Source organism: Lissotriton vulgaris, chromosome 1_1 (assembly GCF_964263255.1).
Source record: "Lissotriton vulgaris chromosome 1_1, aLisVul1.2, whole genome shotgun sequence".
Classification (NCBI taxonomy): domain Eukaryota; kingdom Metazoa; phylum Chordata; class Amphibia; order Caudata; family Salamandridae; genus Lissotriton; species Lissotriton vulgaris.
Genome location: NC_141685.1, coordinates 104,740,515 through 104,883,503, shown reverse-complemented (window position 1 = coordinate 104,883,503; position 142,989 = coordinate 104,740,515). Strand labels below are relative to the sequence as shown.

At 51.0% G+C, this 142,989-nt stretch overlaps 3 protein-coding genes across 3 annotated transcripts; all 3 read left to right on the top strand.

Annotated features, from left to right (window-relative positions):
- Positions 1-28,675: 28,675 nt before the first annotated feature.
- On the top strand, positions 28,676-92,890 carry LOC147737614 (uncharacterized). The gene is made up of 3 exons (XM_086937947.1): positions 28,676-28,721; positions 87,261-89,455; positions 89,625-92,890. The coding sequence occupies exons 2-3, from the start codon at positions 87,965-87,967 to the stop codon at positions 89,718-89,720; spliced, it is 1,587 nt and encodes a 528-aa protein (XP_086794073.1). The 5' UTR covers positions 28,676-28,721; positions 87,261-87,964; the 3' UTR covers positions 89,721-92,890.
- Positions 92,891-102,196: 9,306 nt separating this feature from the next.
- LOC147737613 (uncharacterized) lies at positions 102,197-107,122 on the top strand. The gene is made up of 2 exons (XM_086938062.1): positions 102,197-103,687; positions 103,857-107,122. Exons 1-2 carry the CDS (start codon positions 102,197-102,199, stop codon positions 103,950-103,952), a joined length of 1,587 nt encoding a protein of 528 aa, XP_086794188.1. The 3' UTR covers positions 103,953-107,122.
- Positions 107,123-115,921: 8,799 nt separating this feature from the next.
- LOC147737612 (uncharacterized) lies at positions 115,922-120,511 on the top strand. Its single transcript, XM_086939109.1, has 2 exons — positions 115,922-117,921; positions 118,091-120,511. The coding sequence occupies exons 1-2, from the start codon at positions 116,431-116,433 to the stop codon at positions 118,184-118,186; spliced, it is 1,587 nt and encodes a 528-aa protein (XP_086795235.1). The 5' UTR covers positions 115,922-116,430; the 3' UTR covers positions 118,187-120,511.
- Positions 120,512-142,989: the final 22,478 nt, after the last annotated feature.

Genomic DNA, 142,989 nt, shown 5'->3' with positions numbered 1-142,989 from the left:
AAGTGCACTAGGAGTGCCAGGGCTTGTAAATCCAAATGCTGCTAGTGGGCCTGCAGCACTGGTTCTGCCACCCACAGAAGCAGCTTTTTAAAAATGTGTCTAGGGTCTGCCATTGCAGAACCTGCATGCAGTCTGGTACTGTCATGCTGGCTGGGCAAGTGCACACACTTGCCAGCCCCTCAACCTTCCCTTAACTTCATATTAGTCACCCCTATGGTAGGCCCAAGGGCAGGGTGCATTGTAAGTGTAAGGTAGGACATGCTCTGGTGTGTGTGGCATGTCCTAATAGTGAATTACAGCCAAATTCGTTTTTCACTATTGTAAGGCTACCTGTTCTCTTAGGCCAGATGGGCTGCTGGAATTATTACACCCTATAATCTCAGCAGGCTCAGGGAACATGGTAGAAAGTCAAGTTTAGTATGCCTGAATCAGAATAATAACATACTTCTTTTAGTAAAGTTTATTTTAATATCCTGTGTTTGCAAATGCTACTTTTAGAAAGCTAGCATTTGCTTGCCTAACCATTTCAGCCCGCCTCTGCTAGGATGTGTATCTGACTGTCTGGGATGTGTGAGTGACAGGGCTGGCGGATAACAGGTGGTGAATCCAAAGATTACACCTTAGTGGGAGGTAAGAGTGCCCCTGGACTCCTAATAGGGCTGTGCTCTGCCACCACAATGCTGGCTCCGCCCCCTGGGGAGCGACTGATGACTCAGCCGGCACCTGGCCCAGGAAGGGCGAAGCACTGTCAACAAGGTACTCCTGGCTGCCCCTGTCCCCACAATGCTGGCTCCACCTCCTGTGGAGCGTCTGAAGTGCCTTCCCCTCACACTGAAAGAAGAAGCCAGAACACACCAACATAGTGCTCAGAGACTGAAATGAGTTATGCAGAGGCCCCCCTTGCCTGCAAGAACAAAGAAAATGTGGTATAAAAGTAGGAGCCCTGCTCCTTGTAAATCAGATCCTGCTTTTTGTACCAAGACGACCCCTCTGCCTGAGGAGAAGGAGCCAAGGAAGCTGAGGGAGAAGGACTGTCCCTATCATGGGGGACTAAACCTGCAGTGGCTGCCTTGCTGCCAAAGGAGAGGAAGAGATCATCTTTAAAGACTTGCTTTCATTTATTTCTACAAAAGTTGTGCTTCAGAAATCAATCTCCAAGGGCCAGGAAGTGAGCTGGTCCCCTGAACTGAGCCCCAGGACCATTGGGCTCTCTCCCCCCTTCGAATCAAGCTGCTGGATTTATCTAGTTCCTGTCCCGCTGAATGCCGCCACGAAGTGCGCCCTGTGAACCCTGTCCGCCTTGAGGCGCTTCGAGCCGTGCTGTGGCCGCCCCGGCACCGTGTGTCCCCGCTGTGCGCAGGGTCCACCACACTGTGTCCTCCTGAGGCCGCCCGGCACCCTGCTCCAACACGCCCTCAAGGCCGAAGCCGCACCGCCCACCTGAAAGCTGCCGTGAACTCGCTGGGTCCGTTTTGCCAAGCAGTACGGTGCGTACCTCTGAAGTGTCTTACTTTGCACCGTACACCCCCGCTGAGACCGCGCCGCACCAGCCGAGCCGCCGGTATGTCCCGTACCCGCCGCTAGGTACAGCCGCGCCGCCTCCCCGTCTTGCCTGCTTTGCTCCGGATCAGCCTCCTGATATCCCCCCCAGCAAGGTACGGTGCGTATCTTTAAAGCGTATTGAAGCGCTCCGCATCAGGAGATATCCCCGAGGCTGCGCCACAGTCAGAGGAGCTGCCCTGTACAAGGAGTACGGGCCGCTCTAAGTGGCACTTGCCGCCGAAGGATCTCCCCGTAGGCTACGCGTCGAAGGGACGCCAACGCCAGGACACAGACAGCGCCCCTGACAGCCCGCAGAGCCCCTCAGAGGCCTCGCTCCAGCGTCGCACATCTTGACGCCGCCGCGAGCCGGACCCACCTCAGGTGCCCTGCTGAGCCTGTCCCGGTCCACAGCTGTTCCCCGCATTTGTCCGTGGCAACCCCCCCTTGCAAGGTACTGTAAAGTGTGTGCTCGAGGGCGCACATCGTGAACTCGAAGGTCCGCCCCTCATGGAATCTGTTGCTGGCTGTTAACCCCTTGCAGGGCCTAATAATCTGCTGGTGCCCCAGTAACACGAAGCGCACAGAACAGCGCCTTAAAGCCAAGCATCTTTTAGTCAGGAATCTTACACAAAGTATCGTGTAACCCAGAACTCTGGTTTCCATTGCATTTGAGAGCATTTAAACCTGTTCCTCGTCCCATAGAGACGCTTTGCTGAGGGAACTGCATTTTAAAGTAACGCTTGAATTGAAGCATTGAACAGCCAAGAAAAGTATCCATTCCAACCCCAGCAAAAGTATTGTGTACATCCTGATTTAATGTTATTTAAGGTCTTGTGATAAGTCTAAAAATCTACTATTTTTACATAAAGTACCAGTATTGTTATACATACCACAGCCTGGTGTCCATTTGTGGGGAGGTCAGTGTTATTTTTTGTGTGTGATTATAAATGCTAAACTAATGCGCCCTAGAGACTAGCCTTCACTGCTCGTGCCACGCAACCTAGAGGGTGAGCAGGGGTTATTCTTAAAGGGTAGTTCCCTTGCCCTGACTAGAGGAGAGGGTCCCTGTTTGTCACAAGTGCATACTTGCGCCAACCAGAGACCCCCAATTCTAACAGAAGTCATGAAGCTGGACCATCACAGGCTCCTACTTCTAATGCTTGGAAAGGCTGAGGCAGGACTTCCTTGAAAAGGCGCCTGTCATCCTTAGACAACAGTGGGGCCGAGTTTGATCCTGACCATACCCCTGGAGAGGAGGACTCACTGGCAGACCTCGATGATGGGGCTGACTCTGAAGCTCATGGCCTGTTTGATGGAATGGGCGAAGAACCGGGCCCTCGTCTCATTCTTCATGTCCATAAAGATAAGCCTCTTGCCTCTGAATCTTAGAGACTCCCATGCGGTGAAACGCTGAGGAGCCGATGAGAGCCCAAAAGGTAGGCAGACAAATTTGTAGAGTTGACCTGTCTACACAAACTGAAGAAATATGCTATGTCGGCCAAAAATAGGGACCGTAAGGTACTGCTCTTTCAGGTCCACTCTCACTAATCAGTCATTTGGAAGCAAATGTTCTTGAGGTTGTGAAAACCCTCCACCTTGAGAGGATGGGATGCAACCCACACGCTGCCTTCTCTCAGGTTGATGCCCAGTCAGTCACCCTTGTCTACTTTCTGTATCAGAAAGAACTTGCTTCTGAAACCTGGCAGATGTAGTCTTGTTGTCCAAACAGCCCATTTGTCCAGGACAGCCTTAACCTTTTGGTTTTCAGGGCTTGTTTCATCTGTGAAATCACCATCAGGGACCTGAACTGTACTGGAGTCCTGAGAAGGTCTTTTTGGAAACCTTGTACTGTCTTCAGCATGTTGAGGGACGGAGACTCATGCTCGATTCTTCTAAAGATGGACAACGTATCAGTGGTCCAATACATAAATCGTCTAGCGGGACCAGGTCGAAGGTCCTAGCAGACTTGGCCAGACAATGTTGCTAATTCTGCTTGGAGAGGAAAGCCTCGGTGACATTGGAGTCTCTCCCATTGAGACTCCATGTGATCACAGACTGAAACGTAAAATAAATCAGTTCCTGGTAACTCAGCCCCTCTGTATTTTGATCACTTGATAATAACCAGGTGGAGATCATGCCACATAGGCCTATTATCATCAAGACTGGATCACCTGTTCCTCGGTTTTTAAGCTGCTGACCAGACCCTTTAGCAGAGGCAGAAGGTGAACCTGTTGTTATGGACACTGCTTCGGATATTGCAAGCTTGGTTTCCAGTTCTTCTTGAACTTTCTTTGGATTCTCCAATCCATGTTCCCCAGACTCAAAACATTCTTAGGGCTGTCCATGGAAACTGCCACCTCTTGATAGAGTAGGTCAATCTCCACTTCATGGGAAGGATGGTTACGTGGGATGCATCCTCTGGTATGTAGACTTCTCAGAGAAATCAGACTTTTAATTCCTCCCAAACCTCGATATTCACAATTGTAGGACATGAATGTGGTTCTGCACTTCTTGGAATCTTGGCAGGACAACCAATTTCTTTCCAGAAAGGAATTGTTGAGTAAAATAGCTAGTTTGTCATGTCTTTTATTAGGTAAACAGGTCTCTGATGTCAGAGCCATAAAAATTTCTTTCAGAGTGTACACACTGGAAGGAGTTACTTTCACAGTGTCCAGAAATTCCAAATCTAACACTAGGATAGTTGAATATCTGGCATTGCCGGACAATCCTAAATTGTGCGTAGTAAGTTGTTTACGTGGTTATGAAACCATAACAGTGGAGGTGAGACTCCCTGGGACAAAACAGCTGCTCACTGCAATCAAGAAACCATTCAAGCCGGTTCCCCCAGCAACCAGTGCACAATGTTTTTGGTGGATTATGACCAAGGATGGAATCCGTGTCTCCATCTTTTGGTTGCACTCGGTGAGGGGTTCAATGGCATCAAAGGCCTATACCTTGGGTAGCCGTCTTGAGTATAGTTTGAGGGCGGCAGCCTGGTCCTTGGACTCCACCTTTTAAGAAATTCTGCTTTAAACCAGTGATGGGTGTGGCATCACTGGTGGTAAATAAGCGTTAAACTTGCATAATCAGAGTCTACGGTACTAACAAGGAATGTAATATGTCCGAGCTATCATGAAAGAAAATTAAACTCTATTAATGTCACGGAGGCGTGGGTTTTCCCACCCTACGTACAACTAATACTGTACCCGCTCAAGAAGGAGAATGGAAGCTCATTGAGGATAGGTAAACATCTTTTGTATTGAGCTATCTATATATATCTATATATATTTAATCACCAATTTCGTCCAGACACGGAGGGCGCGCTTCTCACAGCTGGTGCAAGTGGTGGGACGGACCTTCCCCAAATTCAATTATCCACCAAACAGAATACGCTCGCACTCTCCCAGATAGGTTATTTCATTAATGGTTTATTATCAAGGCTTCTGCCATTGACAGCTCTCCACACCTACGCGTTTCGACCGACGGGTCTTGGTCACAGTGTAAAACATTTGTCCTACCTTCATTTCTTCATTTTATACCAGAAATACCTGTTAACCTTTTATGATGCATTATGGGTCTGGTAGTTTAGAACATTCCATTTACATGGTATTCTCTTCTTATAACTGTATTAAAGGTACATAAATACATTGTATGATGTTATCTTGGAGGCTTGCCTATATATACATGTGTAATCATCATTTACCATATCATTTCTCCGTATATTTTTTTATATGTTATTTTATATTATAATATATCAATGTCCCAGTTGTTACTACAGGAAAGTCCAGTCCAACTGCCACTGGTTTTCTGCCTTGTGGCGAGTATTAGTTCATGTTCCTTGGCGCAGTGTCCATTCATGAACTGAACCGGATTGTATCTGGATTCTCCAATATATGTATATATACAAAGCTGGCTGGAGATTTCACTGGTGTCTGCGCAAGCAGGTTTTTGTTTCTTCTCCCGAGGTATCGGATTGCTCCAGCCCACCTCTTCAAGCACTAGCCAAGCAAGGGACACTGCCAGTAGGCAGCTCGTGACTTCACAAGGTGGCTGGGTTCATTGTAGTCAGCCCATGACCCTGCCGAGCTGTGCCACGGAGGTTGGAATGTATGCGGGGACTCGAGGAGGCCGGAGGAAATAATTTACACAGGAGACAGCGCGCCCTGTTCTGCAACACTCCATTTCCACAAGGATTTCATTTTTTCAAGTATCCCCTCGTACCATCAGCCCAGAAAAGATGCATTCTGGGAGCTGTAGGACTTACCGGAATGCAGCAGGTGAATGAGCACATGATAGGGGAGGTGTGTCCTTCTTAACAAGGGAGAACTGCAGACTGATTTTAAAACGGAGGCGTGGGGCTGTTTTCAGTGTGGCGGCGGCATCTGAGGAAGACGTGACTGTTGAAATGCATTTTGCCCAAATCCGCTTTCCAATTAAAGGATTAAAGGCCTTCTCTTGTGAAAACCCTGTGTGGCCCCTTCCTTCTGCTTCGCAGGAGGATCCTGTGTGTGTATATATATATATATATATATATATATAACAGCGTCGCAGGACCAGGAAACAGACTCCACAGGCAAGACTTAGTGCTCAGAGATGTTTATTCACAGCATCAAATGTCCAAATGATGCGTTTCGGCCGCCAGACATACAGCCTTGATCACATAGCGCTTGCAATGGTTAGAAGGTGAATTTATATACATTGTGATGGAGAGGCAGTATTTTTACAATGTTCATAGTAATGATCAAGCAAGTTTACTACGTGTTGTAAGGCAGCATATGTGACATCACGATTTTACTTCATCAAGCATGTTGTAAAGCAAAATAGACATAGCGAAAGGACTATAAATCATGAGCATGTCGAATGAGACTGGGGATTGCCATGGACAGGATGGCTCTGTTTCACAGGTGAGTGGGATGGTGCTCGGGTGTTTAAACAAACGTGTACAACCATACACATAGTGAGCAGCCAGTTACATGTGTAATGCGGGGGCCCAAACATTGCTACGTAGGTTTGGCGTGCGCTTGGTGACCGATATGACAGCATAGTGCTTGTTTGTAGGTCAATCTGTGTAGAATGGTTGAGTCTATGGACACGTGCGGCAGAAGCAGTTCCCACCCTCCGAAACAGAAGAACTGAATCTTATGTGTAACATGAGATTGTTACCGCAATATTGCAGCATAGTGCTGTGTAAAAATAGTGCTGGAAGTCCCTCGACAGCTCAAAAATATATGGATAAATGTCTACATATGTACAGGTCCTAAAAATGTGATGCATATTAAAGTGTAGTTGCACAGAACTCGCGTAAACAAGCAAAAAGTGAGGTGCCTGCCAACCCACACGTGGGAAGTGAAGTGAAGTGAAGTGAAGGGGAAGTTAAACAGTGGTGCAGTGGAAGTGTATATACATAGTGAGGCTGGCGTGTGAGTACTTAATGCGTTTAATATACACTTTGGGTTTTGTGAAAATGCCGCCAGCCTCACAGGTAGTGGCGTTGATCCAATCTACCTAAAGTGTGAAAAAATAACAACAAATTAAAGAATAAAAAAAGCGTCTTGTAGCTAAAGTTACTACCATCTGATGTAGGGCATCCAATCATTAGAAAAAATAGAAATGATAGTGTCATGTATCGTATATCCAGGAAAAAAGGAGGGCCTCCATTAGGTTCATAGGGACTATTGACCCAGAGGTAGCTCATCAGTTGAACAGGAAACTTTAGGATAATAACTTCCCTGGACTAACACTACTGTGAGCTGGCGTGGGGGCGAGGCCAGGGGTCACGGATGTAAACGTACAGAGAGCGTGGGCAGTGGAGGGCGAATCAAGGGGTCAGGGGATTAAATGCACAGGCAGCGTGGACAGTGGGGCCGAGTCCAGGGGTCACAGGTGTAAATGCACAGGCAGCGTAGGCAGTGTAGGTGAGTCCTGGGGTCTCTGGTGTAAATGCACAGGCAGTGTGGGGAGTGGGGGCGAGTCCAGGGGTCACGGGTGTAAATGCACAGTCAGTGTGGGCAGTGGGGGTGAGTCCAGGGGTCACGGGTGTAAATGCACAGGCAGCGTGGGGGCAAGTCCAGAGGTCATGGGTGTAAATGCACAGATAGCATGGGGGCGAGTCCAGGGGTCACAGGTGTAAATGCACAGGCAGCGTGGGGGCGAGTACAGGGGTCACAGGTGTAAATGCAAGGGCAGCGTGGGCAGTGGGGGCGAGTCCAGGGGTCCCGGGTGTAAATGCACAGGCAGCGTGGGCAGTGTAGGTGAGTCCTGGGGTCACTGGTGTAAATGCACAGGCAGTGTGGGCAGTGAGGGCGAGTCCAGGGGTCACGGGTGTAAATGCACAGGCAGCGTGGGCAGTGTAGGTGAGTCCTGGGGTCACTGGTGTAAATGCACAGGCAGTGTGGGCAGTGGGGGCGAGTCCAGGGGTCACGGGTGTAAATGCACAGGCAGCGTGGGCAGTGGGGGCGAGTCCAGAGGTCATGGGTGTAAATGCACAGACAGCATGGGGGCGAGTCCAGGGGTCACAGGTGTAAATGCACAGGCAGCGTGGGGGCGAGTACAGGGGTCACAGGTGTAAATGCAAGGGCAGCGTGGGCAGTGGGGGCGAGTCCAGGGGTCACGGGTGTAAATGCACAGGCAGCGTGGGCAGTGGGGGCGAGTCCAGAGGTCATGGGTGTAAATGCACAGACAACATGGGGGCGAGTCCAGGGGTCACCGGTGTAAATGCACAGGCAGCGTAGGCAGTGGGGGTGAGTCCAGAGGTCATGGGTGTAAATACAAAGGCAGCGTAGGGGAGAGTCCAGAGGACAAAGGTGTAAATGCACAGGCAGCGTGGGGGAGAGTCAAGAGGTCACGGGTGTAAATGCACTGGCAGGGTGGGCAGGTGGGGCCAGTCCAGGGATCATGGGTGCAAATGCACAGTCAGCGTGGGCAGTGGGGTCGAGTCCAGAGGTCATGGGTGTAAATGCACAGACAACAGGGGGGCGAGTCCAGGGGTCACAGGTGTAAATGCACAGGCAGTGGGGGCGAGTCCAGGGGTCACGGGTGTAAATGCACAGTCAGCGTGGGCAGTGGGGCGAGTCCTGGGGTCAAGGGTGTAAATGCACAGGCAGCGTGGGCAATGGGGGCAAGTCCAGGGGTCAAGGGTGTAAATGCACAGGCTGCGTGGGCAATGGGGGCGAGTCCAGGTGTCACGGGTGTAAATGCACAGGCAGCGTGGGCAGCAGGGACTTGTCCAGGGGTCAAGGGTGTAAATGCACAGGCAGCGTGGGGGAGAGTCCAGGGGTCACGGGTGTAAATGCACAGGCAGCGGGGAAAGTGGGGGCGAGTCCAGGGGTCCCGGGTGTAAATGCACAGGCAGCCTGAGCAGTGGGGGCGAGTCCAAGGATCACAGGTGTAAATGCACAGGCAGCGTGGGCAGTGGGGGCGAGTCCAGGGGTCACGGGTGTATATGCACAGGCAGCGTGAGGGTGAGGCCAGAGGTCACGGTGTAAATGCACAGGCAGCCTGAGCAGTGGGGGCGAGTCCACGGGTCACGGTTGTAAATGTACAGGCAGCGTGGGCAGTGGGGGCGAGTCCAGGGGTCACAGGTGTAAATGCACAGGCAGCGGGGGCAGTGTGGGCGAGTCCAGGGGTTACAGGTGTAAATGCACAGGTAGTGTGGGCAGTGGGGGCGAGTCCAGGGGTCACCGGTGTAAATGCACAGGCAGCGTGGGCAGTGGGGGCAAGTCCAGGGGTCACGGGTGTAAATGCACAGGCAGCGTGGGCAGTGGGGGCGAGTCCAGGGGTCACCGTTGTAAATACACAGGCAGCGTGTGCAGTGGGGTTGAGTCCAGGTGTCATGGGTGTAAATGCACAGGCAGCGTGGGCAGTGGGGGCAAGTCCAGGGGTCACAGGTGTAAATGCACAGGCAGCATGGGCAGTGGGGGCGAGTCCATGGGTCACGGGTGTAAATGTACAGGCAGCGTGGGCTGTGGGGGCGAGTCCAGGGGTCACAGGTGTAAATGCACAGGCAGCAGGGGCAGTGTGGGGGAGTCCAGGGGTTACAGGTGTAAATGCACAGGCAGTGTGGGCGAGTCCAGGGGTCACCGGTGTAAATGCACAGGCAGCGTGGGCAGTGGGGGCAAGTCCAGGGGTCACGGGTGTAAATGCACAGGCAGCGTGGGCAGTGGGGGCGAGTCCAGGGGTCACCGTTGTAAATACACAGGCAGCGTGAGCAGTGGGGGTGAGTCCAGGGGTCACCGGTGTAAATGCACATGAGGCGTGGGCAGTGGGCGCAAGTCCAGGGGTCACGGGTGTAAATGCACAGGCAACGTGGGCAGTGGGGGCATGGCACAGGCAGCGTGGGCAGTGGGGGCGAGTCCAGGGGTCACAGGTGTAAATGCACAGGCAGTGTGGGCGAGGCCAGGGGTCACGGATGTTAACGCACAGGCAGCATGGGCAGTGGGGGTGTAAGAAATGGGACCCCCGGCCGGCCAGGGCTTGCGCCACAGCCAGTCAGAGTCCGTCACTCCTATGTAAAGTCGGCCCCTGCTCACCCTCTAGGTAACGCGGCGTGGGCAGTCAGGCCTATCTCGGAGGACATGTGTGAAGCATTTGCGCACGCACCCACCAACAACAACATCCCGGGCCCCCCCCCACAAAAGGAACTCCACACCAAGTATATATGAAAATAGTCTTTGTATTAAGAAGGACACATAGGAACATACACTTTACAATGTGCTCGAGGCACGGCAGGGGTTTACAAGGGAAAAGGTACAGGGCAGGGCCAAGGGACCACTGCCAGGAATATGCACATGACGGAGTTGGTATTTAGAACACATAACAACTGGGAGCTTCCTCGGACTAGGACTAGAACACATAATCACCAGGAGCTTAGCATTAGAATACGTCACGCCCCGGGGTCTCATAGGACTAGCAATAGAACTCACTCTAACCAGTATCGATATACATGAGGCAAGGTTATACAAAAGGAATGGCAAGGTACATAACACCACAGACGTACCTGTAGGAAGGAAACACAGAATAACTCTCAAGGAGCACAGTTAACATTTAGCGAGTACTCTCAACAGGCCAACTGGCCTTCGGGGGCTAGGACGCCCAAAGTCTCAATGTCAGGGTGGGCTGCAGGTAGCCTACAATAAACCTAAACGTGGTAGCTGCCCACGAAGGTCTGGGCAGCCGTAGATGATGGGGCATCACGTTGGAGTCTCGCAGGCTCGGAATAATTAGGCAGCAGGGGGGAGCCTCACGGGCTCGGGGACCGAGGTGCTGGGGCCGAGCCTCGGAGGCTCGAAGGGGCAAGGGACCATGGTGGAGCCTCTCGGGGCTCAAGGAATGAAGGGGCCAAAGGTGGAGCCTCGCAGGGCTCAATCCATAGGTGGGGGCAGGCGGAGTCCCTCTCGGGGGACTCAGCTTCGTGGGAGGCCTCACGGGCCTCAGGGCAAGACCTGGGGTTCACTCGAGGGGAGGGGCGGGCACCGACAATGTGCCCCGACTCCCCTCCTCTCCACTGCTCGCCGCAGCACTCACCGGTTCTGGTGCGCCCGTCTCCTTGGCTGCGCCAGCCTTCTTCTTGTGCTCCGGGGCTCTCTCTCTCTCGTCGGGAGCCCCGGGGGGGGGGGGTCAGCAGCTTCACGGGGGTATCGCAGGAGCGCGGAGTGGGCTCCCGCCGCTCCTGCTTCGTCGCCTTTCCTCGGCCGGCCTCCCTCCTTCTCTCGGGCCGGCAGCCAATCACGGCGCGGCCTGGGGGATGACGCTAGGGGGGAATCCCGGGCCGGCAGCCAATACCAGCGCGGCCCGGGGATGACATCACTAGGGTCCCGGGCGGCGGCGGTGAACTCGGGGGGAAATCGACGAGGAGTAGGCTCCCTCGTAAGGTACAAAGGCCGGAGATAAAGCGAGGTAGGCACTCGCTGAGGCTCAGGAATCTTCCCAAGCACTGGGCAAATACCGGGTGGGCACCGGCTTGAGGAATATAGCGCTCCCAGCGCTATTACACGAATGAAGCGCCCCAAAGCGCTAGAGGGCAGGGATCAGCGCTTCCAGGCGCTGGGCAGAAGGGACAGCGCTCCCCCAGCGCTAGCTGCAGAAATACAAAGTCCATAGGGAGTCCAGGACCTCAGGTGGAGCATAGCAGCTCCTACAAGGGAGAAGACCATCAGCAGTCCAGGAGTAGGGCATGGCCCAGGGAGGCAAGCCAACCCTGAGCCCAAGCAGCAGCAGCCCCTGGCAGATTCAAGTTAAGAACAAGAACAAGTCCAGGGTGTCACAGCACCCTTTTTATACACACATTCTTGGTCTGAAGGGGCAGGCAGGGAGAGAACCAGCTGGAACTGGTTATGGGGGGATTCTTTACACAGGCCAGGCTAGGAACATCAGCCGCACTCTAGGGCGTGGAGCCAGCATTGTCTGGGGAAAACCCAGCCTCATTCATGACACTCAACCCAGACAATCAATCCACAAGCAGACCCAGGCTCACTCCTCCCCTCACATCCGCATGCTAAACACTCCATTCACCACCGGGGCAGACCCTCCCAGATCCTGGGAGCCAGGCTCACCAGCCAGCCTCGGCCAATCATACGCCAGGCACACATTCCACAAATATACCAACTTCTAAAAGGGGGACTTCCACACTAGACACACTCATGCCACATATACTGTTGCGCAGCATTCAATCTCACGAGTTCATACATACCAGACTTGACCCGGCACACCCTACGCATCGGGAATTACCGAGGACTCATCCATTCCCCATGTATTCCTATGGCAGGGTAGGTCGCTCTCTCTTCACACGCACTCAGAGGGGGAATCACCATCCCCAAGTTACATATACCATAAAAACCTCAGGGGCGGTCCTGCCAAACGGGCCAAGTCCAACACATGCCCCTCCCAGCCCAAACGCAGGGTAGACCAATCACTACCGTGATGGACTTCCCTGCTGCAGAGCGATAAAACATGGACGCGGCCCGCACTGCCGGACACCCTCCAGTTCTACGCCACATGGACCGATAGACATACACAGACTAAAAATAATAAAAATAAAAAATAAAATAATGAAGACATAGGCCCAACCAGGCTACCCACCTGGTACTCCTTAGTTGTCCATGACTAGGACCAGGCCCTAGGCCACCCAGATACCACTGGTCCCTGCTAATCCGAAGTGGGTGGTGGTAACCCCTGGCCCACAATAGCCATTCTCCACTCCCTTTCTCAGTGTAGCCACAACTACCACTGTTCCTTCCACCTAGGGTCCGCACCCTCAGGCTTGCCAGAGGTCACGGGCAAGAATGCCCCACCCTACCTCTACTTCTGAGGTTCCGCGCTCTCCCAGGAGAAATGTTGGACAGGCCACATGAAGGGCTCGCTCCCTCCCCGCACGACAGGGCCCGGGCACCGGCTCTCCAGGTGCTACCCACAGATCACAGGTGTAAATGCACAGGCAGCGTGGGCAGTGGGGGCGAGTCCAGGGGTCACGGGTGTATATGCACAGGCAGCGTGAGGGTGAGGCCAGAGGTCACGGTGTAAATGCACAGGCAGCCTGAGCAGTGGGGGCGAGTCCACGGGTCACGGTTGTAAATGTACAGGCAGCGTTGGCAGTGGGGGCGAGTCCAGGGGTCACAGGTGTAAATGCACAGGCAGCGGGGGCAGTGTGGGCGAGTCCAGGGGTTACAGGTGTAAATGCACAGGTAGTGTGGGCAGTGGGGGCGAGTCCAGGGGTCACCGGTGTAAATGCACAGGCAGCGTGGGCAGTGGGGGCAAGTCCAGGGGTCACGGGTGTAAATGCACAGGCAGCGTGGGCAGTGGGGGCGAGTCCAGGGGTCACCGTTGTAAATACACAGGCAGCGTGTGCAGTGGGGTTGAGTCCAGGTGTCATGGGTGTAAATGCACAGGCAGCGTGGGCAGTGGGGGCAAGTCCAGGGGTCACAGGTGTAAATGCACAGGCAGCATGGGCAGTGGGGGCGAGTCCATGGGTCACGGGTGTAAATGTACAGGCAGCGTGGGCTGTGGGGGCGAGTCCAGGGGTCACAGGTGTAAATGCACAGGCAGCAGGGGCAGTGTGGGCGAGTCCAGGGGTTACAGGTGTAAATGCACAGGCAGTGTGGGCGAGTCCAGGGGTCACCGGTGTAAATGCACAGGCAGCGTGGGCAGTGGGGGCAAGTCCAGGGGTCACGGGTGTAAATGCACAGGCAGCGTGGGCAGTGGGGGCGAGTCCAGGGGTCACCGTTGTAAATACACAGGCAGCGTGAGCAGTGGGGGTGAGTCCAGGGGTCACCGGTGTAAATGCACATGAGGCGTGGGCAGTGGGCGCAAGTCCAGGGGTCACGGGTGTAACTGCACAGGCAACGTGGACAGTGGGGGCGAGTCCAGGGGTCACGGGTGTAAATGCACAGGCAACGTGGGCAGTGGGGGCATGGCACAGGCAGCGTGGGCAGTGGGGGCGAGTCCAGGGGTCACAGGTGTAAATGCACAGGCAGCATGGGCAGTGGGGGTGCACCGGCTCTCCAGGTGCTACCCACAGAAGCGACTCGCAAACCGTCCCCTACGGGACCCCTGCTCCCGGACATCTCTGTATTACCGGCCCGGGCCACCACCAGCACCATTGCCCGGCCCGGCCGCCATCTTAGACACTGCACCACGAGGCCGCGTGGCCTCAGCTCGACCCCAACCCTGGGCCTGGCCAGGCCCCGACAGCCCGGCACCACCATCCACCCAGGAGGTGAACGGACAACTTGGCAGGTCAATGGGAGAAAGAAGTGTCAATGGCTCTCCCCCGCCAGGTGCCGATCGCCCCCAGCCTCCCCGGGCGCTGGCTCCGCCCCCCTGCTGGGTGTCTGGACTCCCTCATCCCGGACCTCCCGACCTCCAAGTGCGAGGGTCCGGACATCAAAGGGCGCCGGACCTATAACTGGGGCCGCTCCAGAGCAGGAAGGCAGTTGTATCCTGGAGTCGAGAGACACCGAGAAGAACTCATCCTTGACGGACTGCTGGCGCTGCCGCAGCCCTGCCTTGTGAACTGTCGTCCTGCCGCTGGCGCTGCCGCGGCCCTCTGCAATCTACCATCTTCGTTGGGACCTGCTGGCGCTGCCGCGACCCGTTGTAACTACCATCTTCGTCGGGACCTGCTGGCGCTGCCGCGGACCGTTGCCACCTTCGACCACTCCGGGATCTGCTGGCGCTGCCGCAACCCGTCCTTCAAGAACGCGGAGCTCGAGGATTGTGAGCTACCCATCATCTCATCGTAACTACCAGATTGGTAATAAGACTGTCCCGCTACCCCTTTCCCATCCAAGAGACTAGAATCGAGGGGACCCCTGAGTCCAGACCTCCTTGTACCATTCTACCGTACTTCAAGATTACTTATAAAGAACGTTAAATCTTATCCTTGTGTGGTGCCTATTCTGTGGGGGGGAAGTTACTTGTCTGTACGATCGCTGGAGACGGCTCTCCCCGGAGACCTCTCCCCTTGTCCTTGGCCGACCCTCCAGGTCCCGTCTAACATTGGTGGCCAGCGGCGCGATCCGAACCAACGCGTAATCGTACAGAAAGCAACTCACCCCACGACTAAACCACAATGCCGGCCCAAGAGAGCGGGTCTACAGAGAAATTCCAAATGGACAAGCTGGAGGAGTACAACCATCGAGAATTAAAACAATTTTGTATAGAACTGGGCATTGCTACCACCGGTCTGAGCACAAAAGATGACTTTAAACATGCCCTAGAGTCATGGGCAGAGGTAAACACCGCTGGTCCCCGGGACCAACACAGCGAAGCCCCGGAAACTAACCCCGCTCCTTCCGAGGAAAGGAGAGCAGGTCTCTCCCGGGAAGAGATCCAAGAGCGAGAGAAAACCAGACTGCATGAATTAGAGTTGGCACAGCTCAAAATGGATGGAGAACTAAAACTAGCGGAACAAAAATTGAACCTAGAACACTTACGGCTCCGAGAAGAGCGGGAGGAAAAACAAAGACAAAGAGAGCTTGAAGAAAAAAGACTGGCATATGAACACGAGCGCAAACTAGCCGAAATAGAACTACGTAAGCAAGGCAAGGACCTGGGGGTGCCCGAGCAACCACGCACCCCAGGAACTTCAGAATCAAAGGTCCACATTCCTAAAGATGTCGTCCGAGAGTTCTACCAAAACGACGACATACAGCAGTGGTTCAAGGCCTATGAGATCGCCATGTCCTCCCACCGGATCGATCAAAGTGACTGGGGAACCGGTCTATGGGGGAGGTTCTTCAACGAAGGCCGTGATGCCCTGTTACAGCTCCCGGATCACCAAATGACGTCCTATGATCACATGAAGGCCGCCCTCCTCACTCGATATGGGCTGACACCCGAAATGTACCGCCAGAGGTTCCGCGACTGCCCCGAATCCCGGGTACAACTTGGGTGGAATATGTGAACTATTTCAGCCGAGCCCTCGAGGGGTGGATCAAGGGGAGCAACGTAACGACCTAAGAGCAGCTTTTTAACCTTGTTGTGTGGGAGCACCTCTCCAATAACTGCTTTGTCGAGCTCAGGCAGCACCTCCTCGACAGTAAAATGACTGATCCACGGCAGCTCGCCGCCGAGGCTGACCGATGGGAGAGCACCCGAGTGGGCCGGGGTGGCCCGAACGAGCAGAACAGGAACAACCAAGGCCATCACCGCCCCCGAGGAGGAGGAGGAGGCCAGGGCCGGGGGAAAGACACCGTCCCGGCCGCTCCCGCCACCAGCACCCCGCCCCCGGCCAACAGGGGCAACCCCCCGATGCGCCCGGGGTTCGGAGCCAATGTCACGTGTCACCGATGCCAGCGAGTCGGTCACTACGCCAATGACCCGAACTGTCCACAGAACCAGACCCCGAGGCCCCGCCAGGTAGCAGCCGCCGCCCTCGGAGAAGAGCAAGTCTCCGAGGACCAGGAAGAGTACGAACACGAGCAACAAGAGTGGGAGCCGGCCGCCATGGTCCTGGCGTGCCTGGGGGGGAGAGACATGATCCCGCGGGCTCCCCTACCCGCCAACACCAGAAAGTATAGTCAGTGGGTGAGCATCAATGGGCGCAAGGCCGAAGCCCTACGTGACACAGGGGCCAGTGTGACGGCCGTCTGCTGTCACCTGGTGACCCCCGAGCAAATAATACCGAACATTCTCTGCCCCGTCCGGTCAGCCGACAATTCAGAGAGCATGTGTCGGATGGCCTGCGTCCCCTTCGAGTGGGGAGGAGTATCCGGCATGCTGAAGGTGACGGTCCGCGATGATGCCCCCGTGGACTGTCTCCTGGGGAACGATCTCGAGAGTTCCCCATGGGCCGCCGTAGAAAGAAGAGAACACCTGGGGATGTTGGGCCTTCCGGACTGGGCGTGCGTAACCACCCGGTCCATGGCGGCCCGCACCATCCCCCGACCAGAAGAACCCGAATGGCCAGCACCTCCTCCCCCGATCGCTCCAGTGGGGGACGCCGACCCTGTCGACCCCCCAGAACAAACCCCAGAAGAACTCGTTCAGCCCCAGGGTGTCCCAGACCTGGCTCAGTGGCGTCAAGAAGGGGGACCCACACAGGAGCAATTCCGTCAAGAACAGAAGATATGTCCCTCCCTCGAGGGACTACGACAACAAGCCCTCGCCCAGAGCGCGGGAGATACCGCCGGGGCCCACTGGATCTATTGGGACAATGATCTATTGTACAGTGAACAGAGAATCGCCAGTCGAGTGTTAGTGGTGCCCCTCCGTTTTAGAGACTTCCTGCTGAACTTGGCCCACGATGTCCCCCTGGCCGGACCCTTGGGTCAGGACAAAACCTACAACCGCCTGGTGACCCACTTTTACTGGCCCAAAATGAGAAATGACGTGCTCAACCACTGCCGGTCTTGTCCCACTTGTCAGGCCAGCGGGAAGAGCGGCCGCAAACTCAAGGCACCCCTGCAGCCCTTTCCCGTGGTTACCACCCCGTTCGAAAAAGTGGAAATAGACATTGTGGGGCCCCTGGACCCTGAACAGCGCAAGGACATCGTTTTATCCTGGTACTGGTGGACCATGCCACCCACTATCCCGAGGCCATCCCCCTTCGAACTGTAACCGCACCGGTGGTCGGCCGAGCCTTAATGGGGATCTTCTCTCGAGTGGGCTTCCCCCGGGAAGTCGTCAGCGACAGAGGCACGAACTTCATTTCGAAATACATGAAATCCCTCTGGCAGCAGTGCGGGGTCACCTACCGATTCACAACCCCCTATCACCCACAGGGGAACGGACTGGTTGAGCCGTTCAACCGTACACTCAAGGGAATGATTATGGGGTTAGAAGAGCCCCTCCGCCGCCAGTGGGATGTGCTTCTCCCGTGCCTCCTCTTCGCCTACCGAGAAGTCCCTCAGAAGTCCCTCGGCTTCAGCCCCTTCGAACTCTTGTACGGGCACCCTGTTCGAGGGCCCCTCAGCCTAGTCAAGGAAGGTTGGGAGATGGCCCCCCTGAAAACCCCTCCAGACGTCTACAAGTACCTCCTGACCCTCCGCAATCAGACCAGGCGGTTCCGAGAAATCGCCAAAGCCAATCTTGAAGCCGGTCAGGAGGACATGAAGAAATGGTACGATCAGAACGCCTCCTCCATAGAGTTTGTACCTGGCCAGCAAGTATGGGTGATGTCCCCCACCGAACCTTGTGCCCTGCAAGATAAGTGGACGGGGCCCTTCAAGGTGGTCGAGCGCAAGAGCCCCGTCACCTATCTCATCGACATGGAATCTTCCCTGAACCCCCTCCGGGTCCTCCACGCTAACAGACTCAAGCCTCACTTTGTGCGCTCGGAGCTCAGCCTATTGATGGCTACCGACAGTGGGACAGAAGAAGACTCCGAGCCCCTCCCTGACCTACTGAGGACACGTGAAAAGGATGGTTCGGTCGACGGGGTCCGGCTGTCAGATGCCCTGACCTCAGAGCAGCGCCAAGACTGTCGGGCGCTCCTGCTGCAGTTCGCAGCTCTCTTTTCCCTCACCCCAGGGGTCACCCCCTGGTCCCTACACGACGTGGACACGGGGGACAGTCCCCCCATCAGACATCGGGCGTACCGCGTGCCAGATCGGGTACGTGCCTGCATCCAAGCCGAAGTCTCCAAGATGCTCACCCTCAGAGTCATCGAACCCTCGGACAGCCCTTGGGCCAGCCCAGTCGTACTGGTCCCCAAAGCTGCTACCCCCGGCACCACCCCTGAGCTCCGATTCTGTGTTGACTATCGGGGTCTGAACGCTGTCACCCGAACCGACGCTCACACCATTCCCCGAGCAGATGAGCTGATCGACCGCATGGGGGCTGCCCGCTACCTCAGCATCTTCGACCTGACAGCGGGGTACTGGCAGATCGGCCTCACCCCCAGGGCCCAAGAACGATCCGCTTTTTCCACCCCGGATGGCCACTACCAATTCAAAGTAATGCCATTCGGCATGAAAAATGCTCCAGCCACTTTCCAGCGACTGGTGAACCAGGTATTGGCAGGCCTCGAAGACTTCAGCGCCGCCTACCTGGACGATATCGCAGTGTACAGCCGCCACTGGTCAGACCACCTCAACCACCTCCGAGAGGTCCTGCAGGCCCTCCAACAGGCCGGCCTCACAATCAAGGCCAGCAAATGCCAGATTGGCCAGGGGTCCGTGACCTACCTCGGACACCAAGTGGGGAGCGGTCTGGTGGCCCCCCTCCAGCTCAAGATCGCTGCCATCCAGTCCTGGCAACCACCCATCACCCAAACCGAGGTCCGAGCCTTCTTGGGGCTCACCGGATACTACCGGCGGTTTGTGAAGGACTATGGCAGCATTGTGGGGCCCCTCACGGCACTTACCTCCAAATACCAGCCAAAAAGAGTCAACTGGACTCCTGACTGTCAAGCAGCCTTCGAGAAGCTGAAGGCCGCCATGTGCACCGCCCCTGTGCTCCAGGCTCCCGACTACAGCCGAGAGTTCATCGTCCAGACTGATGCCTCCGACCATGGCATTGGGGCCGTCCTCTCCCAACTGAATCCCGAGGGAGTCGACCAACCAGTGGCCTTCATCAGCAGACGCCTACTGGACCGGGAACAGCGCTGGAGCACCATCGAGAGGGAGGCCTTCGCAGTAGTGTGGGCCCTCAAGAAGCTCCGGCCCTACCTCTTCGGTACCCACTTTCGGGTGCAAACAGACCATCGCCCCCTGCAATGGTTAATGCAGATGCGGGGGGAGAATCCCAAGCTGTTGCGATGGTCCATCTCCCTGCAGGGGATGGACTTCACTGTGGAGCACCGCCCTGGCCAGGATCACGCCAACGCGGATGGCCTGTCACGCTTTTTCCGCCTCGACGAGGAAAGTCCCCAAGAAGATGGGTGACTCTCCCCGCCTTCAGCTGGGGGGGACGCATGTTGGACAGGCCACATGAAGGGCTCGCTCCCTCCCCGCACGACAGGGCCCGGGCACCGGCTCTCCAGGTGCTACCCACAGAAGCGACTCGCAAACCGTCCCCTACGGGACCCCTGCTCCCGGACATCTCTGTATTACCGGCCCGGACCACCACCAGCACCATTGCCCGGCCCGGCCGCCATCTTAGACACTGCACCACGAGGCCGCGTGGCCTCAGCTCGACCCCAACCCTGTGCCTGGCCAGGCTCCGACAGCCCGGCACCACCATCCACCCAGGAGGTGAACGGACCACTTGGCAGGTCAATGGGAGAAAGAAGTGTCGATGGCTCTCCCCCGCCAGGTGCCGATCGCCCCCAGCCTCCCCGGGCGCTGGCTCCACCCCCCTGCTGGGTGTCTGGACTCCCTCATCCCGGACCTCCCGACCTCCAAGTGCGAGGGTCCGGACATCAAAGGGCGCCAGACCTATAACTGGGGCCGCTCCAGAGCAGGAAGGCAGTTGTATCCTGGAGTCGAGAGACACCGAGAAGAACTCGCAGCCCTGCCTTGTGAACTGTCGTCCTGCCGCTGGCGCTGCCGCGGCCCTCTGCAATCTACCATCTTCGTTGGGACCTGCTGGCGCTGCCGCGACCCATTGTAACTACCATCTTCGTTGGGACCTGCTGGCGCTGCCGCAACCCATTGTAACTACCATCTTTGTTGGGACCTGCTGGCGCTGCCGCGACCCGTTGTAACTACCATCTTCGTCGGACCCTGCTGGCGCTGCCGCGGACCGTTGCCACCTTCGACCACTCCGGGATCTGCTGGCGCTGCCGCAACCCGTCCTTCAAGAACGCCGAGCTCGAGGATTGTGAGCTACCCATCATCTCATCGTAACTACCAGATTGGTAATAAGACTGTCCCGCTACCCCTTTCCCATCCAAGAGACTAGAATCGAGGGGACCCCTGAGTCCAGACCTCCTTGTACCATTCTACCGTACTTCAAGATTACTTATAAAGAACGTTAAATCTTATCCTTGTGTGGTGCCTATTCTGTGGGGGGGAAGTTACTTGTCTGTACGATCGCTGGAGACGGCTCTCCCCGGAGACCTCTCCCCTTGTCCTCGGCCGACCCTCCAGGTCCCGTCTAACAAGAAACACCCTCAGAACACACTCTCCTACCAGTCTTGGAACTTCCTCCCTCCACTGGTATCCACCTGGGAACGAAGGGTTCAGCTCTCCCCAAGGCAAGCCGCGGCAGCGCCAGCAGGTCTTCCTTGTCCGGGATACAACTTAACATAAATTCAACAAGATGAGCCGCGGCAGCGCCAGCAGGTCTCAGTGTTCAGCTCTCCCCAAGGCAAGCCGCGGCAGCGCCAGCAGTTCTTCCTTGTCCGGGATACAACTTAACATAAATTCAACAAGATGAGCCGCGGCAGCGCCAGCAGGTCTCAAGGTTCAGCTCTCCCCAAGGCAAGCCGCGGCAGCGCCAGCAGGTCTTACTTGTCCGGGATACAACTTAACATAAATTCAGCCAGGGCGACACCTGACGCCTAAAACACATTCAGCGGGGTAAGGAAGGACAGGATTATCGTTGATTCAGCAAGCTCCCCATCCCAGAGAACTTACACTCCATTACTCAGCACACCACAACATTCATCCACACACCGTCCCCTAGACTGGTAAGACAGTTTTCCACCGCCCCTGATTCCTCAACCTGACCCTTGTGGCACAGGTACCATAACTCTAGGGAAGGGACAAGGACCATACACATTTGAACACAATTACGCAACCACCACTGGATCCCACCCTTCTGGTGAATCCAGAAAACCATATTGCACTAGGGAGATGATTTACCCTCCCAAGCTAGGGACACCTAACTCACAGTATACATGCACACATTTTTCCACAGAACAGACATTTAAGTAACCTTTAAAACTTTCCACAGAACGGGTATTTCTATTAATCTTTAAACATTTTCCACAGAACAGACATTTTTAGCAACCTGACCTGACCCCATGTGGCACAGGTACCATTACTCCAGGGAAGGGACAGGGACCATACACATTGAACACAATTACGCTGCCACCACTGGATCCCACCCTTCTGGTGAATCCAGAAAACACATTGCACTAGGGAGTTGATCTACCCTCCCGGGCTAGGGCCACCTAACCAGAACACATTTTTCACAGAACGGACATTAGGTAACCTCCTAAAAACAATAATCTCCTTTCTTTGCGACCATTTACAATACAGAGTTTTGTAGGGAGGCCAGTTATCGTTGTGGTACTGCGCAAACACAAGTCCGGATTCCACCGCTAGCCACCAGTGTAAGAAATGGGACCCCCGGCCGGCCAGGGCTTGCGCCACAGCCAGTCAGAGACCGCCACTCCTATGTAAAGTCGACCCCTGCTCACCCTCTAGGTAACGCGGCGTGGGCAGTCAGGCCTATCTCGGAGGACATGTGTGAAGCATTTGCGCACGCACCCACCAACAACAACATCCCGGGCCCCCCCCACAAAAGGAACTCCACACCAAGTATATATGAAAATAGTCTTTGTAATAAGAAGGACACATAGGAACATACACTTTACAATGTGCTAGAGGCACGGCAGGGGTTTACAAGGGAAAAGGTACAGGGCAGGGCCAAGGGACCACTGCCAGGAATATGCACATGACGGAGTTGGTATTTAGAACACATAACAACTGGGAGCTTCCTCGGACTAGGACTAGAACACATAATCACCAGGAGCTTAGCATTAGAATACGTCACGCCCCGGGGTCTCATAGGACTAGCAATAGAACTCACTCTAACCAGTATCGACATACATGAGGCAAGGTTATACGAAAGGAATGGCAAGGTACATAACACCACAGACGTACCTGTAGGAAGGAAACAAAGAATAACTCTCAAGGAGCACAGTTAACATTTAGCGAGTACTCTCAACAGGCCAACTGGCCTTCGGGGGCTAGGACGCCCAAAGTCTCAATGTCAGGGTGGGCTGCAGGTAGCCTACAATAAGCCTAAACGTGGTAGCTGCCCACGAAGTGCTGGGCAGCCGTAGATGATGGGGCATCACGTTGGAGCCTCGCAGGCTCGGAATAATTAGGCAGCAGGGGGGAGCCTCACGGGCTCGGGGACCGAGGTGCTGGGGCCGAGCCTCGCAGGCTCGAAGGGGCAAGGGACCATGGTGGAGCCTCTCGGGGCTCAAGGAATGAAGGGGCCAAAGGTGGAGCCTCGCAGGGCTCAATCCATAGGTGGGGGCAGGCGGAGTCCCTCTTGGGGGACTCGGCTTCGTGGGAGGCCTCACGGGCCTCAGGGCACAACCGGGGGTTCACTCGAGGGGAGGGGCGGGCACCGACAATGTGCCCCGACGCCCCTCCTCTCCACTGCTCGCCGCAGCACTCACCGGTTCTGGTGCGCCGGTCTCCTTGGCTGCGCCAGCCTTCTTCTTGTGCTCCGGGGCTCTCTCTCTCTCGGGAGCCCCCGGGGGAGGGGGGGTCAGCAGCTTCACGGGGGTATCGCAGGAGCGCGGAGTGGGCACCCGCCGCTCCTCCTTCTCTCGGGCCGGCAGCCAATCACGGCGCGGCCTGGGGGATGACGCTAGGGGGGAATCCCGGGCAGGCAGCCAATACCAGCGCGGCCCGGGGATGACATCACTAGGGTCCCGGGCGGCGGCGGTGAACTCGGGGGGAAATCGACGAGGAGTAGGCTCCCTCGTAAGGTACAAAGGCCGGAAATAAAGCGAGGTAGGCACTCGCTGAGGCTCAGGAATCTTCCCAAGCACTGGGCAAATACCGGGTGGGCACCGGCTTGAGGAATATAGTGCTCCCAGCGCTATTACACGAATGAAGCGCCCCAAAGCGCTAGAGGGCAGGGATCAGCGCTTCCAGGCGCTGGAAAGAAGGGACAGCGCTCCCCCAGCGCTAGCTGCAGAAATACAAAGTCCATAGGAAGTCCAGGACCTCAGGTGGAGCATAGCAGCTCCTACAAGGGAGAAGACCATCAGCAATCCAGGAGTAGGGCAGGGCCCAGGGAGGCAAGCCAACCCTGAGCCCAAGCAGCAGCAGCCCCTGGCAGATTCAAGTTAAGAACAAGAACAAGTCCAGAGTGTCACAGCACCCTTTTTATACACACATTCTTGGTCTGAAGGGGCAGGCAGGGAGAGAACCAGCTGGAACTGGTTATGGGGGGATTCTTTACACTGGCCAGGCTAGGAACATCAGCCGCACCCCAGGGGGTGGAGCCAGCATTGTCTGGGGAAAACCCAGCCTCATTCATGACACTCAACCCAGACAATCAATCCACAAGCAGACCCAGGCTCACTCCTCCCCTCACATCCGCATGCTAAACACTCCATTCACCACCGGGGCAGACCCTCCCAGATCCTGGGAGCCAGGCTCACCAGCCAGCCTCGGCCAATCATACGCCAGGCACACATTCCACAAATATACCAACTTCTAAAAGGGGGACTTCCACACTAGACACATTCATGCCACATATACCGTTGCGCAGCATTCAATCTCACGAGTTCATACATACCAGACTTGACCCGGCACACCCTACGCATCGGGAACTACCGAGGACTCATCCATTCCCCATGTATTCCTATGGAAGGGTAGGTCGCGCTCTCTTCACACGCACTCAGAGGGGGAATCACCATCCCCAGGTTACATATACCATAAAAACTTCAGGGGCGGACCTGCCAAACGGGCCAAGTCCAACTGGGGGCGAGTCAAGAGGTCATGGGTGTAAATGCACAGACAGCGTGGGGGCGAGTCCAGGGGTCACGGGTGTAAATGCAAAGGCAGCGTGGGCAGTGGGGGTGGATCCAGAGGTCACGGATATTAATGCACAGGCACCGTGGGGGCGAGTCCAGGGGTCACGGGTGTAAATGCACAGACAGAGTGGGCAGTGGGGGCGAGTCCAGGGGTCACAGGTTTAAAGGCACAGGCAGCGTGGGCAGTGGGGGCAAGTCCAGTGGTCATTGGTGTAAATGCACAGGCAGCTTGAGCAGTGGGGGCAAGTCCAGGGGACACGGGTGTTAATGCACAGTCAGCATGGGCAGTGGGGGCGAGTCTAGGTGTCACAGGTGTAAATGCACAGGCAGTATGGGCAGCGGGGACTTGTCCAGGGGTCATGGATGTAAATGCACAGGCAGCATGGGGTAGAGTCCAGAGGTCACGGGTGTAAATGCACTGGCAGGGTGGGCAGGTGGGGCGAGTCCAGGGATCATGGGTGTAAATGCACAGGCAGCGTGGGCAGTGGGGGCAAGTCCAGGGGTCACAGGGGTAAATGCACAGTCAGCGTGGGCAGTGGGGGCGAGTCCAGAGGTCATGGGTGTAAATGCACAGACAGCGTGGGGTGAGTCCAGGGGTCACGGGTGTAAATGCACAGTCAGCGTGGGCAGTGGGGTTGAGTCCAGGTGTCATGGGTGGAAATGCACAGGCAGCGTGGGCAGTGGGGGCAAGTCCAGGGGTCACAGGTGTAAATGCACAGGCAGCATGGGGAGTGGGGGCAAATCCAGGGGTCACGGATGTAAATGCACAGGCAGTGGGGGCTAGTCCAGGGTGCACAGGTGTAAATGCACAGGCAGCGTGGGCATTGGTAGAGAGTTCAGGGGTCACGGGTGTATATGCACAGGCAGCGTGGGGGCGAGTCCAGGGGTCACGGGTGTAAATGCACAGGCAGCGTGGGCAGTGGGGGCGAGTCCAGGTGTCACGGTTGTAAATGCACAGGCAGCGTGGGCAGTGGGGGCGAGTCCAGGTGTCACGGTTGTAAATGCACAGGCAGCGTGGGGGAGAGTCCAGGGGTCACGGGTGTAAATGCACAGGCATTGTGGTAAGTGGGGCGAGTCCAGGGGTCACGAGTGTAAATGCAAAGGCAGCGTGGGCAGTGGAAGCGAGTCCAGGGTGCACAGGTGTAAATGCACAGGCAGCATGGGCAGTGGGGTCGAGTCCAGGGGTCACAGGTGTATATGCACAGGCAGCAAGGGGGCAAGTCCAGGGGTCACGGGTGTAAATGCACAGGCAGCCTGAGCAGTGGGGGCGAGTCCACGGGTCACAGGTGTAAATGCACAGGCAGCGTGGGCAGTGGGGGTGAGTCCAGGGGTCACAGGTGTAAATGCACAGGCAGCGGGGGCAGTGGGGGCGAGTCCAGGGGTCACAGGTGTAAATGCACAGGCAGCGTGGGCAGTGGGGGCGAGTCCAGGGGTCACCGGTGTAAATGTCCCAGCAGCGTGGGCAGTGGGGGCAAGTCCAGGGGTCACAGGTGTAAATGCAAGGGCAGCGTGGGCAGTGGGGGCAAGTCCAGGGGTCACGGGTGTAAATGCAAGGGCAGCGTGGGCAGTGGGGGCAAGTCCAGGGGTCACAGGTGTAAATGCACAGGCAGCGTGGGCAGTGGGGGCGAGTCCAGGGGTCACGGGTGTAAATGCACTGGCAGCGTGGGCAGTGGGGGCAAGTCCAAGGGTCACGGGTGTAAATGCACAGGCAGCGTGGGCAGTGGGGGCGAGTCCAGGGGTCACCTGTGTAAATACACAGGCAGTGGGGGCGAGTCCAGGGGTCACGGGTGTAACTGCACAGGCAATGTGGGCAGTGGGGGCGAGTCCAGGGGTCACATTTTTAAATGCACAGGCAGCGTGGGCAGTGGGGGCGAGTCCAAAGGTCACAGTTGTAAATGCACAGGCAGCGGGGGCAGTGGGGTCGAGGCCAGGGGTCACGAATGTAAACGCACAGGCAGCATGGGCAGTGGGGGCGAGTCCAGAAGGTCAGGGGAGTAAATGCACAGGCAGCGTGGGCAGTGGGGGCGAGACCAGGGGTCACAGGTGTAAATGCTCAGGCAGCGGGGGCAGTGGTGGCAAGTCCAGGGGTCACTGGTGTAAATGCACAGGCAGCCTGAGCAGTGGGGGCGAGTCAGCAGGTCACAGGTGTAAATGCACAGGCAGCGTGGGCAGTGGGGGCGAGTCCAGAGGTCACAGGTGTAAATGCACAGGCAGCGGGGGCAGTGGGGGCGAGTCCAGGGGTCACAGGTGTAAATGCCCAGGCAGCGTGGGCGAGTCCAGGGGTCACCGGTGTAAATGCACAGGCAGCGTGGGCAAGTCCAGGAGTCACCGGTGTAAATGCACAGGCAGCGTGGGCGAGTCCAGGGGTCACCTGTGTAAATGCGCAGGCAGCGTGGGCAAGTCCAGGGGTCACGGGTGTAAATGCACAGGCAGCGTGGGCAGTGGGGGCGAGTCCAGGGGTCACGGGTGTAAATGCACAGTCAGTGTGGGCAGTGGGGTCGAGTCCAGAGGTCATGGGTGTAAATGCACAGACAGCGTGGGCAGTGGGACCGAGACCAGGGGTCACGGGTGTAAATGCACAGGCAGCGTGGGCAGTGGGGGTGAGTCCAGGGGTCACGGGTGTAAATGCACAGTCAGCTTGGGCAGTGGGGGCGAGTCCAGGGGTCACAGGTGTAAATGCACAGGCAGAGTGGGCAGTGGGGGCAAGTTCAGGGGTCAAGGGTGTAAATGCACAGGCAGCGTGGGCAGTGGGGGCAAGTCCAGGGGTCAAGGGTGTAAATGCACAGGCAGCGTGGGCAGTGGGGGTGAGTCCAGGGGTCACGGGTGTAAATGCACAGTCAGCTTGGGCAGTGGGGGCGAGTCCAGGGGTCACAGGTGTAAATGCACAGGCAGAGTGGGCAGTGGGGGCAAGTTCAGGGGTCAAGGGTGTAAATGCACAGGCAGCGTGGGCAGTGGGGGCAAGTCCAGGGGTCAAGGGTGTAAATGCACAGGCAGCATGGGCAATGGGGGCGAGTCCAGGTGCCACGGGTGTAAATGCACAGGCAGCGTGGGCAGCGGGGACTTGTCCAGGGGTCATGGGTGTAAATGCACAGGCAGCGTGGGGGCGAGTCCAGGGGTCACAGGTGTAAATGCCCAGGCAGCGTGGGCAGTGGGGGCGAGTCCAGGGGTCACCGGTGTAAATGCACAGGCAGCGCGGGCAAGTCCAGGGGTCACCGGTGTAAATGCACAGGCAGCTTGGGCAGTGGGGGCGAGTCAAGGGGTCACCTGTGTAAATACACAGGCAGCGTGGGCAGTGGTGGCGAGTCCAGGGGTCACGGGTGTATATGCACAGTGTCAGGGCTCCACGAATTTCCTTTCTTTTCTCTATGTCGACTTGCACAGGAACAGATGATGCTAGCTTTCCGACTCCCTCTCTCCAATCAGTCGGTGTCAGAGTGAAATCATAACTCCAAGCAATTAGAAAAAAGGAAGGGGAAAAGTGGAGAAAATAACCATAAGAAATAAAAGATATAGAAGAGACTGGTCCGGATCCCTCGGTACTCCAATGAATCCTCTTCGGACTTTATCAGCCAAACAAGATTCCTGTGAATACTAAGCACATACAAATATTTTAGCCCCTAACCAAGACTCTGCTCTACTAGTTTCTTTTAGTGTCTAATCTTACATACCCAAGGGACTGCGTTGACCTGTAACTCTTCTTTCTACTGTGAGGTTCTTTTCGTCTGGAGTTGTCTATTGTGTTTCAATCTCACTAAAACAAAATAACTCAATTAGTCATTACCCTCTTGCTATTCTCCTGAAGTAACATGTCTTTAATCAATTAATCTACCACGTTTTGCAACTCTGTGTCTTTATTTCTTCTTTTGTGTTATTTACTGGCCTGTGAAAACCTCATCTGCAAAACAGTAAATCGATTCATTTCCTGCTCTACTATCTGGTATTAATTTTTATCTCTTTTGACCTACCAGTACTGTACTCTGTTATCTTGGTAATTGGGTTCTGTAACTTGTTTTTCTTCTTCTTTTTAGAACAGCTGCCTTCCTGCTCGAGTGATTCTCCTCACTATTTTCAGGTAAGCGTTTATTTCCTCTTCTAACAAGTAATTGTCCCAAAGGTTTTTTAAACGAACTATTTACACCTTCCAGGAAAACGTATTGTTCCTTGTAGCTGTGTCTAGTTACTCAAACTCTATGCCTCTACTATTAACCTTCCATTAGTAGTTGTCACAGTTTGAAATCATATACAATTTCAGCGAGAAGTGTCTAGATTTAATTGTCACTTAGCTCCGTGTAACACTGCCTTCCTCAGCTTGAAGACTGCTCGAGCTGCTCCTGAAGCGACGATGTGTGGCCTCTGACTGAGTCTTCCTGAAAGTCTTTTTTCTGCCAGGAGCGGAGCTTCTACCTTCGTGGCTATAACTTCTGGAACTACTAATCTGTGTCGTTACTAGGAATTTGTATATATAAATAACTCTGAGATTCAAAAATACGTTTCTTGAAAACGTTTCTACTCTGACTGGAATTTCTCTTACTGACTCGGGCAGAATTCTCGGTGAAGTGAAATGAATGAAATGAATGAAATGAAAAGCGTTTTTATTGAGCGCTACAGTTGCCCTGAGACGTCCAGGCGCTAGGACTAGAACAGTGTCTTCCAGGGAGACGATCCAGGGAAGGTCAGAGTTAGTTAAACGGAAAGGTCTTGAGCTGTTTACGAAAACTCGCCAGATTGGAAGTGCGCAGCTCTGATAGAGCGCGCGCCTCACCTGAACTCCGTTCTGGAAAGTCCAGAAACACTAGACTGGCAACTTAGGCTGGCAGTTGCCCTGCTCACCCGCCATGTTGGAATTCCATAAATTCCACGCCCTGGACCAGGAATGGGTCAGACTCCAATTCTGTCTTCTCGTTTTGAGAGCCCTTGCTGTCCGTTTATTAGGGAGGATCCTGACACACAGGCAGCAAGGGGGCGAGTCCAGGGGTCACGGGTGTAAATGCACAGGCAGCCTGAGCAGTGGGGGCGAGTCCACGGGTCACAGGTGTAAATGCACAGGCAGTGGGGGCGAGTCCAGAGGTCACAGGTGTAAATACACAGGCAGCGGGGGCAGTGGGGGCGAGTCGAGGGGTTACCGGTTGTTAGACGGACCGGGAGGGTCGGCCGAGACTACGGGGAGAGGTCTCCGGGGAGAGCCGTCTCCAACAACTGTACAGAAAAGTAACTTCCCCCCCACAGACGGACACCACACAAGGTTGAAGGTTAACGAGACTTTATATGCAATTCTTAGGTTACGATGATATGATACAAGGAGGTCTGGACTCAGGGGTCCCCTCGATTCTAGTCTCTGGTTTGGGGAAAGGGTAGCGGGACAGTCTTGTTACCAACGAGTGGAAAATAGCTCTCAATCCTCGAGCTCGGCGTTCTAGATGATCGGGCCGCGGCGGAGCCAGGCAGGTCCCGAGATGGACGAAGGAAGACGACGGTCCGCGGCGGAGCCTGCAGGTCCCGGTGAAGATGGCGGTTACAACGGTCCGCGGCCACGCCAGCAGGTCCCGACGACGATGAAAGCGATGAAGGTTGCGAGGGCTGTGGCAGCGCCAACAGGCAGGGCGATGGTGCACAAGACAGAGCTATGGCAGCGCCAATAGACCGTCTAGGATGAGTTCCTCTTTACGTCTCTCGACTCCAAGATACAACTGCCTTCCTGCTCTGGAGCTGCCCCAGTTATAGGGCTGGTGTGCTTTGATGTCCGGACCCTCGCACTTGGAGGTCGGGAAGTCCGGGATGAGGGAGTCCAGACACCCAGCAGGGGGGTGGAGCCAGTGCCCGGGGCGGCGATGGGTGAGCGGCACTTGGCGGGGGAGACCCATCGACACCTCTTTCTCCCATTGACTTGCCAAATAGCCCGCTCACCTCCTGGGTGGAGGGTGGTGCCGGGATGTCTGAGGCCTGGCCAGGCCCAGGGTTGAGGTCGGCCGGAGGCCAGGCGGCCACGTGGTGGAGTGTCCAAGATGGCGCCCCGGGATGGGCGCGTAGACTGGCAGTGGATCGGGCCCACGAGGTTGACATGCTCGAGGGCAGGGGTCCCTGAGGGGACGGAGGGCGTGCAAGGGTGGTGTGTGGTACCTGCGGGACCGGGCTTAGGCCGGGTCGGGCTGGGGGAGAGCGGCCTTCCATGTGGCCTGTCCAACATGCGTCCCCCCCAGCTGAAGGCGGGGAGAGTTACCCATCCTCTTGGGGACTCTCCTCGTCGAGGCGGAAGAACCAGGACAGGCCATCCGCGTTGGCGTGATCTGGCCCAGGCCGGTGTTCGACTGTGAAGTCCATCCCTTGTAGGGAGATGGACCAGCGTAGTAACTTCGGGTTTTCCCCCCTGTTAGACGGACCGGGAGGGTCGGCCGAAACTACGGGGAGAGGTCTCCGGGGAGAGCCGTCTCCAACAACTGTACAGAAAAGTAACTTCCCCCCCACAGACGGACACCACACAAGGTTGAAGGTTAACGAGACTTTATATGCAATTCTTAGGTTACGATGATATGATACAAGGAGGTCTGGACTCAGGGGTCCCCTCGATTCTAGTCTCTGGTTTGGGGAAAGGGTAGCGGGACAGTCTTGTTACCAACGAGTGGAAAATAGCTCTCAATCCTCGAGCTCGGCGTTCTAGATGATCGGGCCGCGGCGGAGCCAGGCAGGTCCCGAGATGGACGAAGGAAGACGACGGTCCGCGGCGGAGCCTGCAGGTCCCGGTGAAGATGGCGGTTACAACGGTCCGCGGCCACGCCAGCAGGTCCCGACGACGATGAAAGCGATGAAGGTTGCGAGGGCTGTGGCAGCGCCAACAGGCAGGGCGATGGTGCACAAGACAGAGCTATGGCAGCGCCAATAGACCGTCTAGGATGAGTTCCTCTTTACGTCTCTCGACTCCAAGATACAACTGCCTTCCTGCTCTGGAGCTGCCCCAGTTATAGGGCTGGTGTGCTTTGATGTCCGGACCCTCGCACTTGGAGGTCGGGAGGTCCGGGATGAGGGAGTCCAGACACCCAGCAGGGGGGTGGAGCCAGTGCCCGGGGAGGCGATGGGTGAGCGGCACTTGGCGGGGGAGAGCCATCGACACCTCTTTCTCCCATTGACTTGCCAAGTAGCCCGCTCACCTCCTGGGTGGAGGGTGGTGCCGGGATGTCTGAGGCCTGGCCAGGCCCAGGGTTGAGGTCGGCCGGAGGCCAGGCGGCCACGTGGTGGAGTGTCCAAGATGGCGCCCCGGGATGGGCGCGTAGACTGGCAGTGGATCGGGCCCACGAGGTTGACATGCTCGAGGGCAGGGGTCCCTGAGGGGACGGAGGGCGTGCAAGGGTGGTGTGTGGTACCTGCGGGACCGGGCTTAGGCCGGGTCGGGCTGGGGGAGAGCGGCCTTCCATGTGGCCTGTCCAACATGCATCCCCCCCAGCTGAAGGCGGGGAGAGTTACCCATCCTCTTGGGGACTCTCCTCGTCGAGGCGGAAGAACCGGGACAGGCCATCCGCGTTGGCGTGATCTGGCCCAGGCCGGTGTTCGACTGTGAAGTCCATCCCTTGTAGGGAGATGGACCAGCGTAGTAACTTCGGGTTTTCCCCCCGCATCTGCATCAGCCACTGCAGGGGTCGGTGATCGGTCTGTACCCGAAAGTGTGTGCCAAAAAGGTAGGGCCGGAGCTTCTTGAGGGCCCATACCACAGCGAAGGCCTCCCGCTCTATGGTGCTCCAGCGCTGTTCTCGTGGTAGGAGTCGTCTGCTAATGAAGGCCACCGGTTGATCCAGGCCTTCGGTGTTCACTTGGGACAGGACTGCCCCAATGCCATGGTCAGAGGCATCCGTCTGGACGATGAACTCCCGGCTGTAGTCGGGGGCCTGGAGCACAGGGGCGGAACACATGGCGGCTTTCAATTGTTCAAAGGCAGCTTGACACTCTGGGGTCCAGTTGACTTTCTTGGGCTGGTTTTTCGACGTGAGTTCTGTGAGGGGTCCCACTATAGTACCATAGTCTTTCACGAACCTTCGGTAGTAGCCTGTGAGGCCCAGGAAGGCTCGTACCTCGGTCTGTGTGATGGGGGACTGCCATGACTGGATGGCGGCAATTTTTAGCTGCAGGGGGGCCACCAGCCCGCTTCCCACCTAGTGCCCGAGGTAGGTTACAGATCCTTGTCCAATTTGACATTTGCTGGCCTTGATCGTGAGGCCAGCCCGCTGTAAGGCTTGCAGCACTGCTCGGAGGTGGTGGAGGTGCTCGGACCAATGGTGGCTGTACACAGCGATGTCGTCTAGGTAGGCGGCGCTGAATCCTTCGAGCCCCGCCAGGACCTGATTGACGAGCCGTTGGAATGTCGCTGGGGCGTTCTTCATGCCGAAGGGCATGACGGTGAAATGGTAATGGCCATCGGGTGTGGAAAAGGCAGAACGTTCTTGCGCCCGGGGTGTGAGGCCGATCTGCCAGTAGCCCGCCGTCAGGTCGAAGATACTGAGGTAGCGGGCAGCTCCCATGCGGTCGATCAGTTCATCTGCCCGGGGGATGGGATGTGCGTCTGTTCGGGTGACCGCGTTCAAGCCCCGGTAGTCGACACAGAACCGAAGTTCCAGGGTGGTGCCGGGGGCAGCTGCTTTGGGGACCAGTACTACAGGGCTGGCCCAGGGGCTGTCCGAAGCCTCGATGACCCCAAGTGTGAGCATCTTGGCTACTTCTTCCTGGATGCAGGCCCGTACCCGATCTGGCACGCGGTAGGCCCGGTGGCGGATAGGGGGGCTGTCCCCCGTGTCTACATCGTGCACACACCAGGAAGTGACACCTGGGGTGAGGGAGAACAGGCTGGCGAACTGTGATAGGAGAGCTTGACATTCCTGACGTTGCTCTCCGGTGAGGGTCTCCGAGAGTCGGACCCCATCCACGGAGCCGTCTTGTTCCCGAGTCCGTAGGAGGTCAGGGAGGGGCTCGGAGTCTTCTTCAGCCCCAGTGTCTGTGGCCATCAAGAGGCTGAGTTCTGTACGCACAAAGTGGGGCTTTAGTCTGTTAGCGTGGAGGACCCGGAGTGGGTTCCGGGAGGATTCCATGTCGATGAGATAGGTGGCAGGGCCCTTGCGCTCGATTACCTTGAAGGGCCCCGTCCATTTGTCTTGTAGGGCGCATGGCTCGGTGGGGGACATCACCCATACCTGTTGCCCAGGTTCAAATTCAATGGATGAGGCATTCCGGTCATACCACTTTTTCATGTCCTCTTGACTGGCCTCTAGGTTGGCTTTTGCTAGTTCCCGGAACCGCCGGGTCTGGTTGCGGAGGGTTAAGAGATACCGGAAGACATCTGGAGGGTTCTTTAACGGAGGCATCTCCCAGCCTTCTTTGACGAGGCTGAGCGGCCCTCGCACTGGGTGTCCATATAGCAGTTCAAATGGGCTGAAGCCCAGGGATTTCTGGGGGACCTCTCGATACGCGAAGAGGAGGCACGGCAGCAGCACATCCCACTGGCGACGGAGGGGCTCTTCCAACCCCCCGATCATCCCCTTTAGCGTGCGGTTGAACCGCTCAACGAGTCCGTTCCCTTGAGGGTGATAGGGGGTCGTGAATCGGTAGGTGACCCCGCACTGTTGCCAGAGGGACTTCATGTATTTGGAAATAAAGTTCGTGCCTCTGTCGCTGACGACTTCTCGGGGGAAGCCCACACGGGAGAAGATCCCCATCAGGGCCCGGCCGACTACCGGGGCGGTCACAGTCCGCAGAGGGACAGCCTCAGGGTAGCGGGTGGCGTGGTCCACCAGCACCAAGATGAATCGATGGCCTTGTTTTGTGCGCGGGTCCAGGGGCCCCACAATGTCTATTCCGACCCTCTCAAACGGGGTAGTGACCACGGGAAAAGGTTGTAGGGGAGCTTTTAGCTTGCGGCCGCTCTTTCCACTGGCTTGGCACGTGGGGCAAGATCGGCAATGCTGGTGCACATCGTTCCTCATTTTGGGCCAGAAGACGTGGGTCACTAGGCGACTGTAGGTTTTATCTTGTCCCAGGTGTCCTGCCAGGGGGACATCGTGGGCCAGGTTTAACAGAAAGTCTCTAAAACGGAGGGGCACCGCTAATACTCGGTTGCTCCCCAGCTCGGCGATTCTTTGCTCGCTGTACAGCAGATCATTGTCCCAGTAGACCCAATGAGTTCCGGAGGTATCCCCTGCACTTTGGGCGAGCGCTTGCTGGCGGAGTCCCTCGAGGGAGGGACAGGTCTTCTGTTCTTGGCGAAATTGTTCTTGCGTGGGCCCCCCCTCTTGAGGCCACTGGTCGAGGTTAGCGAGGTCGGTAGGTTGAGCTGGTTCGGGGGGGATGTCACGGTCGGTGTTTTCGGCTGGGGCGACCGGAGGCGGTGGCGCCGGCCATTCGGGTTCTTCTGGGCGGTGGTTGGCACGGGCGGCCATGGACCGGGTGGTGACGCACGCCCAGTCTGGGACGCCTAACATCCCCAGGTGTTCTCTTCGCTCCACGGCTGCCCACGGAGAGTTTTCAAGGTCATTTCCCAGGAGGCAGTCTACGGGGGCATCGTCTCGGACCGTTACTTTCAACATGCCGGAGACCCCTCCCCATTCGAAAGGGACGCAGGCCATCCGACACAGGCTTTCCGAGTTATCGGCTGATCGTACAGGGCAGAGAATGTTCGGTAGATACTGTTCTGGGGCCACCAGGTGACAGCGGACGGCTGTTACACTGGCCCCGGTGTCACGAAGGGCTTCGGCCCGGCGTCCATTGATGCTCACCCATTGGCTGTACTTCTGGGTGTTAGCGGGTAGGGGGACCCGCGGGACCATGTCTTTCCCCCCTAAGCAGGCTAGAGCCATGGCGGCTGGCTCCCACTCTTGATGCTCTTGTTCGTATTCTTCCTGCTCCTCGGAGATCTGTTCTTCCCCTAGGGCTGCAGCGGCCACTTGGCGGGGTCTTGGGCTCTGGTACTGCGGGCAGTTGGGGTCGTTCGCATAGTGGCCGACTCGTTGACATCGGTGACACGTGACATTGGCTCTGTACCCCGGTCGCGCTGGGGTGCTGCCCCGGTTGGCCGGGGGGGTGGTGCTGGTAGCGGGGGCGACCGGGGCGTTGTCTCTTCCTCGTCCTTGGCCCCCTCCTCCTCCTCTGGGTCGGTGCTGACCATTGTTGTTCCGGTTCTGTTCGTAGGACCCATTCCGGCCCACTCTGGTGATCTCCCACCGGTCAGCTTCGGCTGCGAGCTGCCGGGGATCCGTTAACTTGCTGTCGAGGAGGTGCTGGCGGAGTTCAATGAAGCAATTGTTCGACAGATGTTCCCATACCATCAGATTAAACAGTTGCTCGTAGGTCGTGACGTTGCTTCCTCTGATCCAGCCCTCGAAGGCTCGGCTAAAGTATGTTACATAGTCCACCCAAGTTGTACCCGGGATGCGGGTGCAGTCTCGGAACCTCTGACGGTACATCTCGGGTGTGAGGCCATAGCGGGTGAGGAGTGCCGCTTTCATATGGTCGTAGGAGGTCATCTGGTGGTCCGGGAGCTGTAGCAGGGTGTCGCGGCCCTCATTGAGGAATCTTCCCCATAGACCGGCTCCCCAGTCGCTTCTATCGATCCGGTGTGCAGTCATAGCGATTTCATAGGCCTTAAACCATTGCTGGATGTCGTCCTCTCGGAAATATTCTCGGACAACATCCTTGGGGATGTGTACCTTTTTCTCTGTGGTCCCTGAGGTGGGGGGTCGCTCGGGCACCCCTGCTTCTTTATTCTGCTTGCGCAGGTTGATCTCGGCTAGGTTCCGTTCGTGTTCGTATGCTAGTTTCTTTTCCTCGAGCTCCCTTTGTCTCTGTTTCTCCTCTCTTTCTTCTCGGAGACGCAGGTGCTCTAAGTTGATTTTTTGCTCGGCCAACTTAAGTTCAACGTCCATTTTGAGTCGGGCCATTTCCAGCTCGTGTAGTCGGGTTCTTTCTCTTTCCTGGATCTCGTCTTGCGAGAGACCCGTTCTTTGTCCTTCAGGGGCCGTGGTCGTTTTTTCTGCGGTGCTTTGATCGGGGGTTCCGGCAGCCCCGGTCTCTGCCCAAGATTCTAGGGCATGCTTAAAATCGTCCTTGGTGCTTAGTCCGGTGGTAGCGATACCCAGTTCGATGCAGAATTGTTTTAGTTCACGATGGCTGTACTCCTCCAATTTCTCCATTTGGAATTTCTCGGTTGATCCGCTTTCTTTAGTGGTCATTGTGATTTCGTCGTGGGGTGAGCTACTCTCTGTACGTTTATGCGGTGATTCGGATCCCACCGCTGCCACCAATGTTAGACGGACCGGGAGGGTCGGCCGAGACTACGGGGAGAGGTCTCCGGGGAGAGCCGTCTCCAACAACTGTACAGAAAAGTAACTTCCCCCCCACAGACGGACACCACACAAGGTTGAAGGTTAACGAGACTTTATATGCAATTCTTAGGTTACGATGATATGATACAAGGAGGTCTGGACTCAGGGGTCCCCTCGATTCTAGTCTCTGGTTTGGGGAAAGGGTAGCGGGACAGTCTTGTTACCAACGAGTGGAAAATAGCTCTCAATCCTCGAGCTCGGCGTTCTAGATGATCGGGCCGCGGCGGAGCCAGGCAGGTCCCGAGATGGACGAAGGAAGACGACGGTCCGCGGCGGAGCCTGCAGGTCCCGGTGAAGATGGCGGTTACAACGGTCCGCGGCCACGCCAGCAGGTCCCGACGACGATGAAAGCGATGAAGGTTGCGAGGGCTGTGGCAGCGCCAACAGGCAGGGCGATGGTGCACAAGACAGAGCTATGGCAGCGCCAATAGACCGTCTAGGATGAGTTCCTCTTTACGTCTCTCGACTCCAAGATACAACTGCCTTCCTGCTCTGGAGCTGCCCCAGTTATAGGGCTGGTGTGCTTTGATGTCCGGACCCTCGCACTTGGAGGTCGGGAGGTCCGGGATGAGGGAGTCCAGACACCCAGCAGGGGGGTGGAGCCAGTGCCCGGGGAGGCGATGGGTGAGCGGCACTTGGCGGGGGAGAGCCATCGACACCTCTTTCTCCCATTGACTTGCCAAGTAGCCCGCTCACCTCCTGGGTGGAGGGTGGTGCCGGGATGTCTGAGGCCTGGCCAGGCCCAGGGTTGAGGTCGGCCGGAGGCCAGGCGGCCACGTGGTGGAGTGTCCAAGATGGCGCCCCGGGATGGGCGCGTAGACTGGCAGTGGATCGGGCCCACGAGGTTGACATGCTCGAGGGCAGGGGTCCCTGAGGGGACGGAGGGCGTGCAAGGGTGGTGTGTGGTACCTGCGGGACCGGGCTTAGGCCGGGTCGGGCTGGGGGAGAGCGGCCTTCCATGTGGCCTGTCCAACACCCCCGCATCTGCATCAGCCACTGCAGGGGTCGGTGATCGGTCTGTACCCGAAAGTGTGTGCCAAAAAGGTAGGGCCGGAGCTTCTTGAGGGCCCATACCACAGCGAAGGCCTCCCGCTCTATGGTGCTCCAGCGCTGTTCTCGTGGTAGGAGTCGTCTGCTAATGAAGGCCACCGGTTGATCCAGGCCTTCGGTGTTCACTTGGGACAGGACTGCCCCAATGCCATGGTCAGAGGCATCCGTCTGGACGATGAACTCCCGGCTGTAGTCGGGGGCCTGGAGCACAGGGGCGGAACACATGGCGGCTTTCAATTGTTCAAAGGCAGCTTGACACTCTGGGGTCCAGTTGACTTTCTTGGGCTGGTTTTTCGACGTGAGTTCTGTGAGGGGTCCCACTATAGTACCATAGTCTTTCACGAACCTTCGGTAGTAGCCTGTGAGGCCCAGGAAGGCTCGTACCTCGGTCTGTGTGATGGGGGACTGCCATGACTGGATGGCGGCAATTTTTAGCTGCAGAGGGGCCATCAGCCCGCTTCCCACCTGGTGCCCGAGGTAGGTTACAGATCCTTGTCCAATTTGACATTTGCTGGCCTTGATCGTGAGGCCAGCCCGCTGTAAGGCTTGCAGCACTGCTCGGAGGTGGTGGAGGTGCTCGGACCAATGGTGGCTGTACACAGCGATGTCGTCTAGGTAGGCGGCGCTGAATCCTTCGAGCCCCGCCAGGACCTGATTGACGAGCCGTTGGAATGTCGCTGGGGCGTTCTTCATGCCGAAGGGCATGACGGTGAAATGGTAATGGCCATCGGGTGTGGAAAAGGCAGAACGTTCTTGCGCCCGGGGTGTGAGGCCGATCTGCCAGTAGCCCGCCGTCAGGTCGAAGATACTGAGGTAGCGGGCAGCTCCCATGCGGTCGATCAGTTCATCTGCCCGGGGGATGGGATGTGCGTCTGTTCGGGTGACCGCGTTCAAGCCCCGGTAGTCGACACAGAACCGAAGTTCCGGGGTGGTGCCGGGGGCAGCTGCGTTGGGGACCAGGACTACAGGGCTGGCCCAGGGGCTGTCCGAAGCCTCGATGACCCCAAGTGTGAGCATCTTGGCTACTTCTTCCTGGATGCAGGCCCGTACCCGATCTGGCACGCGGTAGGCCCGGTGGCGGATAGGGGGGCTGTCCCCCGTGTCTACATCGTGCACACACCAGGAAGTGACACCTGGGGTGAGGGAGAACAGGCTGGCGAACTGTGATAGGAGAGCTTGACATTCCTGACGTTGCTCTCCGGTGAGGGTCTCCGAGAGTCGGACCCCATCCACGGAGCCGTCTTGTTCCCGAGTCCGTAGGAGGTCAGGGAGGGGCTCGGAGTCTTCTTCAGCCCCAGTGTCTGTGGCCATCAAGAGGCTGAGTTCTGTACGCACAAAGTGGGGCTTTAGTCTGTTAGCGTGGAGGACCCGGAGTGGGTTCCGGGAGGATTCCATGTCGATGAGATAGGTGGCAGGGCCCTTGCGCTCGATTACCTTGAAGGGCCCCGTCCATTTGTCTTGTAGGGCGCATGGCTAGGTGGGGGACATCACCCATACCTGTTGCCCAGGTTCAAATTCAATGGATGAGGCATTCCGGTCATACCACTTTTTCATGTCCTCTTGACTGGCCTCTAGGTTGGCTTTTGCTAGTTCCCGGAACCGCCGGGTCTGGTTGCGGAGGGTTAAGAGATACCGGAAGACATCTGGAGGGTTCTTTAACGGAGGCATCTCCCAGCCTTCTTTGACGAGGCTGAGCGGCCCTCGCACTGGGTGTCCATATAGCAGTTCAAATGGGCTGAAGCCCAGGGATTTCTGGGGGACCTCTCGATACGCGAAGAGGAGGCACGGCAGCAGCACATCCCACTGGCGACGGAGGGGCTCTTCCAACCCCCCGATCATCCCCTTTAGCGTGCGGTTGAACCGCTCAACGAGTCCGTTCCCTTGAGGGTGATAGGGGGTCGTGAATCGGTAGGTGACCCCGCACTGTTGCCAGAGGGACTTCATGTATTTGGAAATAAAGTTCGTGCCTCTGTCGCTGACGACTTCTCGGGGGAAGCCCACACGGGAGAAGATCCCCATCAGGGCCCGGCCGACTACCGGGGCGGTCACAGTCCGCAGAGGGACAGCCTCAGGGTAGCGGGTGGCGTGGTCCACCAGCACCAAGATGAATCGATGGCCTTGTTTTGTGCGCGGGTCCAGGGGCCCCACAATGTCTATTCCGACCCTCTCAAACGGGGTAGTGACCACGGGAAAAGGTTGTAGGGGAGCTTTTAGCTTGCGGCCGCTCTTTCCACTGGCTTGGCACGTGGGGCAAGATCGGCAATGCTGGTGCACATCGTTCCTCATTTTGGGCCAGAAGACGTGGGTCACTAGGCGACTGTAGGTTTTATCTTGTCCCAGGTGTCCTGCCAGGGGGACATCGTGGGCCAGGTTTAACAGAAAGTCTCTAAAACGGAGGGGCACCGCTAATACTCGGTTGCTCCCCAGCTCGGCGATTCTTTGCTCGCTGTACAGCAGATCATTGTCCCAGTAGACCCAATGAGTTCCGGAGGTATCCCCTGCACTTTGGGCGAGCGCTTGCTGGCGGAGTCCCTCGAGGGAGGGACAGGTCTTCTGTTCTTGGCGAAATTGTTCTTGCGTGGGCCCCCCCTCTTGAGGCCACTGGTCGAGGTTAGCGAGGTCGGTAGGTTGAGCTGGTTCGGGGGGGATGTCACGGTCGGTGTTTTCGGCTGGGGCGACCGGAGGCGGTGGCGCCGGCCATTCGGGTTCTTCTGGGCGGTGGTTGGCACGGGCGGCCATGGACCGGGTGGTGACGCACGCCCAGTCTGGGACGCCTAACATCCCCAGGTGTTCTCTTCGCTCCACGGCTGCCCACGGAGAGTTTTCAAGGTCATTTCCCAGGAGGCAGTCTACGGGGGCATCGTCTCGGACCGTTACTTTCAACATGCCGGAGACCCCTCCCCATTCGAAAGGGACGCAGGCCATCCGACACAGGCTTTCCGAGTTATCGGCTGATCGTACAGGGCAGAGAATGTTCGGTAGATACTGTTCTGGGGCCACCAGGTGACAGCGGACGGCTGTTACACTGGCCCCGGTGTCACGAAGGGCTTCGGCCCGGCGTCCATTGATGCTCACCCATTGGCTGTACTTCTGGGTGTTAGCGGGTAGGGGGACCCGCGGGACCATGTCTTTCCCCCCTAAGCAGGCTAGAGCCATGGCGGCTGGCTCCCACTCTTGATGCTCTTGTTCGTATTCTTCCTGCTCCTCGGAGATCTGTTCTTCCCCTAGGGCTGCAGCGGCCACTTGGCGGGGTCTTGGGCTCTGGTACTGCGGGCAGTTTGGGTCGTTCGCATAGTGGCCGACTCGTTGACATCGGTGACACGTGACATTGGCTCTGTACCCCGGTCGCGCTGGGGTGCTGCCCCGGTTGGCCGGGGGGGTGGTGCTGGTAGCGGGGGCGACCGGGGCGTTGTCTCTTCCTCGTCCTTGGCCCCCTCCTCCTCCTCTGGGTCGGTGCTGACCATTGTTGTTCCGGTTCTGTTCGTAGGACCCATTCCGGCCCACTCTGGTGATCTCCCACCGGTCAGCTTCGGCTGCGAGCTGCCGGGGATCCGTTAACTTGCTGTCGAGGAGGTGCTGGCGGAGTTCAATGAAGCAATTGTTCGACAGATGTTCCCATACCATCAGATTAAACAGTTGCTCGTAGGTCGTGACGTTGCTTCCTCTGATCCAGCCCTCGAAGGCTCGGCTAAAGTATGTTACATAGTCCACCCAAGTTGTACCCGGGATGCGGGTGCAGTCTCGGAACCTCTGACGGTACATCTCGGGTGTGAGGCCATAGCGGGTGAGGAGTGCCGCTTTCATATGGTCGTAGGAGGTCATCTGGTGGTCCGGGAGCTGTAGCAGGGTGTCGCGGCCCTCATTGAGGAATCTTCCCCATAGACCGGCTCCCCAGTCGCTTCTATCGATCCGGTGTGCAGTCATAGCGATTTCATAGGCCTTAAACCATTGCTGGATGTCGTCCTCTCGGAAATATTCTCGGACAACATCCTTGGGGATGTGTACCTTTTTCTCTGTGGTCCCTGAGGTGGGGGGTCGCTCGGGCACCCCTGCTTCTTTATTCTGCTTGTGCAGGTTGATCTCGGCTAGGTTCCGTTCGTGTTCGTACGCTAGTTTCTTTTCCTCGAGCTCCCTTTGTCTCTGTTTCTCCTCTCTTTCTTCTCGGAGACGCAGGTGCTCTAAGTTGATTTTTTGCTCGGCCAACTTAAGTTCAACGTCCATTTTGAGTAGGGCCATTTCCAGCTCGTGTAGTCGGGTTCTTTCTCTTTCCTGGATCTCGTCTTGCGAGAGACCCGTTCTTTGTCCTTCAGGGGCCGTGGTCGTTTTTTCTGCGGTGCTTTGATCGGGGGTTCCGGCAGCCCCGGTCTCTGCCCAAGATTCTAGGGCATGCTTAAAATCGTCCTTGGTGCTTAGTCCGGTGGTAGCGATACCCAGTTCGATGCAGAATTGTTTTAGTTCACGATGGCTGTACTCCTCCAATTTCTCCATTTGGAATTTCTCGGTTGATCCGCTTTCTTTAGTGGTCATTGTGATTTCGTCGTGGGGTGAGCTACTCTCTGTACGTTTATGCGGTGATTCGGATCGCGCCGCTGGCCACCAATGTTAGACGGACCGGGAGGGTCGGCCGAGACTACGGGGAGAGGTCTCCGGGGAGAGCCGTCTCCAACAACTGTACAGAAAAGTAACTTCCCCCCCACAGACGGACACCACACAAGGTTGAAGGTTAACGAGACTTTATATGCAATTCTTAGGTTACGATGATATGATACAAGGAGGTCTGGACTCAGGGGTCCCCTCGATTCTAGTCTCTGGTTTGGGGAAAGGGTAGCGGGACAGTCTTGTTACCAACGAGTGGAAAATAGCTCTCAATCCTCGAGCTCGGCGTTCTAGATGATCGGGCCGCGGCGGAGCCAGGCAGGTCCCGAGATGGACGAAGGAAGACGACGGTCCGCGGCGGAGCCTGCAGGTCCCGGTGAAGATGGCGGTTACAACGGTCCGCGGCCACGCCAGCAGGTCCCGACGACGATGAAAGCGATGAAGGTTGCGAGGGCTGTGGCAGCGCCAACAGGCAGGGCGATGGTGCACAAGACAGAGCTATGGCAGCGCCAATAGACCGTCTAGGATGAGTTCCTCTTTACGTCTCTCGACTCCAAGATACAACTGCCTTCCTGCTCTGGAGCTGCCCCAGTTATAGGGCTGGTGTGCTTTGATGTCCGGACCCTCGCACTTGGAGGTCGGGAGGTCCGGGATGAGGGAGTCCAGACACCCAGCAGGGGGGTGGAGCCAGTGCCCGGGGCGGCGATGGGTGAGCGGCACTTGGCGGGGGAGAGCCATCGACACCTCTTTCTCCCATTGACTTGCCAAGTAGCCCGCTCACCTCCTGGGTGGAGGGTGGTGCCGGGATGTCTGAGGCCTGGCCAGGCCCAGGGTTGAGGTCGGCCGGAGGCCAGGCGGCCACGTGGTGGAGTGTCCAAGATGGCGCCCCGGGATGGGCGCGTAGACTGGCAGTGGATCGGGCCCACGAGGTTGACATGCTCGAGGGCAGGGGTCCCTGAGGGGACGGAGGGCGTGCAAGGGTGGTGTGTGGTACCTGCGGGACCGGGCTTAGGCCGGGTCGGGCTGGGGGAGAGCGGCCTTCCATGTGGCCTGTCCAACACCGGTGTAAATGCACAGGCAGCGTGGGCAGTGGGGGCAAGTCCAAGGGTCACGGGTGTAAATGCACAGGCAGCGTGGGCAGTGGGGGCGAGTCCAGGGGTCACCTGTGTAAATACACAGGCAGCGTGGGCAGTGGGGGCGAGTCCAGGGGTCACCGGTGTAAATGCACAGGCAACGTGGGCAGTGGGGGCAAGTCCAGGGGTCACAGGTGTAAATGCACAGGCAACGTGGGCAGTGGGGGCATGGCACAGACAGCGTGGGCAGTGGGGGCGAGTCCAGAAGGTCAGGGGAGTAAATGCACAGTCAGCGTAGGCAGTGGGGGCGAGTCCAGGGGTCACTGGTGTAAATGCACAGACAGCATGGGGGCGAGTCCAGGGGTCACAGTTGTAAATGCACAGGCAGCGTGGGCAGTGGGGGCGAGGCCAGGTGTCACGAATGTAAACACACAGGCAGCATGGGCAGTGGGGGCGAGTCCAGAAGGTCAGGGGAGTAAATGCACAGTCAGCGTAGGCAGTGGGGGCGAGTCCAGGGGTCACTGGTGTAAATGCACAGGTCGCTTGGGCAGTGAGGGCAAGTCCATGGGTGATGAGTGTAAATGCGCAGACAGCGTGGGGGCGAGTCCAGGGGTCACAGGTGTAAATGCACAAGCAGCGTCGGCAGTGAGGGCGAGTCAAGATGTCACGGGTGTAAATTCCCAGGCATTGTGGGGGCGCGTCCTGGGGTCACGGGTGTAAATGCACAGGCAGCGTGGGCAGTGGGGGCGCGTCCAGGGGTCACAGGTGTAAATGCACAGGCAGCATGGGCAGCGGGGACTTGTCCAGGGGTCATGGGTGTAAATGCACAGGCAGCGTGGGGTAGAGTCCAGAGGTCACGGGTGTAAATGCACTGGCAGGGTGGGCAGGTGGGGCGAGTCCAGGGATCATGGGTGTAAATGCACAGGCAGTGTTGGCAGTGGGGGCAAGTCCAGGGGTCACGGGGGTAAATGCAGTCAGCATGGGCAGTGGGGGCGAGTCCAGAGGTCATGGGTGTAAATGCACAGACAGCTTGGGGGCGAGTCCAGGGGTCACGGGTGTAAATGCAGAGTCAGCGTGGGCAGTGGGGCCAAGTCCAGGGGTCGCAGGTGTAAATGCACAGGCAGCGTGGGCAGTGGGGGCGAGTCCAGGGGTCAGAGGGGTAAATGCACAGGCAACATGGGCAGTGGTGGCGAGTCCAGGGGTCACGGGTGTATATGCACAGGCAGCGTGGGGACGAGTCCAGGGGTCACGGGTGTAAATGCACAGGCAGCCTGAGCAGTGGGGGCGAGTCCAGGGGTCACAGGTGTAAATGCACAGGCAGTGGGGGTGAGTCCAGGGGTCACAGGTGTAAATGCACAGGCAGTGGGGGCGAGTTCCGGGGTCACCGGTGTAAATGCACAGGCAGCGTGGGCAGTGGGGGCGAGTCCAGGGGTCACCGGTGTAAATGCACAGGCAGCGTGGGCAGTGAGAGCGAGGCCAGGGGTCGCGGATGTAAACGCACAGGCAACATGGGCAGTGGGGGCGAGTCCAGGGGTCAGGGGAGTAAATGCACAGGCAGCGTGGGCAATGGGCCCGAGACCAGGGGTCACAGGTGTAAATGCACAGTCAGCGTAGGCAGTGGGGGCGAGTCCAGGGGTCACTGGTGTAAATGCACAGGCAGCTTGGGCAGTGGGGGCGAGTCCAGGGGTCACAGGTGTAAATGCACAGGCAATGTGGGCAGTGGGGGCGAGTCCAGGGGTCACTGGTGTCAATGCACTGGCAGCGTGGGCAGTGGGGCGAGTCAAGAGGTCATGGGTGTAAATGCAAAGGCAGCGTGGGCAGTGGGGGCAAGTCCAGGGGTCACAGGTGTAAATGCACAGGCAGCGTGGGCAGTGGGGGCGAGTCCAGGGGTCACGGGTGTAAATGCACAGGCAGTGGGGAAGAGTCCAGGGGTCCCGGGTGTAAATGCACACGCGGTGTGGGCAGTGGGGGCGAGTCCAGGGGTCACAAGTATAAATGCACAGGCAGCATGGGCAGAGGGGGCGAGTCCAGGGGTCACAGGTGTAATTGCAAGAGCAGCGTGGGCAGTGGGAGCGAGTCCTGGGGTCACAGGTGTAAATGCACAGGCAGTGGGGGCGAGTCCAGAGGTCATGGGTATAAATGCACAGGCAGCGTGGGGGCGAGTCCAGAAGTCACAGATGTAAATGCACAGGCAGTGTGTGCAGTGGGGCCGAGTCCAGGGGTCACGGGTGTAAATGAACAGGCAGTGGGGGCGAGTCCAGGGGTCACAGGTGTAAATGCACAAGCAGTGGCGGTGAGTCAAGGGGTCATGGGTGTAAATGCGCAGGCAGCGTGTGGGCGAGTCCAGGGGTCATGGGTGTAAATGTACAGGCAGCGTGGGCAGGTAGGGGCGAGTCCAGCGTGCGCAATGGGGATGAGTCCAGGGGTCACAGGTCTAAATGCACAGGCAGCGTTTGCAGTGGCGGCGAACCAGGGGTCATGGGTGTAAATTCACAGGCAGCGTTTGCAGTGGGGGCGAGTCCAGGGGTCTCGGGTGTAAATGCAAAGGCAGCGTGAGCAGTGGGGGCGAGGCCAGGGGTCACGTATGTAAACGCACAGGCAGCATGGGCAGTGGGGGCGAGTCAAGGGGTCAGGGGAGTAAATGCACAGGCAGGCTGGGCAGTGGGCCCGAGACCAGGGGTCACAGGTGTAAATGCACAGTCAGCATGGGCAGTGGGGGCGAGTCCAGGGGTCACTGCTGTAAATGCACAGGCAGCTTGGGCAGTGGGGGCGAGTCCATGGGTCATGGGTGTAAATGCAAAGGCAGCATGGGGGCGAGTCCAGGTGTCACGGGTGTAAATGCATAGGCAGCGTGGGCAGCGGGGACTTGTCCAGAGGTCACAGGTGTAAATGCACAGGCAGGGTTGGCAGGTGGGGCGAGTCCAGGGATCATGGGTGTAAAAGCACAGGCAGTGTGGGCAGTGGGGGTAAGTCCAGGGGTCACGGGGGTAAATGCACAGTCAGCGTGGGCAGTGGGGGCAAGTCCATGGGTCACGGGATAAATGCACAGGCAGTGTGGGGAGAGTCGAGAGGTCATGGGTGTAAATGCACAGGCAGCATGGGGGTGAGTCCAGGGGTCACGGGTGTAAATGCACAGGCAGCGTGGGCAGTGGGGGGAGTCCAGGGGTCACGGGTGTAAATGCACAGGCAGTGGGGAAGAGTCCAGGGGTCACAGGTGTAAATGCACAGGCAGCGTGGTGGCGAGTACAGGGTTCAAGGGAGTAAATGCACAGGCGGCGTGGGCAGTGGGAGCAAGTCCAGAGGTCACAGGTGTAAATGCAAGGGCAGCTTGGGCAGTGGGGGCGAGTGCAGGGGTCACAGGTGTAAATGCACAGGCAATGGAGGCGAGTCCAGAGGTTATGGGTATAAATGCACAGGCAGCGTGGGGGCGAATCCAGGGGTCACGGGTGTAAATGCACAGGCAGTGTGGGCAGTGGGGGCGATTCCAGGGGTCTCAGGTGTAAATGCACAGACAGCGTGGGCAGTGGTGGCGAGTCCAGGGGTCACGGGTTTATATGCACAGGCAGCGTGGGGGCGAGTCCAGGGGTCACGGGTGTATATGCACAGGCAGCGTGGGGGCGATTCCAGGGGTCTCAGGTGTAAATGCACAGACAGCGTGGGCAGTGGAGACGAGTCCAGGGGTTACAGGTGTAAATGAACAGGCAGCGTGGGCAGTGGGGGCGAGTCCAGGGGTCACAGGTGTAAATGCACAAGCAGTGTCGGCGAGTCCAGGGGTCATGGGTGTAAATGCGCAGGCAGCGTGCGGGCGAGTCCAGGGGTCATGGGTGTAAATGTACAGGCAGCGTGGGCAGGTAGGGGCGAGTCTAGCGTGCGCAATAGGGATGAGTCCAGGGGTCACAGGTGTCAATGCGAGTCCAGGGGTCATGGGTGTAAATTCACAGGCAGTGTTTGCAGTGGGGGCGAGTCCAGGGGTCACGGGTGTAAATGCACAGGCAGTGCGGGCGAGTCCATGGGTCACGGGTGTAAATGCACAGGCAGGGTGGAGGCGAGTTCAGGGGTCACGAGTTTAAATGCACAGGCAGCGTGGGCAGGTAGGGGCGAGTCCAGGGGTCACGGGTGTAAATGCACAGGCAGAGTGGGCAGTGGGGGCGAGTCCAGGGGTAACAGGTGTAAATTCACAGGCAGTTTGGGTGAGAGTCCAGAGGTCCCGGTTGTACATGCACAGGCAGCGTGGGCAGTGGTGGCGAGTCCAGGGGTCACAGGTGGAAATGCACAAGCAGCATGGGCAGTGAAGGCGAGTCAAGATGTCATGGGTGAAAATTCCCAGGCATTGTGGGGGCGCGTCCAGGGGTCACGGGTGTAAATGCACAGTCAGCGTGGGCAGTTGGGGTGGGTCCAGAGGTCTCGGATATTAATGCACAGGCACCGTGGGGGCGAGTCCAGGGGTCACGGGTGTAAATGCACAGGCAGAGTGGGCAGTGGGGGCGAGTCCAGGGGTCACAGGTGTAAATGCACAGGCAGCGTGGGCAGTGGGGGCAAGTCCAGTGGTCATTGGTGTAAATGCACAGCAGTGGGGCTTGAGCAGTGGGGCGAGTCCAGGGGTCACGGGTGTAAATGCACATGCAGTGTGGGCAGCGGGGACTTGTCCAGAGGTCATTGTGTAAATGCACAGGCAGCATGGGGTAGAGTCCAGGGGTCACGGGTGTAAATGCACAGGCAGCATTGGCAGTGGGGGCGAGTCCAGGTGCCACAGGTGTAAATGCACAGGCAGCGTGGGCAGCGGGTACTTGTCCAGGGGTCATGGGTGTAAATGCACTGGCAGGGTTGGCAGGTGGGGCGAGTCCAGGGATCATGGGTGTAAATGCACAGGCAGTGTGGGCAAGTCCAGGGTCACGGGGGTAAATGCACAGTGTTGGAAAGGGAATCTTAGGGCTGGCGGAGCGAGGTCGAGAGGCCTCCTGGCGAGGTTCCTCTCCTAGGATCGTACAGACGAGCAATCACCCTCCTACAGATGGACACCACACAAAGATAGGTTCTCAATGTTTTTATCAATACTTTTAGGCAGGTTATCGTAACGATACAGGGATAACTGGATCCAGGGATCCTTTCAAGTTTAGTCTCTGAGGGAAGGTGGTAGCGGGACAGTCTTAGTACCAGCCTGGTACAAGGATACCCTGCGCTCAGCTCTCAATCCTCGAGCTGGGGGGTTCCTCGGTATGGGCCGCGGCAGCGCCAGCAGGGCCTTTAGAGATGGTTTCACGAGGATGGGCCGCGGCAGAGCCAGCAGGGCCTTAGAGATGGTTTCACGAAGATGGGCCGCGGCGGCGCCAGCAGGGCCTTTAGAAATGGTTTCACGAGGATGAGCCGCGGCAGCGCCAGCAGGGCCTTTAGAGATGGTTTCATGAAGATGGGCCGCGGCAGCATATGCAAAATAACACTCCCAGGCATACATCTAAAGTAACTGCACAATAGATTAAGCAAACAAACTAGTTCAGTTTAGAAAATATACATTTTTAATTTGATTAAAAAGGGATGATAAAAATCAGTGCATTGATACAAAATGATAAAATGACATTATAGTGATACATGTGTATTCACAAAAAAAGGGTTAAAAAGAGATTAGATGGTATCCGGTCGACGCGTTTCGACATAAAGACTATGCCTTCATCAGGACTTTTACCATCAAGTTTCTGTAAAAGAGATCATAATAATGTTTTACTTTTTTAGCCTCCTACCGTGAAACAATATCACAGAACTAGTTACATGTTTGCTACAACATTCTATTGGCAGATCATTATCAAATTTATGATGTACCGCTTTTAATAAAGAGAACAAATATCAAATGTCAAACACCTATGTCTATAGACAGGTAAAAGAACAAGCCATGCTATGTTTCACATTAACAAGCAGCAAGATACAATGCAATAAAGTTCTTTACCAAGATACAAAATTGGCACCTTTTTCTAAAATATATTTATACATTTTGATATCTACAAGGGCTATTTTCATGATCATTGTACCGATTCTTGAATACAAAGGCTATTTCTTATTCTTCATAATACATATGTCATCAATAGTCTTAAATCATCCTCACTCAAATCATGATATTCTGCATGTGAGTTTTAGGTGCTTCATCATGTTCTAACATAGAGCCTACAAAAGGTTTAATTGAAAAGGGGGGTAGAAAGATAGAAAGAAAAAGAAAGGAAGTGTTATTCAAGTTGTTCTTTTAAATATCTTATGCATCCGTCCCCTAAAAGGCTTTTTTCTAAACAGTTTCATGACACCTCTATTGTCCCTTTGTAAATGCATATTCAATGCCTTTATAGATTTTATACTTATTGTTAGACGGACCGGGAGGGTCGGCCGAGGTTACGGGGAGAGGTCTCCAGGGAGAGCCGTCTCCAACGACTGTACAGATAAGTAACTTCCCCCCCACAGACGGACACCACACAAGGTTGAAGGTTAACGAGACTTTATATGCAATTCTTAGGTTACGATGATGGGTACAAGGAGGTCTGGACTCAGGGGTCCCCTCGGTTCTAGTCTCTGGTTTAGGAAAGGGGTAGCGGGACAGTCTTAGTTACCAATGAGTACAAAATAGCTCTCAATCCTCGAGCTCGGCGTTCTAGATGATCGGGCCGTGGAGGAGCCAAGCAGGTCCCGAGATGGATGAAGGAAGGACGACGGTCCGCGGCGGAGCCTGCAGGTCCCGGTGGAAGATGACGGTTACAACGGTCCGCGGCCACGCCAGCAGATCCCGACGACGATGAAGGATGAAGGTTACGACGGCTGTGGCAGCGCCAACAGGCAGGACGATGGTGCACAGGACAGAGCTATGGCAGCGCCAGTAGTCCGTCCAGGATGAGTTCCTCTTTACGTCTCTCGACTCCAAGATACAACTGCCTTCCTGCTCTGGAGCTGCCCCAGTTATAGGGCTGGCGTGCTTTGATGTCCAGACCCTCGCACTTGGAGGTCGGGAGGTCCGGGATGGGGGAGTCCAGACACCCAGCAGGGGGGTGGAGCCAGCGCCCGGGGAGGCGATGGGCGAGCGGCACTTGGTGGGGGAGAGCCATCGGCACCTCTTTCTCCCATTGACTTGCCAAGTAGCCCGCTCACCTCCTGGGTGGAGGGTGGTGCCGGGATGTCTGAGGCCGGGCCAGGCCCAGGGTTGAGGTCGATCGGGGGCCAGGCGGCCTCGTGGTGGAGTGTCCAAGATGGCGCCCCAGGCTGGGCGCGTGGGCCGGCAGTGGATCGGACCCACGAGGTCGGCAGGCTCGAGGGCAGGGGTCCCTGAGGGGACGGAGGACGTGCAATGGTGGTGTGTGGTACTTGCGGGACTGGGCTCAGGCCTGGTTGGGCCGGGGGAGAGCGGCCCTTCATGTGGCCTGTCCAACATGCGTCCCCCCCAGCTGAAGGCGGGGAGAGTTACCCATCCTCTTGGGGACTCTCCTCGTCGAGGCGGAAAAACCGGGACAGGCCATCCGCGTTGGCGTGATCTGGCCCAGGCCGGTGTTCGACTGTGAAGTCCATACCTTGCAAGGAGATGGACCAGCGTAGCAACTTTGGGTTCTCCCCCCGCATATGCATCAGCCATTGCAGGGGTCGGTGGTCGGTCTGCACCCGAAAGTGGGTGCCGAAAAGGTAGGGCCGGAGCTTCTTGAGGGCCCATACCACAGCGAAGGCTTCCCTCTCTATGGTGCTCCAGCGTTGCTCCCGTGGTAGGAGTCTCCGGCTGATGAAGGCCACCGGTTGATCAAGGCCTTCGGTGTTCACTTGAGACAGGACTGCCCCAATGCCCTGGTCGGAGGCGTCCGTCTGGACGACGAACTCCCGGCTGTAGTCTGGGGCCTGGAGCACAGGGGCGGAACACATGGCGGCCTTTAATTGTTCAAATGCAGTTTGACACTCTGGGGTCCAGGTGACTTTCTTGGGTTGGTTCTTTGACGTGAGTTCTGTGAGGGGCCCCACTATGGTACCATAGTCTTTTACGAACCTTCGGTAGTAGCCCGTGAGGCCCAGGAAGGCTCGTACCTCGGTTTGGGTGATGGGGGGCTGCCAGGCCTGGATGGCGGCAATTTTCAGCTGTAGCGGGGCCACTAGGCCGCTTCCCACCTGGTGTCCGAGGTAGGTTACAGACCCTTGCCCAATTTGACACTTGCTGGCCTTGATCGTGAGGCCAGCTCGCTGAAGGGCTTGCAGCACTGCTCGGAGGTGGTGGAGGTGCTCGGTCCAATGGTGGCTGTATACAGCGATGTCGTCTAGGTAGGCGGCGCTGAATCCTTCGAGCCCCGCTAGGACCTGATTGACGAGCCGTTGGAATGTTGCTGGGGCATTCTTCATGCCGAAGGGCATGACCGTGAAATGGTAATGGCCATCGGGGGTGGAGAAGGCAGAACGTTCTTGCGCCCGGGGTGTGAGGCCGATCTGCCAATAGCCTGCTGTCAGGTCGAAGATGCTGAGGTAGCGGGCAGCTCCCATTCGGTCGACTAGTTCATCTGCCCGGGGGATGGGGTGCGCGTCTGTTCTGGTGACCGCATTCAAGCCCCGGTAGTCGACGCAGAACCGGAGTTCTGGTGTGGTGCCGGGGGCAGCTGCTTTGGGGACCAGTACGACAGGGCTGGCCCAGGGACTGTCTGAGGGCTCGATGACCCCGATCGTGAGCATCTTGGCTATTTCTTCCTGGATGCAGGCCCGTACCCGGTCTGGCACGCGGTAGGCCCGGTGGCGGATAGGGGGGCTGTCCCCGGTATCCACATCGTGCACCCACCAGGAAGTGACACCCGGGGTGAGGGAGAACAGGCTGGCGAACTGTGATAGGAGGGCTTGACACTCCTGGCGTTGTTCTCTGGTGAGGGCCTCTGAGAGCCGGACCCCATCCACGGAGCCGTCTTGCTCTTGAGTCCGTAGGAGGTCAGGGAGAGGCTCGGAGTCTTCTTCAACCCCAGTGTCTGTGGCCATCAGGAGGCTGAGCTCTGTTCGCACAAAGTGGGGCTTTAGTCTGTTAGCGTGGAGGACCCGGAGAGGGTTCCGGGGGGATTCCATGTCGATGAGATAAGTGGCAGGACCCTTGCGCTCTATTACTTTGAAGGGCCCCGTCCATTTGTCTTGCAGGGCGCATGGCTCAGTGGGGGACATCACCCAGACCTGTTGGCCAGGTTCGAATTCAATGGATGAGGCATTCTGGTCATACCATTTTTTCATGTCCTCTTGACTGGCCTCTAGGTTGGCCTTCGCTAGTTCTCTGAACCGCCGGGTCTGGTTGCGGAGGGTGAGGAGGTACCGGAAGACATCTGGAGGGTTCTTTAGCGGAGGCATCTCCCAGCCTTCTTTGACGAGACTGAGCGGCCCTCGCACTGGGTGTCCATATAGCAGTTCAAATGGGCTGAAGCCCAGGGATTTCTGGGGGACTTCTCGATACGCGAAGAGGAGGCACGGCAGCAGCACATCCCACTGGCGACGGAGGGGCTCTTCCAACCCCCCGATCATTCCCTTTAGCGTGCGGTTGAACCGCTCAACGAGTCCGTTCCCTTGAGGGTGATAGGGGGTTGTGAATCTGTAGGTGACCCCGCACTGTTGCCAGAGGGACTTCATGTATTTGGAAATAAAGTTCGTGCCTCTGTCGCTGACGACTTCTCGGGGGAAGCCCACACGGGAGAAGATCCCCATCAGGGCCCGGCCGACCACCGGGGCTGTCACAGTTCGCAGGGGAACAGCCTCAGGGTAGCGGGTGGCGTGGTCCACTAGCACCAGGATGAATCGATGGCCTTGTTTTGTGCGTGGGTCCAAGGGCCCCACAATGTCTATTCCGACTCTCTCAAACGGGGTAGTGACCACGGGAAAAGGTTGCAGGGGAGCCTTTAGTTTGCGGCCGCTCTTCCCACTGGCTTGGCACGTGGGGCAAGATCGGCAATGCTGGTGCACATCGTTTCTCATTTTGGGCCAGAAGAAGTGGGTCACTAGGCGACTGTAGGTTTTATCTTGTCCCAGGTGTCCTGCCAGAGGGACATCGTGGGCCAGGTTTAACAGGAAGTCTCTGAAACGGAGGGGTACCACTAGTACTCGGTTGCTCCCCAGCTCGGCGATTCTTTGCTCGCTGTACAGCAGATCATTGTCCCAGTAGACCCAATGAGTTCCGGGGGTATCCCCTGCGCTTTGGGCGAGCGCTTGCTGGCGGAGTCCCTCGAGGGAGGGACAGGTCTTCTGTTCTTTGCGAAATTGTTCTTGCGTGGGCCCCCCTTCTTGAGGCCACTGGTCGAGGTTAGCGAGGTCGGTAGGTTGAGCTGGTTCGGCGGGAATGTTACGGTCGGTGTTTTCGGCCGGGGCGACCGGAGGCGGTGGCGCCGGCCATTCGGGTTCTTCTGGCTGGTGGTTGGCACGGGCGGCCATGGAACGGGTGGTGACGCACGCCCAGTCTGGGACGCCCAACATCCCCAGGTGTTCCTTTCGCTCCACGGCGGCCCACGGAGAGCTTTCCAGGTCATTGCCCAGGAGGCAGTCTACGGGGGCATCGTCTCGGACCGTCACTTTCAACATGCCGGAGACCCCCCCCCATTCGAAGGGGACGCAGGCCATCCGACACAGGCTCTCCGAGTTATCGGCTGATCGTACCGGGCAGAGAATGTTCGGTAGATACTGTTCTGGGGCCACCAGGTGACAGCGGACGGCTGTTACACTGGCCCCGGTGTCACGAAGGGCTTCGGCCTGGCGTCCATTGATGCTCACCCATTGGCTGTACTTCTGGGTGTTAGCGGGTAGGGGGACCCGCGGGACCATGTCTTTCCCCCCTAAGCAGGCTAGAGTCATGGCGGCTGGCTCCCACTCTTGATGCTCTTGTTCGTACTCTTCCTGTTCCTCGGAGATCTGTTCTTCCCCTAGGGCTGCAGCGGCCACTTGGCGGGGTCTTGGGCTCTGGTACTGCGGGCAGTTTGGGTCGTTCGCATAGTGGCCGACTCGTTGACATCGGTGACACGTGACATTGGCTCTGTACCCCGGTCGCGCTGGGGTGCTGCCCCGGTTGGCCGGGGGGGTGGTGTTGGTAGCGGGGGCGACCGGGGCGTTGTCTCGTCCTCGCCCTTGGCCCCCTCCTCCTCCTCGGGGTCGGTGCTGACCATTGTTGTTCCGGTTCTGTTCGTAGGACCCATTCCGGCCCACTCTGGTGATCTCCCACCGGTCAGCTTCGGCTGCGAGCTGCCGGGGATCCGTTAACTTGCTGTCGAGGAGGTGTTGGCGGAGTTCAATGAAGCAATTGTTCGACAGATGCTCCCATACCATCAGGTTAAATAGTTGCTCGTAGGTTGTGACGTTGCTTCCTCGGATCCAGCCCTCGAAGGCTCGGCTAAAGTATGTTACATAGTCCACCCAAGTTGTACCCGGGATGCGGGTGCAGTCTCGGAACCTCTGACGGTACATCTCGGGTGTGAGACCATAGCGGGTGAGGAGGGCCGCTTTCATATGGTCGTAGGAGGTCATCTGGTGGTCCGGGAGCTGTAGTAGGGTGTCGCGGCCCTCATTGAGGAATCTTCCCCAGAGACCGGCTCCCCAGTCGCTTCTATCGATCCGGTGTGCAGTCATAGCGATTTCATAGGCTTTAAACCATTGCTGGATGTCGTCCTCTCTGAAGTATTCTCGGACAACATCCTTGGGGATGTGTACCTTTTTGTCTGTGGCCCCTGGGGTGGGGGGTCGCTCGGGCACCCCTGCTTCTTTATTCTGCTTGCGTAGGTTGATCTCGGCTAGGTTTCGTTCGTGTTCGTACGCTAGTTTTTTTTCCTCGAGCTCCCTTTGTCTCTGTTTCTCCTCTCTTTCTTCTCGGAGACGCAGGTGCTCTAAGTTGATTTTTTGTTCGGCCAACTTAAGTTCAACGTCCATTTTAAGTCGGGCCATTTCTAGTTCGTGTAGTCGGGTCCTTTCTCTTTCCTGGATCTCGCCTTGCGAGAGACCCGTTCTTTGCCCTTCCGGGGCCGTGGTCGTTTTTTCTACGGTGCTTTGATCAGGGGTTCCGGCAGCCCCGGTTTCTGCCCAAGATTCTAGGGCATGCTTAAAATCGTCCTTGGTACTCAGTCCGGTGGTAGCGATACCCAGTTCGATGCAGAATTGTTTAAGTTCACGATGGTTGTACTCCTCCAATTTCTCCATTTGGAATTTCTCGGTTGATCCGTTCTCTTTCGTGGTCATTGTGACTTCGTCGTGGGGTGAGCTACTCTCTGTACGTTTATGCGGTGATTCGGATCGCGCCGCTGGCCACCAATGTTAGACGGACCGGGAGGGTCGGCCGAGGTTACGGGGAGAGGTCTCCAGGGAGAGCCGTCTCCAACGACTGTACAGATAAGTAACTTCCCCCCCACAGACGGACACCACACAAGGTTGAAGGTTAACGAGACTTTATATGCAATTCTTAGGTTACGATGATGGGTACAAGGAGGTCTGGACTCAGGGGTCCCCTCGGTTCTAGTCTCTGGTTTAGGAAAGGGGTAGCGGGACAGTCTTAGTTACCAATGAGTACAAAATAGCTCTCAATCCTCGAGCTCGGCGTTCTAGATGATCGGGCCGTGGAGGAGCCAAGCAGGTCCCGAGATGGATGAAGGAAGGACGACGGTCCGCGGCGGAGCCTGCAGGTCCCGGTGGAAGATGACGGTTACAACGGTCCGCGGCCACGCCAGCAGATCCCGACGACGATGAAGGATGAAGGTTACGACGGCTGTGGCAGCGCCAACAGGCAGGACGATGGTGCACAGGACAGAGCTATGGCAGCGCCAGTAGTCCGTCCAGGATGAGTTCCTCTTTACGTCTCTCGACTCCAAGATACAACTGCCTTCCTGCTCTGGAGCTGCCCCAGTTATAGGGCTGGCGTGCTTTGATGTCCGGACCCTCGCACTTGGAGGTCGGGAGGTCCGGGATGGGGGAGTCCAGACACCCAGCAGGGGGGTGGAGCCAGCGCCCGGGGAGGCGATGGGCGAGCGGCACTTGGTGGGGGAGAGCCATCGGCACCTCTTTCTCCCATTGACTTGCCAAGTAGCCCGCTCACCTCCTGGGTGGAGGGTGGTGCCGGGATGTCTGAGGCCGGGCCAGGCCCAGGGTTGAGGTCGATCGGGGGCCAGGCGGCCTCGTGGTGGAGTGTCCAAGATGGCGCCCCAGGCTGGGCGCGTGGGCCGGCAGTGGATCGGACCCACGAGGTCGGCAGGCTCGAGGGCAGGGGTCCCTGAGGGGACGGAGGACGTGCAATGGTGGTGTGTGGTACTTGCGGGACTGGGCTCAGGCCTGGTTGGGCCGGGGGAGAGCGGCCCTTCATGTGGCCTGTCCAACACTTATTATAAAAGCAATATGCAAGTTTTAAACTAACCCTTATTTTGATTCAGACCATGTATTACTTATACCTAATTTTGCGTTCTTACCAAAATTGTACTTTTGTACAAAGGCAATGTTGTTTTCATGTAGCGGTGCTTTAGCGCCAGATCCCTAACTGGATACTATAATTAAAATTTTCTAGAAAAACAAGATAAAAAGCGGGTAAGTGATTTTATGTTCATTTTACTATACGATGCCACTAAGGAAATGGCATGTTACTGCTCACCTTGCATAAATGTATCTGTATCTGTTTCTGTATTTGTTATACGCCTCCAGTAGGATATTCAATACATGGGTTTATATAAATCCAAAAAACGATAACTCCCTATGGACAAAAGAATGTATTTTTATTCTTGACGCCTTTACTACTAGTTATTTTTGAAGAACGACGCAATTATAGATTATCTTACCCCAAATAAATAGGGATACTTTCTTCCTCTGGGGTCTCTCTATAAGAAGGGCATCACAGTTGTATCCTGATTTGTATAATGCGGTCCTAGCATATAGAACAAACGGATGTTACAAACTAAACTACATGTTTATTCACAATCAGGTACGGCTAGCATCTGATTCACGCTTACCTAAAACTTAACAGGGCGCTGTGTTTTTAAAAGAATGGGTAGATCTCTCCTCGTGGTCAGGTTTGAACATATGCGGCGATGGCGTCGTATTCTATATTCTTTTTTACTGCCGTTCGCACGCTGTTCCTAATTAAGAAAATGCACACTCCTTGTATTATTATGTTCGCTATCTAGATCTATTTTAAGCGATAGAGCATACACGGACTCTTACCGGCATAAAGTCCACGAGGGTTTGGCGAGTCAGGATACACCGCTGGCGGGTCGGTTTTTCAAGATAGGATAACGCCGCCATGCAGTTCAAAAGTTCTTTTTATAAGGACAAATTCTATTGGTTTAGTAAACACCTTACTTCTTAAAGGTATAAGCCCTATTTTCACATGACTCGTTTCCAAGGGATAGTCGACCTCTATCAAGGGATAGTCGAACAATTCTTTATTTCCGTATTTTCACTTTAATTGATAAAATAAATGTCCCAAGTAACCCGGTGTTAGGGAATGGGAAAACATTTATTTATTTCGCGTGTTTGTAGCCTTTTTTCCTTTTTTCAAAAAGAGAAACACCTATTTTTGAGTAACTCGATTATGTTCAGTTGGAGTAGATTTTTCATATAACTCTTATTTATTATGTTATTTCTAGTTAAACCTGACCTTATTATTTATAGGTGGGATCTTATTAACATTTAATTATAGGATTACAGGTTCTCATAGAATCGCATTCTCCCAAGGCAATTCATTATTTAGGCCATGGCTGAAGGTCCTCAAAGAAAAAATCCAAAAAACTTCTCGTTTCTTTCGTATTTTTTCACCTCCTTTGGTGCTGGGTATATGAATCTTTTCCAATATGCGCCATCGGATATCAGATGAGGCATGCTGGAAATCTATAAAGTGTGCCACAAGAGGGGCTGCCAGTTTCTTCGTTTTGATTGCTGATCTGTGTTCGGTTAACCGAATTTTAATGGCTCTAGATGTTTCGCCCACGTATCCCATATTGCATGGGCATACGAGTAAATAAATAACATTGTTGGTATTGCATGTCCACAGATCATTCGCTTCAATATTGTATCCATTTAGTTGATACGTTTGTCCTGATATAATGCCATCACAAGAGTGGCAGGAGCCACACCTTGAGGTGCCTTTTACAGGCTTCGCACCCTGTATTGATTTTTGTATAAATGGGAGTTTTTCAGAAGTGCCAGTATATCTTGATCTCACCACGAGGTCTTTTAGGTTTTTATTTCTCCGATGCGCATACATCTTTTTTTTTAAGTTTGGGTTTAGATGGTTCTATATTTAGTAGGTGCCAGTTTGCATTCACTATCTGCCTGATTGTTGCATTTAGTGTGGAATGTCGTGTGACACAAACTAGTTTTGGTTCCTGAACTTCTTTTTTTGATCTTAAGAGTGCATCCCGATCATAGTATCGAGCCCTCTTATATGCCTCGCGAACTAGACGGTGAGGATATCCTCTGTCATGGAATTTTTGCTTCATCTTTTCGGATTGGATATCATAATCTTTGATGCTCGTGCAGTTTCGTCTCACCCTAAGAAACTGTGAGAAGGGGATGCCATCCTTCTGACTCCTAGGGTGATAACTCGAAAAATGGAGCAGGATATTTCTCGATGTAGGCTTAGAATACAGGTCCACTTCCAGCTTGTTACTTTCGTTTTTAATGTATATATCTAAAAACTCAACTTTTGTTGTATTGACATGGGCAGTAAAATGGAGATTTTCATCAGCAAGATTGATCCACTCCAAGAATTCTCCCAGAGTCCGTTCCCCACTGGTCCAGATAAAAAAGATATCATCAATGTACCTGTACCAGTGGGAAACGGACTCAAAGAAAGGGGCCATATCATTGTGTATGTTACATGCCTCAAAAAGGGCCATATATATATTTGCTATGGACGGAGCCATGGCTGCCCCCATGCTCACACCCTTAATCTGTTGATACATATGGTCTCCGAATTGGAAGACATTTTCCTGCAATACTATTGAAAGGCAATCAAAGATAAACTGCTTGTTACAAGGTATTTGATGTAGATCTATGAACCACATAGTGGCATCCAGCGCTCCTTTCTGTGGGATGTTACTATATAGGGCATCCACATCAAGCGTGACCAATAAATCGTTGTCCTCATTAAATTTTAGATTTTCAACCTTTACAATCATGTCTCCTGTATCTTTAATATAAGACGGAGATAATGAAATATAAGGTCTCAATATATTATCCACATATTTGGATAGGGCTTCCGTAGGCGTGCCAATTGTAGACACTATGGGTCGATACGGTGGGTCCTGTTGGTTTTTGTGCATTTTTGGAAGCCCATAAATGCAAGCTATTTTCCCCTGCGATTTATTTAAGAACTCATATTCTTTTTTAGTTATTATTTTCCTATCTAAAGCTCTCTTTGTAGTTTGTTGAATCTTTCTAACTACCCTGTCTGTCGGATTATTTGTGACTTTTTTGTAAAAAAGAGGGTCATTCAACATTTTTAACATGTTTGTTTCATATATATTAGAGTCGATGAGGACAATACCGCCTCCCTTATCGCTGCTTTTTATTATCAAGGATTTATTGTTCTTTAGACTGAGCAGAGAATCATGTTCCTCTTTTCAGATATTGTATTTAGATTTGGGAACATATCTGAGAGCTTGATCTAATTTTGTTAAAACAACTTTTTCAAACATTGCTATCTGAGGACCAAGTTGGTCCAGTGACTGTGTAAATGTTGAGGGTAGGGCTACAATATTGTTGGTTGTATTATCCTGATCTATATCTATCTTATCCATGAAGAATTTTTGAAGTCTTATTTTTCTGAAAAAGGAATGCATATCTTGGTACAATTCAAATAAATTTACATTGGCATGTGGAACAAATGTTAAACCTTTTGAAAGTAAGGATATATCTGAAGCCTCTAGGTTATGTTTGGAAAGGTTAAAAATGGGTATCACATCCACTGCCTTTGATATTGCCTGCTGCGAGTTTCCAGATAATGCTGAGGTTCCACAGGGTGCTGATATGTTTGATGTTGACCCCGGGACGGTGGTTGAAAACGCACTCTCTGCCGTCCCCGTTTGGCTCCTCGGTACCCTAAAAAAGGCTGGCGCATATTTCTACGGCTATTTTGGGGATTGTAGTGACCTTCCTCTTGATAATTTTGTTCACTATCAGATTCGGGATCAGAGGAGTCAGAACAATTATTTATTCTTTGTTGATTATAACCTCCTTCTCTCTGTTGGTTATCTATTTTATAGAAACTTTCCCCTAAGTAAGGATATGTGCGTTCTAAAGTATAAAATCTTTTATCCTTTGTGAATTTATCTTGTTTTCTCTTAGTAAGATATTCCGCAAAGGATAAAATGTCCTTATTTAGAGATTCAAGTTGCTTTTCAGCATCTGTTATTACTGTAGATGTTTTTATCTTATTTTCTAATTCCTCTATTTCTTTTTTTATATCTGAAGCTAACTCCTTGGAGGTGGCAATAATGAGGATCATTAGGTCCCTGGAGCACCTGCTGGCTATCATGCTCCACTTGTGTAGAAATGATTTTATATCTACAAAAAGGCCCGGAATATTTCTAACACGTAATCCTAATGGAATTATGGCAGCTTTCAAATAGTTCAACATAAACTCTCCATGAGCTTCTATCCTTATTAGTTTCTTTTTCAGATTTGATAGTTTCACTAAGTCACTATTGCTTTGGGGTTTTGACATAAAATTAGAGCCAGATGGTACAGTGGTGCCAACCAAGGTGGCAAAATCCTCATCAGAGAAACCAAAAGTTTCCATATGAGCCATCTAAAGTCTCAAGGCAAGGTAAATAATAGGTTGAAATAGAAAGATTAGAGACAGATCGAAAATAGGAGAGAATACTAATACATAGGTGTTATGGAAAAACAGCGGTAAATTAATATACAAAGGAAACAAAACGGTCCCACACGGAAAACCGTGGGTATCACTGTGTTAACAACAAGGACCCCCTGATGTGGATCAATATCCTGGGACAGGGTAAACATTATATGCAAAATAACACTCCCAGGCATACATCTAAAGTAACTGCACAATAGATTAAGCAAACAAACTAGTTCAGTTTAGAAAATATACATTTTTAATTTGATTAAAAAGGGATGATAAAAATCAGTGCATTGATACAAAATGATAAAATGACATTATAGTGATACATGTGTATTCACAAAAAAAGGGTTAAAAAGAGATTAGATGGTATCCGGTCGACGCGTTTCGACATAAAGACTATGCCTTCATCAGGACTGGGCCGCGCCAGCAGGGCCTTAGAGATGGTTTCACAAAGATGGGCCGCGGCAGCGCCAGCAGGGCCTTAGAGATGGTTTCACAAAGATGGGCCGCGGCAGCGCCAGCAGGACCTTAAGGATAGTTCGGCGAAGATGGGCCGCGGCAGCGCCAGCAGGGCCTTAGTGATGGTTTTACGAAGATGGGCTGCGGCAGCGCCAGCAGGGCCTTAAGGATAGTGCGCCAGCAGGGCTCCAAGGTGGTTACGGGTTCCACGCAGATGAGTTCGTCTCGGTGTCTCTCGACTCCAGGATACAACTGCCGTCCTGCTCTGGAGCTGCCCCAGTTATAGGTCTGGTGTCCTTTGATGTCCGGACCCTCGCACCTGGAGGTCGGAGGGGCCAGGATGTGCATGTCCAGACACAAAGCAGGGGGGGGGGGGGAGCCAGCGCCTAGGGAGGCTGGGGGCGATCGAAACCAGGCGTCGGGGGACAGTTGAAGGACCATCGAAACTCTTTCCCCCATTGATCCATCAAGTGGCCTCTTTAACCCCTGGTTGGATTGTGGTGCCTCGATGTCGGGGCTTTGCGGGGTCTGCGGCCGGGGTCGGCCCGAGGCCACGAGACCTGGTCGTGGAGGGCCCAAGATGGAGTCTGGGTTTGAGATGGTGGTCCGAGATAGGGTTCGGACGAGCCGAGGGTGTCGAGGAGCGTTTGCCGAGTTCCAACGGGGGAGAGCTGGTGGCTGCCCGGAGGGGCGGCTCTCGTGTAGAGTGGAAGGTGCTGCTCTCGGCCGAGGAACAGGGGTCGAGGTAGTCCGGGGCCCGCCACATGGGAGGAGTGGGACCACGCCACGAGGCCGGGTCCAACACACGTCCCCCCAGCTGAAGGCAGGGAGAGTCACCCATCTTCCTGGGTATTCTCCTCGCCGAGGCGGAAGAAGCGGGACAGGCCGTCTGCGTTGGCGTGGTCGTTGCTCTACAGTGAAGTCCATCCCTTGTAGGGAGATGGACCAACGCAGCAACTTCGGGTTCTCCCCTCGCATCTGCATCAGCCACCGCAGAGGTCGGTGGTCGGTTTGTACCCGGAAGTGGGTGCCGAAGAGATGGGGCCGGAGCTTCTTGAGGGCCCACACCACGGCGAAGGCCTCTCGCTCAATGGTGCTCCTGCGCTGTTCGCGGGCCAGCAGACGTCGGCTAATGAAGGCCACCGGCTGATCAATCCCCTCAGTGTTGACTTGTGAGAGAACCGCCCGACGCCGTGATCGGAGGCGTCCGTTTGTACTATGAATTCTCGGCTGTAATCGGGAGCTTGGAGTACGGGGGCGGTGCACATCGCTGTCTTGAGGGTCTCAAAGGCAGTCTGACACTTGGGTGTCCAGTGCACTTTCTGTGGTTGTCTTTTGGACGTGAGTTCCGTGAGGGGGCCCCCAATACTGCTATAGTCTTTTATGAAGTGCCGATAATACCCAGTGAGCCCCAGGAAGGCTCGGACCTCTGTCTGGGTGATCGGGGTCTCCCAGGCCAGGATGGCGTCGATCTTGGGTTGGAGGGGGGCCACCTGGCCGCTTCCCACTTGGTGCCCCAGGTAGGTCACGGAACCTTGGCCGATCTGGCATTTGCTGGCTTTTATGGTTAATCCGGCCCGGCGGAGGGCGGCCAAGACTTCCAGGAGGTGTTGGAGGTGCTCAGCCCAGTGGAGGCTGTACACCCCGATATCGTCCAGGTAGGCGGCGCTGAACTCCTCGAGACCCGCCAGCACCTTATTCACCAGTCTCTGGAACCTGGCGGGGGCGTTTTTCATTCCGAAGGGCATTACCCTGAAGTGGTAGTGGCCATCGGGGGTGGAGAAAGCGGACCGCTCCTCGGCGCCTGGAGTGAGTCCGATCTGCCAGTAGCCCGCGGTCACGTCGAAGGTGCTCAGGTAACGTGCTGCCCCCAGGCGGTCGATCAGCTCATCAGCCCAGGTGATGGGGTGAGCGTCTGTTTGGGTGACGGCGTTCAGACCCCGGTAGTCCACACAAAACCTGAGTTCGGGGGCGACGCCAGGGGCGGCGGCCTTGTGGACCAGGACAAAAGGACTGGCCCATGGGCTGTCGGAGGGCTCGACCACCCCCAGAGCCAGCATTTTGGACACTTCTGACTGGATGCAGGCTCGCACTCGATCTCGGTAGGCCTGGTGCCGCACAGGCGGGCTATCCCCTGTGTCGACATTGTGGAGGCACCACGGGGTGACCCCGGGGGTGAGAGAGAATAGATCGGCAAATTGTCCCAATAGCTCTTGGCAATCTCAGTGTTGTTCTGGGGTCAGGGTGGAAGAAAGGTTGACTCCTTCCACGGAGCCGTCTTTTTCGAGGGCATGCAGGAGGTCTGGTAGGGGCTCGGAGTCATCTTCAGCCCTACTGTCGGTAGCCATCAGGAGGCTAAATTTTGAGCGGACAAAGTGAGGCTTGAGTCGGTTGGCGTGGAGGACCCGGAGGGAGTTTCTGGGAGACTCCATGTCCACCAGGTAGGTGACGGGGCTCTTGCGCTCCACCACCTTGAAGGGTCCGGTCCATTTGTCCTGGAGGGCACATGGTTCAACCGGGACATGACCCAGACCTGTTGTCCCAGCTCGAACTCAATGGACTAGGCGTTTTGATCATACCAACGCTTCATGTCTTCTTGACTGGCCTCGAGGTTGGCTTTGGCAAGTTCCCGGAACCGCCAAGTCTGGTTCCGGAGGGTCAGGAGGTACCGGTACACATCGGGGGGAGCGTCTTGGGCGGTCACCTCCCATCCCTCTTTGACCAAGCTTAGGGGACCCCGGACAGGGTGCCCGTACAATAGTTCGAAGGGGCTGAATCCCAGGGACTTCTGGGGGACCTCCCGGTAGGCGAAGAGGAGGCAGGGCAGCAACACGTCCCACTGGCATCGTGAGGGCTCCTCTAGGCCCATGATCATCCCCTTGAGGGTGCGGTTGAAGCGTTCCACCAGTCCATTCCCTTGGGAGTGGTAGGGGGTCGTAAATTTGTATGTGACCCCGCATTGCTGCCATAGAGACTTCATGTATCGGGAGACGAAGTTCGTGCCCCGATCACTGACGACTTCTCGGGGGAAGCCCACCCGGGAGAAGATCCCTATCAGGGCCCGGCCCACCACAGGAGCTGTCACGGTCTGGAGAGGGATAGCTTCGGGGTAGCGGGTGGCATGGTCCACCAGGACGAGGATGAACCGGTGACCTTGGGCTGTCCGGGGCTCCAGGGGCCCCACGACGTCGATTCCCACCCGCTCGAAGGGAGTGTTGACGACTGGGAAAGGTTGCAGGGGGACTTCTAGTTTTCCGCCGCTTTTCCCGCTGGCTTGGCAGGTGGGGCAAGTCCGGCAGTGGTTGATCACATTGTTTCTCATTTTGGGCCAGTAGAAGTGGGTCACCAGGCGGCTGTAAGTTTTGTCCTGCCCCAGGTGCCCGGCGAGGGGCACATCGTGTGCCCAGTTCAGGAGGAAGTCTCTGAATCGGAGGGGGACTACCAGTACCCGGCTGGCCCCTAGCTCGGCAATCTTCTGCTCGCTGTAGAGGAGCTCATTGTCACAATAGACCCAGTGGGCCCCTGAGGCATCCCCTGCGCTCTGGGCTGCGGCTTGCTGTCGGATCCCCTCGAGGGAGGGACACATTTTTTGTTCTTGACAGAACTGTTCTCGAGTGGAGCCACCTTCTTGGCGCCACTGGGCCAGTTCCGGGAGGTCGCTGAGCGGGGCAACGTCTTCACAGTTGGGCCCCGGTGGACCGGATTCAGGGTCGGTGTCTTCGGCGACGACGGGCGGTGGAGGCTCGGGCCACTCTGGTTCTTTGGTGGAGGTGATGGCGCGGGCGGCCATGGATCGGGTTGTCGCACAGACCCATTCGGGGAGGCCAAGCATCCCCAGGTGCTCCCTCCGCTCGACGTCAGCCCAGGGGGAGCTCTCGAGGTCGTTCCCGAGGAGGCAGTCTACGGGGGCATCGTCTCGGACAGTCACTTTTAACATGCCTGACACTCCTCCCCACTCAAAGGGGGCGTGGGCCATCTGGCATAGACTCTCGGAATTATCCGCGAACCGTACTGGGCACAGTACATTGGGCAAAATTTGATCCGGGGTCACCAGGTGGCAACGGACGGCCGTCACGCTGGCTCCTGTGTCGCGGAGGGCTTCGGCCCGGTGTCCATTAATGGTGACCCACTGGCTGTACTTCTGGGTGTTGGCCGGGATCGGGGCCCGGGGAATCATGTCTCTTTCGCCCAGACATACAAGGGACATGGCTGCGGGTTCCCACTCGGTTTGGTATTGTTCATAGTCTTCTGCTTCTTCTTCGCCCTGCTCCTCCCACAGGGAGGTGGCGGCAATCTGGCGGGTTTGTGGACCCGTGGGGTTGGATGGCTGGTTTCTGGGACAGTTGGGGTCATTGGCGTAATGACCGGGTCGCTGGCATTTGTGGCAGGTAACGTTCGAGCGGGGCCCCGGCCGTGCAGGGGGGGCTCCTCTTCCGGCCAGGGAAGGGGAGGTGTTGGTGGGGGGCACCGTGGCGGTGTCCCTGCCCCGGCCCTGGCCTCCTCCGCCTCCCTGATGGTGGGATCGCTGGTGAGCTCGGCCTTGGTCTCCCGTCCAGTTCCGGGGGACCCGGGTGCTCTCCCATCGATCAGCTTCGATGGCGCGTTTACGTGGCTCGGTCAGTTTGCTGTCGAGGAGATGCTGTCTGAGTTCGATGAAACAGTTGTTGGAGAGTTGTTCCCACACATTGAGGTTGAACAACTGTTCGTAGATGGTGACTTGGCTGCCCTTGATCCACCCCTCTAAGGCTCTACTATAGAAGTTCACATACTCCTCCCAGGTGGTACCGGGAATCCTCTTACAGTCTTGGAATCGCTGCCGATACATCTCGGGGGTGAGCCCATAGCGAGTGAGGAGGGCGACTTTCATGTGTTCGTATGTGGTCATCTCGGCGTCGGGGAGCTGTAGCAGGGCGTCTCTCCCCTCATTGACGAACCTCCCCCACAACCCGGCACCCCAGTCTTTTTGTGGTACTCGATGTGAGGTCATGGCTACCTCGTAGGCCTTAAACCATTGCTGGATGTCGTCGTTTTTATGGTACTCTTGGACGACATCTTTGGGGATGTGGACCTTGGTGTCTGTAGAGGGAGGGGGGCTCGGGCTCCCGGAGACGCCGGTGTCCCTGTTTTTCGCCTTAATCTCCAGTTCTTTTAAACCGCGCTCGTGCTCGTACGCGAGCTTATTCTCCTCCAACTCCCTCTGCCTTCTTTTCTCTTCCAGGTCTCCCTGTAGCCAGAGTTGCTCGAGGGCTATCTTCTTTTCAGCCAGTTGCAGTTCCCCATCTAAGCGGAGTCTAGCCAGGTCTAATTCGTGGAGCCGGCTCCTTTCTCGTTCCCGGGCATCCTCGTGGGAGAGGCCCGTGTTTCTCTCCTCTGCTGGGGTTGCGGTGTTCTCTGGGTGCAGATCGGTGACTGTGATGCCTTCGTTTTGGGGTGGCGACGCTCCTGTCTCCACCCAGGTCTGCAGAGCCTGCTTGAGATCGTCTTTGGTGCTTAGTCCTGTGGTAGCAATACCCAAGTCTTTGCAGAATTGCTTCAATTCTTTGTGGCTATAATCTTCTAGTCGTTCCATATGGAACTCCGAGGTTGGTCCGGCTTCTTTGGCCGTCATGGTTGTCGTGTGTTCGTAGTGGGGCGAGTTAATCTCTGTACGATCTGCGTTGGCTCGGATCGCACCGCCTGCCACCAATGTTGGAAAGGGAATCTTAGGGCTGGCCGAGCGAGGTCGAGAGGCCTCCTGGCGAGGTTCCTCTCCTAGGATCGTACAGACGAGCAATCACCCCTCTACAGATGGACACCACACAAAGATAGGTTCTCAATGTTTTTATCAATACTTTTAGGCAGGTTATCGTAACAATACAGGGATAACTGGATCCAGGGATCCTTTCAAGATTAGTCTCTGAGGGAAGGGGGTAGCGGGACAGTCTTAGTACCAGCCTGGTACAAGGATACCCTGCGCTCAGCTCCCAATCCTCGAGCTGGGGGGTTCTTCGGTATGGGCCGCGGCAGTGCCAGCAGGGCTCCAGAGATGGTTTCACGAAGATGGGCCGCGGCAGCGCCAGCAGGGCCTTTAGAGATGGTTTCACGAAGATGGGCCGCGGCAGCGCCAGCAGGGCCTTTAGAGATGGTTTCACGAAGATGGCCGCGGCAGCGCCAGCCAGCAGGGCCATTAGAGATGGTTTCACGAGGATGGGCCGCGGCAGCGCCAGCAGGGCCTTAGAGATGGTTTCACGAAGATGGGCCGCGGCAGCGCCAGCAGGGCCTTAGAGATGGTTTCATGAAGATGGGCCGCGGCAGCGCCAGCAGGGCCTTAGAGATGGTTTCACGAAGATGGGCCGCGGCAGCGCCAGCAGGGCCTTAGAGATGGTTTTACGAAGATGGGCCGCGGCAGCGCCAGTGCCAGCAGGGCCTTAAGGATAGTTCGGCGAAGATGAGCCGCGGCAGCGCCAGCAGGGCTCCAAGGTGGTTACGACTCCAGGATACAACTGCCTTCCTGCTCCGGAGCTGCCCCAGTTATAGGTCTGGCGTCCTTTGATGTCCGGACCCTCGCACCTGGAGGTCGGAGGGGCCGGGATGTGCATGTCCAGACACCCAGCAGGTGGGTGGAGCCAGCGCCCAGGGAGGCTGGGGGCGATTGAAACCAGGCGTCGGGGGACGGTTGGAGGACCATCGAAACTCTTTCCCCCATTGATCCATCAAGTGGCCTCTTTACCCCCTGGTTGGATCGTGGTGCCTCGATGTCGGGGCTTTGCGGGGTCTGCGGCCGGGGTCGGCCCGAGGCCACGAGACCTGGTCGTGGAGGGCCCAAGATGGAGTCTGGGTTTGAGATGGTGGTCCGGGATAGAGTTTGGACCAGCCGAGGGTGTCGAGGAGCGTTTGCCGAGTTCCAACGGGGGAGAGCTGGTGTCTGCCCGGAGGGGCGGCTCTCGTGTAGGGTGGAAGGTGCTGCTCTCGGCCGGGGAACAGGGGTAGAGGTAGTCCGGGGCCCGCCACGTGGGAGGAGTGGGACCACGCCACGAGGCCGGGTCCAACACACAGTCAGCGTGGGCAGTGGGGGCGAGTCCAGAGGTCATGGGTGTAAATGCACAGACAGCGTGGGCAGTGGGGTTGAGTCCAGGGGTCATGGGTGTAAATGCACAGGCAGCGTGGGCAGTGGGGGCAAGTCCAGGGGTCACAGGTGTAAATGCACAGGCAGCATGGGCAGTGGGGGCAAGTCCAGGGGTCACGGTGTAAATGCACAGGCACCGTGGGCAGTGGGGGCGAGTCAAGGGGTCACCGGTGTAAATGCACAGGCAGCGTGGGCAGTGGGGGCGAGTCCAGGGGTCACCTGTGTAAATGCACAGGCAGCATGGGCAGTGGAGGCAAGTCCAGGGGTCACGGGTGTAAATGCACAGGCAGCGTGGGCAGTTGGGGCGAGTCCATGGGTCACGGGTGTAAATGCACAGGCAGCATGGACAGTGGGGCCATGGCACAGGCAGCGTGGGCAGTGGGGGCGAGTCCAGGGGTCAGTGGAGTAAATACACAGGCAGCGTGGGCAGTGGGCCGGAGACCAGGGGTCACAGGTGTAAATGCACAGTCAGCGTAGGCAGTGGGGGCGAGTCCAGGGGTCACTGGTGTAAATGCAAAGGCAGCTTGGGCAGTGGGAGCGATTCCATGGGTCATGGGTGTAAATGCAAAGGCAGCGTGGCAGAGAGTCCAGAGGTCAAGGATGTAAATGCACAGGCAGCGTGGGGGAGAGTCCAGAGGTCACAGGTGTAAATGCACTGGCAGCGTGGGCAGTGGGGGCGAGTCCAGGGGTCACGGGTGTAAATGCACAGGCAGTGTGGGCAGTGGGGGCGAGTCCAGGGGTCACTTTTGTAAATGCACTGGCAGCGTGGGCAGTGGGGGCGAGTCAAGAGGTCATGGGTGTAAATGCACAGACAGCGTGGGGGCGAGTCCAAGGGTCATGGGTGTAAATGCACAGGCAGCATGGGGGAGAGTCCAGAGGTCACAGGTGTAAATGCACAGGCAGCAATTGGTGAGAGTCCAGAGGTCCCGGGTGTAAATGCACAGGCAGCGTGGGCAGTGTGGGCGAGTCCAGGGGTCACGGGTGTAAATGCACAGGCAGTGTGGGCAGTGGGGGCGAGTCCAGGGGTCACTGGTGTAAATGCACTGGCAGCGTGGGCACTGGGGGCGAGTCAAGAGGTCATCTGTGTAAATGCACAGGCAGTGGGGAAGAGTCCAGGGGTCCCGGATGTAAATGCACAGGCAGCGTGGTGTCGAGTCCAGGGTCAAGGGTGTAAATACACAGGCGGCGTGGTCAGTGGGGGCGAGTCCAGGGGTCACAAGTATAAATGCACAGGCAGCATGGGCAGTGGGGGCGAGTCCAGGGGTCTCAAGTGTAAATGCACATGAAGCGTGAGGGGGAGTCCAGGGGTCACAGGTGTAAATGCAAGGGCAGCTTGGGCAGTGGGGGCGAGTCCAGGGGTCACAGGTGTAAATGCACAGACAGTGGGGGCGAGTCCAGAGGTCATGGGTATAAATGCACAGGCAGCGTGGGGGCGAGTCCAGGGGTCACCGGTGTAAATGCACAGGCAGCGTGGGCAGTGGGGGCGAGTCCAGGGATCTCAGGTGTAAATGCACAGACAGCGTGGGCAGTGGAGACGAGTCCAGGGGTTACGGGTGTAAATGAACAGGCAGCATGGGCAGGTAGGGGAGAGTTCAGCGTGCGCAATGGGGATGAGTCCTGGGGTCACAGGTCTAAATGCACAGGCAGCGTGTGCAGTGGGGGCGAGTCCAGGGGTCACAGGTGTCATTGCTCAGGCAGTGGCGGCGAGTCCAGGGGTCATGGGTGTAAATGTACAGGCAGCGTGGGCAGGTAGGGGCGAGTCCAGCGTGCGCAATGGGGATGAGTCCAGGGGTCACAGGTCTAAATGCACAGGCAGCGTGTGCAGTGGGGGCGAGTCCAGGGGTCACAGGTGTCATTGCTCAGGCAGTGGCGGCGAGTCCAGGGGTCATGGGTGTAAATTCACAGGCAGCGTTTGCAGTGGGGGCGAGTCCAGGGGTCTCGGTGTAAATGCACAGGCAGGTTGGGCAAGGGGGCGAGTCAATGGGTCACGGGGTAAATGCACAGGCAGTGTGGGGAGAGTCGAGAGGTCATGGGTGTAAATGCAGAGGCAGCATGGGGGCGAGTCCAGGGGTCACAGGTGTAAATGCACAGGCAGCGTGGGCAGTGGGGACAAGTCTAGGGGTCACAGGTGTAAATACACAGGCAGCTTGGGGGAGAGTCCAGAGGTCACAGGTGTAAATGCACTGGCAGCAATGGGTGAGAGTCCAGAGGTCCTGGGTGTAAATGCACAGGCAGCGTGGGCAGTGGGGGCGAGTCCAGGAGTCACGGTGTAGTCAAGTCAAGTCAAGTCAATATATTTATATAGCGCGCTACATACCCAGAGGGTCTCAAGGCGCTTGAAGGGGGGTGGGGAATTACTTCTCGAATATCCAGGTTTTAAGTTGCTTTCTGAATGCTAGGTGGTTTTGAGTAAGGCGAAGGTGCATGGGAAGTGAGTTCCAGGTTTTGGCCGCTAGGTAGGAGAATGATCTTCCTCCCATGGTGGTTTTGTTGACGCGGGGAACAGCAGCGAGGGCTTGGTTGGAAGAGCGCAGCTGGTGGGGGGGGGGTGTAGAAGGAAAGACGTGTATTGAGGCATGCGGGTCCAAGTTCGTAAAGAGCTTTGTGTGCGTGGGTGAGGAGGCGGAAAGTTATCCTCTTATTGACGGGGAGCCAGTGGAGGTTTTTCAGGTGACCAGAAATGTGTTCTTTACGCGGGATGTCTAAGATGAGTCTGGCTGATGCGTTCTGGATGCGTTGGAGTTTTTTCTGAAGTTTTGCGGTGGTACCGGCGTAGAGGGTGTTTCCGTAGTCCAGGCGGCTTGTAACCAGTGCGTGGGTGACCGTTTTTCTAGTTTTGGTGGGGATCCAGCGAAATGTTTTTTTGAGCATGCGAAAAATGTTGAAGCAAGATGAAGAGACGGCGTTGACTTGTCTGGTCATCGAGAGTGAGGAATCCAGGATGACGCCTAGATTCCGTGCATGATCCGTCGGGATGGGTGCTTTTCCAAGGGCCTCTGGCCACCAAGTGTCGTCCCAGGCGGAGGGGGAGGTACCTAAGATAAGGACTTCTGTTTTGTCTGAATTCAGTTTCAGACGGCTATGCTTCATCCATTCTGCTACCTCTTTCATTCCTTCATGTAGGTTGGTTTTGGCAATGTTTGGGTCTTTGGTGAGTGAGAGGATCAGTTGAGTGTCATCAGCGTAGGAGATGATGTTAAGGTTGTGTTGGCGTGCGATGGTCGCGAGGGGGCTCATGTATACGTTGAAGAGGGTGGGGCTGAGAGAAGATCCTTGTGGCACGCCGCAGATGACTTCAGAGGCCTCTGACTTGAATGGTGGGAGGCGTACTCTCTGAGTTCTTCCGGCAAGGAATGAGGTGATCCATTCCAGTGCTTTTCCTTGGATTCCGATGTTTCTGAGTCGTTGTAACAGGGTGTTATGACAGACTGTGTCGAAGGCTGCGGAGAGGTCGAGGAGGATGAGGGCGACTGTGTCTCCATTGTCCAGTAGAGTTCGGATGTCGTCTGTTGCTGCGATGAGTGCGGTCTCAGTACTGTGTTTGGCTCGGAAGCCGGACTGTGAGGAGTCGAGGGATTTGTTGGCTTCGAGGAAGGCGGCGAGCTGGTTGTTGACAGCTTTCTCAATGACTTTGGCCGGGAATGGAAGGAGCGAGATGGGGCGGTAGTTTTTGAGTTCGGTGGGGTCAGCTGTGGGTTTTTTCAGAAGGGCGCTGAGTTCGGCGTGTTTCCAGCTTTCTGGGAAGGTGCCGGAGTTGAGGGAGCAGTTGATGACGTCTCGGAGGTGTGGTGCTATGATGGAGTTTGCTTTGTTGAAGATGTGGTGAGGGCATGGGTCTGTGGGGGATCCTGAGTGGATGGAGTTCATTAGGCGGATGGTGTCCTCAGTGGAGATTGGGTTCCAGTCATTAAGGATATTCAAGGGGGGTGAAGGTACGGCAGAGGGTTGGGTGGGTTGGTCTTCGGGTTGGTTGTCGAAGCTGTTGTGGATGTCTGCGATTTTGTCGTGGAAGAATGAAGCTAGTGAATCGCAAAGGGTTTGAGAGGGGGTGATGTCGTTGGAGTTGGCAGTGGGATTGGTAAACTCTTTGACGATGTTGAATAATTCCTTGCTGTTGTGGGCGTTTTTGTCTAGTCGGTCTTTGAATGCGGTTTTCCTGGTAGTCCGGATCAATTGGTGGTGTATGCGGGTGGCGTTTTTGAAGGCGTCCCTGGTGTTGGTGTTTGGGTCTTTTCTCCAGGCCTTCTCAAGGGAGCGACAAAGTTTCTTGGATTTCTTAAGATCCCCGTTGAACCAGGGGGCGTTTTTGCTGCCTAGCTTGATTTGACGTTTTTTCAAAGGTGCTAGGTTGTCGGCAGTGTTGCTTAGCCATTGAGTGAGGTTAATGGCTGCTTGGTTGGGGTTCGATGAGTAGGCAGGTGGGTTTTGAAGAAGCGATGTGGAGATCCGGTCAATGGTGATTTTGTTCCAGTTTCTTCGCAGGGTAGGTTGAGGATGGTTGTGGGTTGTGGTCTTATTGTAAACGAAGTGAACGCAGCTGTGGTCCGTCCATTGGAGAACTGTGGCGTGACTGAAGGAAATATGTTTGCTGGAGGTGAAGATAGGGTCGAGAGTGTGTCCTGCGTGGTGTGTGGGGGTATTAACAAGTTGTTAAGTTGTAAGACAGTGGGGTAGAGTCTAGGGGTCACGGGTGTAAATGCACAGGCAGCGTGGGGGCGAGTCCAGGGGTCATGGGTGTAAATGCACAGGTGGCGTGGGCCATGGGGGGTTAGTCCAGGGGTCACAGGTACAAATGCACAGGCAGCATGGGCAGTGGGGGCGAGTCCAGGGGTCACAGGTGTAAATGCAAGGGCAGCGTTGGCAGTGGGGGCGAGTCCAGGGGTCACAGGTGTAAATGCACAAGCACTGTGGGCAGTGGGGGCGAATCCAGAGGTCATGGGTATAAATGCACAGGCAGCGTGCGGGCGAGTCCAGGGGTCATGGGTGTAAATGCACCAGCAGCGTGGGCAGTGCGGGCGAGTCCCAGGGTCACGGGTATAAATGGGCAGGCAGTGTGGGCATTGGGGGCGAGTCCAGGGGTCACAGGTGTAAATGCACAGGCAGCGTGGGCAGTGGGGACGAGTCCACGGGTTACGGGTGTAAATGCACAGGCAGTGGTGGCGAGTCCAGGGGTCATGGGTGTAAATGCACATGCAGCGTGTGCAATGGGGGCGAGTCCAGGGGTCTCGGGTGTAAATGCACAGGCAGTGTAGGCAGTGGGGGCGAGTCCAGGGGTCACAGGTGTAAATGCACAGGCAGCGTGGGCAGTGGGGACGAGTCCAGGGGTTACGGGTGTAAATGAACAGGCAGCTGTTCATTTAAAAAAAAGGATCCTATTCAAGGCACTCTTAATCTGCTACAGGATTACCGCTTCAAAAGCCCCTGAATATTTGAAGGACTTAGCTATCCCCTACCAACCCAACAGAGCACTTCGCTCCATGGGCATGGGCCTTCTAAAAGTACCCCGCATTAAGAAGGCCAGAATGGGTGGTCGCTCCTTCCGAGTGTTGGCAGCCAACCAGTGGAACATTCTTCCCTATGAAATTAGGCAGGCCAAGACCGAAACGGTATTTAGGAAGCTACTAAAAACACACTTGTTCATCCAGTAGCCTCGGATACTGCCTGCTCCGTCACTCTCTCCACAGCGCGGGGACACGCCGGGATGGCGTCACCATTGCGCTTTATAAGCCCCTTTATTATTATTATTATTATTATTATTAGCTTTGGGGCGAGTCAAGAGGTCACGGGTGTAAATGCACAGGCAGCGTGGACAGTGGGGGCGAGTCCAGGGGTCACAGATGTAAATGCACAGGCAGTGGCAGCGAGTCCAGGGGTCATGGGTGTAAATGCACAGGCAGCGTGTGCAATGGGGGCGAGTCCAGGAGTCTTGGGTGTAAATGCACAGGCAGTGGGGGTGAGCCCATGGGTCACGGAGTAAATGCACAGGCAGTGTGGGGAGAGTCCAGAGGTCATGGGTGTAAATGCACAGGCAGCATGGGGGCGAGTCCAGCGGTCACAGTTTTGAATGCACAGGCAGCGTGGGCAGGTAGGGGCGAGTCCAGGGGTCACAGGTGTAAATTCACAGGCAGCGTGGGCAGTGGAGGCGAGTCCAGGGGTCACAGGTGTAAATGCACAGGCAGCTGGGGCAAGTCCAGGGGTCCTTGCCTCTGTTATTGCATTGTGTACATCAGATTCTCCTAGTGCCTGTCCTCTGGTATTGCATTATTTGCTTCAATCCAAGTGCCTGGCCTGTGTTATCGCATTGTTTGCATCAGATTCTCATAGTGCCTCACCCCTGTTATTGCATTATTTTCTTCAATCCAAGTGCCTGGCCCATGTTATTGGGTTGTTTGCATCAGATTCTCCTAGTGCCTGGCCTATGTTATTGCATTGTTTGCATCAATCCTAGTACCTTGCCTGTGTTATTGCATTGTTTATTTCAATGCTAGTACCTGGCCTGTGTTATTGCACTGATTGCGTCAGATTCTTCCAATGCCTGGCCTTCTCTTCCACTCTCATGAGATGGTTTTACAAGGGAACTCTGAGCTCACTGAGTGTGGAGCTTCCACGAATCCCAGAGACGGGCCGTTCCAAAGACGGTAACGGAGAAGAGTGAAAGATCTGAGTCTTCATCCTGGCAGGTGGACTGGTGATCCCTGAGGGTGTGTAGTTGCTCTGTGTGTTGCCATGGCTGTCCAGGGGGTGTAAGAAAATGTCAGCAATTTGTAGAGGGCCCTCTTTTGGGTGAGAACAAGCAGCTTTATGCAATACGGAGATGAGTGTTTGTGTCTGCACAGGAAGAGCAACATTCTGATAGCAAAATGGAGGACCTTGTCCAAAGGGGATTGATGTTAACAAGGTTTAACATCTTCAGTTACGACAGACAAAGTCCATGTACCTCGAGGTGCTTGAAAAGCTGTCTGCACACTGCTGGGGCAGGCAGGATGTCTATTCTCTAGTTGGCATTTGCCAGGGGATGTTCAGATACAGTGGTTGAATTAAACCATGGAGCAGCACTTGTAGCGTTGACTTTTGGAGTCTCATAGTGTGTGCTTGATGCGGTAGAACTGTCTTAATGGTCTGAGGAGCTCAGAAAATCAACCAATCAATCAATCATAGCATTTGAAAAGCGCACTACATACCTGTGTGGTTATCAAGGCGCTAAGGGGGGAACGCTGCTACTGTTCGAAGAGCCAGGTCTTGAGGAGTCTCCTGAAGGGTAGAAGGTCTTCTGTCTGCCGTAGGTGGATGGGGAGGGTGTTCCACGTCTTGGCAGTGAGGTGGGAGAATGATCTGCCGCCGGCGGTCACTCTACTGATGCAGGGGACAGTGGTGAGGGCGCGGTCTGCAGAGCGGAGCTGGCGAGATGAGGTGTAGAGGCTGAGTCGGCTGTTGAGGTACGCTGGTCCGGTGTCGTGGAGTGCCTTGTGTGCGTGGGTGAGGAACATGAAGGTTATGCTCTTGTTGATGGGGAGCCAGTGCAGGTCTCTCAGGTGTGGTTTGATGTGGCTGCGGTGCAGTATGTCGAGGATCAGGCGTGCGGAGGCATTCTGGATGCGTTGGAGTCGTTTCAGGAGTTTGGCCGGGGCTCCTGCGTAGAGTGCGTTGCCGTCGTCCAGTCTACTGCAAACGAGGACCTGGGTGACCGTCCTTCTGGTTGTGGTGGGGATCCACTTGAAGATCCTGCGAAGCATGTGGAGGGTGTTGAAGCCAGAGGAGGAGACGGCGTTGACCTGTTTTGTCATGGAGAGTGTGGAGTTGAGGATGACTCCCAGGTTACGTGGGTGTAGGGGGTGCTCCCAGCAGCGGTGCGTCCATTGCGGCATAGGGGCGTAGCCCCTCTAAGCCTGGACGCACCTGCGGCTGCTGCAGCAGAGAGCTAAACACTTAATAAATAAAATACACACAGCGGCGCTTCAATTCAATGGACTCGAGTGTTCGAGTGTTCCAACCGGGACAGACCCGATACAATAGGGAGTGCGCAGGGGGTGGGGCTGGTTTACAAGTCAACAACGTGAACGTGATGTCACAGTCTGTCTGACTCGACTGCGCATGAGGAATTCCGGTGGAAACTTGCCAGCGTATGCGCTTTAGCCAGGTTAGCGACCGTTAGCCGTCAGGGGGGGGGGGGGGAAGGGGGGGTGTATTTGGCTGGGCCCCGTTGTTTAAGAATGCGCCAGGGCGAGTAGACTGCGTGACCCCCTAGCCAATCCTGGCGCTTATGCTGCGCCAGGATTGGCTGGGCCACCGCGCCGAAATACAGGCAATCATTAATTGGATGCCGGCGCGTGGGTGGGTGGACTGATTGGCCCTGGATTTGGGGGACGTGCGCTGGTGCTCGCCGTGACGTTTACGTTTCCACTAATTGCGCGGCTGACCGTTTTTCTTCACTGGACTCGAGTCGTCTCTGATGTAATTGGACTTGGACATCGATCTATGTGAGTGAGAGAAAATCGTGTAAAATGTGACTTAATGCTGACGCGCACGGAAGGAGCAAGTGCGAGGAGGGGGGAGGAGTTACTTCAGGTGTGCCGCGCGCAACGAAGGGGAATTAGCTGAAACATTGCACCTGCTGGCCCCTTGGCCTGGAGAGGGATTTACCAATCGATAAAAGGAATCTCTCAAGGGAAATGGGGGCAGAGGGAGCGGCGGGGCCCTTAGTTAGGATTAATGTGCCTACTTTGCCCGAAGCGTACAAGAGATTAACTGCGTTCCGTTCATGAATCAGCTAGATGAATGCACGCATTAAATAATGTATTCTTGCAGGTATGTATTGCTGGTGGAAATATCAATCACACTTGCACTGGCGGCATTCATTGCGGCTCTGTGCTACCTGATTCTTGGTAATTTGACAGGTGCGCCGCCTAATCTCTCGCGCTCTGTGACGGTAAAGTCTGCATGTGCTAATTAACTTGTGACCTTCAAGCATGCAACACCTGTGCCGCAAGGTACGTCATCTGGCAAATGTCAGACGTGCGAGGAAGTCACAGGCTCTAAGTGTCTGTTTTTTTCTTAAAAGTCACAGGCCCGGGAGATCACATTTTCTCTATACCTCTGATGGGTCAGAGAGCTCTCACACTGCACGGTTCAAATGTACTGGGGCAGTCAGGGAAAGACTGGGACAGAAAATTGGTACTGGTAGCACCAAAATGAATGTGGTCCCCAATCCCCATTAGTGATATAAGTAGCTAACAAAGGTGCCCATGTTTGCAAATTAGGGCCGTTTTGAGCTTCTGAATACGCACTGTATAAGTATTTTGCAAGTTATGGAAGACCGCAAGGATTTGAACTGGCTGAGGTATGTTTTTATTTAAATTAGGGAAATTAACAGTAACCGGCCGACCAGACCATACAGCGGGCCCACAGACTGCCACAAAACTGGCGCACAGTATGCCAGCCCTTGGGGCACTGCCTGTCTGCCCTATAGGTCAATCCGACCCGGCAGTCAAGCTGTAAACTTCAGGTTTTGTTTGATCTTCTTTCCCAAGTGTTTTAAACCACGACTCGCTGACTCACAGTTGGGACTTTATGTTAATGTTACGTTGCCAGCAGCCTTGGCCACCCGGCCATCCTGCGGGCGGGCGGTGGGGGGAGACCAGCTACTTTACCTGCTTAGTCTTGCTGATTACGTGGCAGCCGGCGGAATCCCAGGTTTTCATGGATTTAATTTAAATACATTTTTACACATGCAGCTATAAAGACAGTACACAGTAAATGTGTATCCTTTTTGATCATTATGTAGTCAGGATGGTTCTGTTGGAGGCCCTCTAGATCATCCTTGTGTATTCAATAGTAAGAGCTTCTTAGTTACTTACAAGAAATGACTCCATCATGTTCAAAATAAAACATAAACACGTGGGTTTTGACCACTCTGTTGATGTGTAGTCAATATATATTGCAATCAGACAACAATGGTTGCCAATACTAATTGGTACAGTGCTCTAGGGGTGATGTGTGAAGAAAGTGCTTGTACAGTGCATCAAAATACTGACTGTGGTCCGTGCTTGTAATGCAGACAGGGGAGGTTTTCCACTGGGGGTTTCCTTCCCAATCGACATTTGGCGTGGGGCATGACTTAGGGGTGAGGCTTATATTCAAGGAGGTCCTCCATAGGGACCTTCCAACTTAATCTGTGTAAATGTGGAGCACCTAGTGGCTATCTGTGCTTGGTGGTTTGCAGGGGGTTCAGGTCTTAAGGCCCTCTGCCTACAAAATTTGAGCAGACATTCACCTGATGAAAGTTAGATTCTGACGGACCTCTTGTGTTGACCGATGGACTCTTCTGATGACAGTGCGTGGCTAGATCAAGTGACTGTACTGATGCAATGGGATCGAGTCTAGGTTTATTGATGGGTGTTTTGACATGTTTACCACTTAACAGTTTTTTCTGTAAGAAAGATGAGTAGGGGCAGAAATTGGCTTATAACAACTTTACTGCAACTCCTTTTGGAGTATGTTAGTCATCTGTTATTGTTTGGCACTTTTATAGTTGTCCATGAGCAGCATTTTATAGTCCGGAATTACTTTTCTGGGTGCTTCACTGTATGAAGGAGGGTATATGGCATGGAGGTAGAGCTCTATCCACTTTAGGTCCAAAGTTGTGGAACAAACTGCCACTGACCTTACGACAATGTAAAGAACATTTAACATTCCGTAAGCAACTAAAAACCATTCTATTCAAAAATCAAATCTAAACACCTCAGTATATCAGTATGTTCGTAGAGTTACCGGTCAAAAGCGCAGAGATACTCCTGGCGGAGTGATTCTAGCGCTATACAAAACCACAAATAAAAATAAATAAATATGCAGATTGCCTGGAGAAACCATGCCTTTCTCTGTGGTCTGGGAGGGATGTGTGCAGCACAAGAGAAGCAGATAATAAGATGTTGTGTGCAAGTGATGCAGGAATGCTGCATCAGGGAGTAGACGTCTAGCACAGGAGAGGCAGATCATGTGTGCATACAGCAGGCTATGCAGTATCGGCAGTGAAAGGGAAGGATGTGTGCAACACAACAGAGGCAAATAAGATGCTGTGCGCACGTGGTCCAGGAACGCTGCAACAGGGAGTAGACGTCTAGTTTTCATCCTCACAGATATAATTGCAGCACTTGCAACACACTTAATAAGCTGGCTTTCAAATACATATGCAACAGAAGCAATAACATTTCAGGCCATGGTGTGAATGCTTTTCCGGTCAACAGGAACCCACTTAGAGGGAGACAGAGTCCCGCCTGCACATCTGGTTAAGATGGATCACACAGATGCAATACATTATTACTTTTCTGAAGTGATTTCCCAGGATTGAAAGATGTAGTTTGTGACTACAGTTACTGAAGTAGTAGACTAGGTGCATGTGGCCCTGACACAGTGCACTGGATATCTCCTGGGAAGCAGTAGCCTGCTAGAGCGTATGGGTCACCCGATCCGTTTTGCATAATGTTTTATAACACATTATTTAAGCTTATTTTTTTAGGGCTAAGTCTGCGGCAATATAAATTAGTTGTGAAGGAGATTGTGATGTTGTATATTAGGTTATATTTATGAACAAGCAAACAATGGGATCAAGTGGATTCTCTTTAGAGGGAAGGTTGCGCACCTGCTCCTTAGTGTATATGTGATATGAGTGAGAATGGTATTGGTAATGACTGTATGGTTTGCCAAACCCTGCTTGCCCAATAGCAGGCATTGCTATAGCAGGCCTGGTGGGGAACGGAAAGACGATCATGTCTCCCTTACAAATAGGCTGTTGGGCTGTATGTGGGTGTGCCTAGTTTCGTCACATTGATGATGGTCTTCTGATTTGTCAAAAAGATGGGCTGAAAAACTCAAGAATCCACCTTTCTGAGAGGGGGTGATTCAGATTGGGCTGTTAATTGTTTTTTTTTTTTAATAGAAGTGTCTCCTTGCGTTAAGGTGCATTTCCATTTTCAGACCAGCATGCCAAAACACAGCCAGTAACTTTGAGTGGTGGGGCAACTACTTGTCTGCATATCTTCAAGTGTGTGTGTGTGTGTGTGTGTGTGTGTGTGTGTGTGTGTGTGTGTGTGTGTGTGTGTGTGTGTGTGTGTGTAGGCGTTTAGAGCTCCCAGAGGTTATTACTGTTAACCACATTATTAACAGGAAACAACTACACATTTGATGAATATCCCAATCTTTGACTATTTGCATATATCTTGTGCAAATACACCACACTTATGCATATTATGCCGGCATTACATCCTGCAAACACACACGTCAAACCCACTGTGCATGAATTTTAGGCAGCTAGGGATTGGTTGACCATCGCTATGTATCATATGGCTAAACAACCAATTTCTTTGTGTTGAGTGTTTCCATATCATGAGAGTATATGTGCTCGTATTCACTCAGATGGCCAGGGGTCAATGGCCAGCTGTGCATGCTCTCACTTACGTCACTACTCATCATGGAACATCTAGTTGGGGATCTTGCACTCACCTTTGTTGCTGGAGTCAGCTTTCTGGCTGCCAAACATCCTCAGAATTTATTTTGACCCCCACTTGGAGCAAATGACGTAAATAGGTCGGTGAGTGACTGCTTTTGTCAGAGAGATCAGCACCTGAGCATAATAGGACAGAATGTATGAAGCTCTGTGGTAATACTGAATAAGCAGCTACCTATGTTATGCCATCTATTAATGTAATAACTGCACTTTCACAATTGCTTTATTGACCTTCCTGCTTTATCAAATTTGCTTGAAAATGCACGATTTTTCTTCTTTTTTTCAAAACTTTCTTGTGGGGGGCAATCCCCCCCAAACCCCCCTTTTGGGGTTCGGGCTCGCTCGCTACGCTCGCTCGCTACGGTGCTGTATGCTAATTAGTTTGCGCCCCACCACTTTAAAATCTCACCCACCACTACTGGGTGCACCTAATGCCATCGGCCACCAGGAGTCGTCCCAGGCTGAGGGGGTGGAACCGAGGATGAGGACCTCCGTCTTGTCCGAGTTCAGTTTCAGACCGCTGTTCCTCATCCAGTTGGCTACAGCCTTTATTCCTTCGTGGAGGTTGGTTTTGGCAGTGCGGGGGTCCTTGGTGAGTGAGAGGATCAGCTGGGTGTCATCAGCGTAGACGATGCTTAGGTCGTGCCGTAGGGCGACATGGGCGAGTGGTGCCATGTATACGTTGAACAACGTTGGGCTGAGGGATCACCCTTGGGGTACGCCGCAGATGATCTTGGTGGATTTGGAACGGAAGGGAGGGAGGCGGACTCTCTGGGTTCTCCCGGAGAGGAAGGAGGTGGTCCAGTCCAAGGCCTTCTCTTGGATTCCGATGTCGTGGAGGCGTGCTTTTAGTGTGCAATGGCAGGCTGTGTCGAAGAAATTCCAGACTTTCAGAGCACGAGGTCTGTGGCTTGACCAGTGGAACTGCAATAAAGAAGATAACGTAGACCAGTTCTACCTCTCCCGACCTTTGAACTGTTCATTGAGGAAAGAAGCCCTTGTCTGGAAGGAAAATCTGCACAAGGCACAGCGGACAGAAGCCACAGCCTGAAAGGAAGGTATGCACAAGGCGCATCTGACAGAAGCTGCAGCCTGAAAGGAAGATCTGCACAAGGCGCATCTGACAAAAGCCGCAGCCTGAAAGGAAGATCTGCACATGGCGCAGCTGACAGAGGTCCTGACTGGAAGGAAGATCTGCATAAGGCACAGCTGACAGAAGTCCAGCCTAGAAAGGAAGATCTGCACAAGGCGCAGCTGACAGAAGCCCTATCTGGAAGGAAGATCTTCACAGGGCGCAGCTGACAGAAGTCCTGCCTGGAAGGACGATCTGCACAAGGCGCAGCTGACAGAATTCCTACCTGGAAGGACAATCTGCACAAGGAACAGCTGACAGAAGTACAGCCTAGAAAGGAAGATCTGCACAAGGCGCAGCTGACAGAAGTCCTGCCTGAAAGGAAGATCCGCACAGGGCGCAGCTGACAGAAGCACCTATATCGAAGGAAGATCTGCACACGGCCCAGCTGACAAAAGTCCTGCCTGAAAGGAAGATCTGCAGAACGCGCGGCTGACAAAATTCCTGCCTGGAAGGAAGATCTGCACAAGGAGCAGCTGACAGAAGTCCAGCCTAGAAAGGAAGATCTGCCCAATGCGCAGCTGACAAAAGTCCTGCCTGGAATGAAGATCTGCACAAGGCGCAGCTGACAGAAGTCCTGCCTGGAAGTACGATCTGCACAAGGCGCAGCTGACAGAATTCCTGCCTGGAAGGAAGATCTGCACAAGGCGCAGCTGACAGAAGTCCTGCCTGGAAGGAAGATCTGCACAAGGAGCAGCTGACAGAAGTCCAGCCTAGAAAGGAAGATCTGCCCAATGCGCAGCTGACAAAAGTCCTGCCTGGAATGAAGATCTGCACAAGGCGCAGCTGACAGAAGTCCTGCCTGGAAGTACGATCTGCACAAGGCGCAGCTGACAGAATTCCTTCCTTGAAGGACAATCTGCACAAGGAGTGGAGAAGTGTGGCTCACTGGTTAGAGCAGGCAGACCTTGAAGCAGAGGTCAGACCCGGGACCAGGGTTCAATTCCCGACGCAGCAGGGTCTTGAGCTCAAATGTCCACGGACTCGATAATTCTCGCTTCGGTGCCTGACCTAATCATGGGTTCACACTCTGCAACTCTGGGCATTAAGCTTGCTTAATCTCCACAACGGCCCCCCGCGGCGGGATGCCTGGCTTTCACCTTGGGGATGCCCTGTAGGGGCTATCTCACAGGGAAAAGCCAGGACGGGTTCCCAAGGCAAGCTCTTAGAGACCCCTGGGTGATAAGTGCTATATAAATCCAATATACAATACAATACAATACAATACAATACAATACAATACAATACAATACAAGGAGCAGCTGACAGAAGTCCAGCCTAGAAAGGAAGATCTGCACAAGGCGCAGCTGACCAAAGTCCTGCCTGGAATGAAGATCTGCACATGGCGCAGCTGACAGAAGTCCTGCCTGGAAGGACGATCTGCACAAGGAGCAGCTGACAGACGTCCAGCCTAGAAAGGAAGAGCTGCACAAAGCGCGGCTTACAGAAGTCCTGCCTGGAAGGAAGATCTGCACAAGGCGCGGATGACAGAAGTCCTGCCTGGCGGTGACCTCAAAGCAGTGAGAGACCAACAAACCACAAGATCCTTCAAGCCCAGCTAGCCACACTGGACACAATGACCACCAAAGGCCTGATTTAGATTTCAGCAAATGGTTTATTCCATCACAAATGTGACAGGTATCCTGCCCGCCCCATTAAAAATGCATTACATCCTGTGGCAATTATAATAAGACAGACAAGATATCTGTCACGTTTTGATTATGCCTTGGTGTAGTTCGCAGTGTTTTACTCCGCGGAACTCCACACATGCCAGGAAAACTCTGCCGTACTCCACGGACTTCCGCAAGTGGCAGAGTTTGTTAAGTTGCTCTTGGCTTTAATGCCAGGAGTTTGTCCCGCACTGTAAAATCAGCGCGAACAGCACTACATGTTGCTCCAGAAAGCGCTGCTGCTTTCTGCCGCTCGAATTGACATTCTAATCAGGTGGCAGCTTCATCAACGAGAATGGCAGATTTCTTCACATGAGTGGTTGTGACCTGCCTTGACCTCCTGCAATGAGAAATCTCACCAGGAGGAGGTCTAGCGTGTTATATTTTCTCACAAGTACTCACCACCTTACCGTTGGTGAACCGCTTGAGAAAAAAAACCTCAGTTCTGCATTACTTTGTGGAGTTCTTTGGAACTCCGCACACTGGGCAAAAATTTGCGAGCTACGCCGACAGAGATGAATTCTTCACCAACCCCTAGTTTTGTGGCAATAATCTGTTAGACAAACTCAAACTAGGCCATATGTGTGCAATAAGTATTGTAGAAGAAGTGAGAACCATGGCCTTGTGACTATCAGGCCGTTATCTGACTTCTGATGAACCCCACAGAGTGAGTGTGCAACCAGAGGGCAGAAGGGGGGCCGAAGGACAGGAAATTACATAAACTTGAAGATGACAAATATGGAAAGGTAGAAATGTCGCATCACCTGTGGATAATTTACACCTCCTCCTGTTCTACCAAATGCCCATCCGGTCACAACGTGGCATCCTGGGCCCCAAACAGACAAATACATGCCAGATGCCATGTAATGGTGGAAAAGGGGATAAAAAGAGTAATATGCACACATCTGCTCTGGGATATGTCAGGTAAATTATTGGTTGTGATGGATTCTCTATAAGTACTAAAGGACTGATATCGTTGAATATTAAATTATATGAATCAACATTTGTTTTCCTTATCTGCGCTTATAATGTAAAGGATGGGCCTTACAGTGAACCCCTTGTTCTGTTTGACACAAAAGCCCCGGAAGGAGCTGCAACTTACAGAACGTTATCTACTTTAGGAAGATCTAAAGACTTGCTTTTTAAAGTTGTCTTTCAGGGCCAGAACCGAGCGCTGTAAGTTCCACTAGTTTCAGGGAGATGGCCAGATGTTATGACGATAGGAAACCCCGCTCAACTCACAATAATGTTCCAATCTTCCAAGTTAGAAGAAACCAGAAATGCTTGAACCAAGGGAGCTGTTGAAAGTGTCAAAGGTTGCTTAAGAACAGCGAGGTAAAGACAGGAGTTGGCATTTGAGATGATCTTAAGTGAATAGGAAAGGAACGAGAAGTGTGTGAATGGAGTAACTTTTGTTGTATACCTCGTGAAAAAGTTACTGGAAATTTTGCAGCCCACCCTGATCCATCTCTTTTTCTAAACTCTATTGTTGTTTAAATGAAATCCTGACCATATGCGTCCATCTTAAGCTATACCTCGAGCACTTGGGTGCTCCAGGGGCACCCGTACTTTGCTAAGTTAGCCTGTAAACACTGGTAAATCACCTCTGTTTCAGACATTAATAAGATATCACCTGATCAACAGAACTTTTAGTTAAATATCTTTGTATGATGAACAATTCCTTGCTAAGTTTTAAAGGCGGTAAAGAAGGGGAAGATTTACTAATATTTTGCGCCGTATTTTCGTCACAAAAGTGGCACAAAACAGCGCAAAATCTTTTTTTCCTAATTCACTTGCCAGCCCTACTCTTGTTTTGCGGTACAAAATGGGGTGGTGATGGAGGGAGAATCTGAATCAATCAAACACTCACACCCAGTCAAAAGATTTGGGTTTAATCCATCACCGTTCTTTAGCCCACTCTGCCACCCCAGTTCAGACATGGCTATATGCAAATCAGTCTGACCATGCGCCTCATGGGAACAGTCCAGCCCGAACTGCCAAGCCATGTCTTCCCTGGACCGGAAACAAGCTTCTGTGGACCGCTTTCTTGCATTCCAGACGTCTTCAGCCCGGCTTGCTTGAATCCAGTGGCAAAGTGAGCAAGGGACTCACGTCTGAGCATACCCTGCCACGCTTATGGCGGCCAAAAGCGGTACAAAAGGGGGTGGTGATGGAGGGAGCATCTGAATCAATCAAACACTCACACCCAGTCAAAAGATCTGGGTTTAATCCATCCATTATTTAGCGCTGGAAATAACGTAAAAGTAATGTGAAGCAGTTCATATCACTGCTTCGCAATACTTCACACCTTGGGGGCCTGTCAAGGTGGGTGCATGGACGTTCCCGTGCAACCACCCAAGGTTTCTCACGCTAAAACCAATTTACCAAATACAGTAGCTTGGGTGTAGCGTGAAAAAATTGCACCCTTTTAAACTAGGCGCAAGGAAGGAGAAATGCTTTGATTTATCCTTCCTTTTCCGACTTTGCATGCATGAAGCTCTCTGCAACACGCATACAAAGTGGTAAAAGCTTTCCCTCGTGTCTAGGCATAGTATTTTGTACAGGAAGGGTGTCATCCTGTACAAAAATCTATGCTAGACTCACACACTCACACCCTAGTGCTCTGGTGCTAAGGAGTGTTTATGGCGCAGGGCCGCTGTAATCAGTGCTGGCGCAAGGGAAAGGGAAGGATAGAGACATATCTTTGAAAATATGGTGCTTTCCTGCTCCCTCCCTGTCGAGCATCGCAGCCTCGCGGGGGGGCTGCACTGCATTGCGTGGAGATTTGGTAAATCTCCCCCGAAATGTCTTTTACAAGCAGTTAACATTGTGAATTATAATTCCAATATGTTTCAATTTAGTAATTTTCAATATCTTTACATCCAACAGAAAACAAGCCTTGACTGTATGAAATGACCATCAATATTGAAGCGAATGCTGTAAATCTTCAATAATAGCAGAAATAATGAGCTACAGTATTCAGCGCAGTCGGCGACAGAGGAGCCTGCACACAAACTGACAGATCCTGGCTGAAGCATCAAGGGCAGTTCATTGATTATAAGAGTCTGAGCTGTGCACCTCCACGCCACAAGATAAAGAAATTACCTTAGGAAAATTAAGGCAACAACAATAACAAACCACCTCCTGTATAAACAAGTGTCCAATACCAACTTTGATCATGGGATCTGTATGGTGTGATTACCGCAGTGCTCTGTTTTCTAATATGATGACAAGCCATCATTCCCTGCTCTAGGTGAATTGTAAACTCTTTCTGGACAAACAATAGTAACCAGAGAAGAGCACAACAGAGCGGAGCCAGACAACTGACAGGTAAAGGAAAGACGAGTTCTTCTATCTACAATACAATAGACTGTCCTAAATTGCACCGGTCAGAAGGAAGATACATCTTTACCCTCAAGCGTGTATAGCCATAATCCAATCTAAAGGCACAATCACCTACTAAAATACCTTCTACGTATTAGGAGTGTGGCAAATATTTGGTGGCTATTGCATTTATTGTTAAAACAGAAATCAAATGTGCAAAATACTGCACATATAAAGTGTGTGAGAAAAACACGAGTGCTTTATCAGCCATGTTGGCCCATCAGGAAATACAGTCATGGGATGTAGACAAATATATACCCGACCCACAGACACTAACCAAGAAAGAAGAATCCTACACATGCAGCAAGAGCTTTGGTTTGTCATCACCACTCAAGCTTCATCAGCAAACGTACACAGGACAAAAACCATTCAAGTGCAGTGAATGTGTCAAGAGCTTTAGTAGGTTATCAGAACTACAAAGACACCAGCGAACACACACAGGAGAAAAGCCATTCAAGTGTAGTGAATGTGTCAAGAGCTTTAGTAGGCTATCAGAACTAAAAAGACACCAGCGAACACACACAGGGGAAAAGCCATACCATTGCATTGAATGTGGGAAGAGCTTTAGTCAGTTATCAAGCCTTCAAAGCCATCAGAGAACACACACAGGGGAAAAACCATTCAAGTGCAGTGAGTGTGTAAAGAGCTTTAGTCACTCATTAAATCTCCAAACACATCAGCGAATACACACAGGGGAAAAACCATTCAAGTGCAGTGAATGTGCAAAGAACTTTAGTCAGTTGTCACACCTTAAAAGACATAATCAGACACACCAAGAGGAAAAACCATTCAAGTGCAGTGAATGTGCAAAGTGCTTTCGTCAGTTATCAGAACTAAAAAGTCATCAGCGAACACACATGGGGGAAAAACCATTCAAGTGCAGTGATTGTGCAAAGTGCTTTATTGAGTTATCAAGCCTTCAAAGACATCAGCAAACCCACACAAGGGAAAAGCCATTGAAGAGCAGTGAATGTGCAAAAAGCTTTAGTCACTTATCAGACTTACAAAGACATCAACGAACACACACAGGGGAAAAACCATTCAAGTGCAGTGAATGTGTGAAGAGCTTTAGTCGATTATCACACCTTCAAAGTCATCAACGAACACACACGGGGGAAAAACCATTCAAGTGCAGTGAATGTGCAAAGTGCTTTAGTCAGTTATCAGACCTAAATAGTCATCAGCGAACACACACTGGGGAAAAACCTTATCATTGTAGTGAATGTGACAGTAGTTTTCGCAGCTCTTCAGCATTAAGGAATCATCAGCGAACTCACACCGGAGAAAAAGCATTCAAGTGCAAAGAATGTGGGAAGAGCTTTAGTCGGTTATCAAACCTCCAAGCACATCAGCGAACACACACAGGGGAAAAACCCTATCATTGCAGTGAATGTGACGGTAGTTTTCGCTTCTCTTCAGTATTAAGAAATCATCAGCGAACACACACAGGAGAAAAACCATTCAAGTGCAGTGAATGTGCAAAGTGCTTCAGAAAGTCATCACACCTACAAAATCATCAGCGAACACACACAGGAGAAAAGCCATTTAAATGCTGTGAATGTGGGAAGAGCTTTAGTAAATTAGAAAATCTAGAAACCCATAATCGAACACACACAGGGGAAAAACCATACCATTGCAATGAATGTGAACGCATTTTTAGTCGTTCCTCAACATTAAGGATTCATCAGCGAACACACACAGCAGAATAGTCATTCAAGTGCAGTGAATGTGCAAAGTGCTTTAGTCACTTATCAAACCTCTAAACATATCAGCGAATGCACACAGGTGAAAAACCCTATAATTGTAGTGAATGTGACAGTAGTTTTCACTTCTCTTCAGCATTAAGGTATTATCAACAAACTCACACAGGAGAAAAACCATTCAAGTGCAATAAATGTGGGAAGAGTTTTAGTCGATTATCAGAGCTACAAAGCCATCAGCGAACACACACGGGGGAAAACATAGAAGGGCACGGAAAGTGTGAAGGGCTTTTATCAATGTTCGATCCCACACAACCCTCTGTGAATACAGTGCTTCATTTAACTCAATGGAAATAATCCTAGAGATGCAGAGAATCCGAAAAGATTTTAAGAACATCAAAAATAATATTGACCCATCAGCGGACATAGACAAGAGCTGAACGGTGCAGTTATTATGAGAGGAATGAATTACGGAAAAGATTAAATTCAAGTTATGTGGAACATTGAAATACCAGATTATAGAAGACTGGACTAGCAGTAAAGAAGAAAAGCAGATAACAGTATTTGCAGAATTATAAAAGTGTTTGTGTTCAATGATTGTTCACTTCTGTACACATAGCAAAGCAACATGATGTATCAGGATACACAATGGGAGACGAGCACAATGTGGACTAAAAGAAAAGAAACATTGTTGAATTTTATTTGGTGAAGAAGAGATACAAAGAAAAACATTCAATTGCATCTGATCACACTACCTGAAAAAGCAACACAGAACAATACTGGGACTAACAACTGTACTTTCAGCTAACTTGTCAGATTAAAACTTGTAAACCCAACGCACCCAGAGTGGACATGTTGTCAGAGCTCTGGAGATGGAAGCTTCTTTGGTAAAATGTATGTATTACTATTAACAAATGCCACTGCAGTATATGTAATGAACTAAAGCGAAGCAACGGTGTTCAAGAAATAACCTATTTTTTAGATTTAAAAGAGCATATACCTTGTTAAGTAAGTTTTGCTGCACCTTTTACACACTGTTATCGGTTGATGGATCAGCTTGTGCCTCAGGCCTTATAACACCGTGTGACACGTGGCTCCTCTCAAGCTTGGCTCTCTCTATTCACTTGCCATACTTTTTACCAGAATTAAGCCACTGTAAGCAGCAGACTCTGAATAATGTGGTGAAATAGTGAAATCTCACATCAAAAGCATATATGTGCCAGGACAATCAATTGCACTCCCAGCAACTCGTCTTCCACACTGATTGTCCCTTGGTCTCAAATGTTCTGAAGGATTTGTTGTATGAATGCCAGAAGTGAAAGTGACATTCATGAAGCTAAAGCTAACAGGAGTGTGTGGGATATAGAGAAGGGGAGAGATAAAGAGAGCGAGAGAAATAAATAAAGGGGGAGAAAAAGAGAGAAATGGAAGGGGGGGAACAGCAAGTTATCTTTATTCACCTAAAAATAGAAGAAGCAGCCGAATAAATGTCAAAGTGTGACATCACCAGAAAAAACGGGCTGAATACCTGTGAATTTGTATATTTATTTTTAATAGCTATAGACCCATGTCATGCCGATAAACAGGGCACAAGTAAGGAAAATAGTGAAGGAGCCCATTATCATATGCAAATCACAATGACGTCACATGTAGTGCGTCACAAGAAGTGATGTCAGGCACTTATAATAGTTTTCACATGAAAAGTCGACGGCCTGATTTAAAAAACAAGAAACATAAAATAATGTAAAATGGTTTTGGTATCAGTTTTTATACATCATGTGTTTTTCCCACTATCAGTTTGTAACTAAACTCGAAAAAGGCTGAAAGTGTAAATATTTTTAAACAGATATGTGGAACTTGGAAATTACATTTTTAAACAGTTTTTAGTGAATACATAATATGTGCTTTTAATTTGCGTTTGTTTACTGACGTTGTTCTTTATCCAGCCCTTAAGCTCCAAAGTATTTCACATTTACTGTGTATTAAGCAATAGAAAGGCTCGTTTTGTCTAGATCTCTATTCCTCTCTTGTATCACTCACACTAAAAAATATTAGGGACTATTGGGCTATTTTCCGGTCTGTCATGCTTAAACCGGCATGCCGGACCAGAACAGAGCCCATTAGTAGGAGTTTTGCCGACGTCTGTCTGTGGTAATAAACACAGTGGAGCTGGTAAAGTTTTTTACGGATAGAACCTTGGCGAGAGGATGCGCAACATATACAGCCATTTGAGTCTACTCCTATTTGTGCAAAAGAAATGACACAAAAGGGCCTGGTATAGGATAATAATTTGCTTCCCTGAACAGACAGTACACTGTTCCAATATATGGAGGCATTGCTAAAGGCTGCACGAAGGCTGTTCGAATTGTCGTACTTGAAATGATTTCTCCACTGGCTTGGTAGCTACAGATTAACCCATTTTGGTTTGTTGTTTGAGATTCATTTTATAACAAGTATTGGTCCTGAAGAAGGTGGTGTTGCCACTGAAACGCGCGTAGACCAACACATCACCCATGAGGAACGGCCCCTGAGAGGCAGTGACATTATAAGCAACTGATGTTTAAGACCTTCCAGTAGTGAACTGTTTGCTCTTTAGGCATTTGTGGGACCCGTCATAGGGTTGAAACTCTTCTTCTTTTAACTATGAATGAGAGTGTATGAGTGTCTGCACTGCCACACCGGTATTGACTAACTCCTCCCTTCAACGTTAGTACTCTCACACGTATGGTGTAGGGACACATATGTTCGCGACTATCATTTTACATGGCTGGACTTCTGTCAGTTGCATCTATAGTAGTCTCCCCCTTCTGGGCTCATGTGCTTTAATTTCCTTTTAGAGCTATTGTGCATGACTTGTCTCTTCCCTATAAATTTTGGTTCCCATTACATCTGTTCCCCTACTCAGCTTGCCATTGATTATGTGTAATACTCAAGAGTCTCCTCTCATTTTCTCCATTGTACTACATATAGAATTTTGCACTTAGTGTGTTTGTGTTAAGAATTAACATGTAATTTTGCTCAAGTATATTTATTTACATTGCATTTCATGTTTCCACCTTTTGATGTCACCCCAACACCAATATTCACCACTTGTTAGTATTGTTTCTCATTATCATTCCACAATGGTTCTTTTGCTCGCTCCCTTGTGCAGTCACGATTTTTACGCCACGGGGCCTGTCTCCATACTAAGTCACATTTACATTTGTCTGTCCACTTTTCTTCCTAGGGTTATTGGGGGTCTCGATATATATTTCCCCTTTGTTGTGTTTATCTTGGTTTTTTGCAACAACTAATTCTATGATTTTCTATTACTTTACTATATGTTTTGTATCTTCCCCAGCCCTGAAGAAGTCAAGGGTTACTTCCCTTATGTGACGAAACACCTGTTGGCTGGTTGTGTTTCTTTGTTGCATTATTAAATACATTTGCATATTATACTGGTTTCGACCACAGATATTTGTACAATACGAGACATTTCAACCATTGTTATAACCTTATTACTTGTGCCCAGGACTGTGCTTTCAGTATGTGCATATACTCTGAGCAAACGAGATATGCGGTCGATTTTATTCTAGCTAAGAGCGGTGGTGCTTGCTCAATAATAGGAGAGCAGTGTGTGGTCGGTATCGCGAATAAAGGAAAGGAATATAACTCAGCATATTTTAGACATTTTGTAAAATGTTCGAGGAATGAAGAGCGGTAATTTGAGTTGGTCTTTATTTGGTGGTTGGGGTTGGGTTCTAGAAAAGGTGATATATTTCATTGTTCTTTTAATTTGTTGCTGTGTCTTGATTCACTGTCTTCCCTTAAGCTGTTCATACTGTGCTACATATTTCTCTCCCAAAAGGTTTTCAGTTCATGATAATAATTCAACTATAATGCTTCAAAAGGAGCTTGATACTATTATGCAAATAGATGAGTGTTTTTGGTTCAACTACTTCTCTTGCCGGTTCTGTTCCTGATGTTACTCGTACTACTGATATTTAGTGTCATTTTCTTCCACTCGTTTGCTATGCATATATACATATATTCATACTTGACATGTTATCACCTGTATTCATCTATTGTCTCAACTTGTAGAATTGTAACATCCTTTACCTGATAGCAAGAATAAAGATGTCTGTGTTAGCTAATAAATGCTAAAAGGAGGGTCTGTTAGTTGAAATGTATTACCCCCATATTACTCGTATTTTACCTGATATTATGTTAACATTTAAGTAGCTATTTCGTAATATATTCTTGCTGTATGCATATGCAATTAATAAGTACAGATGTTACGTTAGGTAGGTTGACATCTATTTCACCATTTTAGCTTTCGAAGACGCCATTTTAATCAAAACATTTACTTGAAACCTTTACCAAAAACGGTCCTTGGTAAGTTTTGTTTCTCAAAGGTTGAATCTTGCTCATTAATGCATGCCTTTTCTGTTACATAGAGGCCTGCTCCCACCTGTCTAGTGGGGAGGATAAGATAGACGACCTTGGGCAGTAGATAACTTGTGCCAGGCTGTGGAATATAAAGTTATGTTCTGTACCCCCCATTGTATTATGACGGCTACCAGTGTTTTTCCATAATAGGCGGGTCTTTGTGGGCTCCGCAACATACATAATGTAACTTTATGACTGTAAGAGTCAGTCCCTCGTCAGCCATCATAGGAGGATGGTCAGATTGATTTCCAGTGCAGGGTACTTTGTGAATAAACTAGTTTGCTTCTATTCTGTACTGTGTCATTAACTCTTCATTCTTTGAAGTTTAGAGGAGGTCGGGAGTGACCCGGGTGGCCCTAGTTGTGTCACTTTTCTTTTTACTGGTCTCCAGCTCCGTCCAAGGCATTCATTCTTCAAAGTGCAGAGCCATGTTTCTGATGCTATCAGGTTGCTGCCTCTATTGGCAGTGCTTTAAAGGGAACTACAGAACTGCAGGTACTCACTCTCCAGCGTACCTGCTTGCTGCTCAGAAGTGCCGTACTCTCCCATTACAGGTATCCTACCAGTACTGAGACGTGCAGGTGCTCTCCCTTGTGAATGGAAGCGGTGCAGGTGTCTCCCTTGTGAAGTAAGGAAGTGCAGATTCTGTCCCTTGTGAATGAATGAAGTGCTGGTGCTGTCCCTTGTGAAGGAATGAAGTGCAGGTGCTGTCCCTTGTGGATCACACAGATGCAATACATTATTACTTTTCTGAAGTGATTTCCCAGGATTGAAAGATGTAGTTTGTGACTACAGTTACTGAAGTAGTAGACTAGGTGCATGTGGCCCTGACACAGTGCACTGGATATCTCCTGGGAAGCAGTAGCCTGCTAGAGCGTATGGGTCACCCGATCCGTTTTGCATAATGTTTTATAACACATTATTTAAGCTTATTTTTTTAGGGCTAAGTCTGCGGCAATATAAATTAGTTGTGAAGGAGATTGTGATGTTGTATATTAGGTTATATTTATGAACAAGCAAACAATGGGATCAAGTGGATTCTCTTTAGAGGGAAGGTTGCGCACCTGCTCCTTAGTGTATATGTGATATGAGTGAGAATGGTATTGGTAATGACTGTATGGTTTGCCAAACCCTGCTTGCCCAATAGCAGGCATTGCTATAGCAGGCCTGGTGGGGAACGGAAAGACGATCATGTCTCCCTTACAAATAGGCTGTTGGGCTGTATGTGGGTGTGCCTAGTTTCGTCACATTGATGATGGTCTTCTGATTTGTCAAAAAGATGGGCTGAAAAACTCAAGAATCCACCTTTCTGAGAGGGGGTGATTCAGATTGGGCTGTTAATTGTTTTTTTTTTTAAATAGAAGTGTCTCCTTGCGTTAAGGTGCATTTCCATTTTCAGACCAGCATGCCAAAACACAGCCAGTAACTTTGAGCGGTGGGGCAACTACTTGTCTGCATATCTTCAAGTGTGTGTGTGTGTGTGTGTGTGTGCGTGTGTGTGTGTGTGTGTGTGTGTGTAGGCGTTTAGAGCTCCCAGGGGTTATTACTGTTAACCACATTATTAACAGGAAACAACTACACATTTGATGAATATCCCAATCTTTGACTATTTGCATATATCTTGTGCAAATACACCACACTTATGCATATTATGCCGGCATTACATCCTGCAAACACACACGTCAAACCCACTGTGCATGAATTGTAGGCAGCTAGGGATTGGTTGACCATCGCTATGTATCATATGGCTAAACAACCAATTTCTTTGTGTTGAGTGTTTCCATATCATGAGAGTATATGTGCTCGTATTCACTCAGATGGCCAGGGGTCAATGGCCAGCTGTGCATGCTCTCACTTACGTCACTACTCATCATGGAACATCTAGTTGGGGATCTTGCACTCACCTTTGTTGCTGGAGTCAGCTTTCTGGCTGCCAAACATCCTCAGAATTTATTTTGACCCCCACTTGGAGCAAATGACGTAAATAGGTCGGTGAGTGACTGCTTTTGTCAGAGAGATCAGCACCTGAGCATAATAGGACAGAATGTATGAAGCTCTGTGGTAATACTGAATAAGCAGCTACCTATGTTATGCCATCTATTAATGTAATAACTGCACTTTCACAATTGCTTTATTGACCTTCCTGCTTTATCAAATTTGCTTGAAAATGCACGATTTTTCTTCTTTTTTTCAAAACTTTCTTGTGGGGGGCAATCCCCCCCAAACCCCCCTTTTGGGGTTCGGGCTCGCTCGCTACGCTCGCTCGCTACGGTGCTGTATGCTAATTAGTTTGCGCCCCACCACTTTAAAATCTCACCCACCACTACTGGGTGCACCTAATGCCATCGGCCACCAGGAGTCGTCCCAGGCTGAGGGGGTGGAACCGAGGATGAGGACCTCCGTCTTGTCCGAGTTCTGTTTCAGACCGCTATTCCTCATCCAGTTGGCTACAGCCTTTATTCCTTCGTGGAGGTTGGTTTTGGCAGTGCGGGGGTCCTTGGTGAGTGAGAGGATCAGCTGGGTGTCATCAGCGTAGAAGATGCTTAGGTCGTGCCGTAGGGCGACATGGGCGAGTGGTGCCATGTATACGTTGAACAACGTTGGGCTGAGGGATCACCCTTGGGGTACGCCGCAGATGATCTTGGTGGATTTGGAACGGAAGGGAGGGAGGCGGACTCTCTGGGTTCTCCCGGAGAGGAAGGAGGTGGTCCAGTCCAAGGCCTTCTCTTGGATTCCGATGTCGTGGAGGCGTGCTTTTAGTGTGCAATGGCAGGCTGTGTCGAAGAAATTCCAGACTTTCAGAGCACGAGGTCTGTGGCTTGACCAGTGGAACTGCAATAAAGAAGATAACGTAGACCAGTTCTACCTCTCCCGACCTTTGAACTGTTCATTGAGGAAAGAAGCCCTTGTCTGGAAGGAAAATCTGCACAAGGCACAGCGGACAGAAGCCACAGCCTGAAAGGAAGGTATGCACAAGGCGCATCTGACAGAAGCTGCAGCCTGAAAGGAAGATCTGCACAAGGCGCATCTGACAAAAGCCGCAGCCTGAAAGGAAGATCTGCACATGGCGCAGCTGACAGAGGTCCTGACTGGAAGGAAGATCTGCATAAGGCACAGCTGACAGAAGTCCAGCCTAGAAAGGAAGATCTGCACAAGGCGCAGCTGACAGAAGCCCTATCTGGAAGGAAGATCTTCACAGGGCGCAGCTGACAGAAGTCCTGCCTGGAAGGACGATCTGCACAAGGCGCAGCTGACAGAATTCCTACCTGGAAGGACAATCTGCACAAGGAACAGCTGACAGAAGTACAGCCTAGAAAGGAAGATCTGCACAAGGCGCAGCTGACAGAAGTCCTGCCTGAAAGGAAGATCCGCACAGGGCGCAGCTGACAGAAGCACCTATATCGAAGGAAGATCTGCACACGGCCCAGCTGACAAAAGTCCTGCCTGAAAGGAAGATCTGCAGAACGCGCGGCTGACAAAATTCCTGCCTGGAAGGAAGATCTGCACAAGGAGCAGCTGACAGAAGTCCAGCCTAGAAAGGAAGATCTGCCCAATGCGCAGCTGACAAAAGTCCTGCCTGGAATGAAGATCTGCACAAGGCGCAGCTGACAGAAGTCCTGCCTGGAAGTACGATCTGCACAAGGCGCAGCTGACAGAATTCCTGCCTGGAAGGAAGATCTGCACAAGGCGCAGCTGACAGAAGTCCTGCCTGGAAGGAAGATCTGCACAAGGAGCAGCTGACAGAAGTCCAGCCTAGAAAGGAAGATCTGCCCAATGCGCAGCTGACAAAAGTCCTGCCTGGAATGAAGATCTGCACAAGGCGCAGCTGACAGAAGTCCTGCCTGGAAGTACGATCTGCACAAGGCGCAGCTGACAGAATTCCTTCCTTGAAGGACAATCTGCACAAGGAGTGGAGAAGTGTGGCTCACTGGTTAGAGCAGGCAGACCTTGAAGCAGAGGTCAGACCCGGGACCAGGGTTCAATTCCCGACGCAGCAGGGTCTTGAGCTCAAATGTCCACGGACTTGATAATTCTCGCTTCGGTGCCTGACCTAATCATGGGTTCACACTCTGCAACTCTGGGCATTAAGCTTGCTTAATCTCCACAACGGCCCCCCGCGGCGGGATGCCTGGCTTTCACCTTGGGGATGCCCTGTAGGGGCTATCTCACAGGGAAAAGCCAGGACGGGTTCCCAAGGCAAGCTCTTAGAGACCCCTGGGTGATAAGTGCTATATAAATCCAATATACAATACAATACAATACAATACAATACAATACAATACAATACAATACAATACAATACAAGGAGCAGCTGACAGAAGTCCAGCCTAGAAAGGAAGATCTGCACAAGGCGCAGCTGACCAAAGTCCTGCCTGGAATGAAGATCTGCACATGGCGCAGCTGACAGAAGTCCTGCCTGGAAGGACGATCTGCACAAGGAGCAGCTGACAGACGTCCAGCCTAGAAAGGAAGAGCTGCACAAAGCGCGGCTTACAGAAGTCCTGCCTGGAAGGAAGATCTGCACAAGGCGCGGATGACAGAAGTCCTGCCTGGCGGTGACCTCAAAGCAGTGAGAGACCAACAAACCACAAGATCCTTCAAGCCCAGCTAGCCACACTGGACACAATGACCACCAAAGGCCTGATTTAGATTTCAGCAAATGGTTTATTCCATCACAAATGTGACAGGTATCCTGCCCGCCCCATTAAAAATGCATTACATCCTGTGGCAATTATAATAAGACAGACAGGATATCTGTCACGTTTTGATTATGCCTTGGTGTAGTTCGCAGTGTTTTACTCCGCGGAACTCCACACATGCCAGGAAAACTCTGCCGTACTCCACGGACTTCCGCAAGTGGCAGAGTTTGTTAAGTTGCTCTTGGCTTTAATGCCAGGAGTTTGTCCCGCACTGTAAAATCAGCGCGAACAGCACTACATGTTGCTCCAGAAAGCGCTGCTGCTTTCTGCCGCTCGAATTGACATTCTAATCAGGTGGCAGCTTCATCAACGAGAATGGCAGATTTCTTCACATGAGTGGTTGTGACCTGCCTTGACCTCCTGCAATGAGAAATCTCACCAGGAGGAGGTCTAGCGTGTTATATTTTCTCACAAGTACTCACCACCTTACCGTTGGTGAACCGCTTGAGAAAAAAAACCTCAGTTCTGCATTACTTTGTGGAGTTCTTTGGAACTCCGCACACTGGGCAAAAATTTGCGAGCTACGCCGACAGAGATGAATTCTTCACCAACCCCTAGTTTTGTGGCAATAATCTGTTAGACAAACTCAAACTAGGCCATATGTGTGCAATAAGTATTGTAGAAGAAGTGAGAACCATGGCCTTGTGACTATCAGGCCGTTATCTGACTTCTGATGAACCCCACAGAGTGAGTGTGCAACCAGAGGGCAGAAGGGGGGCCGAAGGACAGGAAATTACATAAACTTGAAGATGACAAATATGGAAAGGTAGAAATGTCGCATCACCTGTGGATAATTTACACCTCCTCCTGTTCTACCAAATGCCCATCCGGTCACAACGTGGCATCCTGGGCCCCAAACAGACAAATACATGCCAGATGCCATGTAATGGTGGAAAAGGGGATAAAAAGAGTAATATGCACACATCTGCTCTGGGATATGTCAGGTAAATTATTGGTTGTGATGGATTCTCTATAAGTACTAAAGGACTGATATCGTTGAATATTAAATTATATGAATCAACATTTGTTTTCCTTATCTGCGCTTATAATGTAAAGGATGGGCCTTACAGTGAACCCCTTGTTCTGTTTGACACAAAAGCCCCGGAAGGAGCTGCAACTTACAGAACGTTATCTACTTTAGGAAGATCTAAAGACTTGCTTTTTAAAGTTGTCTTTCAGGGCCAGAACCGAGCGCTGTAAGTTCCACTAGTTTCAGGGAGATGGCCAGATGTTATGACGATAGGAAACCCCGCTCAACTCACAATAATGTTCCAATCTTCCAAGTTAGAAGAAACCAGAAATGCTTGAACCAAGGGAGCTGTTGAAAGTGTCAAAGGTTGCTTAAGAACAGCGAGGTAAAGACAGGAGTTGGCATTTGAGATGATCTTAAGTGAATAGGAAAGGAACGAGAAGTGTGTGAATGGAGTAACTTTTGTTGTATACCTCGTGAAAAAGTTACTGGAAATTTTGCAGCCCACCCTGATCCATCTCTTTTTCTAAACTCTATTGTTGTTTAAATGAAATCCTGACCATATGCGTCCATCTTAAGCTATACCTCGAGCACTTGGGTGCTCCAGGGGCACCCGTACTTTGCTAAGTTAGCCTGTAAACACTGGTAAATCACCTCTGTTTCAGACATTAATAAGATATCACCTGATCAACAGAACTTTTAGTTAAATATCTTTGTATGATGAACAATTCCTTGCTAAGTTTTAAAGGCGGTAAAGAAGGGGAAGATTTACTAATATTTTGCGCCGTATTTTCGTCACAAAAGTGGCACAAAACAGCGCAAAATCTTTTTTTCCTAATTCACTTGCCAGCCCTACTCTTGTTTTGCGGTACAAAATGGGGTGGTGATGGAGGGAGAATCTGAATCAATCAAACACTCACACCCAGTCAAAAGATTTGGGTTTAATCCATCACCGTTCTTTAGCCCACTCTGCCACCCCAGTTCAGACATGGCTATATGCAAATCAGTCTGACCATGCGCCTCATGGGAACAGTCCAGCCCGAACTGCCAAGCCATGTCTTCCCTGGACCGGAAACAAGCTTCTGTGGACCGCTTTCTTGCATTCCAGACGTCTTCAGCCCGGCTTGCTTGAATCCAGTGGCAAAGTGAGCAAGGGACTCACGTCTGAGCATACCCTGCCACGCTTATGGCGGCCAAAAGCGGTACAAAAGGGGGTGGTGATGGAGGGAGCATCTGAATCAATCAAACACTCACACCCAGTCAAAAGATCTGGGTTTAATCCATCCATTATTTAGCGCTGGAAATAACGTAAAAGTAATGTGAAGCAGTTCATATCACTGCTTCGCAATACTTCACACCTTGGGGGCCTGTCAAGGTTGGTGCATGGACGTTCCCGTGCAACCACCCAAGGTTTCTCACGCTAAAACCAATTTACCAAATACAGTAGCTTGGGTGTAGCGTGAAAAAATTGCACCCTTTTAAACTAGGCGCAAGGAAGGAGAAATGCTTTGATTTATCCTTCCTTTTCCGACTTTGCATGCATGAAGCTCTCTGCAACACGCATACAAAGTGGTAAAAGCTTTCCCTCGTGTCTAGGCATAGTATTTTGTACAGGAAGGGTGTCATCCTGTACAAAAATCTATGCTAGACTCACACACTCACACCCTAGTGCTCTGGTGCTAAGGAGTGTTTATGGCGCAGGGCCGCTGTAATCAGTGCTGGCGCAAGGGAAAGGGAAGGATAGAGACATATCTTTGAAAATATGGTGCTTTCCTGCTCCCTCCCTGTCGAGCATCGCAGCCTCGCGGGGGGGCTGCACTGCATTGCGTGGAGATTTGGTAAATCTCCCCCGAAATGTCTTTTACAAGCAGTTAACATTGTGAATTATAATTCCAATATGTTTCAATTTAGTAATTTTCAATATCTTTACATCCAACAGAAAACAAGCCTTGACTGTATGAAATGACCATCAATATTGAAGCGAATGCTGTAAATCTTCAATAATAGCAGAAATAATGAGCTACAGTATTCAGCGCAGTCGGCGACAGAGGAGCCTGCACACAAACTGACAGATCCTGGCTGAAGCATCAAGGGCAGTTCATTGATTATAAGAGTCTGAGCTGTGCACCTCCACGCCACAAGATAAAGAAATTACCTTAGGAAAATTAAGGCAACAACAATAACAAACCACCTCCTGTATAAACAAGTGTCCAATACCAACTTTGATCATGGGATCTGTATGGTGTGATTACCGCAGTGCTCTGTTTTCTAATATGATGACAAGCCATCATTCCCTGCTCTAGGTGAATTGTAAACTCTTTCTGGACAAACAATAGTAACCAGAGAAGAGCACAACAGAGCGGAGCCAGACAACTGACAGGTAAAGGAAAGACGAGTTCTTCTATCTACAATACAATAGACTGTCCTAAATTGCACCGGTCAGAAGGAAGATACATCTTTACCCTCAAGCGTGTATAGCCATAATCCAATCTAAAGGCACAATCACCTACTAAAATACCTTCTACGTATTAGGAGTGTGGCAAATATTTGGTGGCTATTGCATTTATTGTTAAAACAGAAATCAAATGTGCAAAATACTGCACATATAAAGTGTGTGAGAAAAACACGAGTGCTTTATCAGCCATGTTGGCCCATCAGGATATACAGTCATGGGATGTAGACAAATATATACCCGACCCACAGACACTAACCAAGAAAGAAGAATCCTACACATGCAGCAAGAGCTTTGGTTTGTCATCACCACTCAAGCTTCATCAGCAAACGTACACAGGACAAAAACCATTCAAGTGCAGTGAATGTGTCAAGAGCTTTAGTAGGTTATCAGAACTACAAAGACACCAGCGAACACACACAGGAGAAAAGCCATTCAAGTGTAGTGAATGTGTCAAGAGCTTTAGTAGGCTATCAGAACTAAAAAGACACCAGCGAACACACACAGGGGAAAAGCCATACCATTGCATTGAATGTGGGAAGAGCTTTAGTCAGTTATCAAGCCTTCAAAGCCATCAGAGAACACACACAGGGGAAAAACCATTCAAGTGCAGTGAGTGTGTAAAGAGCTTTAGTCACTCATTAAATCTCCAAACACATCAGCGAATACACACAGGGGAAAAACCATTCAAGTGCAGTGAATGTGCAAAGAACTTTAGTCAGTTGTCACACCTTAAAAGACATAATCAGACACACCAAGAGGAAAAACCATTCAAGTGCAGTGAATGTGCAAAGTGCTTTCGTCAGTTATCAGAACTAAAAAGTCATCAGCGAACACACATGGGGGAAAAACCATTCAAGTGCAGTGATTGTGCAAAGTGCTTTATTGAGTTATCAAGCCTTCAAAGACATCAGCAAACCCACGCAAGGGAAAAGCCATTGAAGTGCAGTGAATGTGCAAAAAGCTTTAGTCACTTATCAGACTTACAAAGACATCAACGAACACACACAGGGGAAAAACCATTCAAGTGCAGTGAATGTGTGAAGAGCTTTAGTCGATTATCACACCTTCAAAGTCATCAACGAACACACACGGGGGAAAAACCATTCAAGTGCAGTGAATGTGCAAAGTGCTTTAGTCAGTTATCAGACCTAAATAGTCATCAGCGAACACACACTGGGGAAAAACCTTATCATTGTAGTGAATGTGACAGTAGTTTTCGCAGCTCTTCAGCATTAAGGAATCATCAGCGAACTCACACCGGAGAAAAAGCATTCAAGTGCAAAGAATGTGGGAAGAGCTTTAGTCGGTTATCAAACCTCCAAGCACATCAGCGAACACACACAGGGGAAAAACCCTATCATTGCAGTGAATGTGACGGTAGTTTTCGCTTCTCTTCAGTATTAAGAAATCATCAGCGAACACACACAGGAGAAAAACCATTCAAGTGCAGTGAATGTGCAAAGTGCTTCAGAAAGTCATCACACCTACAAAATCATCAGCGAACACACACAGGAGAAAAGCCATTTAAATGCTGTGAATGTGGGAAGAGCTTTAGTAAATTAGAAAATCTAGAAACCCATAATCGAACACACACAGGGGAAAAACCATACCATTGCAATGAATGTGAACGCATTTTTAGTCGTTCCTCAACATTAAGGATTCATCAGCGAACACACACAGCAGAATAGTCATTCAAGTGCAGTGAATGTGCAAAGTGCTTTAGTCACTTATCAAACCTCTAAACATATCAGCGAATGCACACAGGTGAAAAACCCTATAATTGTAGTGAATGTGACAGTAGTTTTCACTTCTCTTCAGCATTAAGGTATTATCAACAAACTCACACAGGAGAAAAACCATTCAAGTGCAATAAATGTGGGAAGAGTTTTAGTCGATTATCAGAGCTACAAAGCCATCAGCGAACACACACGGGGGAAAACATAGAAGGGCACGGAAAGTGTGAAGGGCTTTTATCAATGTTCGATCCCACACAACCCTCTGTGAATACAGTGCTTCATTTAACTCAATGGAAATAATCCTAGAGATGCAGAGAATCCGAAAAGATTTTAAGAACATCAAAAATAATATTGACCCATCAGCGGACATAGACAAGAGCTGAACGGTGCAGTTATTATGAGAGGAATGAATTACGGAAAAGATTAAATTCAAGTTATGTGGAACATTGAAATACCAGATTATAGAAGACTGGACTAGCAGTAAAGAAGAAAAGCAGATAACAGTATTTGCAGAATTATAAAAGTGTTTGTGTTCAATGATTGTTCACTTCTGTACACATAGCAAAGCAACATGATGTATCAGGATACACAATGGGAGACGAGCACAATGTGGACTAAAAGAAAAGAAACATTGTTGAATTTTATTTGGTGAAGAAGAGATACAAAGAAAAACATTCAATTGCATCTGATCACACTACCTGAAAAAGCAACACAGAACAATACTGGGACTAACAACTGTACTTTCAGCTAACTTGTCAGATTAAAACTTGTAAACCCAACGCACCCAGAGTGGACATGTTGTCAGAGCTCTGGAGATGGAAGCTTCTTTGGTAAAATGTATGTATTACTATTAACAAATGCCACTGCAGTATATGTAATGAACTAAAGCGAAGCAACGGTGTTCAAGAAATAACCTATTTTTTAGATTTAAAAGAGCATATACCTTGTTAAGTAAGTTTTGCTGCACCTTTTACACACTGTTATCGGTTGATGGATCAGCTTGTGCCTCAGGCCTTATAACACCGTGTGACACGTGGCTCCTCTCAAGCTTGGCTCTCTCTATTCACTTGCCATACTTTTTACCAGAATTAAGCCACTGTAAGCAGCAGACTCTGAATAATGTGGTGAAATAGTGAAATCTCACATCAAAAGCATATATGTGCCAGGACAATCAATTGCACTCCCAGCAACTCGTCTTCCACACTGATTGTCCCTTGGTCTCAAATGTTCTGAAGGATTTGTTGTATGAATGCCAGAAGTGAAAGTGACATTCATGAAGCTAAAGCTAACAGGAGTGTGTGGGATATAGAGAAGGGGAGAGATAAAGAGAGCGAGAGAAATAAATAAAGGGGGAGAAAAAGAGAGAAATGGAAGGGGGGGAACAGCAAGTTATCTTTATTCACCTAAAAATAGAAGAAGCAGCCGAATAAATGTCAAAGTGTGACATCACCAGAAAAAACGGGCTGAATACCTGTGAATTTGTATATTTATTTTTAATAGCTATAGACCCATGTCATGCCGATAAACAGGGCACAAGTAAGGAAAATAGTGAAGGAGCCCATTATCATATGCAAATCACAATGACGTCACATGTAGTGCGTCACAAGAAGTGATGTCAGGCACTTATAATAGTTTTCACATGAAAAGTCGACGGCCTGATTTAAAAAACAAGAAACATAAAATAATGTAAAATGGTTTTGGTATCAGTTTTTATACATCATGTGTTTTTCCCACTATCAGTTTATAACTAAACTCGAAAAAGGCTGAAAGTGTAAATATTTTTAAACAGATATGTGGAACTTGGAAATTACATTTTTAAACAGTTTTTAGTGAATACATAATATGTGCTTTTAATTTGCGTTTGTTTACTGACGTTGTTCTTTATCCAGCCCTTAAGCTCCAAAGTATTTCACATTTACTGTGTATTAAGCAATAGAAAGGCTCGTTTTGTCTAGATCTCTATTCCTCTCTTGTATCACTCACACTAAAAAATATTAGGGACTATTGGGCTATTTTCCGGTCTGTCATGCTTAAACCGGCATGCCGGACCAGAACAGAGCCCATTAGTAGGAGTTTTGCCGACGTCTGTCTGTGGTAATAAACACAGTGGAGCTGGTAAAGTTTTTTACGGATAGAACCTTGGCGAGAGGATGCGCAACATATACAGCCATTTGAGTCTACTCCTATTTGTGCAAAAGAAATGACACAAAAGGGCCTGGTATAGGATAATAATTTGCTTCCCTGAACAGACAGTACACTGTTCCAATATATGGAGGCATTGCTAAAGGCTGCACGAAGGCTGTTCGAATTGTCGTACTTGAAATGATTTCTCCACTGGCTTGGTAGCTACAGATTAACCCATTTTGGTTTGTTGTTTGAGATTCATTTTATAACAAGTATTGGTCCTGAAGAAGGTGGTGTTGCCACTGAAACGCGCGTAGACCAACACATCACCCATGAGGAACGGCCCCTGAGAGGCAGTGACATTATAAGCAACTGATGTTTAAGACCTTCCAGTAGTGAACTGTTTGCTCTTTAGGCATTTGTGGGACCCGTCATAGGGTTGAAACTCTTCTTCTTTTAACTATGAATGAGAGTGTATGAGTGTCTGCACTGCCACACCGGTATTGACTAACTCCTCCCTTCAACGTTAGTACTCTCACACGTATGGTGTAGGGACACATATGTTCGCGACTATCATTTTACATGGCTGGACTTCTGTCAGTTGCATCTATAGTAGTCTCCCCCTTCTGGGCTCATGTGCTTTAATTTCCTTTTAGAGCTATTGTGCATGACTTGTCTCTTCCCTATAAATTTTGGTTCCCATTACATCTGTTCCCCTACTCAGCTTGCCATTGATTATGTGTAATACTCAAGAGTCTCCTCTCATTTTCTCCATTGTACTACATATAGAATTTTGCACTTAGTGTGTTTGTGTTAAGAATTAACATGTAATTTTGCTCAAGTATATTTATTTACATTGCATTTCATGTTTCCACCTTTTGATGTCACCCCAACACCAATATTCACCACTTGTTAGTATTGTTTCTCATTATCATTCCACAATGGTTCTTTTGCTCGCTCCCTTGTGCAGTCACGATTTTTACGCCACGGGGCCTGTCTCCATACTAAGTCACATTTACATTTGTCTGTCCACTTTTCTTCCTAGGGTTATTGGGGGTCTCGATATATATTTCCCCTTTGTTGTGTTTATCTTGGTTTTTTGCAACAACTAATTCTATGATTTTCTATTACTTTACTATATGTTTTGTATCTTCCCCAGCCCTGAAGAAGTCAAGGGTTACTTCCCTTATGTGACGAAACACCTGTTGGCTGGTTGTGTTTCTTTGTTGCATTATTAAATACATTTGCATATTATACTGGTTTCGACCACAGATATTTGTACAATACGAGACATTTCAACCATTGTTATAACCTTATTACTTGTGCCCAGGACTGTGCTTTCAGTATGTGCATATACTCTGAGCAAACGAGATATGCGGTCGATTTTATTCTAGCTAAGAGCGGTGGTGCTTGCTCAATAATAGGAGAGCAGTGTGTGGTCGGTATCGCGAATAAAGGAAAGGAATATAACTCAGCATATTTTAGACATTTTGTAAAATGTTCGAGGAATGAAGAGCGGTAATTTGAGTTGGTCTTTATTTGGTGGTTGGGGTTGGGTTCTAGAAAAGGTGATATATTTCATTGTTCTTTTAATTTGTTGCTGTGTCTTGATTCACTGTCTTCCCTTAAGCTGTTCATACTGTGCTACATATTTCTCTCCCAAAAGGTTTTCAGTTCATGATAATAATTCAACTATAATGCTTCAAAAGGAGCTTGATACTATTATGCAAATAGATGAGTGTTTTTGGTTCAACTACTTCTCTTGCCGGTTCTGTTCCTGATGTTACTCGTACTACTGATATTTAGTGTCATTTTCTTCCACTCGTTTGCTATGCATATATACATATATTCGTACTTGACATGTTATCACCTGTATTCATCTATTGTCTCAACTTGTAGAATTGTAACATCCTTTACCTGATAGCAAGAATAAAGATGTCTGTGTTAGCTAATAAATGCTAAAAGGAGGGTCTGTTAGTTGAAATGTATTACCCCCATATTACTCGTATTTTACCTGATATTATGTTAACATTTAAGTAGCTATTTCGTAATATATTCTTGCTGTATGCATATGCAATTAATAAGTACAGATGTTACGTTAGGTAGGTTGACATCTATTTCACCATTTTAGCTTTCGAAGACGCCATTTTAATCAAAACATTTACTTGAAACCTTTACCAAAAACGGTCCTTGGTAAGTTTTGTTTCTCAAAGGTTGAATCTTGCTCATTAATGCATGCCTTTTCTGTTACATAGAGGCCTGCTCCCACCTGTCTAGTGGGGAGGATAAGATAGACGACCTTGGGCAGTAGATAACTTGTGCCAGGCTGTGGAATATAAAGTTATGTTCTGTACCCCCCATTGTATTATGACGGCTACCAGTGTTTTTCCATAATAGGCGGGTCTTTGTGGGCTCCGCAACATACATAATGTAACTTTATGACTGTAAGAGTCAGTCCCTCGTCAGCCATCATAGGAGGATGGTCAGATTGATTTCCAGTGCAGGGTACTTTGTGAATAAACTAGTTTGCTTCTATTCTGTACTGTGTCATTAACTCTTCATTCTTTGAAGTTTAGAGGAGGTCGGGAGTGACCCGGGTGGCCCTAGTTGTGTCACTTTTCTTTTTACTGGTCTCCAGCTCCGTCCAAGGCATTCATTCTTCAAAGTGCAGAGCCATGTTTCTGATGCTATCAGGTTGCTGCCTCTATTGGCAGTGCTTTAAAGGGAACTACAGAACTGCAGGTACTCACTCTCCAGCGTACCTGCTTGCTGCTCAGAAGTGCCGTACTCTCCCATTACAGGTATCCTACCAGTACTGAGACGTGCAGGTGCTCTCCCTTGTGAATGGAAGCGGTGCAGGTGTCTCCCTTGTGAAGTAAGGAAGTGCAGATTCTGTCCCTTGTGAATGAATGAAGTGCTGGTGCTGTCCCTTGTGAAGGAATGAAGTGCAGGTGCTGTCCCTTGTGGATCACACAGATGCAATACATTATTACTTTTCTGAAGTGATTTCCCAGGATTGAAAGATGTAGTTTGTGACTACAGTTACTGAAGTAGTAGACTAGGTGCATGTGGCCCTGACACAGTGCACTGGATATCTCCTGGGAAGCAGTAGCCTGCTAGAGCGTATGGGTCACCCGATCCGTTTTGCATAATGTTTTATAACACATTATTTAAGCTTATTTTTTTAGGGCTAAGTCTGCGGCAATATAAATTAGTTGTGAAGGAGATTGTGATGTTGTATATTAGGTTATATTTATGAACAAGCAAACAATGGGATCAAGTGGATTCTCTTTAGAGGGAAGGTTGCGCACCTGCTCCTTAGTGTATATGTGATATGAGTGAGAATGGTATTGGTAATGACTGTATGGTTTGCCAAACCCTGCTTGCCCAATAGCAGGCATTGCTATAGCAGGCCTGGTGGGGAACGGAAAGACGATCATGTCTCCCTTACAAATAGGCTGTTGGGCTGTATGTGGGTGTGCCTAGTTTCGTCACATTGATGATGGTCTTCTGATTTGTCAAAAAGATGGGCTGAAAAACTCAAGAATCCACCTTTCTGAGAGGGGGTGATTCAGATTGGGCTGTTAATTGTTTTTTTTTTTAAATAGAAGTGTCTCCTTGCGTTAAGGTGCATTTCCATTTTCAGACCAGCATGCCAAAACACAGCCAGTAACTTTGAGCGGTGGGGCAACTACTTGTCTGCATATCTTCAAGTGTGTGTGTGTGTGTGTGTGTGTGTGTGTGTGTGTGTGTGTGTGTGTGTGTGTAGGCGTTTAGAGCTCCCAGGGGTTATTACTGTTAACCACATTATTAACAGGAAACAACTACACATTTGATGAATATCCCAATCTTTGACTATTTGCATATATCTTGTGCAAATACACCACACTTATGCATATTATGCCGGCATTACATCCTGCAAACACACACGTCAAACCCACTGTGCATGAATTGTAGGCAGCTAGGGATTGGTTGACCATCGCTATGTATCATATGGCTAAACAACCAATTTCTTTGTGTTGAGTGTTTCCATATCATGAGAGTATATGTGCTCGTATTCACTCAGATGGCCAGGGGTCAATGGCCAGCTGTGCATGCTCTCACTTACGTCACTACTCATCATGGAACATCTAGTTGGGGATCTTGCACTCACCTTTGTTGCTGGAGTCAGCTTTCTGGCTGCCAAACATCCTCAGAATTTATTTTGACCCCCACTTGGAGCAAATGACGTAAATAGGTCGGTGAGTGACTGCTTTTGTCAGAGAGATCAGCACCTGAGCATAATAGGACAGAATGTATGAAGCTCTGTGGTAATACTGAATAAGCAGCTACCTATGTTATGCCATCTATTAATGTAATAACTGCACTTTCACAATTGCTTTATTGACCTTCCTGCTTTATCAAATTTGCTTGAAAATGCACGATTTTTCTTCTTTTTTTCAAAACTTTCTTGTGGGGGGCAATCCCCCCCAAACCCCCCTTTTGGGGTTCGGGCTCGCTCGCTACGCTCGCTCGCTACGGTGCTGTATGCTAATTAGTTTGCGCCCCACCACTTTAAAATCTCACCCACCACTACTGGGTGCACCTAATGCCATCGGCCACCAGGAGTCGTCCCAGGCTGAGGGGGTGGAACCGAGGATGAGGACCTCCGTCTTGTCCGAGTTCTGTTTCAGACCGCTATTCCTCATCCAGTTGGCTACAGCCTTTATTCCTTCGTGGAGGTTGGTTTTGGCAGTGCGGGGGTCCTTGGTGAGTGAGAGGATCAGCTGGGTGTCATCAGCGTAGACGATGCTTAGGTCGTGCCGTAGGGCGACATGGGCGAGTGGTGCCATGTATACGTTGAACAACGTTGGGCTGAGGGATCACCCTTGGGGTACGCCGCAGATGATCTTGGTGGATTTGGAACGGAAGGGAGGGAGGCGGACTCTCTGGGTTCTCCCGGAGAGGAAGGAGGTGGTCCAGTCCAAGGCCTTCTCTTGGATTCCGATGTCGTGGAGGCGTGCTTTTAGTGTGCAATGGCAGGCTGTGTCGAAGAAATTCCAGACTTTCAGAGCACGAGGTCTGTGGCTTGACCAGTGGAACTGCAATAAAGAAGATAACGTAGACCAGTTCTACCTCTCCCGACCTTTGAACTGTTCATTGAGGAAAGAAGCCCTTGTCTGGAAGGAAAATCTGCACAAGGCACAGCGGACAGAAGCCACAGCCTGAAAGGAAGGTATGCACAAGGCGCATCTGACAGAAGCTGCAGCCTGAAAGGAAGATCTGCACAAGGCGCATCTGACAAAAGCCGCAGCCTGAAAGGAAGATCTGCACATGGCGCAGCTGACAGAGGTCCTGACTGGAAGGAAGATCTGCATAAGGCACAGCTGACAGAAGTCCAGCCTAGAAAGGAAGATCTGCACAAGGCGCAGCTGACAGAAGCCCTATCTGGAAGGAAGATCTTCACAGGGCGCAGCTGACAGAAGTCCTGCCTGGAAGGACGATCTGCACAAGGCGCAGCTGACAGAATTCCTACCTGGAAGGACAATCTGCACAAGGAACAGCTGACAGAAGTACAGCCTAGAAAGGAAGATCTGCACAAGGCGCAGCTGACAGAAGTCCTGCCTGAAAGGAAGATCCGCACAGGGCGCAGCTGACAGAAGCACCTATATCGAAGGAAGATCTGCACACGGCCCAGCTGACAAAAGTCCTGCCTGAAAGGAAGATCTGCAGAACGCGCGGCTGACAAAATTCCTGCCTGGAAGGAAGATCTGCACAAGGAGCAGCTGACAGAAGTCCAGCCTAGAAAGGAAGATCTGCCCAATGCGCAGCTGACAAAAGTCCTGCCTGGAATGAAGATCTGCACAAGGCGCAGCTGACAGAAGTCCTGCCTGGAAGTACGATCTGCACAAGGCGCAGCTGACAGAATTCCTGCCTGGAAGGAAGATCTGCACAAGGCGCAGCTGACAGAAGTCCTGCCTGGAAGGAAGATCTGCACAAGGAGCAGCTGACAGAAGTCCAGCCTAGAAAGGAAGATCTGCCCAATGCGCAGCTGACAAAAGTCCTGCCTGGAATGAAGATCTGCACAAGGCGCAGCTGACAGAAGTCCTGCCTGGAAGTACGATCTGCACAAGGCGCAGCTGACAGAATTCCTTCCTTGAAGGACAATCTGCACAAGGAGTGGAGAAGTGTGGCTCACTGGTTAGAGCAGGCAGACCTTGAAGCAGAGGTCAGACCCGGGACCAGGGTTCAATTCCCGACGCAGCAGGGTCTTGAGCTCAAATGTCCACGGACTCGATAATTCTCGCTTCGGTGCCTGACCTAATCATGGGTTCACACTCTGCAACTCTGGGCATTAAGCTTGCTTAATCTCCACAACGGCCCCCCGCGGCGGGATGCCTGGCTTTCACCTTGGGGATGCCCTGTAGGGGCTATCTCACAGGGAAAAGCCAGGACGGGTTCCCAAGGCAAGCTCTTAGAGACCCCTGGGTGATAAGTGCTATATAAATCCAATATACAATACAATACAATACAATACAATACAATACAATACAATACAATACAATACAATACAAGGAGCAGCTGACAGAAGTCCAGCCTAGAAAGGAAGATCTGCACAAGGCGCAGCTGACCAAAGTCCTGCCTGGAATGAAGATCTGCACATGGCGCAGCTGACAGAAGTCCTGCCTGGAAGGACGATCTGCACAAGGAGCAGCTGACAGACGTCCAGCCTAGAAAGGAAGAGCTGCACAAAGCGCGGCTTACAGAAGTCCTGCCTGGAAGGAAGATCTGCACAAGGCGCGGATGACAGAAGTCCTGCCTGGCGGTGACCTCAAAGCAGTGAGAGACCAACAAACCACAAGATCCTTCAAGCCCAGCTAGCCACACTGGACACAATGACCACCAAAGGCCTGATTTAGATTTCAGCAAATGGTTTGTTCCATCACAAATCTGACAGGTATCCTGCCCGCCCCATTAAAAATGCATTACATCCTGTGGCAATTATAATAAGACAGACAGGATATCTGTCACGTTTTGATTATGCCTTGGTGTAGTTCGCAGTGTTTTACTCCGCGGAACTCCACACATGCCAGGAAAACTCTGCCGTACTCCACGGACTTCCGCAAGTGGCAGAGTTTGTTAAGTTGCTCTTGGCTTTAATGCCAGGAGTTTGTCCCGCACTGTAAAATCAGCGCGAACAGCACTACATGTTGCTCCAGAAAGCGCTGCTGCTTTCTGCCGCTCGAATTGACATTCTAATCAGGTGGCAGCTTCATCAACGAGAATGGCAGATTTCTTCACATGAGTGGTTGTGACCTGCCTTGACCTCCTGCAATGAGAAATCTCACCAGGAGGAGGTCTAGCGTGTTATATTTTCTCACAAGTACTCACCACCTTACCGTTGGTGAACCGCTTGAGAAAAAAAACCTCAGTTCTGCATTACTTTGTGGAGTTCTTTGGAACTCCGCACACTGGGCAAAAATTTGCGAGCTACGCCGACAGAGATGAATTCTTCACCAACCCCTAGTTTTGTGGCAATAATCTGTTAGACAAACTCAAACTAGGCCATATGTGTGCAATAAGTATTGTAGAAGAAGTGAGAACCATGGCCTTGTGACTATCATGCCGTTATCTGACTTCTGATGAACCCCACAGAGTGAGTGTGCAACCAGAGGGCAGAAGGGGGGCCGAAGGACAGGAAATTACATAAACTTGAAGATGACAAATATGGAAAGGTAGAAATGTCGCATCACCTGTGGATAATTTACACCTCCTCCTGTTCTACCAAATGCCCATCCGGTCACAACGTGGCATCCTGGGCCCCAAACAGACAAATACATGCCAGATGCCATGTAATGGTGGAAAAGGGGATAAAAAGAGTAATATGCACACATCTGCTCTGGGATATGTCAGGTAAATTATTGGTTGTGATGGATTCTCTATAAGTACTAAAGGACTGATATCGTTGAATATTAAATTATATGAATCAACATTTGTTTTCCTTATCTGCGCTTATAATGTAAAGGATGGGCCTTACAGTGAACCCCTTGTTCTGTTTGACACAAAAGCCCCGGAAGGAGCTGCAACTTACAGAACGTTATCTACTTTAGGAAGATCTAAAGACTTGCTTTTTAAAGTTGTCTTTCAGGGCCAGAACCGAGCGCTGTAAGTTCCACTAGTTTCAGGGAGATGGCCAGATGTTATGACGATAGGAAACCCCGCTCAACTCACAATAATGTTCCAATCTTCCAAGTTAGAAGAAACCAGAAATGCTTGAACCAAGGGAGCTGTTGAAAGTGTCAAAGGTTGCTTAAGAACAGCGAGGTAAAGACAGGAGTTGGCATTTGAGATGATCTTAAGTGAATAGGAAAGGAACGAGAAGTGTGTGAATGGAGTAACTTTTGTTGTATACCTCGTGAAAAAGTTACTGGAAATTTTGCAGCCCACCCTGATCCATCTCTTTTTCTAAACTCTATTGTTGTTTAAATGAAATCCTGACCATATGCGTCCATCTTAAGCTATACCTCGAGCACTTGGGTGCTCCAGGGGCACCCGTACTTTGCTAAGTTAGCCTGTAAACACTGGTAAATCACCTCTGTTTCAGACATTAATAAGATATCACCTGATCAACAGAACTTTTAGTTAAATATCTTTGTATGATGAACAATTCCTTGCTAAGTTTTAAAGGCGGTAAAGAAGGGGAAGATTTACTAATATTTTGCGCCGTATTTTCGTCACAAAAGTGGCACAAAACAGCGCAAAATCTTTTTTTCCTAATTCACTTGCCAGCCCTACTCTTGTTTTGCGGTACAAAATGGGGTGGTGATGGAGGGAGAATCTGAATCAATCAAACACTCACACCCAGTCAAAAGATTTGGGTTTAATCCATCACCGTTCTTTAGCCCACTCTGCCACCCCAGTTCAGACATGGCTATATGCAAATCAGTCTGACCATGCGCCTCATGGGAACAGTCCAGCCCGAACTGCCAAGCCATGTCTTCCCTGGACCGGAAACAAGCTTCTGTGGACCGCTTTCTTGCATTCCAGACGTCTTCAGCCCGGCTTGCTTGAATCCAGTGGCAAAGTGAGCAAGGGACTCACGTCTGAGCATACCCTGCCACGCTTATGGCGGCCAAAAGCGGTACAAAAGGGGGTGGTGATGGAGGGAGCATCTGAATCAATCAAACACTCACACCCAGTCAAAAGATCTGGGTTTAATCCATCCATTATTTAGCGCTGGAAATAACGTAAAAGTAATGTGAAGCAGTTCATATCACTGCTTCGCAATACTTCACACCTTGGGGGCCTGTCAAGGTGGGTGCATGGACGTTCCCGTGCAACCACCCAAGGTTTCTCACGCTAAAACCAATTGACCAAATACAGTAGCTTGGGTGTAGCGTGAAAAAATTGCACCCTTTTAAACTAGGCGCAAGGAAGGAGAAATGCTTTGATTTATCCTTCCTTTTCCGACTTTGCATGCATGAAGCTCTCTGCAACACGCATACAAAGTGGTAAAAGCTTTCCCTCGTGTCTAGGCATAGTATTTTGTACAGGAAGGGTGTCATCCTGTACAAAAATCTATGCTAGACTCACACACTCACACCCTAGTGCTCTGGTGCTAAGGAGTGTTTATGGCGCAGGGCCGCTGTAATCAGTGCTGGCGCAAGGGAAAGGGAAGGATAGAGACATATCTTTGAAAATATGGTGCTTTCCTGCTCCCTCCCTGTCGAGCATCGCAGCCTCGCGGGGGGGCTGCACTGCATTGCGTGGAGATTTGGTAAATCTCCCCCGAAATGTCTTTTACAAGCAGTTAACATTGTGAATTATAATTCCAATATGTTTCAATTTAGTAATTTTCAATATCTTTACATCCAACAGAAAACAAGCCTTGACTGTATGAAATGACCATCAATATTGAAGCGAATGCTGTAAATCTTCAATAATAGCAGAAATAATGAGCTACAGTATTCAGCGCAGTCGGCGACAGAGGAGCCTGCACACAAACTGACAGATCCTGGCTGAAGCATCAAGGGCAGTTCATTGATTATAAGAGTCTGAGCTGTGCACCTCCACGCCACAAGATAAAGAAATTACCTTAGGAAAATTAAGGCAACAACAATAACAAACCACCTCCTGTATAAACAAGTGTCCAATACCAACTTTGATCATGGGATCTGTATGGTGTGATTACCGCAGTGCTCTGTTTTCTAATATGATGACAAGCCATCATTCCCTGCTCTAGGTGAATTGTAAACTCTTTCTGGACAAACAATAGTAACCAGAGAAGAGCACAACAGAGCGGAGCCAGACAACTGACAGGTAAAGGAAAGACGAGTTCTTCTATCTACAATACAATAGACTGTCCTAAATTGCACCGGTCAGAAGGAAGATACATCTTTACCCTCAAGCGTGTATAGCCATAATCCAATCTAAAGGCACAATCACCTACTAAAATACCTTCTACGTATTAGGAGTGTGGCAAATATTTGGTGGCTATTGCATTTATTGTTAAAACAGAAATCAAATGTGCAAAATACTGCACATATAAAGTGTGTGAGAAAAACACGAGTGCTTTATCAGCCATGTTGGCCCATCAGGAAATACAGTCATGGGATGTAGACAAATATATACCCGACCCACAGACACTAACCAAGAAAGAAGAATCCTACACATGCAGCAAGAGCTTTGGTTTGTCATCACCACTCAAGCTTCATCAGCAAACGTACACAGGACAAAAACCATTCAAGTGCAGTGAATGTGTCAAGAGCTTTAGTAGGTTATCAGAACTACAAAGACACCAGCGAACACACACAGGAGAAAAGCCATTCAAGTGTAGTGAATGTGTCAAGAGCTTTAGTAGGCTATCAGAACTAAAAAGACACCAGCGAACACACACAGGGGAAAAGCCATACCATTGCATTGAATGTGGGAAGAGCTTTAGTCAGTTATCAAGCCTTCAAAGTCATCAGAGAACACACACAGGGGAAAAACCATTCAAGTGCAGTGAGTGTGTAAAGAGCTTTAGTCACTCATTAAATCTCCAAACACATCAGCGAATACACACAGGGGAAAAACCATTCAAGTGCAGTGAATGTGCAAAGAACTTTAGTCAGTTGTCACACCTTAAAAGACATAATCAGACACACCAAGAGGAAAAACCATTCAAGTGCAGTGAATGTGCAAAGTGCTTTCGTCAGTTATCAGAACTAAAAAGTCATCAGCGAACACACATGGGGGAAAAACCATTCAAGTGCAGTGATTGTGCAAAGTGCTTTATTGAGTTATCAAGCCTTCAAAGACATCAGCAAACCCACGCAAGGGAAAAGCCATTGAAGTGCAGTGAATGTGCAAAAAGCTTTAGTCACTTATCAGACTTACAAAGACATCAACGAACACACACAGGGGAAAAACCATTCAAGTGCAGTGAATGTGTGAAGAGCTTTAGTCGATTATCACACCTTCAAAGTCATCAACGAACACACACGGGGGAAAAACCATTCAAGTGCAGTGAATGTGCAAAGTGCTTTAGTCAGTTATCAGACCTAAATAGTCATCAGCGAACACACACTGGGGAAAAACCTTATCATTGTAGTGAATGTGACAGTAGTTTTCGCAGCTCTTCAGCATTAAGGAATCATCAGCGAACTCACACCGGAGAAAAAGCATTCAAGTGCAAAGAATGTGGGAAGAGCTTTAGTCGGTTATCAAACCTCCAAGCACATCAGCGAACACACACAGGGGAAAAACCCTATCATTGCAGTGAATGTGACGGTAGTTTTCGCTTCTCTTCAGTATTAAGAAATCATCAGCGAACACACACAGGAGAAAAACCATTCAAGTGCAGTGAATGTGCAAAGTGCTTCAGAAAGTCATCACACCTACAAAATCATCAGCGAACACACACAGGAGAAAAGCCATTTAAATGCTGTGAATGTGGGAAGAGCTTTAGTAAATTAGAAAATCTAGAAACCCATAATCGAACACACACAGGGGAAAAACCATACCATTGCAATGAATGTGAACGCATTTTTAGTCGTTCCTCAACATTAAGGATTCATCAGCGAACACACACAGCAGAATAGTCATTCAAGTGCAGTGAATGTGCAAAGTGCTTTAGTCACTTATCAAACCTCTAAACATATCAGCGAATGCACACAGGTGAAAAACCCTATAATTGTAGTGAATGTGACAGTAGTTTTCACTTCTCTTCAGCATTAAGGTATTATCAACAAACTCACACAGGAGAAAAACCATTCAAGTGCAATAAATGTGGGAAGAGTTTTAGTCGATTATCAGAGCTACAAAGCCATCAGCGAACACACACGGGGGAAAACATAGAAGGGCACGGAAAGTGTGAAGGGCTTTTATCAATGTTCGATCCCACACAACCCTCTGTGAATACAGTGCTTCATTTAACTCAATGGAAATAATCCTAGAGATGCAGAGAATCCGAAAAGATTTTAAGAACATCAAAAATAATATTGACCCATCAGCGGACATAGACAAGAGCTGAACGGTGCAGTTATTATGAGAGGAATGAATTACGGAAAGGATTAAATTCAAGTTATGTGGAACATTGAAATACCAGATTATAGAAGACTGGACTAGCAGTAAAGAAGAAAAGCAGATAACAGTATTTGCAGAATTATAAAAGTGTTTGTGTTCAATGATTGTTCACTTCTGTACACATAGCAAAGCAACATGATGTATCAGGATACACAATGGGAGACGAGCACAATGTGGACTAAAAGAAAAGAAACATTGTTGAATTTTATTTGGTGAAGAAGAGATACAAAGAAAAACATTCAATTGCATCTGATCACACTACCTGAAAAAGCAACACAGAACAATACTGGGACTAACAACTGTACTTTCAGCTAACTTGTCAGATTAAAACTTGTAAACCCAACGCACCCAGAGTGGACATGTTGTCAGAGCTCTGGAGATGGAAACTTCTTTGGTAAAATGTATGTATTACTATTAACAAATGCCACTGCAGTATATGTAATGAACTAAAGCGAAGCAACGGTGTTCAAGAAATAACCTATTTTTTAGATTTAAAAGAGCATATACCTTGTTAAGTAAGTTTTGCTGCACCTTTTACACACTGTTATCGGTTGATGGATCAGCTTGTGCCTCAGGCCTTATAACACCGTGTGACACGTGGCTCCTCTCAAGCTTGGCTCTCTCTATTCACTTGCCATACTTTTTACCAGAATTAAGCCACTGTAAGCAGCAGACTCTGAATAATGTGGTGAAATAGTGAAATCTCACATCAAAAGCATATATGTGCCAGGACAATCAATTGCACTCCCAGCAACTCGTCTTCCACACTGATTGTCCCTTGGTCTCAAATGTTCTGAAGGATTTGTTGTATGAATGCCAGAAGTGAAAGTGACATTCATGAAGCTAAAGCTAACAGGAGTGTGTGGGATATAGAGAAGGGGAGAGATAAAGAGAGCGAGAGAAATAAATAAAGGGGGAGAAAAAGAGAGAAATGGAAGGGGGGGAACAGCAAGTTATCTTTATTCACCTAAAAATAGAAGAAGCAGCCGAATAAATGTCAAAGTGTGACATCACCAGAAAAAACGGGCTGAATACCTGTGAATTTGTATATTTATTTTTAATAGCTATAGACCCATGTCATGCCGATAAACAGGGCACAAGTAAGGAAAATAGTGAAGGAGCCCATTATCATATGCAAATCACAATGACGTCACATGTAGTGCGTCACAAGAAGTGATGTCAGGCACTTATAATAGTTTTCACATGAAAAGTCGACGGCCTGATTTAAAAAACAAGAAACATAAAATAATGTAAAATGGTTTTGGTATCAGTTTTTATACATCATGTGTTTTTCCCACTATCAGTTTGTAACTAAACTCGAAAAAGGCTGAAAGTGTAAATATTTTTAAACAGATATGTGGAACTTGGAAATTACATTTTTAAACAGTTTTTAGTGAATACATAATATGTGCTTTTAATTTGCGTTTGTTTACTGACGTTGTTCTTTATCCAGCCCTTAAGCTCCAAAGTATTTCACATTTACTGTGTATTAAGCAATAGAAAGGCTCGTTTTGTCTAGATCTCTATTCCTCTCTTGTATCACTCACACTAAAAAATATTAGGGACTATTGGGCTATTTTCCGGTCTGTCATGCTTAAACCGGCATGCCGGACCAGAACAGAGCCCATTAGTAGGAGTTTTGCCGACGTCTGTCTGTGGTAATAAACACAGTGGAGCTGGTAAAGTTTTTTACGGATAGAACCTTGGCGAGAGGATGCGCAACATATACAGCCATTTGAGTCTACTCCTATTTGTGCAAAAGAAATGACACAAAAGGGCCTGGTATAGGATAATAATTTGCTTCCCTGAACAGACAGTACACTGTTCCAATATATGGAGGCATTGCTAAAGGCTGCACGAAGGCTGTTCGAATTGTCGTACTTGAAATGATTTCTCCACTGGCTTGGTAGCTACAGATTAACCCATTTTGGTTTGTTGTTTGAGATTCATTTTATAACAAGTATTGGTCCTGAAGAAGGTGGTGTTGCCACTGAAACGCGCGTAGACCAACACATCACCCATGAGGAACGGCCCCTGAGAGGCAGTGACATTATAAGCAACTGATGTTTAAGACCTTCCAGTAGTGAACTGTTTGCTCTTTAGGCATTTGTGGGACCCGTCATAGGGTTGAAACTCTTCTTCTTTTAACTATGAATGAGAGTGTATGAGTGTCTGCACTGTCACACCGGTATTGACTAACTCCTCCCTTCAACGTTAGTACTCTCACACGTATGGTGTAGGGACACATATGTTCGCGACTATCATTTTACATGGCTGGACTTCTGTCAGTTGCATCTATAGTAGTCTCCCCCTTCTGGGCTCATGTGCTTTAATTTCCTTTTAGAGCTATTGTGCATGACTTGTCTCTTCCCTATAAATTTTGGTTCCCATTACATCTGTTCCCCTACTCAGCTTGCCATTGATTATGTGTAATACTCAAGAGTCTCCTCTCATTTTCTCCATTGTACTACATATAGAATTTTGCACTTAGTGTGTTTGTGTTAAGAATTAACATGTAATTTTGCTCAAGTATATTTATTTACATTGCATTTCATGTTCCACCTTTTGATGTCACCCCAACACCAATATTCACCACTTGTTAGTATTGTTTCTCATTATCATTCCACAATGGTTCTTTTGCTCGCTCCCTTGTGCAGTCACGATTTTTACGCCACGGGGCCTGTCTCCATACTAAGTCACATTTACATTTGTCTGTCCACTTTTCTTCCTAGGGTTATTGGGGGTCTCGATATATATTTCCCCTTTGTTGTGTTTATCTTGGTTTTTTGCAACAACTAATTCTATGATTTTCTATTACTTTACTATATGTTTTGTATCTTCCCCAGCCCTGAAGAAGTCAAGGGTTACTTCCCTTATGTGACGAAACACCTGTTGGCTGGTTGTGTTTCTTTGTTGCATTATTAAATACATTTGCATATTATACTGGTTTCGACCACAGATATTTGTACAATACGAGACATTTCAACCATTGTTATAACCTTATTACTTGTGCCCAGGACTGTGCTTTCAGTATGTGCATATACTCTGAGCAAACGAGATATGCGGTCGATTTTATTCTAGCTAAGAGCGGTGGTGCTTGCTCAATAATAGGAGAGCAGTGTGTGGTCGGTATCGCGAATAAAGGAAAGGAATATAACTCAGCATATTTTAGACATTTTGTAAAATGTTCGAGGAATGAAGAGCGGTAATTTGAGTTGGTCTTTATTTGGTGGTTGGGGTTGGGTTCTAGAAAAGGTGATATATTTCATTGTTCTTTTAATTTGTTGCTGTGTCTTGATTCACTGTCTTCCCTTAAGCTGTTCATACTGTGCTACATATTTCTCTCCCAAAAGGTTTTCAGTTCATGATAATAAATCAACTATAATGCTTCAAAAGGAGCTTGATACTATTATGCAAATAGATGAGTGTTTTTGGTTCAACTACTTCTCTTGCCGGTTCTGTTCCTGATGTTACTCGTACTACTGATATTTAGTGTCATTTTCTTCCACTCGTTTGCTATGCATATATACATATATTCGTACTTGACATGTTATCACCTGTATTCATCTATTGTCTCAACTTGTAGAATTGTAACATCCTTTACCTGATAGCAAGAATAAAGATGTCTGTGTTAGCTAATAAATGCTAAAAGGAGGGTCTGTTAGTTGAAATGTATTACCCCCATATTACTCGTATTTTACCTGATATTATGTTAACATTTAAGTAGCTATTTCGTAATATATTCTTGCTGTATGCATATGCAATTAATAAGTACAGATGTTACGTTAGGTAGGTTGACATCTATTTCACCATTTTAGCTTTCGAAGACGCCATTTTAATCAAAACATTTACTTGAAACCTTTACCAAAAACGGTCCTTGGTAAGTTTTGTTTCTCAAAGGTTGAATCTTGCTCATTAATGCATGCCTTTTCTGTTACATAGAGGCCTGCTCCCACCTGTCTAGTGGGGAGGATAAGATAGACGACCTTGGGCAGTAGATAACTTGTGCCAGGCTGTGGAATATAAAGTTATGTTCTGTACCCCCCATTGTATTATGACGGCTACCAGTGTTTTTCCATAATAGGCGGGTCTTTGTGGGCTCCGCAACATACATAATGTAACTTTATGACTGTAAGAGTCAGTCCCTCGTCAGCCATCATAGGAGGATGGTCAGATTGATTTCCAGTGCAGGGTACTTTGTGAATAAACTAGTTTGCTTCTATTCTGTACTGTGTCATTAACTCTTCATTCTTTGAAGTTTAGAGGAGGTCGGGAGTGACCCGGGTGGCCCTAGTTGTGTCACTTTTCTTTTTACTGGTCTCCAGCTCCGTCCAAGGCATTCATTCTTCAAAGTGCAGAGCCATGTTTCTGATGCTATCAGGTTGCTGCCTCTATTGGCAGTGCTTTAAAGGGAACTACAGAACTGCAGGTACTCACTCTCCAGCGTACCTGCTTGCTGCTCAGAAGTGCCGTACTCTCCCATTACAGGTATCCTACCAGTACTGAGACGTGCAGGTGCTCTCCCTTGTGAATGGAAGCGGTGCAGGTGTCTCCCTTGTGAAGTAAGGAAGTGCAGATTCTGTCCCTTGTGAATGAATGAAGTGCTGGTTCTGTCCCTTGTGAAGGAATGAAGTGCAGGTGCTGTCCCTTGTGAATACAAGAAGTGTGTAGGTGCTGTCCCTTGTGAATACAAGAAGTGTGTAGGTGCTATTGCTTGTGAATGAAAGAAGTGGAGGTGCTGTCCCTTGTGAATGAAAGAAGTGCAGGTACTGTCCCTTGTGAATGAAAGAAGTGTGCAGGTGCTATCCCTTATCAATGAAAGAAGTGCAGGTGCCGTCCCCTGTGAATGAAAGAAGTGCAGGTGCTGTCCCCTGTGAATCAAAGAAGTGCAGGTGCTGCCCCTTCTGAATGAAAGAAGTGCAAGTGCGGTCCTTTGTGAATGAAAGAAGTGCAGGTGCTGTCGCTTGTGAATGAAAGAAGTGCAGGTGCTGTCCCCTGTGAATGTAAGAAGTGCAGGTGCTGTCCCCTATGAATGAAAGAAGTGCAGGTGCTGTCCCTTGTGAATGAAAGAAGTGCAGGTGATGTCCCTTGTGAATGAAAGAAGTGCAGGTGCTGTACCTTGTGAATGAAAGAAGTGCAGGTGCTTTCCCTTGTGAATGTAAGAAGTGCTGGTGCTGTCCCTTGTGAATGAAAGAAGTACTGGTGCTGTCCCTTGTGAATGAAAGAAGTGCAGGTGCTTTCCCTTGTGAATGTAAGAAGTGCTGGTGCTGTCCCCTGTGAATGAAAAAAGTGCAGGTGCTGTCTCTTGTGAATGAAAGAAGTGCAGGCGCTCGTCCTTGTGAATGAAAGAAGTGCAGGTGCTATGAAAGAAGTGGAGGTGCTGTCACAAAGAAGTGCAGGTGCTGTCCCCTGTGAATGACAGAAGTGCAGGTGCTGGCCCCTGTAAATGAAAAATGTGCAGGTGTCTCCCTTGTGAATGAAAGAAGTGCAGGTGTCTCCATTGTGAATGAAAGAAGTGCAGGTTCTGACCCCTGTGAATGAAATATTTGCAGGTGTTGTCCACTGTGAATGACAGAAGTGCAGGTGCTGTCCCCTGTGAATGAAAGAAGTGCAGGTGTTGTCCCCTGTGAATGAAAGAAGTGCAGGTGCTGTCCCCTGTGAATGAAAGAAGTACAGGTGCTGTCCCCTGTGAATGAAAGAAGTGCAGGTGTTGTCCCCTGTGAATGAAAGAAGTGCAGGTGCTGTCCCTTGTGAATGAAAGAAGTGCAGGGGCTGTCCATTGTTAGGTTAAGGTTAGGTTAAGTATTAAGCGCTCAAATCACCCTGGTCCATCTCGGCGCTGACTAAAGACTGGACTTCTGCTAGAGTGGAGCCAGACCAGGGCATTCCTTAGAATAGGAAATTTTTCAGATGTTTCCTAAAAGTGCCATAACTCGAGGTGGCTCGTAGAGCCTGTGGGAGCTGGTTCCAATATCTGGAGGCCAGATAGGAAAAGGCTCTCCCTCCTGTCCGGGTGAGACAGATTCAAGCAACTTGTAACAGTCCCTGTGTACTGGATCTAAGCCACCTACAGGGGCAGTATTTAATCAGTTTAAGTTGCAAGCAGCGGGGGCCTTTATCGTTAAGAGCGTTGTGGGTTAGGCAGCAGATTTTGAAAAAAGATCTTTTTTTCACATTGAGCCAGTGCAGTTCTCTAAGCAGCAGGGTTGACGAAGAGCCTGCCGGGCGATTTAAGATCATCCTTGCGGCTGTGTTCTGAACAATCTGTAGTTTGGCCAGGATAGTCTCACCCACTTCTGCCAGCAGGGCATTGCCATAGTCTAAATGACTAGTTACCATTGTATGAACTAAAGTCCTACGATGGGAGGTAGGTATAAACGGAAGTATTTTCCAGAGGAGTCTGAGACCGTAATAGCATGTGCTAGTTGTGGTCGCAATATGGTCTTTCATGGACAGGGAGCGGTCAATTTTTATTCCTAAGTTCCTTACAGAAAGTTTGGGGGAGGGAGAAGAGCCCAATTGGTCTGGCCACCAGTCGTCTGACCAGATGTCCGGAGCTTTTCCCATTAACATGATCTCCATCTTCCCTGGATTCAATTGAAGGTAATTCCCAGTCATCCAGTCTGAGATCAGCTTCATACCATTGGCGAAGCGTGTTTTTTCTAACTCTGGACATTTCCCGATAGTGAACATAAGCTGAGTATCATATGCATATGAGATGATTTCAAAGCCCAGCTGTTCCACAATCTGAGCCAGAGGGGCCATGTATATATTAATGAGGGTAGGACTCAGTCAGGAACCCTGTGGTACCCCCTTCTCTAAGGGCATTTTGGCCAAGGAATAGGGACCTAAGGTAACCATTTGTGTTCTCTCCGACAAAAAGTGTTGTAGCCATTTTAAGGCTGTTCCTTTCTTACGGCAATCAGATAGTCTCTCCGCTACCTTAGTATGAGGTATAGTGTCAAAAGCTGGGGAGAGATCCAAAAGCATCAGTATCGCGGAACCGCCCGAGTCTATAGTCTGTCTTATTGAGTCGGTAACCTCCAGAACGGCGGTTTCTGTACTAAAGCCTGGGCGAAAGCCCGACTGTGAAGGATCCAGGATTTCATTCTGTTTTAAATAGGAACTAAGTTGATGGTTTATGATATTTTCCAGGAGTTTCCCCAAGAGAGGTAAAAGGGAAATAGGCCGATAATTGCTAAGGGTTGCGGGTCCGCTGTAGGTTTCATAAGAATAGGGCGGACCAGTGCTTCTTTCCAGGGGGATGGAAATATACCTGTAGATATAGAGCAATTGAAGATATAACAAATTGCTGGGGCACAGCACTTGGCTAGGAGAGCCATGATTTTTGGGGGGCATGAATCATTGGAAGACCCTGATTTTCCCAAGGCTAAGCCTTTTAGGACCTCCTCAAGGGTGACCAACTTAAAGCTCTATGGAGAGCAATTTGGTGTCTTCCGCTTCTCCTCCAGTTTGGCCAGAGTTGTGAATAAAAGAAGTGCCGGTGTCTCCCTTGTGAATGAAAGAAGTGCAGGTGCTGTCCCTTGTGAATTAAAGAAGTGCCGGTGTCTCCCTTGTGAATGAAAGAAGTGCAGGTGCTGTCCCTTGTGAATTAAAGAAGTGCAGGTGCTGTCCGTTGTGAATGAAAGAAGTGCAGGTGCTTTCCCTTGTGAATGTAAGAAGTTCAGGTGCTGTCCCCTGTGAATGAAAGAAGTGCAGGTACTGTCCCCTGTGAATTAAAGAAGTGAAGATGCTGTCCGTTGTGAATGAAAGAAGTGCAGGTGCTGTTCGTTGTGAATGAAAGAAGTGCAGGTACTGTCCCATGTGAATGAAAGAAGTGCAGGTGCTGTCCATTGTGAATGAAAGAAGTGCAGGTGCTGTTCGTTGTGAATGAAAGAAGTGCAGGTGCTGTCCCTTGTGAATTAAAGAAGTGCAGGTGCTTTCCCTTGTGAATGTAAGAAGTGCAGGTGCTTTCCCTTGTGAATGTATGAAGTGCTGGTGCTTTCCCCTGTGAATGAAAAAAGTGCAGGTGCTGTCTCTTGTGAATGAAAGAAGTGGAGACACTGGTCCTTGTGAATGAAAGAAGTGCAGGTGCTATGAAAGAAGTGGAGGTGCTGTCACAAATAAGTGCAGGTGCTGTCCCCTGTGAATGAAAGAAGTGCGGGTGCTGTCCCCTGTGAATGACAGAAGTGTAGGTGCTGTCCCCTGTGAATGAAAGATGTGCAGGTGCAGTCCGCTGTGAATGCCAGAAGTGCAGGTTCTGTTACAAAAAAGTGACGGGTGCTGTCCACTGTGAATGAAAGAAGTGCAGGTGTCATCCCCTGTGAATGCCAGAAGTGCAGGTGCAGTTACAAAAACGTGCAGGTTCTGTCCCTTCTGAATGATAGAAGTGCAGGTGCTGTCCCCTGTGAATGAAAGAAGTGCAGGTGCTGTCCACTGTGAATGAAAGAAGTGCAGGTGCTGTCCACTGTGAATGAAAGAAGTGCAGGTGCTGTTCATTGTGAATGAAAGGAGTGTAAGTGCTGTCCCCTGTGAATGAAAGAAGTGCTGGTGCTGTCCCCTGTGAATGAAAAAAGTACAGGTTCTGTCTCTTGTGAATGAAAGAAGTGCAGGTGCTATGAAAAAAGTGAAGGTACTGTCAAAAAGAAGTGCAGGTGCTGTTTCCTGTGAATGACAGAAATGCAGGTGCTGTCCCCTGTAAATGAAAGAAGTGCAGGTGTCGTCCCCTGTGAATGCCAGAAGTGCAGGTGCTGTTACAAAAAAGTGACGGGTGCTGCCCCCTGTGAATGTAAGAAGTGCACGTGTCGTCCCCTGTGAATGCCAGAAGTGCAGGTGCTGTTACAAAAAAGTGACGGGTGCTGTCCCCTGTGAATGAAAGAAGTGCAGGTGGTGTCCCCTGTGAATGAAAGAAGTGCAGGTGCTGTCCCCTGTGAATGAAAGAAGTGCAGGTGTTGTCCGTGTGAATGACAGAAGGGCAGGTGCTGCCCTTTGTGAATGACAGAAGTGTAGGTGCTGTCCCCTGTGAATGAAAGATGTGCAGGTGCTGTCCCCTGTGAATGAAAGAAGTGCAGGTGTCGTCCCCTGTGAATGACAGAAGTGCAGGTGCTGTCACAAAAAAAGTGCAGGTGCTGTCCCTTGTGAATGAAAGAAGTGCAGGTGCCGTCCCTTGTGAATGAAAGATGGGTAGGTGCTATCCCTTGTGAATGAAAGAAGTGCAGGTACTGTCCCCTGTGAATGAAAGAAGTGCAGGTGCTGTCCATTGTGAATGAAAGATGTGCAGGTGCTGTCCCTTGTGAATGAAAGAAGTGCAGGGGCTGTCACCAAAAAGTACAGGGGCTGTCCACTGTGAATGAAAGAAGTACCGGTGCTGTCCCTTGTGAATGAAAGAAGTGAAGGTGCTGTCAAAAAAGTGCAGGTACTGTCCCTTGTGAATGAAAGAAGTGCAGGGGCTGTCACAAAGAAGTGCAAGTGCTGTCCCCTGTAAATGAAAGAAGTGCAGGTGCTGTTCGTTGTGAATGAAAGAAGTGCAGGTTCTGTCCCTTGTGAATGAAAGAAGTGCGGGTGCTGTCCCTTGTGAATTTAGGAAGTGCAGGTGCTGTCCCCTGTGAATGAAAGATGTGCAGGTGCAGTCCGCTGTGAATGCCAGAAGTGCAGGTTCTGTTACAAAAAAGTGACGGGTGCTGTCCACTGTGAATGAAAGAAGTGTAGGTGTCGTCCCCTGTGAATGCCAGAAGTGCAGGTGCAGTTACAAAAAAGTGCAGGTTCTGTCCCTTCTGAATGATAGAAGTGCAGGTGCTGTCCCCTGTGAATGAAAGAAGTGCAGGTGCTGTCCCCTGTGAATGAAAGAAGTGCAGGTGCTGTCCACTGTGAATGAAAGAAGTGCAGGTGCTGTCCACTGTGAATGAAAGAAGTGCAGGTGCTGTTCATTGTGAATGAAAGGAGTGCAAGTGCTGTCCACTGTGAATGAAAGAAGTGCAGGTGCTTTCCCTTGTGAATGTAAGAAGTGCAGGTGCTTTCACTTGTGAATGTAAGAAGTGCTGGTGCTGTCCCCTGTGAATGAAAAAAGTACAGGTTCTGTCTCTTGTGAATGAAAGAAGTGCAGGCGCTGGTCCTTGTGTATGAAAGAAGTGCAGGTGCTATGAAAAAAGTGAAGGTACTGTCAAAAAGAAGTGCAGGTGCTGTTTCCTGTGAATGACAGAAATGCAGGTGCTGTCCCCTGTAAATGAAAGAAGTGCAGGTGTCGTCCCCTGTGAATGCCAGAAGTGCAGGTGCTGTTACAAAAAAGTGACGGGTGCTGTCCCCTGTGAATGAAAGAAGTGCAGGTGTTGTCCCCTGTGAATGAAAGAATTGCAGGTGCTGTCCCCTGTGAATGAAAGAATTGCAGGTGTTGTCCGTGTGTATGACAGAAGGGCAGGTGCTGCCCTTTGTGAATGATAGAAGTGCAGGTGTCGTCCCCTGTGAATGAAAGATGTGCAGGTGCAGTCCGCTGTGAATGAAAGAAGTGCAGGTGTCGTCTCCTGTGAATGACAGAAGTGCAGGTGCTGTCACAAAAAAGTGCAGGTGCTGTCCCTTGTGAATGAAAGAAGTGCAGGTGCTATCCCTTGTGAATGAAAGAAGTGCAGGTGCTGTCCATTGTGAATGAAAGATGTGCAGGTGCTGTCCCTTGTGAATGAAAGAAGTGCAGGGGCTGTCACCAAAAAGTACAGGTGCTGTCCCCTGTGAATGAAAGAAGTGCAGGTGCTGTTCCCTGTGAATGAAAGAAGTACCGGTGCTGTCCCTTGTGAATGAAAGAAGTGAAGGTGCTGTCAAAAAAGTGCAGGTACTGTCCCTTGTGAATGAAATAAGTGCAGGGGCTGTCACAAAGAAGTGCAAGTGCTGTCCCCTGTAAATGAAAGAAGTGCAGGTGCTGTTCGTTGTGAATGAAAGAAGTACAGGTGCTGTCCCTTGTGAGTGAAAGAAGTGCAGGTGTCTCCCTTGTGAATGAAAGAAGTGCAGGTGCTGTCCCTTGTGAATGAAAGAAGTGCAGTTGCTGTCCCTTGTGAATGTAAGAAGTGCAGGTGCTGTCCCTTGTGAATGATAGAAGAGCAGGTGTTGTCCCTTGTGAGAAATAGAAGAGCAGGTGCAGTCCCCTGTGAATGAAAGAAGTGCAGGTGTTGTCCCCTGTAAATTACAGAAGTGCAGGTGCTGTCCCTTGTGAATGATAGAAGTGCAGGTGTTGTCCCCTGTGAATGACAGAAGTGCAGGTGATGTCCCTTGTGAATGATAGAAGAGCAGGTGTTGTCCCTTGTGAGAAATAGAAGAGCAGGTGCTGTCCCCTGTGAATGAAAGAAGTGCAGGTGTTGTCCCCTGTAAATTACAGAAGTGCAGGTGCTGTCCCTTGTGAATGATAGAAGTGCAGGTGTTGTCCCCTGTGAATGACAAAAGTACAGGTGCTGTCACAAAGAAGTGCAGGTGCTGTCCCTTATGAATGATAGAAGTGCAGGTGCTGTCCCCCGTGGATGAAAGAAGTGCAGGTGTCGTCCCCTGTGAATGACAGAAGTGCAGGTGCTGTCACAAAGAACTGCAGGTGCTGTGCCCTGTGAATGAAAGAAGTACTTTCTTTGGAATTCCATACTCCAAGAGTGGATAGATGTAGTGTTACTGAGCTAGATGTCCGTGGCCCTCAGGACTGAGATGTTTGCATCACACGCCTTATTCTCCCTTGAAATCTGAAGATGTCCTCCTTAATGAAGCCTGTCCATTGAGGTTAAATACACTTCACACATTATCTTAGAGTCTAAACTCATGTTTTAGGATGTCAAATGCACAAATTGGCATATGAATTCAGTTGCACAAAAACCTGTATTTGTAGTGAAAGAATCTATGAATGAACTCATACTTGAATAAAATGTGGAGCACAGAAATGGGAAAACTGCAAAGCATATGATAGTGTTCTGAAAATGCGTTCCAGGTTTGAATGTTTGGCATTCGGCTGCTCGCTGCAGGTTTGTTGCCTGGAATCTAAGGAGTCACCCTCTCTAGTCAAGCTCCTCACATAGGTGAAAGATGTCAGCTTCAATGTAAGTGACCAGTACATTCTCTTCTCCACTGACTGTCTATTTAAACTCGTTGCCATCCTGTTAGAAATGGGGTTGTTGGTTGACTGGGGTGTAAACCTTAGTCAAACAGCATCCACAATCCTGGTTAGGGTAAATGTCAGGCAAACCCTAAATTAACCTTTGCCCACCCTCTGTTAGCTTGCCATAGAGCAGTCAGGCTTAAGATAAAGGCAATGTGTAAAGTATTAGTGCAACAATTCATACAGTAAACCAGTTGAAACACCACACAAAAAGATGCCACATCAGTTAATAAAGATAAATCTGAATTTAATAAATAGAACAAGACCAAATCGACAAAGATCCAATAAGTAGAAATATAGATATTCATTTGTAAAGAATAAACTTTAAAATAGTGCTTAAAAGTAAGAAGTGCCAACCTAGAATATCTGGTTGTGCCGGACTGGGACAAACTCAAAAGTTCAGGCCGACCGCGATTGTGCGCAGGCCAGCTACAAGGACCTAGTTAGGCCTGTGAACCAAAGTACCTTTAAATCCTGGTTGCAGAGCATTGCGTCAGTCTGAAAGACAGATGCGTTTTGTAGTTGAAGCGATGTGTAAGTTACGAGTTACAGTGATGTTGCGGTGCTAGGTTCTGTTGTGTTGTTGATTAGAAGAGGGCTTACAATAATAAGGGCAGTGTCAGGATGCGTTCGTTTCCGATGAGCGATGAGGCTGTGATGCTGTCCTGTAGCGTCGTCGAGGCTGCCGTCAACGAGGGATGCAAGGAGCTGGCATCAGGAAAAGCGATGCACAGTGGCGGTTTCGAAAGCGATGACTCACTAGTCCCAAGATGCAGCACCGCCAGTCTGCTGCATTGGTTCTAACTCACGCAGTAGTGGTCATTCGCCAGTTCTCTTCCATGCAACAGCGACACTGCGTTGGTTCTGCTCCCGCATAGAGGATGTTTGGCCGCTGGAACAAACACCTTATGCCCACTTCCTAAGGGTCCAGGACTGGGGTGGCAGCACTTGGCTGGGTAGGCTCTCAGATGGCAGATTCCAGGTGCAGTAGCATGGTGGATGGAAGTCTTTTTTGTCCAAGAAACTTCATTTCAGCAGGCCACCCAGCTAGACCTTGGAGTCACTCTGTGTTCAAGTGATGCAGGCCCAGTCCTTCTCACCCAGGCAGGAAAATAATAAGCAGCAGGACAGCACAGCAAGAAAGGAATCTATCATCAACGTATCAGTCCAGCAGTGTGGGAGCCCTTGAGCTGCACAGCAGGGTTTCTACTTGCCAGAGTATTCACAGGTCCCGAAGAGTACTGAGTTGGTGGTGTCAGAGGTCTAGTACTTATACCCAGTTGGGCCTTTGTAGTGGGAGGGACTTCCAAGCAAGCCTTTTGAGTGCACAAAGGTCCTGCCATTCGTTTCCTAGCTCCAGACTCACTACAGAGGATTATGCAGCCCTTTGTCTGGTGACAGGACCCTTCCTATTCAAGTTTAAGTGAAGCTTTGTGCAGCTCCACCCTCCCATCTCTCAGGATGGCCATCAAGTCACACCTAATGTATTTATTATTTATTTATTTATGCGATTTTCTATAGCGCAAACTTTACCCGAAGGTGTCAGAGCGCTTTACATAAGCACCAGTTGAAAAACATAAGGACTTAGGATTGCATGCGTTACAAAAAGGATACAAACGGAAGAAATTGCAAATGTACAAGATGTAAAGTCACACAGGGAGGAGATACACGTGGATATACTTTAAGAGTCACATAGGAATGGTAGATAGTATAAAGGTCAACTTCATATACTAGTGATTAGAGTTATCTCTATATACATAGGGAAGGGATACGAATGGATATACTCTAAGAGTCACATAGAAATTGAAGAGAGCACAACGGTCTACTGCATATACTATTGATTAGAGTTATCTCTATATACATAGGGAAGGGATATGACTGGATATACTCTAAGAGTCACATAGGAGCGGTAGATGGTACAAAGGTCTACTGCATATACTAGTGATTAGAGTTATCCCTATATACATATATATACACACATAGTAGATAACCTCAGGCAGAGTTCCCTTAAGGGGGGGCGTGGTCAAGGGAGGGTATCCAGGGTAAGGAGAGAAGGCAAAGCAGAAAAGGGAAGAAACATTTGAGGAATATCAAGGGGGAAACGAGGGAAAAGGGTAAAAGACGAAGGAATGGACAAGAAGACAGGCCGGGGACCAGAGGAAAACGGCCGAGAACGGCAGCAAAATGGCAGGCAGGACAGAAGGAAAAGTGAGGAAGTCCATGAGAGTCTGTGGTCCACAAATGCAGTGCCTCAAGTGTTTCCCGTACCGGGGTCTGTAACTATGGTCTTCCGACTCTCTGATGCATCTTATAGGAGAGTCCCTGGCCAAAATGAAGGTTCCCTGTCCGGCCTGAAGCCTGCTTGTAGATGTGCACTCTGGTGCTACATGGAGTCGAGCTCACCGTGTGGGGTGTCGGCCATTTTGGAATCAGGCAGACCTTGTGTCATCTGCCTTTGAGCCTCTGGTGTCCCCCTTAGTAGTGCTTTGTCAATCCTCAGGGCGACCACTGGCGCTGGCCCCGCGCTGCGCGTTGCATCCGCTTCAATCTGTAATCACTCAGCCCAAGGGTGCCTCCGCTGCGATGTCAGCCGCCGCCCGCCATCTCAAAGTCAGGCACTGTGTGGGGGCACTACTCCAGTGCCCTGGGCTGCGCCACAACTTCCCTCCAAGTCTGGCCCACCTCCACAGCTGGTGTGCGCTCCGCTCTAGCACCCGACGGGCGCTCTCCTCTCAGATCTCAACGGAGGATCGCCGCAGCCCGCCGGTGCACTCCCACACAGCACGCGCGTCGGGACACACACCGCTCCGTTGACCATGCCCTCCTGGCGACCCACACAGATCAGGGTCCCCCCTGTTCTCTGGCTAGTAACTGGCGAGGGCTGCTTGTCACGCCGACCACCTCAGGCGCGGTCCGCTGCAGCCATTCCCCGCCGCTGCTGCCAAGATGGCGGTCACTGTCCACAGCGTCAACAGAAATCGCCCTCCAGAGCAGCCACCACTGCTCCACCCGCCCTGCACCTCGAGCCAGGCATACTCCGAGGTGTCGGACAGCAGGTCCGCCGCCCCAGGCGCAGTCCGCAGATTGAACGACAGCGGCATCCCCCGAGTAGGAGACACAGGTCGGGAGCCGAGGCGGATCCTGTCCGCTCGGCTCCCGAGACACAGTCAGGACATCAACTATTGTGTGTGGCTGTCTAAGGGGAAATACACAAACCCCATCTGTCACCCACCCCAGACACATGAATAGAGACAGGCAGCAGGCACCAAATGGCTTAAGTAGGAAAATATCAGAACGAGAGGGAGACTGCACACCTTCCCTTCCATATGTTCAACTCTTTTCTGTGTGATGAGATGATGAGATTTTTGTCTTTATTTGCATGCAGGCTTGACGCATGCTCTGTCCCACTAGCACAAATATGAAAATCAAAAAGTGTCTGGTGCATCGTTGCTCCAGTTTCAAGCCGCACAGCTATGTAGGCAATAGTTGCAAAAAACAGTCCAATATTTATTCCTGTAATCCTTTTTATTATCCATTTTAATTCCAGTAGTTTTCCATGATACAAAGTTTACACAGAGGCAAAATGATTCCAAACTTTTAATGCTTAAGGATTGCCCATCCAGGCTTTTTCCAACAGCAGGTTAGATCACATTTCATCTCGGTTTACCATACAAATATTCTCCCAAAGCATTTCGGGCAACGAGCCCTTCGTCAGTGGTAACTTTAGATTAAAAACAACCCATCAGCAACCATAAATGATTCTTAAACATGTTGAGTGATAAAAATAAAACCATGTGCAGCGTACAGTATATCATGTGAATGCATCAACATCACACACAAATCATATTGAGACCAAAGATGTCACTACTTTTGTGCTCACTTTAAACCCCATTATCTGCTCGAAAAGACTAAACCGCAAAAAAGTACAGTACTAAAATGTACACTGTTGCACCGAAACTGAGTTAGACCATGTGCTTGACTAGCCCAATATCTGAAAACAAACATGAACCTAATACCCACCCCGAAATGCTGAAAATATGCTTTAATTCTCCAATTACTTGACACCCAGACAGGCAGCGAGACAGCTTGTTCTGAAATCAGTGACACCACCAAAGTTGTGCATGTGTTTAAGCTGATTGTTCAAAGGTACCCATTGTGAAAGCTACAGGTGGAACCATTTAAACCTCACACAAAATTAAAACAAGCCGTGAAATGTAAACGCACTGCATAGCCCTTCAAGCATGCTGTGAATGACGCACTGTGTTGTCTTTAAATGTTTCTCAAAAACAAACATGGAAAAATATATAAAAAATATGCATGAGCATTAAACCTACTGCCAAACAAAAGCACTAAAAAATTGTAATAATTGTGGGCCATCTGAGGCTAGAATCTCCTCGAGTATACCAACGTTCCAAATTATTAGCATGAAGTAAACAAAGAATAAACGTGGAATTCACTGCAACATTTTGTGTTGGCAAAAATGTTAAACAAAATAATGCTATATAAAAAAATATTAAATGTTTATTCAATATGAAGATGGCTCCTGTGGTGCAGAATGCTACACAGCATTCCCAAGTAGCCTCCGAGATGATATTTTGCTAATGGTTTAAAAGTAGGAAAATGCCTTCTTTCTAAAAGTGGCATGTCCAGAATTACAATTTAAAATCTAAGTAGACCATAAGTTCTGATTTTAAATTGTGGTCTCAGAGACACCAAACTCGAAATGTTAATCTCTTCCAGGGTGTAAATTACACTTACAAGAGGCACTAAGGTAATCCCAATGTTATCCTATGGTAGAGAAATGCATTCAGTAGTGAAAAACGACTTTGGGTGTTTTTCACTACCAGGACATGCAAAACTTAAAAAAGCATGCTCTGCCTTTTAAATACATAGCTCCCTGCCCTCTTGGTTGTCCATAGCCTACCTTAGGGGTAACATATGTGTAAAAAGCGAAGGTTTGGGCTGGCAAGGGTTGTTTTTTTGCAAGGTCCACATGGCAATGTAGAACTGCCCACACAGGTTCTGCAATGACAAGGCTACTTAAGTGTGTGGCCCAATCAGTGCTGCAGGCCCACTAGTAGAATTTAATTTACAGGCCTGGGCACATTTAGTGCACTTTACTAGGGACTTAGAAGTAAAATAAATGAGCCAATATCATCATGTTTAGGAGAGAGAGCACGCACACTTTGGCACTGGTTAGAAGTGGTAAACTGCACAGAGTCCTGATACCAGCAAAAACGAGATCATAAAAGATGGAGGAGGTGGACAAACTGTTGGAGGGAAGACCACCCTAAGGCTGCCGGTTTTAACACATCCCTTCAGGAAGGTTTGAGCTATCCAACAAGAACAGACCTCTGGGAAGTGAGTCGCTGTCTCAAGTCCCCTCATTTGACAAAGACATCAACCCTCGAAAGGTCCGTCTGTGGCATTGCCCTCACGATTTCAGAACTAGTTGCAGTTCATATCAGACCAGCTCCCTCCATGCAAGTGTTTAACTAAGAACTCAAAAGAAGCCCCATAACTAAGTTCAAGATTTTATCTTTTTCAAGGCTGATCCGTAGGAGATACTGGGTTTCTTTTCCCCTTATCTTCTTTCTGCATTTCCTCTTCTCCGCCTCCTTTCTTTTCTACTGTCTGATTATGTGCTTGACCCAGTATGCCCAGTATGCCCAGCCCATGACACATCTTGTATGAATGCTCTGAGTTTAGATTTTCCTGAGTGTGAAATGATGGAAAATGCCAACTTTATTAAAAGCACAGAGGCAAGTATTATACTTTACTTTATTTTCTTTGTCTGTACGGTAGTCAAGTTAAACGTTGTTACAAAAAGACTAAAGATCCCAGAAGCCATTGGAATTCATGATTACAAAAGACTAAACCAGATTCACCGTCAGTGGCTCTCTTGATGCAGCCAGTCTGCTTCTCTGTCGTCGCACATTGGAGACATAATTGAGAAAAATCAGTGCTGTAAAGAGTATCGATCACTGGAAACATCAGAGCGAACCAATAGTGAAATCAACTTTGGACAATTCATGACCATGAGAGACAAGAGCTAGAACAAGAAAGAGAAGAAACATGGCAAGGGAGGCATCTAATACAAAGAAGTAAGTGATGGCGTAATCGTATTGCACTTACTCCAAATGTGGTTACTGAATATTATGGGGTTCGGCTCCTGGGGCTATCAACTGACTCTAAACTCACAATTCACACAGGAATACAGCATAAAAGAGTTCCAATTTTCAAGCATTATTCCAGTTTACTATATGACAAGTATTACTCCTATAAAAGTGCCAGCACTCTCAATATCTCTTGCATTTAGTCTATCAACATTGAGCACTGCAAGTCCCAAGTGTTCCTTGTTTTAACAGATCACATGGGAGAGATGAACAGCGCATCAACATTTTCGAGACAGATGAATTCCCTGTCAGTCACCGGTTAGTGAAAAATACTTCTTCATTGTAAATCCAGTTTTTTTTTTTTTTTTTTTTTTAACAGATCTTTATTGACAGCCAAGCCATCGACAACACCAGCATTATCCCATGAGCATTAGTGAACAACGCATACAGCACCAGATGCACAAATTCAAGTAGATGTCACTAGTACACAGCCTTAGTGCCAGCATCCCGGAGGCCTGGCGGCAAAGTAGGAAGGAAGTAGTGCATCAGTGTCAAGCAAGTACTCCCAATGCAAGTAGTGTTCTGTGGTGGTGTGTCAACTGGCAATCCGTTTGTCCATTAGCTAGATCGCGATCCAACGTCCAGTTTACCCTAACAAAAAATGTAAACAGTCCCAACAAACCCCCCCCCGCCCGCGTGTGTGTGACTGTGCGCCTGTCTAATCCATCCCGACTATGCTACCTCCCAAGTGTCCCTACCCCGTGTCCCCACCTCGTCCCCTCCACAAACCTACTCTAGTATAGCTACCCATCAGCAGCTCGTCAACTTGTACTTACAGCTACCCTCAGTCAGCCAGGGACCTCCCCCTTCCCACCTCCCCCGTGTCCCCGATTTCAGTATGGGCTTCGATCTCAACTACCCTGTCTTGCAGTTCCACCTCCTCAGCGGAGTCAGAGTCTACCTCTTCACTTCTCTGCTTGTACTCTTTGTAGAGGTCCCAAAAATTCTTAGGCCTGCTCCTGGGCGGAAGGAGGTCGCTATACAGTTCCGTCTGGGTACAACAGTACTGCAGGTCTCTTAGCCATGCGGCTTTGGTGGGGAGGGGCCCCCTCATCCAGCATGTCGCCACCACTCGCCTGGCCAGGAGCAGCGCCAGGTCCACCAAACGACGCAGTCCCGGGGCCAGCGGTTTCGAGTAACCGAGTAGCGCCAAGGCAGGGGCTCGAGTCAATGGCTCCCCTAGTATTTGCTCAAGTTCCGTAAAGACCTCAGCCCAGAATGCCTGCACTCCAGGGCACAGCCATGCCAAATGGAAAAAATCAGCTGTCGGAGTCCGGCAGCGCTCGCACTCGGCCGATGTGCGAAGGCCATAGCGGTGTAGGCGAGCAGGGGTGTAATACACTCGTTGTAAATATTTGAAATGCACCAGGCGATGCCGACCGTTTAGAGAAATCTTGCGCGTGCTTGTGCAGCAGTAGCGCCACATTCCGTCGTCTATGGGAGTTTGTAGGTCTGCCTGCCAGGCCTCCCTGGCCTTCGACGGTTGCAGACGCTGCTGTGTCACACCAAGCTTGTTAAGCTGTGTGATGAGTTTCGCCGCGGAGGTGGACTTCAGTATATAAGTCAGTTCCGGGATCTCTTCAGGTTCCTCCAACCCTGGCCCCAGTAGTTCACGAAAGGCCGAGCGGAGCCTATGGTATTGGAATTTTTGTAAAAGAGTGTGTCCCGCCCCGGCGACTGGTAGCTGGTCCCAGGTTCTGAGTATGCCTCCCTCAAATAGGTGTTCCATCTTGGTAACGCCAAGAGAGCACAGCGCTTTGATTACTCCCTTCTCGCCGAGCGGATCGAGCCAAAGGGCCCACTCCACCGGTAACAGTGGGGAGTAAAGTAGTGTACAGCCCCGCGCGCGCATCAGGCAATTCCAGGCGTGGTTGGTCGCTTTCAGCGAGACCATTCGGCCAGTTGCGCGGTCCGTAGGCAAGCAGACAGTGGCAGGTAGAGGGAGCGGAGCTGCGAACAGCCGTTCCAGTAGAAGGTGCGGGATCCGCGAGTCACCGTGCACCCAGGAGTATAAGTGCGACGCCTGGGCGACTCTGTAATAACGTTCTAGGTCCGGTGCTCCCAGTCCCCCCATTTCGCAGGGTAGGGTCAGAGTCTTCCAACTAACCCGAGGCTGTTTCCCCCCCCAAGCCAGTTTCACCAATACCGAGGTGAGTTGTCGAAAGAAGGTCTTAGTTAAAACCACCGGCAAATTCAGAAAGAGGAATAAGAACCGGGGGAGCACCACCATTTTCATCAGTGCAATCCTACCCGAGAGGGAGAGTGGGAGACGAATCCACTGATCCACATCGTCCACTAGTGTGGTATAGGCAACTCCGTAATTATCTCGAACAAGGACTTCCGGGTCCGAGTGAAGTTGGATGCCCAGGTAGCGAACTGAGTCAGCGGACCATTGCAGTGGGTAGTCCATGTCGAATTGCCGCGTCACCGGAGTGAGCGGGAACGCGATCGACTTGTCCCAATTCACTTTCAGGCCCGATAGTGAGCCAAAACGGACCACTTCTCGGAGGACCGCAGGCAAATTGACTTCCGGTTCTCTAACATACAGCAGCGTGTCGTCTGCGTAGGTTGAAATCCCTATCTTATATGTGGGGAAGCTAACCCCCTCTAGGCTGTGGTACTCCCGCATGGCGCACGCCAGGGGTTCCGCCACCAGAGCGTAGAGTAGCGGCGACAAAGGGCAGCCCTGTCGGGTGCCTCTGCTTATGTTTATCGGGTCCGTTACCCTGTCTCCCAGGCGGAGCCTAGCGAAGGGACGATGGTACAGTGCACCAACCTGCTGAAGGAACTGTTCGCCCAGTCCTAACTTGCGCAACACCCGAACCATGAAGGGCCATTCGACCGAGTCGAACGCCTTCTCCATGTCTAAAAATATCGCCAATGCGCTATTTTCCTGCTTTATATGCTGCATCACGCCCAACACTGTTCTGATATTGTAGGTCAGATTCCTGCTTGGGACAAACCCGGACTGCTGCGGGGCGACCAGTCCAGGTACTAATAGGGCCAGACGAGTAGCTAGGACTTTTGCATAGATTTTGGCGTCTACATTTAGTAGACTAAGGGGTCTGTACGAGCCGCGGAGATCGGGGGGTTTACCGGGCTTGGGAATGGTGATAAGCAGCGCCTCGCGCATGGTGGTCGGCATTTCCCCGTTCTCGCAAATGGCATCAAACAGTGTGATTAAGTGTGGCAACAGTAGGTCCTTAAATGTCTTATAGAACTCGACCGTAAGACCGTCCGAACCCGGTGCGCTACACGAGCGCATGCTCGCCAGCGCCTCTAAAATCTCATCCTGGTGGAAGGGTGCCATTAAGAATTCCCTGTCCGAATTCTTGAGGAACGGCATGGCTAAATGGTCTAGGTAGTCCTCCATCTCACCCTCCACACCCCGTGTTTTCGTACGGTATAGTTCCTCATAGTAACTCCTGAATGTTTGGAGGATCTGCTCCTCGTCAGTCACCGTGACCCCTTCCGGAGTCTTCAGGCCCTCTACTACCAGTGGCCGTCTGGTGTTACGAGCCATACGTGCAAGGAGCGCCCCAGGCCTCTCACTCTCCCCATATTGTCTCGCCGTGGCGTATTTGCCCATATAAAGAACCTCTCTGTCCGCTAGCGCTTGAAACTCAGACAGGAGTTGGGACAGGGCTTCGGCTCCGGACGTGCTGCCCAGCCGTAGCTGTTCCGCCTCCAAATCAGCCATCTTCGTCTCCAGGGTGGTGAGGTCCCTACGTATGGATCTCAACACACCAGAATGTTTCGATATGGCCACCCCCCTGATGTATACCTTGAATGCCTCCCACACCGTGAAGAAGTCCTCCACTGTGCCTACATTTTCAGTAAAGAACTGTTCTATGGCCTCCGCCAGCTCCCCCCTGAAGGCCTCGTCTAGCAGTGCAAAAGGCGGGAACCGCCATGTGAAGGCCGGGATCCCCTTCCTGGGAGTTGTGAGGTGGAGGAGGATAGGAGCGTGGTCAGAAAGCGTGCGAGGGAGGACTGTGCATGTGTGTATATTATTAAGTACCAGGGGAGTTGCCAGCCAGTAGTCTATCCTGGTGTGAATGTCGTGAAATGCAGAGTAGTGCGTAAACCCACCCGCCCTCGGATGTTTTTCCCTCCAGACGTCTAGTAAGTCAGATTTGACCATCTCAGCTGCCATGTACGTAGCCGAGGCAACAGGCCTGCGGGCAGGGCCCGCAGAGCGGTCTAGCGACGGATCAAGCACAAAGTTAAAGTCCCCGCCCCAGAGTACCCAAGGTTGTGTGTGTGTTCTTGCAATAGCTGCCAGGGTCTTGTAGAATTCAGGGTGGTCATAGTTCGGGCCGTAGACGTTCACCAGCAGCATGTCCAACCCCTTACCCACACATCTCGCCAGTACATATCTACCGTCCGGATCCGAGTGTACCGGAGTGAGCTGCAGCTGTGACTTCGGATTAACCCAAATTAACACCCCTCGGGCATGTGTAGTGAAGCCCGCCGCCACAGTGTTCCCCGATAGCCCCCTGGACCTAAGCATTCTGCTGGAGAGTGGTAGGTGTGTCTCCTGCAGTAGAGCTATGTCAACGTGGTGCCTGTGAAGGTAGTGGAGAACTTGTCGTACTTTGCGGAAGTCGTTCAGTCCCCGCACATTCCACGTCATTAAATTCAGCCCATTGCGGGCATGTGCATGCAAAGTCGGTGTGGTATCAGCCATTGTCAGGTGAGATCAAAGCGTGGACCAAGTAATGGGATAAAGCAGGACACAGTAGGACACCCCCACCCATGATCGTCTTTCGGCGCTCGCAGACAAGGACAGCAAAGCATTTCAGTACACACACCTCACCGGCAAACCCCGCCACCAACCCCAACCAGACATCCCCCCTCCCCTCCCCAAGAACGTTACCCACCCCAAGAACAGCGACCCACCCACAGCCGACCTCCCCCAACCTGGCCAGACAGAACCCACACACCCCCCTCATGAATCCCCGATCAGTGTGGTGTCAAATAGTCCGACACCCACCTCACAGTGAACAAAAAACCAACCAAAAGCTCGAGGGCAGAGCGCACCAATGCAGTTCACCCCTAACTGTATCAAAAGTTCGCGAGTTCTGCTCCCCCTCAGCTCCATGCAAATGTCAGTGCTCAAGGCTGGATTAAAAGTGTCACTCAGCACCCCTGTGTCCAGCTACCCCGGCTCAGTGTACATTGCCGCGAGGTACATTCCCCCTTACCAGCACCATAGGGTAACCAGGCTGTCCGTCCCAACTGCGTGGATCAGGTGCTATCTCTAGGTCGGGGTGTCCCCAATGTCCGGGACCGTGACCTGGTTCACGTGTTTAGGGTCGATCCCATCCTCGGCCGCCATTCAGTCCTGTTCCTCCAGGGATACCTCCTCCTCGTCCTCCCGGCTACTCCGGTTCTCTTTCCTCTCCCGCATCCAGGTTTTAAGGGACTTGTGCAGTTCCTTCGGGTCCGTGAAGAAGTATGACTTCCCTCCAGTGTTGATCCGAAGCTTGGCTGGGTACAACATGGCGTAGTCCAGGCCTAGCGCTCTGAGTTGCTTCTTGTACGGCGCGAACTGTCGCCGTTCCTCTTGCACTTTGGCTGTAAAGTCCGGGTAGAGGGAGATATTCATGCCCTCATGCTGGAGGTTGCCCTTCTCTCGCGCCACTCTCAGGGCCGTGTCCCGGTCGCGGTAATTGAGCAATTTCGCGATTATGGGGCGAGGTGGCAAGCCAGGCTGGGGCTGCGGGCCTAGCGTGCGGTGGGCGCGTTCCACAATGAACATGGGGGAAAAAACTTCCTCTCCCAGGAGTGCTTTCAGGAGTTTCTCCACATACAGTTCCATTTTCCCCGTTTGCGTGGACTCCGCCACTCCCGTAATTCGTAGGTTGGATCTGCGGGAACGTGCTTCCAGGTCCTCCGTCTTGTCCCTGATGACGGTCAGGAGTCTGTCGAATTGCTTGCGCTCCTTGTCCCATTCCATCTGGGCTTCCTCGGCCTCCGTGAGCCGGCGCTCCGCCATGTCAAGGCGCTCCGCATGTTTGTCCACGCGCTCTGCCATACGGTCCATTCTGTACGACAGAGCGTCTATTTTGGTGCCCACCGCCGCAATACTTTCCTGGATACCTTTCTCCATGGCAGCCAACATGTCCCGGAGCTCCGTCGGAGCCTGGGCCGGCGCCGCTGCCGCGCCCTTCGGTGATGAGTCCGGTGCCGGAACCTCCGAACCTTTCGGACGGCGCCGTTCAAAGGAGAGCTTCCCCTGGTTCGCGTCGTTTTTCCCCATCTTATGCACAGCTCGT

Bases quoted from the DNA above. Each gene is read 5' to 3' on its own strand.
- LOC147737614 (XM_086937947.1), top strand. From the start codon at position 87,965: ATGTTGGCCCATCAGGAAATACAGTCATGGGATGTAGACAAATATATA. The intron at 89,456-89,624 runs GCAGAATAGTCA...AAACTCACACAG, and splicing joins TTCATCAGCGAACACACACA to GAGAAAAACCATTCAAGTGC.
- LOC147737613 (XM_086938062.1), top strand. From the start codon at position 102,197: ATGTTGGCCCATCAGGATATACAGTCATGGGATGTAGACAAATATATA. The intron at 103,688-103,856 runs GCAGAATAGTCA...AAACTCACACAG, and splicing joins TTCATCAGCGAACACACACA to GAGAAAAACCATTCAAGTGC.
- LOC147737612 (XM_086939109.1), top strand. From the start codon at position 116,431: ATGTTGGCCCATCAGGAAATACAGTCATGGGATGTAGACAAATATATA. The intron at 117,922-118,090 runs GCAGAATAGTCA...AAACTCACACAG, and splicing joins TTCATCAGCGAACACACACA to GAGAAAAACCATTCAAGTGC.